Source organism: Megascapheus bottae, chromosome 15, assembly GCF_031878675.1.
Source record: "Megascapheus bottae isolate mThoBot1 chromosome 15, mThoBot2.hap1, whole genome shotgun sequence".
NCBI classification, from domain to species: Eukaryota; Metazoa; Chordata; class Mammalia; order Rodentia; family Geomyidae; genus Megascapheus; species Megascapheus bottae.
In genome coordinates this window covers 23348115-23454115 of record NC_143523.1, presented here as the reverse complement: position 1 = coordinate 23454115, position 106001 = coordinate 23348115, and the positions used below count along the sequence as shown (strand labels likewise).

Genomic DNA, 106001 nt, shown 5'->3' with positions numbered 1-106001 from the left:
AGCGAGGGAGGGAGGGAGGGAAATGGAGGGAGGGAGGGAGGGAGGGAGGGAGGGAGGGAGAGAGGGAGGGAAGTTAAGAAAACAATGACTATATATGTTAGCCTGGGTCCTTCCAAGATCATTAGAACCCTGGGACCACGAGTTCACTGTAAAATAGCTGTGGTCTCCGGTGTGTCAGCCATCCTGGTGACCAGAGGGGCTGTAAAGGCACTGGAGACAGAGCTCTATGACGGCTTTGTGTTTGTTTTGTTTGGCTTGTAGCAAAAAGGAGGGTCACTGAAAAGGGAAAAGTGGAGGTGAGAGAGATTCTGGAGGTTCCTCATAGGGACCTAAAGCGACCCTGAGGAATCTCTTCAGATCTTCACAGCAGGAAGGACAAGGTTTAGGTTGGATGGGTGGTGAGTTTTGCTGGCAGCCAGGCATTCTTCACTATACTATACACCCTTCCTTTCTCCACTTCTCCTGAGCCTTCAGAGCCTCATCTTAACTCGATTTATTATGGTCTTCCATGACCTATAATGGTTAAGAAAAAAAAGTCTGTTTGTTTGCTTTAAGAATCTGTGCTTAGAGTCTTCAAATCCCATAACTGGTAAAGAAAACATGCTGCTCTTAGAAACAGAAGAGGAAAAAACATATCGCACTGTAGACCCTGCAAAAGTTATTAAAATTGTGACAATGATACATGCCCAAAGACAGGCAAATTTATTTTGTGAAACCACAGAGCTGTCATTTAGTTCTGTGGATACCAGGAATGACTTGGTTGCCAGAAAAGAATGTTGTAACATAGTATTCAACTTATAATAATAGAAGGCATTTGTAAATTGAACATTTCTGAACCATGTATACTTCTAGCACCTATTTATCAAAGAAATATTAAGTTATGGCGCTGTATTACCCAGTCATAATCTTTACATTACCTTGTCAAGTCTGAATGATTAGAACAAGGAGAATATGGATAGTGACTGCCATCTTGTGGTGCTTTATCGAATTACAGGGAAAATTTCAAACATTTGAGACTGTTTACTCAGTTAATTTATTCTCATTCACAGGGTATGAACCAAGCTATTTCTTATCCCAGAGGGTAAACATACAAGCATCTCTATAGTTTTATGGCTTTAGAAAGTCCAAATGTACACAAAAAGAAACCCAAGGCATCTGGAGCAATTTTTGCTAGAATCCTGGGAGAAACTAAATCCTGACTTTATACCATTAAAACGTTTGCGTAATTCTGCAGATAATCTGTTGGTCTATATTTTTTTGTTTTGTTTTGTTTTTTGTTTTTGTTTTTTGGTCAGTCATTGGGCTTGAACTCTGGGCCTGGGCGCTGTCCCTGAGCTCTTTGGCTCAAGGCCTACAGCCCTACCCCTTAAGCCACTGTGCCATTTCCAGAGATAAGAATCTCATGGACTTTAGTGCCCAGGCTAGCTTTGAACTGTGATCCTCAGATCTCAGCCTCCTGGGTAGCTAGGATTTCAGGTGTGAGCCACAATACCTGGCTTGGTCTACTGTTTTTAAAAGCATGGATGCACAAAAAAAGAGCTGGAGGTGTGGCTTAGCGGTAGAGGGCCTTTCTAGCAAGCTTGGCATTGAGTTCAAATTGAGTACTCATTTTTTAATGTATATACTCATGTACATACATTAGCATAGAACATTATTTGGAACCTGGAAAGAACCTAAATGCTTAACATTTAAAACAGTGATTAGGGCCAGGAGTTTAGCCTAGTGGTAGAGTGCTTGCCTAGCATGCATGAAGATGGGGGTTCGATTCCTCTGTACCACATACATAGCAAAAAGCTGGAAGTGATGCTGAGGCTCAAGGGATAGAGCTCTAGCCTTGAGAAAGTCCAAGGACAGTGGTCAGAACCTGAGCTCAAGCCCAGGACTGACAAAAAAAGAAAAAGAAAAAGAAAAAACAGTGGCTAACATAGCTAAGATATGGAACCAACCCAGATGCCCCTTAGTAGAGAAAGGGATTAAGAAGATGTGGCACTTATACATAAGGGAAATCTATGCCACCATCAGAAAGAATGACATTGCCCCATTTGTAAAGAAATGAAAAGACTTGGAAAGAATCACAGTAAGTGAAGAAAGCCAGCCCCCCCCCCCCAAAAAACCCCACAGGCTCCATGGTTTCCCTCATTTGTAATAATTAGTACACATCTAGGAATCTCCTAGCAGAGGACTGCAATGGCTCAAAAGCTATGTACTTATGGCCATATAGGATTAGACTAAGGGAAATGAACTCTCAGACATGGAAACAAGAGGTTCATCTTGTGTGTTGTTGTTGTTGTTGTTGTTGTTGTTGTTTTTAGGGTTTCTACTGAGAAGTAATTTTATTCATTTACTCATTCATTCATTTTGGGTGAATGCATTTTGGCGTTTGAATGCAGGTTGGATAAGGAGTTTGAATGCAGGTTGACTGTTTTTCTTAATGTACTATGTTACTTCTCTTCTCTTTTTTTGTCCTTATCGTTAATCTCATGTTGTTACTATATCTGACTTGGTTACTTGGTATACTGCTTATTTGTTTGCTTGAAATAGGAAAGGGGATGGGGGGGGAGGAAAACAAGATGATTGAGAGGGAGAGGAGGGGAGGGAAACAGGGTCAAAAATATAAGAAGGGGTATCAATGTGCAAGAAGTAATGTACCTACTACCTGACAAATGTAACTGTAACCCCTCTATACATTATCCTGACAATAAAATACAATTTTTTAAAAAGGGATGGTTAAGCCAGCCCTGATTGCTCATGCCTATAAACCTACTTATTCAAGAGGCTGAGTTGTGAGGATTGTGATTCAAGGTGCCCCAGACAGAAAATAGAGAAGGGGGGAAACAAGTCCTTGTGTGACTCTTATCTCCAATTAACCACTCAAAAACCAGAGGTGGTGCTGTGGCTCAAAGTGGAAAAGCACTAACCTTAAAAAAAAATCTCAAGGGCAGCACCCAGGCCCTAATTTCAAGCCCCATGATCAACAGCATGGAAAAAAAGGGATGGTTAAATAACTTACAGTATTTATACAATGCAATAGCAGACTGTAGCTCCTCATCCCCTTCACAAATCTTGTCCTTAACTGAAGAGCCCACATCTAGAGGGTCACTGATAAGCTAGAGACCTGGGGAAAGAAATCAAGCAGAAATGACCATGAAGTAAAGAAAGTCTCAAGAGGATTTCTTTTCTATTATAAAGCCAGAGTAGTAACATGCCGTGTGTCATGAGTCCAACCTCATTCTGCCATTTGAACACTGTGTCGATCAACAACAGGACTTGATAGGGGCCTTTGCAGATGAGATTAAGTTTCCTTCCAGGCTCTTGGTTTCCAGACTGAGTTGGAAACTCAAGAAGGAGAGTTTGAAGACAAAAGGCCTCAAGCCTGAAAGCCAAGAACATAGAACTAGAGGCACATAGAACTAGAGTTACCTTTTTTTTTTTTCTTGAGTTTTTATCTCATCAGGACACACAGGAATCCTCCCACCTGTGCTTCTGGAATAATACCTAGTTTATTAATTGAGGTGTGGGTCTGACTAACTTCTTCTCCCACTGGTCCGTGAACCCATCTCCATCACCCCAGTAAGTGGGTTTACTGGAAGTTAACTCTTTTTCCCTTATTGAAAAATAAAGAAAAGAAAAGAAACAGAAAAATCACTAGAAGACCAATTTAGCAAACACAAGAAGAGGAGAGAAACAAAATACAGGAAATCAAGAAAATGGCAGGAAACATATAACATCTCTATACAATAACCTTAAACATTAATGGACTCAGTTCCCCAATCAAAAGAAAAAGAATGGCAGATTGGATCAAAAAACAAGATCCATCCAATGCCTGCATTCTGTTTTGGGTTATTTTTGAGTTAATTAAAGCTGTCATTAATTATGATATATGGCTTTTAATATATTACCTGTATGTCACATTTATTGAATAAATGATGCTAATCTCTGACCTTAGATGAAAGAATTCAGATACAGTTATTAAGCATAAAGAACTATATGAATTATATGCAATTCAGAAATAGAAATACTTTGCCATTAGTTATCAGAAATAGCTATACCTTTTATTAATAAGTTGATTATATAATGAATGTTAGTCAAGTTAATAAGCAATGAGTATAAGAAAAATTTCATACACACATCATCAAAACAAAAGAAAAGATAGTTCTTAAATTAATATGTTTCTATGACATACAAACCCTTAGCCTAATTTTGATTAAGTTCTAAATACTAAGTCCCAGTGATTGTAAATAGAGATTCCCTCCTTGAACACTTGTTTGTTAAACTTGTCATTTAAAATATGATGTAAAAATCAACATTAATAAATTCTTTAAAAAAAGAAAGATTCATCCTCAGAGTCACATCTGACAGTTTCCTTCCTTTGTAAATAGTGCATGATGCTTCATTGATTGTTAGATACTACATTTTGTTTATGCATACATCCACTAATGGCATCTTTGCATTTTTTTTTGCCATTCCTGGGGCTTGAGCACTGTCCTTGGGCTTTCTCAAGGCTAGAGCTCTACCACCTGAGCCACAGCACCACTTCTGGCATTTTTCTATGTATGTGATACCAAGGAATCAAACCTGGGTCTTCACGCCTGCTAAGGCAAGCACTCTACCTCTAGGCCAAACTCCTGGCCTGTATCTTTGCATTTTTAAAGGCCTTCATGTTAACCTATAAAAGAAAATAGTCCTTCCAATTTTCAAATCTTTCTCTGCTTTACTCTCCACACCCCCCCCAAAAAAAAACAGATTTTTGTAGCTGGAAAAAGTACCATAAGAGAAATTTTCTGATAACTGGAAGTATTACCACACAAGGAATGGTTCTGAACTTTTTAATCATATTTTACCAGATCAAATATCGACACATGTTAATTTATGAGTAGACCCCTGACCAGCAAGAGAATATGGCTGCAAGAAGGCTGTGGAGGGGAGGGTGGGGAGGCCTGCACATGCTGAGGATAAAAGAAAATCTGCGCATGCTCAGGACAAAGAGTCTAGTGCTGGACTGAAGATACTTGATTCATTTCTTCCACAGCCAAACTTAACTTCTGCCAGACATGCCGCCTTTCAACAAACCTCACATTTTCATTGTATTGCTTAAATTAAGCACATTCTGTGCCCTTTTAGTTGGAGGCAGAAGGATGTGTAGCTTGGGCCACACAGTCATTTCAAGGCTAGACTGGGCTATAAAGCAATACCTACCTCAATATCTCTCTCTCTCTCTCTCTCTCTCTCTCTCTCTCTCTCTCTCTCTCTCTCTCTGTCACACACACACACACACACACACACACACACACACACACACACACACACACATTGGTTTGTTTGTTTGTTTGTTTAAAGAAATAGGTCAGGCCGGGAATTTGGCCTAGTGGTAGAGTGCTTGCCTAGATGCATGAAGACCCAGGTTCGATTCCTCGGCACCACATACATAGAAAAAAGCCGGAAGTGGTGCTGAGGCTCAAGTGGTAGAGTGCTAGCCTTGAAAAAGTCCAAGGACAGTGCTCAGGCTCTGAGCCCAAGCCCAGGACTGGCAAAAAAAAGGAAAAGAAAAGAAAAGAAAGAAATAGGTCAGAAAACAGTTTTTTAATGAAGAGAGAGTCTATCAAAGCCTATACCATTAAATTTCTTTGAAGGCTCAAAAACACAAGTTCCAAACAATAACAGGTTTGATTTTAAGTCCAAGCTTAGCCAATACTAGCTGTTTGACACCACACGCTACTTAAACTCTGGTCAGTTTCTTCACAAGTCAAGTAGCAGTGACAATGATAAGGATAACAAAATATTGTTTTAAAAATAAAGCAAATAGGGACCAGGAGTTTGGCCTAGTGGTAAAGTGCCTGTGTAGCATGCACAAAGACCCAGGTTCGATTCCTTGGTACCACATACAGAGAAAAAGGCAGAAATAGTGCTATGGCTCAAGTGGTTAGCCCAAGGACCATACTCAGGCCCTGAGTTCAAGCCCCAGGACTGGCAAAAGTAAATAAATAAATAAAGCAAATAAAATGTTCAATTCAATGCCAGCCCCCCCAAAACGAACATTGATGTGTTTGATGTGATGTAATTTATAAAACGTTGACTAGTACACTGTTTATCATAAACACATCTGTTGCATAGAGCAACCAAGAGATGAACAAGCCCTCACTAAGAGTCATAACTTTTATTTTTTGCCTAAAAGACTACACTTAGCTAAGAAGAGTCTTAATTCGTAAATAAAATTCAGGTTCTAGTTTCTTACACTGTGAATAAAAAGTCTAAAGTTCTTCTGTTAAATATTGTGGTTCATCACAATATCAAAAAAACACTCTTTTTGAGTGGTGTGTTTTGGCGAATTCTACATTTAATGCATGGCGAAACTTCATAAAGCAATGTGAGTGTCCTATGTTCAAGAGACAGAAACATAATAATCTCCAGCTCTGTCCCATATGGGGCTACCCAGAGTTCTTTCCATTGTGGGAAATCAAATGATGACAAACAAAACCCATGGGATGCATAAAATGGGCTCCTCTCTCCCCTCCTTCCCAAGAGACTGGCAAGTCACCAGGGGACATAGACTAAATAAAATTCTGTATTTGCATATTGCTGTCAGGGACTACCCAGAGTAAATAAAACAGATGTGACATTCTTGAAAAATCCCATACTCTGTATACAAAAATTCACAGTGGCACATACTTTTGAGTTGATGTGGGAGGATACCCAGAGTCTCTCCCAGCATGTCCTTTAGAGACTGTTCCAAGCTGCCTGCCCTTCTACCCCCACTGAGGCCCAGTGGAGCTCTGCACAGAGCCTGGGTCTATGAGTCCAGCAGAACACCAAGGGAGGCTCTAACTCTCTTTGGAGAGTAACCGTACTGACTCTAGACAAGTCTCTTCAGCTTGCTAGAACAGAAGCTCTTCTGAGACCTTTCCAGTGCCAGAAGAGTTCGTGTTGTGACAATCCCAGTTGTATTACCTAGGCTGGGCAAGAGCACAGCAGACAGCTGGGTTATAAAGGCCAGTGAATGGCCAGGCTATCTAAAGAATGACTCCACATGGGGAATTAGGGGAGGAGAGGTTGAAAAGGGAAGTGTATCCAGAACATAAAGAGCTCTGAATCCAGCCCTCTCACCTGCCACCGCCTGGATTTCACGGTGAAAGGGCCTCAGATTGAAAGACGGTCAGGGCGGCTCTGTTGCTAAAGTCTAGATCTAGATTCAAATCTAAGCGGAGGAGCTGCAGAAGAGGGAGGGAAGAGGAGGAGTTTAACACAGAGCAGTCAGTCAAGAACCACACCCAGGGGTTCACCCACTACCACCGCAACCACAAGAAGCTCCTGGGCGGGGCGAAGGCCTTTGACAGGCTCTGCATTATGGTCCTGGAGAAGGTGAAGGAGATGCAGACCTAGGCCCCCAAGAGCTGCAAGGGCAAGAACAAGTCCAAGCCGGTCAACAAAGACTGCTCCATCTCCAAGACGACCCAGAGTAGGGCAGCCTCGCCCTCTCTGTGATGGGAATATTGTCCTTTTCTTTCTTCCTTTCTTTTTTAAATCTAAATGTCCACACTACCTAGCTCTGTGGCCTTGAATAAAAACATTCCTTGAGCCTCAGTGTCTTTGTTAACTGGGATTTCATTTGTTCATTCAACACTCGTGTGTGTGTGTGTGTGTGTGTGTGTGTGTGCCAGTGTTAGAGCCTGGAGTTTTCACGTGGCTTTTTGTGCCCAAGGATGGCACTCTACCACCACTTAGCCACACCATCACCTTAGGCATTTTTCTGGTCGATTGGAGACAAGTTTCTCAGAGACATTTTTTTACCTGGACTCACTTTGAACCACATCCTCCGATTTCAGCCTCCTGAGTAGCTAAGGTTATGGTTCATTCAAGAAGTATTAACTAAGTGTTCTATATGCTTTATACTGCAGGGTCCATAAGGAATAGTGAAGAAGTGTAGGTCCTCATGCTTGAGACACTTAGTACTAAAAGAAGTAACCAGCAATTTAAAAAAAAACATTTTTCATAATCAATATTACAAATAAAAAAATGGTGTGACATAGAGTAAAACAGAAAACTTAGATAAGATTATAGTAACAGAGGAATATTTTGAGTAGGTGACATTTGAATAAAGACTAAAAAGTCAAAAAATTAATGATTGGAAGGAATGTATTAGTCAAAATTAGAACAAGTACAAAGGCTTGGGGAAAAAAACTAAAGGCCATTATGCCAGAGCCTCAGGAATTCAGAGAAAAAAATAGTAAGATGAGGTTAGAGAATATTAATGCAAAAACACTCTTTGCCTCTCAGTCAATTGTTTTATATGGTAATTCTGAACTTCTCTGAACTAAACGTTTAAAATTCTCAGTTCTGCCATTTTCTTCCAATTCTAATCAACTATTATGTTTCACCTTAAAGCCATCATCCCTAAAAAAATACTCAAGCGGGGCCGGGAGTTTGGCCTAGTGGTAGAGTGCTTGCCTAGCATGCATGAAGACCCAGGTTCAATTTCTTGGTACCACACATATATAGAAAAAGCCCAAGAACAGTGGTTAGGCCCTGAGTACAAGACCCAGGAATGGCAAAAAAAAAAAAATACTTGAGAAAGAAGTTTCAAGAAACCAAAGTATGGGGCCTGGGGTTTGGCCTAGTAGTAGAGTGCTTACCTAGCATGCACGAAGGCTCAGGTTTGATTCCTCAGTACCACATACATAGAAAAAAGGCAGAAGTGGTGCTGTGGCTCAAGTGGCAGAGCTCTGGCCTTGAGACTGAAAAGTTTGTGCTGGTGAAGTATAAGGAGTAGATCCCAGAGAGACAAGAAAGTAGGCAGGGCAACCAACACACCGAGATTACTGGGTTCAGACAAGAGCAACCACAGCAAGAATGTTGAGAACTGAACTGAGAAGAGATTTCATTGTGGAAACAGAGCCAAGAAGACGGGTTGATGGAGTGAGAGAACAAAAGAATAATGAAATACTGCTCATTGTAGGGTTTTTGTAATAGTTAAATTCTCTAGCATTTGAAATGACTCAACATTTGCTCTTGCTCAGTTGTGACTTTCATTATTATCATTTTGTTTCATGTCTCTCTAAAGCCAAGAAATGTGCTTCATAAATATTAAGTGCCTCGTAAGTATTGTTTTGGAGAGGCGAGCCCTGAAAAACTCCATTTAAAAAAAAGATGTTCTACTTCTCTTGGAGAATAACATTTTTAATAACTTAACTCTTCCATGTTGGTACTGAATCATATAATAGTTGTGTATTCCAAAAGGTCTCGGTGTGATCAACATTAAAACCATGATTTTGTTCATTTCCTTTATAATTTGAGACGTGTGCCAAAACTAAAGAATGAAAATAAGACTAAATGGATCATTCCTAGAAACACTTGAACTACCAAGCTAACTCAATAAGAAATGGAACATTGAACTAATCCTAAAACACAGTACTGGACCACACTAATCTCCAAAGACCTATCAGTTCATAAAACTCCAGAGTAATAATCAAGAAACCTCAGAGCAAGATGACCCCATTAGTGGATCTGCCAATTGTACCACTTAAAGAAGCACTCATACTAATTCTTCCCAAGCAAATGTAAAAAATGGAAGAGGAAGGGATATTTTTATTACTGTATGTGACCAGCATTTGCCAAAATCAGATAAATATAAAAATGACAGACTAATTAATATCTCTTATGAAAATAAACTACTTGAAGAATGAATTCAATAGCATATTAAAAAGATGAATGCAGGGCCAAGAGTTTGGCCTCATAGTAGAGTGCTTGCCCAGCATACACGAAGACCCAGATTCATTCTTTGGTACCACATACATAGAAAAGGCTGGAAGTAGTGCTGTGGCTCAAGTGATAGAGCCCTACCCTTGAGAAAGCCCAAGGACAGTGCTCAGGCCCTGAGTTCAAGCCCTAGGACAAAAAAAAGATAAATGCAATAGCTTATTAAAAAGATTATTCACGGGGCTGGGAGTTTGGCCTAGTGGTTAAAGTGCTTGCCTAGCATGCATGAAGACCAGGGTTCAATTCCTCAGTACCACATACATAGAAAAAGCCAGAAGTGGTGCTGAGACTCAAGTAGTAGAGCTCTAGCCTTGAGAAAGTCCAAGGACAGTGCTCAGGCCCTGAGCTCAAGCCCAGGACTGGCAAAAAAAAAATATTCACAATAAGCAGCATCTGATACTTTTATGGAATGCAAGGATGGTCCAATATACAAGCCAATCAACACTTATGTCAAGAAACTGAAAAGAAATGCATATAGTCACTTAAAGAGATGCAGAAAAATCTTTTGACAAAATCTAATCCATCTATAATTTAAGAGAATGTTCACAAATAAGGACCAGATAAAAGCTGAGAAAAGGGAGAATGAGCAATTATTGATTAGTGGATACAGTTTCCTTTAGGGTGATGGAAAAGTTAAGGGAATATTGATGATGGATTCACAATATCATGAATGTAATAAATATTACAGAATTCCATGTGTAATCTAGCAAATTTACATTATATTTATTTATATTTTATTATGATAAAAACCTCTATAAATGAAAACACATCAGTGGTTTAAAACATATTATCCTGCATACCTTGAGTACTATTAAATGCTTGACGTTGTACAAATTACTTTGAGGATGGTTTCAGGAAATTCTCACTATCTTTAAAAAAGATACGTTTATCTTCCCATGTTTTTGGATGAAAGGAATGATGCTTCTGAAGTAGGCAGTACTCCATGGACTTGAAACTCACCCTTCAATCATTGTTCAACTGTCTCTGACTGCCTCTCATAAACACACAAAGGGAGAGACTTGTTTCATTTATCTTTGTTAATCCAGGATGTAGTACAGAGCCTTATTAGAACAAAGCCACTAAAGGTTTGTTATCTCACTCACTCACATAAATAAGCATATGTGTTGATTCAGTTACCAAGATGGAATCAAATGTCCAAGAGACAGATACTCTGGGATAAAGCCTGTGCAAAAGTAAGAGAAGCCAAACCAAGAATCTATAGGCACAAGGATGGATTGGTTAGAAAGGACTTAAATTACATCATAATTCGCAGAAAAATCTCCCTCAGGCCAACATAGGATCCCATTTGGGCAGAAATGGCCCAATCTATTAACCCATCTGAGCTCAGCCTGTGGCCAGGATGAAAAATGTGACGAAAGGCAGCGTGGTCTTGGTATGAACAAATGGAGGTAATGGAATATTACAATATTTGGCATCAGATGCTCAGATGGATACTCAAGCAGTATACCTCCATGGTTATAACACCACCTTCAAACATTTCCCAAAAGAAAATAGGCAAGTGATACACACTAAAACATGAGTCTTCTTAAATACTTCCAAGTCAAAATTCCTATTTCTGCTCTCTTACACTCAGTTATGAGCCTTTCTTGTGCTCAATTTGTCATCTTCAACAACTAGTAAGCAACATAGCTGTTGAACAGTAAATTATTGCTCAACAGTGTACATACTTCATATTAAAACTGGCTCTTAGTGGAAAATGCTAAATCTAAGCCTCTCCCACCCAAAAAAGAGAGACAGAAACTTTGTATCATACTGTTTTGCCACTGGATTGAAACAGCATGAGATTAGATTATTCTTGAAGCTGTGTCTACAGTATCTAGATCATGCTATAGTTCAAATCCCATGGGTAGAACTTCCATAATAATTGACAATAGAGCAGCACACCATTGCTGAATCCACCTGTCCCGCAGAAACAGGATTATATGATTTCCTCAAGAGCACCAAACAGGGGAGCAACCAGCAGTACTAATCTCTTATCTTAGGTTTCCTACCTTAGATTTCTCTTTGGTCACTTCTGTCTTGGTGGCTGTTTAGTCTAATGGGCTGGCAACAAAGCTGTAAGAAAAAGAACAACAGATTTCTAGTTATGAATCTCCTGCCAACCAGATATGCAGAGAAAAGTAATTTATGCAAGCCTGAGGGTAGAGGAAAGAGTTTACAGCCAAATAATCTTATCAGTCTATCCACCTCTAACTTTCTGTGACCCTAGATGATTCAAATTAATTACTGTTGAAATGTAGTACATACATCTTCTTGTCCTAGAACTGTCTAGAGCTGTTCAGTAGATAGACAGGAAGATTTCTGAGGACAATTAGAGATTTCTTCAGCATTCTTTATTCAAGGAAATTCAGTCCCGAGGGTACTTAATTTGAGCAATCATCCAGAAAGAGTTTTTTGGTCTGATGTAAATGAAAAGGCTAAAAGCAATCATTGAACAGCCAGAACTAACTAGACCTATGTGAACCCTGAAGCCTCCCATTGCTTATGAGCATTCTGCTTCTAGAAGGAATATTGACAGGGAAAGAATTACCAGGATGGTTAAAGATTAAGAGAGTTTACAAGGTTGGTACTCAACTAATACATGTCAGCACACTAGGTCACTGATCAAAACCAATGGTGTCGGTGCCATCCTGAGCTCACAAGTCTCATGGCCATTTGTTTCACATTCCTGCCTTCTCCAGTTAATGGTTGAAGAACCACTTAATGTTCAGACAGGAAGAGCCATAGAATTATCTGGTGTTCTACTTCCTTGTTCCCTCCTGAAGCCTCAAGAATAGATAGACATTCACCACTGCCCCAAAATTACACACACTGTAAGTGTCAAGAGGGAGACCAGACTTCAAATCTCCAGATTATCTGTACATCTGTGTACTTTTTCTGTCCTTGGCTCATGTTCTCTCTCTTGTTCTCATCCTATTTAGTTATAAGAGATCATGGCCTATGGAGGGTTCCAATCAAGTAAATCACACTGTAGACAGCCCCGCTCAGTAAGGCCCGTGCAGGTGTCTGAGTAGAGACAGAAAAGCTAGACTCTTACATTGGGCCATTGGCAAACTCCATTCCTCCAATGAAAATTTAATTGAGATTTATAAGAATGAACAAAAACCTAGCAACCAGAAGGGGCTCACTTAATAGCTTTTGAAGAAATAAATAAAAGGTTGCTGGGGCCTACCTGCCATGTTAGTTTAAAGATGTCCCAGAAAAGGAAACTTGTACAAAGGGGTCCAGGGAAGGAGAAGACAAGCCAAAGCAGAGAGAAAGAGAAAGGACAGGGGCAAATAGCCAGACATATCACATTAGAAATGCCTGAAAACCAGTTGGGAACTAGTTGATAACAGAGGAAGTAAACACTTGAGACCTTGGCTGGAAATTTTCTGTGAGAAAGCACTTTTCTTTATTCATTCACTTCATAAACATGTCCTAACTGCCTACTATGTGTTTATTACTCATTAAATGCAATCCCAAGTCCTCAGAAGCTCATAATCTAATGAAGAGAAACACACTGGACTAAACAAGCCTTTAGGAGGGGCTTTCTACACAGTCACAGAACTGTGCAACAAAAATGGCACCCTGCACCCAGCAAACTGACACCCTAGAGCAGTGTAGACCAATGGGAACCACGCAGAGGAGCCATGTAGAGTGTCAAATTCTTCACCAGCCATTATTAACCAAGTTTTAAATGGGGAAATTAACTTTGGTAGTGTGGGGTGTGTGTGTGTGTATGTGTGTGTGTATATGTGTGTATGTGCACTTAGGTCCTTGCTTCTTTTTCTTTTGCTCAATGTTGGTGCTCTACCACTTGGACCACATCTTCCCTCTGGCTTTCTGCTGGTTAATTGGAGATGTGAGTATCTCAGATTTGTCTGTCTTGACTAACCGCCTCCTGAGTAGATGGACTTAGGTGTGAGCAACCAGTACCAACTTGTAGTTATATGTTTTATTTAACCCAATATATTCATAATACTATTTCAACAGGTACTTAGTATAAAAATAATTGAGAGGCTGGACACAGCAGCTCTCGCCTGTAATCCTAGCTACTCAGGAGGCTGAGATCTAAGGATTATAGTTCAAAGACAACCCTGGGCACAAAAGTCCCTGAGACTCTTTTCTCCAATTAACCACTAGAAAGCCAGAAGTAGAACTGTGGCTCAAGTGCTAGAGTACTAGCCTTGAGCTGAAGAGCTCAGGGATAGCACCCAAGCCCAGAGTTCAAGCCCCATGATGAGAGAGAGAAGGGTGGGGGAGAGAGATCTGTATGCTTCAATAAAGTAGGCACTAGTCACATGGGCCTTTGAATAATTGACAAGTACTTAAAGTAACTTGTACACAGAGAGCTTGGAGGTGTGGCTCAGTTGATAGAGTGCTAGCCAGTGAGCAAAAGCTTCAGCTACTGAGTTTGAGCTCCTGTCTTGGACCTATAAAAAGAAAAGAAATGTACATGCAAATATACATGAAAAAAGAACACAGAATTTGTTGGGGAATCCATTTTCTGTTCGTTTATTGGTTAAGGACTGATTTAAGAAATGGGGAAAGAATTCCTTTATCAAATTTGAATTCACCTCCCCCCTCCACACACACACACATAGGTATACACACTTTAGTCACAGATCCACCTGCAGCTTTATGGTGATTAATTGAAGATTGGAGTTTCATAGTATTTCCTGCCCTGGCTGACTTCAAACCATCATCCTCAGAATTCAGCCTCCTGAATAGTTAGAACTCCTGGCACTCAGCTTTAGCTGCATCTTGAAGGATAAATACTTCACATTGCAGGGAGAAACTTATAATACTTTGCCTTCCTCATATTTGAAAACTTAAGTCATCGTTAAAATAGATTTCAAAGTTTTTCTGAGATTGTGTATGGGAATATGACTCATTGGATTTAATCTCCAGCACTTGAAAAAAAAAGGAAAGGAAAGAAAAATGCTAAAAGCTTTTTGAGATTATGTACCTAGTCCTAGAATAAATCTTTGGGAAAGGGATGGGAACACTGTGTATTTTATAAAAATGGAAAGTCATCAACTACAGGTCATACTCAAGCAAAAAACAATTTTGTTTTTATAGCTGCCAGTTTAAAAAAAGAAAACATGCACACTGGAAATGTGTGATATTTTTAAATCTTAAAACAATTTTAAATGGCATATAGCCACAAAAGAGTTACTGAAAAAGCAATTAGGAGAACAGAACAGCTCACTCTAATCAATAATGTAACAGGTATGACTGCAAACTGTCACACAAAACCTCTCTGGTATGTTTTGTTTTCCAAAAGATGTGATTTCTTCCTCCAATATATGCCTCTTGCCATCTACAATCATGATAAATTCTTCATCCTAGTCAAGCTAATGTCCATGCCATGCCCCTGAATATAAGCCAAAGAAATAAGCTCCAGAACATAAGCTTAAGAAATTTCTTTATAAAGTCAAAAAATAATGTAACAGGTTTTTCAGATCCTCAATCCCAGATGATCACTACTCACATACCACAGAAAGGGTGGGAATGAGATTTTTCTCAAACATTCCTCCAAAATACAGAGTGATGGTCATGTTTCAGCCCCTGATAATTAAGTTCATACACCTCATCCCAATTTTCTACCTGCTAGCAGGTCAGAAAATAAAACTGTTGCTTTGTTTTGTTTTTTGTCTTTGCTTGCATGGCCTCTCTCCCCAAGAAACTAAAATCTTGTTTCTGCAGAAGTGCTATTTCCTGCTTTTGTTTCTATCACTCCACCTGTCTCCATAAGAAATGACTTAAGGGGCTGGGAGTTTGGCCTAGTGGTAGAGTGCTTGCCTAGCATGCACGAAGACCCAGTACCACATACACAGAAAAAGCCAGAAGTGGTGCTGAGGCTCAAGTGGTAGAGTGCTAGCCTTGAGAAAGTCCAAGGACAGTGCTCAGGCCCTGAGCCCAAACCCAGGACTAGAAACAAAAAAAAAAAAAAAAAGAAATGACTTAAGATCACACATTCTCAAACAGGGAAGCAAACTCTTCATGCTAGACTTCTTCATTGAGGAAAATATATCACATAGCTACCCTAGTTGATCCCTTGCTATTCTTCAGACCCTGGGCAACTCAAATTATCCCTTGAGATTAAATTCTGCCTCTACCACATTCTTATTGTATATCATTGAGCTAATTATTCTAAGCCTCTTTATACACCCAACTTACCCACACAGTTTCCTGTAAGGTGGAAGTGATAGTGGTCTTATCACATAGAATAATAATTCCACACATTCAAAATACCAAATAGGTGGAATGAAGGGAGGAATGGGGGAGGGAAGAAAGAAAAGGGATTTTGCTTTACCAGATTCTATCACCTAATGGAAGAAAAGACAATGAAGTAAGATGATTACAGGCATGATGATGCTATAGACAGGATGATAGAATGAGATTGGAAACTTAGACAAATAGATCAGAAACAGGAAGATGAGAAGAAATCAGCAATGCAAGAAGTGGGAGGGGAAAGAGTATATGTGAAGTCCATGAGGCGGTAATTAAAAGGGGAAAAAGGGCCAGGAGTTTGGCCTAGTGGTAGAGTGCTTGCCTAGCAGTACGAAGACCCGGGTTCAATTCCTCCGTACCACACACATAGAAAAAAGCCAGAAGTGGTGCTGTGGCTCAAGTGGTAGAGGTCTAGCCTTGAGAAAGTCCAAGGACAGTGCTCAGGCCCTGAGCTCAAGCCCAGGCTGGCAAAAATAAATAAATAAATAAAAATAAAAGGGGAAAAAAAAACTAGAAAGGATTCTAGAAGCAGAAAGGAGGCTAGTGTGGCTGAATCTGACTTTTGCCAAAATCTTGAGTTAGGCCAGATTCAACAGAACTTGTGGTCCCTGCTATGAGGCTGTATTTGTTCTAAATGCCATAGGAAACCACTGAAGTTCATAAGCAAGTGAATATTACTGACTATATTTGAAGACTCTTTCTAGGTCTTTATTCAAAGCCTAGCCGTAATTAACCTGCCCAGATAACAAAAATGTCACACTGCCTAGGAACTTTAAGTTCATGGAATCACCTCCAAATACTCCCAACTACTTGAACAGTTGGTGATTTTAATCTAAACTGAAAGGAAGAAACTTCTTCCTCAGAAACCCAATCTAAGAACAGAGTTCCACTCTTCCTTTAACCCTCTGCACTATTAGTTTTGTCATATAAATGCTTTTAATTGTTCTTGATTTATGCCTCCAAATTCCCTATGGCTAATCAACAGTTTTCCCTTAATGAAGTGTCCAAAACTAAAACCAGCATCCCAGGTGCTATCTGTCACTAAGGCCAAGCAGCAGGGGCTATTATCTCCCAGCATCATATTTTTCTCGCAATATTATTCAGCAGATATGTATCTAATTGGCTATTTAGTATCACCCCTGGGCCTCTCACTGACATGACCATTTTCCAGGTGTTGCCTTCGTCATGAAAGAAGTTCTTTCCAATTACTTTTCCCCAGGTAACTACTTGAATTTTTGCCAAGTTTGTCATATTGCTAAATGTTTTCTATCATTTCTTCAATTTCCCTGGTGTTATAGCATGTCTTCTTTTAGAGTCATCTGAAAATCTCATTAACCTGTTTGTGGACAGGATGTAGCTAGAATTTGTTGGGGAATCCATTTTCTGTTTGTTTATTGGTTAAGGACTGATTTGAAGGATAGGGAATCTCTTTATCAAATTTGAATTCATACACACACACACACACACACACATACACACACACACACACATAGGCATGCACATACACTTATAACTGTTCTTAATTCCCTGAGACACTCTAAAAACAAAAACAAAACACAATATTCCACATCATAAATAGAACCTTTAAAAGATCGGAAGTCCCTACCATGAGGGATGCAAATATGCCTCTGCGTTCCCTTGAAACTCCTGTCATTGCATTCACAATACATTCCTATTATGATGTCCTGAGTAGATTTCATTTATAATCAAAAAGCCCACAGATTTTATTAGAATCTTTAGAGAGTGCACAATCCCCACAAAATACTTATAAAACTTGGTTTTATATCATATTTCTCAAAGAGTGAGCCAATAATCAGCTCTTTGGGAATCACACAAGATGCTTATTAAAAAGTAAATTCCTAGGGCCTACTCCAGACACACAGAATGCAAATGGAAGCCGGAATGTGCAGTTTAAAATTAAATGGCTCTTGCTGTTGATAGGAAATGCATTCAAACTGTGAAAATTTAAAAGGTCAGAAAAGCAAAGTGTCTAGCCTTCAGTGTCCCCAAGCCACCCGTTTTTAATTTCTGAGAAGAAACCACAGATACCCATTTTCTGTGTTCTTCTACAACCTGTAAAGAAAGAAATTGAGAACAGTAGTTCTACAGAGAAAAAGATGGAGACATTTACCTGTATTAAATGCTGCCTCAAGTGACTTTTTTTCACCTGCTCATCTGAGAAAACTGAGTCTTCTAAAATAAATAAATAAATAAATAAATAACATCCAGGCAACTTGCATTGTACCAACATTCAAATTTCCATCTCAGAAAAGGAAAACCTCTTCTACATTTATTTATCTGTTTGGTTAGAGTTCATCAGCTCTGCTTCCTGTTTTCTGAGGCTCAGTCTGGACTCTCACACTGGATTATCTGATTCAGGTGTGTAATAAACTGATTAGATGGCAGCTGTAATGGGAAATGACCTGGCTACAAAGATGTGAGGGATTAATCATCCCCCTCTAAAATCCCTTGACCTTTGTGATTCAAAATACAAAAACAAACAAAATCTCCTTTCTGCAGCATCTCTTATGAACTGATATAAATATCTGTATCTCCAAAACGTAGTACACACAAATCCGTTGTAAACATTATCAGGTGCAGACTTTTCACCTACTGTACTGGTAGTTACAGAAGCAGCATCTTTATACCATGGGCTCACAGATTTGTCTCCTGTCTTCTGTCTGATTTGAAGCTAGGAATTTGAACAGAGTAAAGCATGGATTTTTGCCTTTCAGTACAAAACACTGTCAGATGCAGAAGGCCCAACAAAGAGATCAAATGCTGACCCCTAAACCTTAGCTTTCCACGTCATAATGTTAACAAATAGGATGTGATATGAATGTCTCTGATTCATGAGATCTGGGGAGTGCATGATCACAAATAGAGGCCAGGAGACAGGAGAGCAAAAGCTTTTGGACAGCCCTGATGATGGTGAATCTGCAGACCCTGGGGCCAAGCTGTACACTCTAACTGGGTCCCATGGTGAGTGAGTCCTAGAGGAATCCTTCCACAAATCCACCACCAAGGATTTCACTGTGATGAGGATGGAATTTGTGGCTCTGGTGAGGTGCCAATGAACGAATGAAAGCATCAGGTTCTGAGTTCAAGCCCTGGTTTCCGGAAAAAAAAAAAGGAATTCACTGTGGCTCTGCCTGAAGTAGTGAGACAATGATGGTACTATAATGTTCATTTCTAAAGGAATGGATTAAATAATGGTTTGCCATACAACAGTTAGACATATCAAAGCCAGTACATTAAGCAACAGAGGTCTTACAAAGAGCAAGAAACAGGACAGGCATGTGATGTACATCTGTGAAGATGAAGTAGGGGAATGGGCAGGGTTGGAAGGAATGAGGGAGACTGACGCAGGGATTATACTGCTCAGCATCATTGCACTCAAAATCACAGGTTGAATTAAAACCCCTTTGTACAATTACTAATGGATAATTTGTAAATGCCACAAAGAAAAGAAACAGGGCAGGATCTGTGGCATGTTGCATGCAAATATAAAACATATGCAGGGATTAAGAGCATGGCCTAGTGGTAGGGTGCTTGCCTAGCATGCGTGAAGACCAAGGTTTGATTCCTAAGTACCACATACACAGAAAAAGACAGAAGTGATACTGTGGCTCAAGTGGTAGAGCTCAGCTCAAAGACAGTGCTCAGGTCTGAGTTCAAGCCCCAGGACTGCCAAAAATAAAAATAAGAGAAAGAATTGATTTTATTGTTCATAAATCATGTCTTAGTAAACACATACACATTACCTGGTATGGTGGTTGATGCAGGCACTCCTGAGTACCTGCAGAAGAGGTGCAGGGATCAGGGAAGAGAGATCAGGAGGATCTCAGTTCCAGACCAGCCTGAGAAGAAGCACTCCAGATCCCATCTCAACCAATGAAAGCTGGGCAGAGAAGTGTGTGCACTTGCCATCCCAGCTATGTCAGAAGCAAAAAAAAAAAAAAAACAGCTGTACATGAAACTAGAGTTCTATTTGAAAAAATTACTAAAGCAATGGTCAGTACGTTAGAGTTCAAACTCTAAAATAAAACCCAGAAACACTTCAATGTTATATACTTTACAACTATGCATACATACATGTTTAAGGACATACCTGAATATTGAAGTAGCTGTCTACGGAAGGAAAGGGAGAACTGGGGATTATGGTCATTCTGGCCTCTCACAAGCAAGTGACCGTGTGTTTATTATCATTTCTCAAGTGCGGAAGCTGATGAACTCAGTCGTCTATGTCAATGAACACAATGAGTAGGGCATTGGGGAAACAAAAAGCATTTCTGGCCTTTTTGTTTGTCTTTGGTTTCTTGGGGGTTCTTTATGGTTTTTATAGTGTTGAGGGTTGAATTCAGGGCCTTCAATGTGGTAGGCACACACTTCTTCCACTGAGCTAAATCCCAAGACCAATAAATTGTTTTGATGAGGCAGAATACTTATGCTACACATGATAAATAAAAAGAAGCTGAGCTGAGAGTGTAGTTTAATGGTACAACACTTCCCTCCCAGGAGGTCTTTGATTAAATCCCAGCACCGAGAGAGGGAGGGAGGGGCAGGGAAGCAGGGAAATAAGACGACTGTAGGAACCTTTTAAGTGCAATTATGCAAAACAACATATGTAAATGAGCAAAAGCACAACAGACAGCTATATGAAGGCGTAGGATTAAGTAGATAATGACAGCACCCTTGTCACTGGATGTAAAATTCTTGGCCACCAAATGTCTTTAACTCTCTGTAGCTGAACTTTTTCATGTAAATTGGAAATTATAATACACAATTCTAAATGGTTCTCCTGAAAATTAATGATTAATTTATGCCTTATCCATAGTAAGTCTTCTGAAGAAGTTATCTGGTATATACTGCTAGCTTGAATTATTCATTTGTTTGTTAATTTGTCATAGAGTTGGAAATTGAGGCTAGGGCCTCATGCTTGCACTTTAATATGTAAGCCAAACCCCCAACCCATATTTTAAGTTTTTGAACTGTTATAGGCTCAGATGTGTACCTCACTGGCTCACTACTAATCCTGCAACTTTCACAAAATCCCCCAATCACAGCCTTGGTTTTCTGTACACTTGTGAGGGACGATATCAAGGAGTGAGTATGCACTCAGTTCATAAGACAGGAATACTAATGCTTTGTCACTGTTTTCAAAAAGTAGTACAAAGAAAGGAATATAAGGCTCAAACTATTATATATTACATGCTTTTCCTAATGTATAAACCCTTCTGTTTTCAGTCCCTCTCACGGGGTGAGGGAGAGATAATTTTCCGTCTCCTTTCTAAATGGCTGCCAAGTCATATATATATATATATATATATATATATATATATGGAGAACATCTCCTTCAGAGGAGTAATTAATTCAGTAGGTATCTATTTCCAGTTTATGACTTTCTTCCTCAGCACTTCGAAGACAAGCTACAGGATGGCAAAAGCTGGTGACAGGTGCACAGCTATCTAACATAAGGCCTGGTACTTTATGCATAACTAATATGGGATAGATAAACACATAATAGCAAAAAAGCACATTTATGGAAAGGTATAGTTATTATATTACAGGAAAATATTCTTTCTTCCCTCTCCCTCTGAGAAGTGAGGAATTGGCCAGTAGGAGAATAGTGAAGCTGTGGATTGTGGAAAGCTGTTTTTGAGAGCTCTTCCTCAGGAGAATCTCACCAGCTAAACCTGTCAATGGGAATTCTTGCAGTTCCAGCACAGCTCTGGAAGCCCAGTAGTTTTCCAGCACTTCCTGTTCAGTAAAAGGAAAAATACTCCATTTATCTCAGTTATCTTCACCGGGGAACATTAGTTCTTATTCTCTGACTCATAACGGGATGGAATCACAGACAAGGAACTGGGTCCAGAAAAGTGAGCTGATTTTCCTAAGCCTAACACTGGTTAATAAATGAGTTGATGCAATTGAAAATAGAATCATTCTTCCCTCTCCCTCTCTTTTTCTCTCTATCTGGCCCTCTCTCCTTTCCCTCTCTTCTTCTTCTTCTTTCTCCTCCGCCTTTCTCCTCCTCCTCCTCCTTCCACTTTTCACTATAAAATTATATTTCAGGGCATGGCTCAGTGATAAAGCTTGTGGCTTTCATGCTCAAGGCACTGGAGGGGGAAATGGGGGGCAGAAAAAGAGAGAGAAAGAGAACTTTGCCTAAATTAGGGAAAAAGTTCTTGACATGTTGCAGAATCAACTAGCATTATATATATATATATATCTTATGGTAATATATAAATATGTAGAGAACACATGTATGTATTTCTTGTCTATGTAAAAAAATAAATAAATAAAAAGGAGAGCCAAGCACTAGTTGCTCACACTTGTAATCCTAGTTACTCAGGAGGCTGAGATCTAAGGATCACAGTTCAAAGCCAACCCAGGCAGAAAAGTCCATGAAACTCTTATCTCCATTTATCCACCCGAAACCTGAAAGTGGAGCTGTGGCTCAAAGTGCTAGCCTTGAGCACAAAATCTCAGAGATAGCACTCCACCCCTGAGTTCAAGCCCATGATCAAAAATAAACAAATAAATATTCCAAAATGTGCATTTATCTCTGGTTAGTAGTGTCATAGTTTATTTTATTTACACTTCTATTAGAAATTTCTTTTTAATTAGCATGTAATAGTTTATAATTAGAAATTTAAGTTTGGACTGGATGTACAACTCAAGTGGTAGGGTCAGTCCTAAGCAAAAGAAAAAAAGCCAAGCAAAAACATCAGGCTCTGAGTTCAAGTCCTAGTACCAGCATGCATGTATAAATAAATAAATAAGTAAATAAATGGCGAACAAATTTAGACATCTAAATTCCTGGCCTAATATTTTTTAAAGGATTTATTTTGGGACTGCTCAGCTCTTTGGGATGGAAGAAGGCTGGGCTTGGAGAACAGTGCTATTCTATCAGTCATTTAGCCTGATTTTGGAGTGATCGTCTGTACTCAAAAGCCTCTGCTATTTATGAAATGATAGATAAGAAATTCCTTTGAGAAGAATGTCCAGTGGAAGAGGGAGATGGGGGAGAGGAGATTGGTTGAAGTATATTGTAAAATGCCTGTGAAAATGTAACACGAACCCCTGATTTAAAAAACAAAAACAAAAGATTTCAGTGGTAGTATAAAAATGATAAAGTCCTGTTGGCCCAGAGGAGGTGCAAGAGCTTGTTTTCCTAACTTGAGGCATTCAAGTTGGGAGAGGAGGGAAATCTCAGCAGCAGCAGAGACATGTTTGTGTAACCTTCAAAAGAACAGCCCAGAACATCACCACCATCGTAGAAGAGCTTACACATTGAGAATGACAATATATCACGTCGAAAACTCTGATAATACCTGGACAATATTCCTAATATACTGTGTTAGCACGTATATCGTCACATGTAATGGCCACAATAGCCGAAAAACCTGAGGTTCTGATTGGGTGAGTGTCAGAGTCACATGATTAATGGGTAATGGAGGCCAATTAGAAGAGAGAACACTTAATCATGCACTTGACCCTACTGCTCTGTTCATTTACTTCCCACAAATGCATCCACGTTCCTTCTTCAAATTAAACCTTCCTCAGCTGTACACTGCTCAGGCAAGAATCAGCTGGTGGGAGACAGAACCCAATTTATTTTGAAGCCCTGAGAGCCTTGCTTCACATCCCCTGCGGAACAAGAAAGACAACCTACAGAGGAACGTCACCATAACCTGCTAAAGCCCATCTAGTCCCAAGCAGAAAGAAGTTGTTTGCACTCTAGGTTACAAGAGATAATAGAAAAAGCTCACTTGCAGCTGGATCAGGAGTACTGAGTGCCTTTATTATTGCTAGGCTTTGGGGGCCAACATCTTTGAGGTTTCACAAATGCCATAGAAAGGAAGATTTCACACAAAGCAAACTTTCTTTTACATTAATCTGAGATGACAATTGATTGTTACATTAGTTTTTTTTTTTTTAATCCTAATGCATGTAAAATGAGCCCAGCCATTTTGGCAAAAACAGTATGAAGATTCCTTAAAGAACCAAGCATAGAATAATCATAGGATCCATCCATCTTCACCCCTGGGGAAAGTCTCAGAGGAATTGGAGCCAGAATTCGGAAGAGATGTCTGCACGCCTATGTTCCTTGCAGCACGGTTTACCATGGTCAAGGGGGTTCTTAAATGTGGTACATATACACAATGGAATAGTATTCAGCCTTAAAACAACAGGAAATTCTGTCATCTGTGATAATGGTGATAAATCTAGAGGGCATTGTGTGGAATCTAAGAAAGCTGAACTCATGGAAGTTGAGTGTAGAATGTTGTTTATCAGTGTCTGGGACCAGGGCAGATGGGGAAAAAGGAGAAAATGTTCAGTGATTACAAAGTTACAGCTGGATAGGAGGAATGGGTACTTGTGCACCAATGTCCCAAATTCATCACATCCAGTAATAATGTGTATTTCAAAATATCTAAAGCAGAAGATTTTAAATGCTTATACCACCATATTTGGAGGAATATGCTAATTACACTGATCTGATCCTTCTACAAAGTAGTATGCAGGTATGAAAACATCACATTGTATCCAATAGATATACAATTCATTTGTAAAGTATGGGTGATAGCTCAGTGGTCATGTGTGTGTTTCCTATGTGAGACCAGTTTAATCCCTAGCACTAATTTTTTAATTAAAACTTTAAAAAAATCTGTGACTCCAGTCTATACAAGCAATTAATTAAATTATTATACAGACCTGGGTAAAGAGAAATGAAAACATGTTCACACAAAAACCTACACACCCAGTTGTTTATAGGTCTTGATTCTCAATTGTCAAAAAGCAGAAAATAACTCAATGTTCTTTACATAAGTCGTGACACAGCCACATAATAATGGAATACTAGTCAGCCATATAAAGGAATGAACTATTAAAGATGACAAAATGGGTATTTTGCTAGTTTAGTAAGGGAGTGCCAGATTCAAAAGCGTGGCACAGTTGTTATACTATTTATGTAACCCGTAAAACGATGCAGGAGAGCTGGAACATGTATGTAGCTTCCTTGCTCTTTTTGGTGCTGGAGACTGATCCAACCCCTCTTTATGCTATCACTAAGCTGCATCTCAGGAACCCCTCATGGAACTACTTCTTACTTTTTTTTGGGGGGGGGGTGCTAGTTCTGGGCTTGAACTCAGGGGCTGAGCTTTGTCCTTGGGTTTTTTTCTCAAGGCTGGCGCTCTACCATTTGAACCACAGCACCACTTCCAGCTTTTTTTCTATGTATGTGGTACAGAGCAATCGAACCCAGGTCTTCGTTCATGCTAGGCAAGCACTCTACCACTAAGCCAAACTCCTGCCCCGAAACAACTTTTTATAGTTACACAATTACACAATCACCAAAACTCACAGAACAATATACCAATGAGTGAATCTTACTAGATAAGATTTTTAACTAAACACACAAAATAATCAAGTAATCTTGACCTATTATTGCAAGAACAAATAACACAAAGAATTCAGTTTAAATGCCTCTGGGCTCTTGTCTAGCTGAGGGGGGCAATGGCTCAAAGCTGCCATCCTAGGAATGTAGGAGACGGAGATGTGAGGACTGCAGTGTGAGGCTTGCTGAGGCATTAAAGCTCATCAGATCCCAGCTCAACCAAAGGCTGGATAGGTTTATGTGCTTGATATCCCAGCTAGAGGGCGGCCTAGTCATAAAGCAAAACCTTACCTCGAAAATCACTGCAAAAGGGGCTGGAAGTATGGATCCAGTGGTCGGTGGAGGGCTTGAGTTCACCCCCCAGTTCTGCAACAAGAACAACAGAAAGTCCTCCAGATCCTTGTAAAATCAGGTTTGCATTTTTATTGTGGTCAGGCTCCATACAGAACTATACCAATGCCAGGCTCCAGCTTTGATGCTGTACTGTAATTAAGCTGTAACCAGCTGGAAAATGAGTGGAGGCAGAAAGATCTCTGCGCATTGTTTTCGCAGCTTCCTCTTAATCATAGTTTTGAGTGACTCCCTCCACCTAATTTCCAGAGTCTCACCTTGCTCCCTAAAAGTACACACTACTATGTTTTTTGGCATACATGTGCATGTGCCCACATAAGTTTATTCATATGTGCTTTCATTTATTTTTTTTATTTTATCGCCGGGATAATGTATAGAAGGGTTACAGTTACATTCGTCAGGTAGTAGGCGCATTTCTTCTCTCACACTGATTCCCCTCCTCATGGTTTTGTCCCCGTTTCTCTCCCCCCACCCCCTCCCAATCATATGCTTTTAAATGCTAACATTGTTCTGTGCCTTATCTTTTCAACTATTACTTTGGAGACCTGTTCCATAGCACAAGCAAAGGGCACCTATCGCCTCCTTTTGCCTGCTGCATAGTATTCTATGGCGTAATGGTATGATCTACTTCAAATTACTTACTCATGGACGTTTGGCTCTCCACCCCAAATGGAACTTCAAAAAGTCTGGATTTTTCTAAAAAGATAATGCGCGAAGTCGGTGAGATTTGAAACCAAACGCTAACCTTTTCAGAGATTCAAGGCGAGCCTCTAGAATATATTTTAACTAGAAGGGAGCATGCAAGGTGGCAAAAGAGACCCTGGGAAATTTCCTGGGCCAATGGGGGACGGCAGGGTTTTCGTGCCGGCACGGGAGGCCCTGCGCTCAGCTCGGCGACCCCCCCCCCCATCTCCGAGGCTGCGGCCCCCACAGACTGAAGCGCGCCCTGGGCCGGCGCGCGGCCCTTTCCAGCGTCCCGCAGCGTCCCCTCTCCCGGGCGGGATCTGCAGCCCCGCAGCCTGCGGCCCACGCGCGCAGGGGGGAGGGGGCACGCGTGGTGACCTGCCTGGGGCCGGATCCCGGGCTGCGGCTCCTCCTCCTCCTCCCTCCGGCTCCCGCAGTATCACGTGCAGCCGCGCCGGGTGCAGGATGGCGGCAGCGGCGGCGGCGGCGGCGGCAGCAGCGGCGGCCGCGGTGGGCGTCAGGCCCCGGGCTTGCTGCAGCCGGGGCGCGGTGCTCCTGCTCTTCTTCTCCCTGTCTCCTCGGCCCCCGGCCGCCGCCGCTTGGCTGCTGGGTCTGCGGCCTGAAGACACGGCGGGAGGCCGCGTGTCCCTGGAGGGGGGCACCCTGCGCGCGGCCGAAGGCACCAGCTTCCTCCTGCGCGTCTACTTCCAGCCGGGCCCCGCCGCGCCCGCCGCGCCCGCGCCCACCGTGGCCCCGGCGGAGAACCGCACGGGCGATTGGGCCCCGCGGCTCGTGTTCATCGAGGAACCCCCCGGAGGGAGCGGCGGGACGGCCGGCGGGCTCCCCACGCGCTCCCCGGGCCCGCAGCGCTGCCGCGAGCAGAGCGACTGGGCGTCGGACGTGGAGGTCCTGGGGCCCCTGCGTCCCGGGGGCGTGGCGGGCTCGGCCCTGGTCCAGGTGCGGGTGCGAGAGCTGCGCAAGGGCGAGGCGGAGCGCGGCGGCGCGGGCGGCGGCGGGAAGCTCTTCTCGCTGTGCGCCTGGGACGGGCGCGCTTGGCACCACCACGGCGCCGCCGGCGGCTTCCTGCTGCGCGTCCGCCCGCGGCTCTCCGGCCCCGGCGGGGACCTGCTGCCGCCCGCGTGGCTGCGGGCTCTCGGAGCGCTCCTGCTGCTGGCCCTGTCCGCCCTGTTCAGCGGCCTGCGCCTGAGCCTGCTCTCGCTGGACCCGGTGGAGTTACGGGTGCTGCGGAACAGTGGCTCGGCCGCCGAGCAGGAGCAGGCGCGCCGCGTGCAGGCCGTGCGCGGCAGGGGCACCCATCTGCTCTGCACTCTGCTCCTGGGCCAAGCCGGAGCCAACGCGGTGCTGGCCGGCTGGCTCTACGCCTCGCTGCCGCCGGGCGTCGGGGACGCCGGGGAAGACGACAGCGACGCCGGGGTCCACTTCCCGTGGCTGCCCGCGCTCGTGTGCACCGGCGCCGTGTTCCTGGGGGCCGAGATCTGCCCGTACTCGGTGTGTTCCCGGCACGGGCTGGCCATCGCCTCGCACAGCGTGTGCCTGACCCGGCTCCTGATGGCGGCCGCCTTCCCGGTGTGCTACCCGCTGGGCCGCCTGCTGGACTGGGCGCTGCGCCAGGAGATCAGCACCTTCTACACGCGGGAGAAACTGCTGGAGACGCTGCGGGCCGCGGACCCTTACAGCGACCTGGTGAAGGAGGAGCTCAACATCATCCAGGGCGCCCTGGAGCTGCGCACCAAGGTGGTGGAGGAGGTGCTGACCCCGCTGGGGGACTGCTTCATGCTGCGCTCTGACGCCGTGCTCGACTTCGCCACCGTCTCCGAGATCCTCCGCAGCGGCTACACGCGCATCCCCGTGTACGAGGGCGACCAGAGGCACAACATCGTGGACATCCTGTTTGTCAAAGACTTGGCCTTCGTGGACCCCGACGACTGCACCCCGCTTCTCACCGTCACCCGCTTCTACAACCGGCCCCTGCACTGCGTCTTCAATGACACCCGGCTGGACACGGTGCTGGAGGAGTTTAAAAAGGGTGCGTAGGGGTCTCCGGTCTCCCTTCTCCCTTTCCCACCCCGTCCCCCTTTAAACACGTTGCGCTTTGGTGGAGGTGATCTGAGGAGAGTCCTACCTGTTGGGTTCCTATGGTTTCTCTCACTTCTTCCATCTGGCCGAGCCTCAGGCGTCTTCCTCTCTGTGGGGCTTAGCGGGATGCACCATGCTTTGCTTTGCTTTCCTTCTCTCTTTCCAGTAACTTCTGGGGGCCTGGCAAGTGCCAGGTATTGTGTCGTCTGGGACTGGGGTTAGCCCTGAAAGGTCACTGGGAGCTTGAAACTCCTCCCAGTCCTGGAAGCTCACCATCTCCAGAGTGAACTAACTAATGGCTTGTTGCTGGACAGCTCCCCCGGGTTGACAAGGTCTTCCTTACCCAGGGAGGGAATGGATGTCCTCAGAGCTTCTCATTTCTGCCCTTCGAGTAAGGGAGAATAAATCTCAGACTCACTGGACATTCTTCCCTAGGTTTAACTTAACTTTCATAAATAAACAAACACAAGTTGGAGGAATAAAAGTTGGCTTAAGGCAGCAGAGTCCTGGCACTTGGAACTCTGTGTATCTGGATCTGAAGAAATATTTCTGCACATGTCCAGATGAAGTGGCCTTGATGCCATCCCTAAGCATTTTTGCGCAAGGCTATCAGAACCACAGCACCACTTAGGGCTTTTTTGGTGGTTAACTGGAGATAGCAGTGTTATAGACTCACCAACCTGTGTGGCTTTTGTACCATATTCCTCAGATCTCAGCCTCCTGAGTAGCTAAGATTACAGATGTGAGCCTGGCTAGGGTTTTTCTCTTGAAGCAATAGTTTGATGACTTCTTATATAACAAAGAATAGCTCAGAAAGAGGGAAAAGTTTCAGATTTGGGGAGATTGTGTTGCTATCAGGAGAAGGGGAGGGAACTGTTAAATGGTAACTATTTTAACCCAATCTGGGCCACTGCATTGCCCTCTTCTGAATCCTTGCATTACTAATTCCCATTGCTTTCTGGGGTTCATCCATGTAGCTTGGCTTGTAGACTGGTACATTCTTATGATGACTTGGCATGGTCTTTCCCTGTATGCTAATGTCCTTGTTATCTTCTTATTAGGACACTAGTCAGACTGAAATAGGGACCAATCTAAAGGCCTCATTTTAGCATAGTCATCTCTCACCTGTGATCATTAAAGTAGAGCACCGTTAAGAAAGTATCTCATTGTCACATGAGATCAGAAGATGTATTAGTGACCTTCCTGTGAACCTCCTCCTCACTTAGCAGGTATTGAGCATCTGTGGAGCCTCAGGCAGCAGTGGAGACAAGACTGCCCTCAGGAAGTGAACAGTCCTCAAGATATAGAGGTAAACAAGAGCAGGACTGACAAAAAAAATCAACAAGACTTTATTGACAGCACTTTGGAAATCTTCCTGGGATAGAAAATAAAGAAGAATTAATAGGGAAGTTGTATCAGGCTCCAAAGCCATAGAGTACAGTGGCTAGTTTTTATAAGTCATGTTTGTAGAAGCAGTGGGACGTGTTTATCCTTTAAAGATAATTTTGGAAATGAGTCTTTAAGAGCTTTTCCATTATCCTCACATCCTTACACCTCAAATGATTTTTATTAATAAGAGCAACAGTTACCATTAATTAAGGGACAGCCATGCCCAACAGCATACCTAACCTTTACAAACTGAGAACAACTCTCCTGGATAGGTATTATTATTATTTTGCAGGTGAAGATACTAAAACTCAGATCCCTAACACAGCCTGCTCAACTTTCCACAGCTAATATAACTCACTCAGTTGTAATTAAATCCCCAAAGCCTGTGACCTCCACACCTGCTGCTACTCCATCCTGTTACCCCAACCTGAAATTCCTGCCCCCTATAAGTGTCAAGGCTGGACTTGCATCTCTAACTTGCTACCCATAGCTCATTCACTTCCAGTTTCTATAGGTTACAAACATAGCTATAATAACTATAATAACTGTTAATGTAAATGTTACATTTTGAAAATGTTTCCATTTGTCACTTTTCTTTACCTGACCCATAAAACAACTCTGCAGTTATGGGAGAAGACCTTAAGGCCCAGAAAGGTGGGTTGCCTGCCTAGAATCATCATTCAAGCTATATATTCCAAGATCCAGATCCAAATCTACACCCGAGCTCTTTATCCACATGGGATTTTTGTATTGGTATGTGTTAATTGTGTGTAGGAAGGGATTTCATTAAGACAGGCTTTGATATTTGCTCCTCTGTTACTCCTTTTCATTTCTCTTCCACCTCCCTAGGAGACCCCTGTTTTTTCATAACCTTGTCCTTTGTGTCCCCTTCTTCCTCCAATTTCCACAAATGAGAGAAAATATGTGATACTGTCTTTTGGGGATTGACTTATTTCACTTAACATGATGCTCTCCAGTTCCATTCACTTTCCAGCTCCACAGGGGAATTTATTTCTACACTTACAAGCTACAAGTCTTTGGGAGTATAGAAAAGGAAAACAGATTTTCCATTTTAGCTCCACAAAATGGGAGCAGTGTTCTTCCCATTGGATTTTGAGTTCCTCAAGGGCAGACAATTCATCTTACTTTGCATTCTCAGGACAAGCACAGGGACTTGTAATGCCTAAGGGATATAATTAAAAGTAGACATTTATTGAGTAAGTAGTTTTTAACTAGCTAACTTCCACCTTTCTGCTTTAATGAGGTAAACCCTAAATACAGAATAATTAGTGTTTCATTGACCACAACAAATATCTCTCCTTCTTCCAAGATATCTACCACCAACCATTGGCACCATATCCCTCTGATCTCCTTTATCACCCACCCTTATCCTACAATCATTCTCTTAGCAAGCTGCCATAACAAAATAGAGCAGGCAAAGTGACTTCGACAACAGAAATTTATTTTCTCACAGCTATAGATCAAGGTTTTGGCCAAGAGTTTCTAGTGCCAGTTCTCTTCCTGGCTTGCAGATTGCTACATATTCCTCAGGCTTATTCAGAGAAAGCTAGAGAGCATAGGTCTGCCCTCTTCTTAGAAAGACAACAGTCCCTCTTGAATTAGGCCTGCCTTTATGGCCTCATTAAACTCTGACTACTTCCTTAAAGGCTCCTCAGGAAGTTGGAGCTTCAACATAGGAATGCAAACCTTCACTCCATAATAGTGGTCGGCCTGAGTTCAATTCCTAGTACCAGGAAATAAAAGTGAGAAGGTGATTAAGCACTGGCATAGGCTGATACTGGTCTCAAGTAAATTACTTAACTGTGTATATTTAATATCACCAGTGGCAAAATAAAGATATTGTTTACTCATGAGATTGTTTCAAAATATGGAGACTAAAACCTGACATGCGTAGTTAGTGCCTATCATATTGTAAGTGTTGTTGGCTATGATTATTAAATCGATTCCCCATTTGTGAAAATGTTCCTCTCCACTGCCACAAAAATAATCTTCAGTTCTGCCATCCCTCTTCAAAACCCTTCTGTAGCTCCCACTGCCCACAGGATAAAGTCGAGGCTGGAAATGGAGCTGATAACACCCTTATGACCTGCCCCAGTGCTCCCCGGTCCCTATCACAGCTCTAGACACCTGCAGCCCTGAGCTCCACAGCTGCCCTGTGCTGCCATTTCTCTGTCCCTTTACTCATGCTGTACTCTCGTCAGGAATATGTGTGGTCTCACTCCTCCAGCTTTGGCTCCTCCTTCATCATTCAGCTAAGGGCCTAGTATTGAACTAACAAGCTATACCATCAGGCTCTGCTTAGAAATCACTCACACACACAGCTTATAATGAGCATCTACAGTGTCAGACTATTTTATTTATCTTTGTACAATTAGCACCTACAATAATACAACACTTAAATTTTTTCTTTATTTCCTCCCCCCAACCCCCATTTTGGCTTTTTTTTTAATTAAAGAATTTATTAGCATTGATGTTTACATCATATTTTAAATGATGTGTTTAACAAGTATTCAAGAAGAGAATCTCTATATACAATCACTGGCACTTAGATTTTAGAACATAATTAAAATTAGGCTGAGGGTTTGTATGTCATAGATACATATTACTCTATGTAATAAAACATTATGTCTATAGAGTCATAAATTTTTATGTCTATGTAGTTGTGTTTATATTTCCAATACCATGTCCATAGCATTGGGTATGTAAATATTGAGGCCTCGCTCTTGTACTGTTTGGATCTAATAGCCACATATCAAGGATACCATGCGCCTTTTGTTCCTTTGGTCTTGACTTGTCTCACTCAACATGATTCGCTCTAGGTTCATCCACTTCCCTGCGAATGCCATTATTTTATCTTGTCTGTTGGCTATGTATAATTCCATTGTGTGTGTGGATATATATATATACCACATATTTTATGTCCATTCATCTGCAGTAGGGCATCTGGATTGTTTCCATTGCCTGACTATTGTGAATAGTACGGAGATGAACATAGCTGGGCAGGTGTCCTTATCTTATCCGGGGTTATGATGTTCAGGATAAATGCCCAGAAGTGGTATGGCAGGATCGTAGGGAAGGTCAATTTTCAGTTCTTTAAGAAACCTCCACACCGCTTTCCAGAGTGGCTGAACTTGCTTATAATCCCACCAGCAGGGCAGTAGGGTTCCTTTTTCTCCACAACCCTGCCAGCATCTTTCATTGTCTAAGCTCAAAATCTTGGCCATTCTAATTGGAATAACATTGTTTTTATTTGCATTTCCTTTATGACCATGGATGGTGAGCATTTTTCTCATATGCTTTTCTGCCATTTTAACCTCTTCTTTTGATAAGTCTCTCTTTAGTTCCCTTGCCCATTTAGTGATTGGTTTGTTGAGTTTGGGGGGGATTAGTTTCTAGAGTTCCCTGTAGATACTGGATATTAAGCATTTCTCTGATGTATTATTGGTAAATATCTTTTCCCAGTTGGTTGGCTGTCTTTCTACTTTATTAGCTATGCTTTTATCTGTGCAGAAACTTTATTTTTAGGTAGTTCTATTTATCAAGTCTCTCTCCAATCTGTTGTGACCCTGGGATTCTGTTCAGGAAGTTTTTGCCTGTGCCTATGAGTTCCAGTGTCTCTCCAACTCCGTTGTGTAGCGTTTCAAGGTTTCCGGTCTGATATTGAGGTCTTTGATCCATTTTGAGTTAATGCTTGTACATGGTGAAAGGCTAGGGTCAATTTTTAGTTTTCTGCATGTGGCTGCCCAGTTTTGACAGCACCAATAATTGAATAGACTGTGTTTGTTCCACTTTGGTTCTTTTGTCAAATACAAGTTGACTGTACGTATATGGTTTTATTTCTGGATCTTCTGTCGCATTGATCTTCTGGTCTATTTTTGTGCCAGTACCATGCTGTTTTTGCTATTATGGCTCTATAGTAGAGTTTGAAGTCTGGTATTGTAATACCACCTGCATTGCTCTTTTTGCCTAGAGTTGTTTTGGCTATTCTAGGTCGTTTCTTGTTCCATATGAACCTTTGGATTATATCTTCTATTTCAGTAAAGAATGTTTTTGGGATTTTGATGGGGATTGCATTGAATTTGTATATCAATTTTGGCAGTATGGCCATTTTCACTATATTGGTTCTCCCTACCCATGAGCATGGGATGTCTTTCCATTCCCTGGTGTCCTCTTTAATTTCTTCATAAGAAGACTCTGTTTTTTGAAACAGAGTCTCTCTATGAAGCTCAGACTGGCCTTGAATTTACAATCCTCTAGCCTCACCCTCCTGAGTGCTGGGATTATAGGCATATGAACCATGCCCATCTTGGTTCATTTCAATAACTATTTCTTGAAAAACTGAATGGATGACTGGAAGAGCTAAACTATAATATTATGGATGGCATCTACAGAGCTCTAGTAAATGGTTAATTATCCCAGCCCAATCAAAGTATAGTCAAACTTTAAATGATATAAGAAAAGTGAGGTCCATACTGTTTTTTCTGCTTTTGGGGGGTTTGCAGGGGAGGGTCAGTTGTGGGGCTTGAACTCACAGCCTGGACACTCTCCCTGAACTTTTTAACTCAGGCTAGTGCTGCAGTACTTTGAGCCACAGCACCACTTCCAGTTTTCTGGTGATTAATTGGAGATGAGTCTCACAGACTTTCCTGCCCAGGCTGTCATTGATCCTCAGTTCCCAGATCTAAACTTCCTGAATAGCTAGGATTACAGGCATGAGCCATGGTACCCAGCTTATATCTATTTGATATGGCAATTCCTTTTCATGTTCATCCACTTTAAGCATGAAAAGGGGTAGATAATGTACATGATCTACTAGATGAGATACAAAATATGCTCCCCAAAAAGCTTAGAGCCTAGCACAAGAATAATACTCCTCTTTGCAAAGGCACGCTAGACTCACCTTTCCCCCATGACTCCCATGCCATTGCAATGTATAAATCTCTTACCTCAAAATACAAGTTGGTAAATAAGATGGCCCTGTCCATAAACCAGTAAAAACAAACATTCTATAATAGAATTGTAAAAATATAGTTGCCACTTAAAGAACAGATAACTATGATCAGATGAAATATTTTGATTTTATAAGTGTGTATGTCTGTGCACGCGTGTACCACTTGGGATTCGGGCCAAGGTGCTGTCCCTGAGCTTTTTATGCTCAAGACTAGAGCTCTACCACTTGAGCCACAGCTCCACTTCTGGCTTTTTGGTAGTTTATTAGAGATAAGAGTCTCACAGACTGTCCTGCCTGGGCTGGCTTCAAATCACAAGCCTCAAATTTCAGCCTCGTCAGTGGCTAGTATTACAGGCATAAGCCACTGGCACCTGTAAAAAAAAAAATTTAAAGGGGTCGGGAGTGTGGCCTACTGGTAGAATGCTTACCTGACATGCATGATGCCCTGGGTTTGATACCACAGTACCACATGCACACACAAAAAAGCTGAAAGTAGTGCTTTGTCTCAATTGGTAGGGTCCTAGCCTTGAGAAAGCTTAAGGACAGTGCCCAGACCCTGAGTTTAAGCCCCAGAACTGGCAAAAAAAAAAATTAAGGAAGCTTATAAAGTTGCATCCATCACATAGAAATGTTTTAAACACAGGACAATAATAACTAGAAAAGACGGAAGATAATCATCTCACTATCATGAAACGACTTTGGTAGCTCATGTCTACTTAGGAAGCTGATATCTGAGAATCACCAGCCTAGGCAGAACAGCCTGTGAGACTCTAATTTCTAGTTAACCAACAGAAAGCTGGTTAATTGGAGCTGTGGTTCAAGTGGTAGAATAGGAAAAGCCAAGCGAGAGCTCAGGGTCCTGAGTTCAAGCTCCAGTACCAGCACGAAAGGATGGAAGGAAAGAAGGAGTTTTGGGGAGAAAAACAGCTTTCTGTAGATAACAAGGAAAAAGAATAAAGACTTCCTGATTCCGAGGGCTCTGAACAATGCAGGTAGGTAAGAGCTAACCAACAGAGCTCTGCTGAGTGAGAACACCATCTTCCAAAAAAAACAAACAGCAATAACAAAAGACAAAAACAAAAAAAAACAAGCTAAACACCCACACTGGGTGAGCACACAAGTTGGTTACTCTTCCCATAAACTAACCTGCCTACTCAAGTAGCTTGTAGTTTTCCTTCTCAGTCTTTATCCATTTATTAATTCATTCAAGTTTTTTTTTCTTTTCCCTTTTTTTTTTTTTCAGTCCTAGGGCTTAAACTCGGGGCCTGGGCACTGTCCGTGAGCTTTTTCAAGACTAGCACTCTACCACTTGAGCCATAGTACCATTTCTGATATTTCTGTGTATGTGGTACCATGGAATCAAACCTAGGGCTTCGTGCATGCTAGGCAAGCACTCTACCACTAGGCCATGCTTCCAGCCCTCATTCAAGTGTTTTGAGCTTTACCTTGTTCCCTACTTCATGTAGGGCTTCCTGCAAGGAATATTTTTCTTAAAGTATGCTCAACCAGCCAGTACAGTATACCAGTACTCTATTGTTTGTTTGGTCCCCCAGGGCTGGGGAGAAAGTTATTCTCCATTTTACTGGGAAAATTAGAAGTAATGATATGCTCTAAAATGTTTTAAGCATTACCAGATAATCAAAGAATTAAAATGAGAAAAAGAAACAAGAGATACATGAAAATAATTATTCAAGATGAAATGATTTAAGTTTGTTTCTTGAAATTTCTTTTATTGTTATTATAATATTCTGTCCTTTTTTTTTTTGTGGGTTATGGGACTTGAACTCTGGGTCTGGGCACTGTCCGGGAGCTCTTCAGCTCAAGGCTACCACCCTACCCCTAGGCCTGGGTGTAGTCCCTGAGCTCTTCAGCTCCAGGCTACCGCCCTACCCCTAGAGCCACAGCCCCACTTGCCATTTTCTAGAGGTTAATTGGAGATGTGTCTCACATTCTTTAGTGCTGCCCTGACTATGAACCTTAATCCTCAGATCTCAATCTCTGGAGTAGGAGGATTTCAGGCCTGAACCACCTCGCTCAGCTCTTCCCCAACCCCTCCTTTTTTCTTTTCTTTCCTCCGCCTCTTATTCTGGCAGAAGAAATGGCAGATCCTCAAAGAATCTGAGCTGGAAGGGTCATTTAAAAACCTGAAGGAGAATCTAATTCAGACTTCTTTTTTTAGATTTAACATTCCTTGCCAGGCCAGCTTTCATTGTCAGACAAAGTTACAGTTACAGTTGACTTCTTCTGTCTTCTTTACTGACTTCTTGTTTATCTGCAGATTACTGCAGTTCACTCAATTCTGTGTTTTAAGCCCCAGAACACTTCTTTAAAGCATTTCTGTTTCTTAGATGAGGGCCTGTAAGATTTCCATTCCTTTCCTAAACTGATCTACGTCTAGACCTGTGTTTGGGGACTCCTGAGCCTTCTATACCAACTCTCATCCTATCTAGTCCTTTCCAAACTGAGATTCTTTGTTTTTCCCTCTCTCCATACCTCCCTTCCTTCGATGTATTGATGAAGCATTGGTCTATATCAGGCCTATGCTGGAGTACTGGAGATAGAGATAAGACAGACATTATTCCTGACCTCCTGGAGCTTGTAGTCAAATAGAGAGACACCGACAAATAATTGCGTACAAGTGGTTTGAAGTTGTTTTGAGAGCAGATAATGGGGGGGGGGTCTACCAGTCTTATGGGTAAAGGTATAGAGTACCCCCTGTAAGTGGTGTTTGAACTGAATTTTGACGTGTTGAAGGAGTGAGTCAGAGCAAGAGCTTTCCAGGAGAAGGGGGCACACATGCAAAGGCTGTATGGACAGAGGGTAGCATGGGTGCCATGCAGGTCTCCTGGGCTGTTACATCCATCTAGGAAAGCACCACTTCTGCCAACCAGCCTTCCCTCTGTCCCCTGTGACTGTGAATGGGTAGGTTCAGTAACATTCAGGGAGCACTGGGACCCCACAGGCCCACACTGATGTCAAGGTGAGGATGTGAAGAGAGGAAGGAGCCTGAAGGGAAAGCGGACGCATGGCAGCAGGGGTCTTGACAAAGGGCATTCAGAAAACAACTGTGGGCCAAAAGGGACAAGGAGAGCCCCTTCCCAGGATGATCTGGGAAAACTTGTCTGAGGAAGTACAACTGCAACTCAGCCATGGAAGGAGAGGCCCCATGCTCAGCGTTCTGGACAGAAAGAGCACTGCAGCTGAGGCTGGAGCCTAAGGAGAAGAGGAAAGGCATCGCTGCTCTGACACCACATTAGAATTCTACTTACCCCCTGATCATTGCTGTTCTTCAGCAAAACGAGGAACTGGGAAGAAGAAAGGATTTGTCTGACATAATTGTCATTCCTTTCAAATGTCCAAATAGCGTGTTTTAACCATTTTTCATGGTGATGTTCCTAAAATGTTTTCTAACTAATCCTGCTGTCCTTAACAAAGGATCCTAAATATAGCAATCTTTTCTGGATGACGCAGACTCATGGTCATGATCATTTTATGCTGCAGTTCTCACTTCTTTTGGATTTTTTTTTCTGTCTTCTGGCTGTCCACTGTTGTTCTTTGGGTCTACCCCAAGTAAATTCCATCTCAGTGTACTTTACAAAACCTTGCCTATCTCACAGCTTTTGTTTAATGAGAAACCAAGTAAATATGCATGTTGAGAACTGTGAGCCGAGTCTACAGAAAGTGTCAACCAACATTGGTCAAATATGAGATTAATTAGGCTTTGGGAGCCTAAGGAATTGGGTCGATGGTGGAACTGAGGATAATTCTGGAACTGGAATCAAAGCTGTGTAGAGTCAAACTCCAGAAAATGGCTTGTTAACACAGCTATTTTTGCAGTGTTGCTTAGCAAGTCAAACTGCCAACTGGCTTAGATACTAGTGACTAACGACTCTTTTTTTTCTCCTGCCCTAGTGAGGCTGGTTACCATGGCATTCTGGGTGACAGGGTTGCTCTTTTATAATTGCCTTTTAGTGGCTTGAGAAAATGTTGTTGATAAAGGTGTTAATTTTCTTCTTGTTTCTGATCAAATAGAACCAGATAATGATCACAAAGTATAGCTTTTTTTTTCTATTTTTTTTTTTTTTGCCAGTCCTGGACTTGAGCTCAGGGTTTGAGCATTGTCCTTGGGCTTTCTCAAGGCTAGAGCTCTACCACTTGAGCCTCAGCACCACTTCTGGCTTTTTTTCTATGTATGTGGTACTAAGGAATTGAACCCGGGTCTTTGTGCATGTGAGGCAAGCACTCTACCACTAGGCCAACCTCTCAGCCCTTTTTTTTCTATTTTTAACCAGAAAAAGAAAGCTTTGTTTTGTTTTGTTTTGTTTTTACTAGTGAGGTTTGAACTCTGGACCTGGGTACTGTCCCTGAGCTCTTCAGCTCAAGGCTAGTGCTCTACCACTTGAGCCACAGCACCACTTCTGGCTTTTTCTGTATATGTGGGACCAAGGAATCGAACCCAGGACTTTGTGCATGCAAGACAAGCACTTTCCCACTAGGCCAAACTCCTCCATTAATAACAAAGCTCTCTCGGGTCAGGCTGGCTTTGAACCTTGATCCTCAGATCTCAGCTTCCTGAGTAGCTAGAATCACAGGCTTGAGCTACGGCATCCATCTCCTTTAATGTCTGTTTATCTGTAGATAAGTGTAAAATAAAAAGAATCTACAAGGGAAACAGGAAATAGCAGTCAGTCTCAAGGGTAGGAAGAAAACCATGAAGTCTTGGCCAGTTTGTCTCATACTCAGATATGCATAAAAATAACTGTCAGGCTGGAAATGTGGCTTAGTGGTAGTGTTGCCTAGCATGCATGAAGCCCTGGGCTCAATTCCTCCGTATCACATACACAGAAAAGGCTGGAAGTGGCACTGTAGTAGAGTGCTAGCCTTCAGCAAAAGAACCTCAGAAACAGTGCTAAGCCTGAGTTCAAGCCCCAGGACTAGCAAAAAAAAAAAAAAAATCACTTGTCAATGCAGACCCACAGATCCAAACTCAGCTGCGATGAGACCTGAAACTGCTTTTCACAAGCTTCCAAGTGGCACCCATTGTCAGGCTCTGCTTCTCAAATTTGAGTGTGCAGAAGAATCGCCTGGAGAGCTCACAATTGTAGGTTGCCTGGTCTCCATCTCAACCCAAGATCCTAATTCCAAAGGTCAGAAGTGGAGTCTCGGAGTATATGCCCTGAAACATTTATTGTACTGCCCCAAGAAACAGAGTGGTAGCAAGCCACAAAGTCAAAGGTAAGGAAGAAGAAAAGAAATGAATTTAAAGATGCTACAGGAGCACTAGAAAGACCAGAGCAAAAGCTACTGCATTTTACAAGGTGAGGATCATACGTGACATAGAAACCATAAAAAGATTTCTGCTTTCCTTAGGTCTCCATTTCCATTTCCTCTTAGCTTCTATATTTTTTATCTTACACTTACCTTACTAAAGTGCCATATCTATTTTTGGAGAGAGAGGAATCAATGATTTGCTTTATTTTTTTCAAAGCATAGAAAATACACTAACAAGGTCTTTGAGAGTGCTCTCTGTGGGATCAGCTGAAGCTATTATGAAAGACTTTCTTTGTATGATGCTGATGTACAGCCAAGCATTGAACTAGGTGCAGGTGCAATATTCTATAATGATAGTGAAGGCTCGTGTTGTTAGTGCTTACTGTACCATAGAGGAAAGATGGCTCATCATCACTATCACTTAATCCTAGAGAGGTGTGATTCAAACTCTGGAAGCATCACCAAGAAGTCCTGCTCCAGTTCCAATGAAACTACCCTAATGCTGTCTATGACTATGCCACAGAGGCATAGTCTCTACTTTGAGTCTCACTGTGGTATGGGTAGTATTAGAAGTAGAGATGGGAGCTCCCAGAGTGGGAGGAGACTTGAGGGAAGCTAGCATCAAGGAAGGCTATGGGGCCCGCAGCTACAAGAAGTCAAGAAAAGCCAAGTGCAGCCAGCAAGCCATCCGGACAGAATGGGGCTGCTAGAGAGACGTGGGAACATGTCAGAGATTCAAAGCACATGCCAGATATTAACCCAGAATAAAACATGCTTTCTACAACTCAGAGGCAAACATGTGGCCCCGAATTCACTGTTTATCTTTTACATCAACCCTGTGTTTTTTTCCATCTGTTGGTGTTCAGAGCCACAGAATGCATGAGACTTTGCTCTTGCCTCTACTATGTCTTAATGTGATGCAGTTTGTTCTTGGTCTTGCCAGTCTTTGACTGTTTTTAGAAAGTGGGAGGGTGATTCTGCCAGGGCTCCATGGCTCTGGACGTGACTAAGGGCACACAAAGCAAGTCATTTTGCATAGTCAGCGGCTCCACATCTGCAAGGCAGCCTGGCTTTGCTTTTCTGCACGTGTCATCTTGGTTGCACTGGTGATCCATGAAGGAATATGGCCACCACGTGAGTAAGGACTTCTTAATGAACGTCAAAAAGGAAGTCAGCTTGTTTAGAGAGATGCACGAGACGTGTGTGTTTCTGAAGATTCTGGAGCAAGCTGGGGCCCGAATGCATCACAGTAAGGGAGATGGGAATTGCTTCAGAATATCTCACTAAATGCCAAGCACTTCTGTACTCTTGACCAACTGGGAAATCCTCTGTAAATAGGGTCATCATTATTTTCACAGACATTTCACTTTTCTAGAAAGCTGGAGGAAAGCCAAAATTAATGGGCTAAATAGCTTTATGAAGGCATTTGAAAATGTTTGCTAGTCTATAGAGGGATGACCCAACAAAAGAAGCCACGGTTCCTATGCACTGGGAAGGAGGGGGAAAGGAAATAGCCAAACTCTTAAGTCACTCCTTCCATGCAGCCATTAGGAAGCAATCACAGCCCTCATCCATGGAAGAGAAATAGTAAAAGGTCCTGAGCCAGCTCTTTCCCAGAAACAGTGACTTGGTAAGTTGAGTTCCCCACCTGCGTGGTTATGACTTGCATGTGGTTTCATCCTTGTGGTTACTGACTGTGAGCATCATGAAGTTACAGCATATGGTGACAACCACCCATGTGCAGTTATGATCACCTATGTGTGGTGTTCACTTTTAAAAGCTCCGTCCCGCTGAAGCTCGGGGCATGCTCTCTATCAGCCCAAAGGTGGAGAGTGCTCAATACCCTACTATTAAAATGACTCCTAGCTTGGGTCAGTGAGTGCTGGTGACTTTATTGCTGAGGGGTTCTCAAAGTGGCTGAGATATTACAGTGGCTTGTGGCTTGTGACATTGAACCTTGCTAATTTCCTGTTCAGTCATGCATTATTTTTCTCAGTTGGCTTTTTTTTCCCCCTTCAAGGCTAGCACTCTACCACTTTGAGCCACAGTGCCACTTCCAGTTTTTGGTGATTAATTGGACATAAAGAATCTCATGGACTTTCCTGCCTGAGTTGGCTTAAAACTGTGATTCTCTGATCTCAGTCTCCTGAGTAGCTAAGGATTACAGGCATGAGCCACCAGTGCCCAGTACAGTTGGCTTTCTTAAAACGGTAATTACTCTGCCAGGTGCTGGTGGGATACCTGTAATTCTAGCTGCTGGGGAGACTGAGATCTGCGAATCACAGTTCAAAGCCAAGTCTATGAGACTCTTATCTCCAGTGAAGTAGAGGTATGGTTCAAGGGGTAAAGCACCAGCCCTGGGTGAAAATGCAACCCACTGAGTTCAAACCCAGTACCAGCACAAATACAACTAACAATAACTTCACAGAAGTATAATTCACAAATCATAAATGCTTACTATGCATATTCATAGAGTTATAGCAGCTGTCGCTCCCCATTCCCTTCTTTCTCAAGTTCTCAGCAAGGAATAAAGTTTAAAGTTCTACTTTATTCCTCTGTAGATTTGTTGATTCCGGAAATCTCACATAAATAGAATCACTCAGCATGTGGCTTTTTGTGTCTGGCTTATTTCATAATAGTTTCAACATTTATCTAATTTTACAGCCACATAATATTCCATTGTACAAATATACCATATTTTATTTGTTTGGAAATGTGGATTATTTCTACTTTTTTGCTATCACAAATAATGCTGGCCATGTGTTTTCATTTCTTTAGGAGGGGTATTGTTGGGTCATATGATCATTTATGTTTCACATTTTAAAAGATATCGGGAAATTATGAACAGTGACTGAGGATTCTAGTTTTCCCACACTCTCCCCAATCTTTATTATTTTCATTTTTACTATACCCACCCCAATGGATATGAAGTGAGGTCTCATTCACATTTTTATCTGCGTTTCCCTAATGATAAGGATGCTTGAAGGAAAAAAAAAGGTGTTTCATGTGTTTCTTGACCATTATATGTCTTTGTGGGAGAAATATCTGCTTAAATCCTTTGTCTACCTTATAGTTGAGTGTTGTTTTTGTGAGTTGTAATATTTCTTTATATATACTGGATGTAAGTTCTTTATCTAATGATTTGTAACAATTGTTTGTCTTTGAGTTGTTTTCACTTTGCTAATGACATCTTTGATATATAGGTGTTTCTAATTTTCATGACATCCAACTTATTTGTTTTTTTTCTTTTATTGATCATATTTATGCTGTCTTAGCTAAGAAAATATTGCCTATGCTAAGGTACAATTTTATTACTATTTTCTTCTACAAGTTTTTTGTTTTTGTTTTTTTCCGGTCCTGGGGCTTGAACTCAGGGCCTGGGTACTGTCCTTGGCCTTGGACATTCTCAAGGCTAGCGCTCTGCCACTTGAGCTACAGCACCACTTCTGGCTTTTTCTGTGTGTGTGGTATCGAGGACTCAAATCCAGAGCTTCGTGCAAGCGAGGCAAGCACTCTACCACTAGGCCACACTCCTGACCCTACAATTTTTTAGGTTTTTTTCTAAAACACTTTATGCTTAGATTTAGAGTTTTAGGCCCATTTTTAGGCCCACTCTTTTCATATGATGTAATCATCAACTTCATCCTTCTGCATGTAACTGTCCCAGTATCACCCAGGAGTTATTGAATTCTTAAAGTTGACAATTTTATATGTACATTGAAACAGTTATATCTCGTGTGTGTGTGTGTGTGTGTGTGTGTGTGTGTGACACAGGGGCTTGAACTCAAGGCCTGGGAGCTGTCCCTTAGTGGTTTTTACTCAAGGTAGGCACTGTTAACACTTGAGCCACAGCTTTCTCTTCAGATTTTTGCTGCGTGGGAGATGAGAAAAGTGAAAAGTCCCTTGGATTTATCTGCCTATACTGGCTTTGAAACACAATCCACAAATTTCAGCCTTCCATGTAACTAGAGTATTATGGGCATGAGCCACCAGCACCTCAGTTTCCCCATACTATTATTGATGTTGGAAGCCCTCCCAAGCAGACAAATCCAAAGAGTCTTGCTTCCAGTTAACCAGCAAAAAGCCAGAAGTGTAGGTGTCAGTCAAGTGGTAGCATGCTGACCTTTTTTTTTTTTTTTTTTTTTATGAGTTAAAAGCCAAGCAAGAGTAATCTGAGTTCAGGTCCTAGCACGAGCATGCAAAGAAGTGCACTGATTACAAAATATTTCTAAATAGATTACATAGAACACTGTCCTATCTTGAATATTATATAAAGGCCTTCAAATCTGTTGCTTGCTATATCCTCAGATTGATTATATAGAGTAGTCACGCCTTTTTTCATGTGATAGTGCTCTACACAACAGCAACAGCAAAACTTGTTAATTTCATTTCATCATATTCATTCATCATTCGTAGAGAGAAAATGTGACTGTTATATGCATCTTCTGGACTCCGTATTACAAAAAGAAACATCCAGTTATTGAAATTTTTAAAAATTGAAGCACTCACTTTTCCAAGTTTTTCCATTGTACTAGTCATTTGTTTATCGTCTGCTAGCATATGTTACCAGAAAACTGAGAACAGGTGCCATAAGTTTATGAAAAATGTGTTGGAACTTTCAAACAAACAAGAAAACTTTAAATTGTACACACTGTAACAATTAACATAATCTAATTTAAGCTAGGACTTCAGTCCATTTGGGGAGGATGTGATCCTATTTTTTTAAGGATAATTTTAGCAAAGTGGTGCAGGGCTTAAGTTTTAATTTAAAACAATAGTATTCAATCAAAATACAAGGTTTGGGGGGTGGGGTGGTTGAAGTTAGGACTTCATGCTTGCTGTGTTATCACTTGAGCCACACCCCTAGTGTGGCCCTAGGTTTTATTAGGGTTTTGTTGTATATTTTTGTTCAGATAGATTTTTGACTGAATATGCCTCAGACCACAATCCTGCTACCTTTACCTTCCATGTCTCCAGAGACCTGTAATTAAAAAACTTCTTGGGGAGCTGGGAGTTTGGCCTAGTGGTAGAGTGCTCGCCTAGCATGCACGAAGACCCAGATTTGATTCCTCAGTGCCACATACATAGAAAAAAAAATCCAGAAGTGGTAGTGTGGCTCAAGTGGTAGAGTTCTAGTCTTGAGACTGCCTAAGGACTGTGCTCAGGCTCAGGACTGGCAAATAAAAAAAAACTTCTTGGGCTGGGAGTTTTGCCTAGTAGTAGAGTGCTTGCCTAGCATGCATGAAGACCCAGGTTCAATTCCTTGGTACCATATATGTAGAAAAAGTTGGAAGTGGTGCTGTGGCTCAAGTGGTAGAGCCCTAGCCTTGAGAAAGCCCAAGTACAGTGCTCAGGCCTTGACTTCAAGACCTGGGACTTGCAAAAAATAAATAAATAAATAAACAACTTCTAATATCCATTTTAATATTCTCTGTCATACCAACTATAGATTATTATGTATTTTTCTGTTTAGTTCAGTTCATCAGGTCCTTATTAGCTGTCTGATGTATGAAGAAGCCCATTTAAGTATGTAATCCCGTTGTCCTGGGGACCTGGGCACTGCATAGCCACCTACAAAAAGTAGGTGATAAATTGTGATAAATGCTCTTAGCGAGTTATCAAAGGCTTAGGACAACCAGGCAAAGGGGGCAATTCTGAATGGGGCCAAGGTAGGAGAGCTATTTGGAAGAACTGACACCTGAGCTGAAAGAACAGAAGAAATGAGGTAGAGGTGGGCCACAGTGCAAGCAAGACTCAGAAAGGCACTTGGGAGAAATCCAGGCAGTCTGTAGACTACTGTAGCAGGGCATGCGGTTACATAGACAAGGAAGAGCCACTTTTTTTTGTCAGGAGTGGGGATTGAACTCTGGGCCTGGCCACTGTCCCTGAGCTCTTCAGCTCAAGGTTAGCACTCTATCACGTGAGCCACAGCACCACTTTTGATTTTCTGATGCTTAATTGGAAATAAGAGTCTCATGAACTTCCATGCCCTGGCTGGCTTTGAACCATGATCCTCAGATCTCAGCCTCCTGAGTAGCTAGGATTACCAGGTATAAGCCATCCGCACCTGGCTGTTCTACAATTTTTTAAATTCATCTTTCTGACTTTAGTTCAAACTCCCAAAAGGTAGCTACATAGTGAAATGTTAATGGTTACTTATGTATCTGGAAGATTGGCTGTCCCTCTTGTGGGCTACTTTTAAAACTGTCCAAGAAAAGCTGATGAAGCCTGTACTTCCTTTGTTTTCTTCTTTTGGCAAGAAAAGCATCTGAGTCAGTACCCCAGATATCTCCTTAAATGTCTCACAACCAAGAAAAAGATTTGCATTTCAGAAATACGATTGGGAAATTTATCTATACTGCAGAGAAAAATACACTGATATGAAACATAGCCATTATATTAGACTCCAGTCCCTAGGTAAGGACTAAAAACAGTCACCAGGTTTCATCTACCATCCAGCTCTGTCTCTTGTAGGCTCTGCAACTTTGGGTGTGTATTTTGGCCAATCCCTGCCTCGGTTCTTTCATCTGTAAATACAGGTACAAAAAAGTACTTGGAGCTTTGCATAAGAAGTCAACAAGTCAACACATGTAAAGTGCTCCAAAGAGAGCTTGATACATAGTAAATGCTCAGTCAACATGAACAGTTATTATTAGGTTGTTGGGTAGTACAATGTCTGCTTCTCCTGCTGATGGCTCCCCCCACCCCCAACTGCTGTTCTCACCACAATGGCTCTAGCTGCTCCATCACAGCTTTCACCTTTGCCCTTTGCTGCCATTTCTCCTTTTCCTCAGCTTGGCCAGTCTACTACTGATGAAAATCAAAAGTAGGCAAGGGGGGCTGGGAGTTTGGCCTAGTGGTTAAAGTGCTTGCCTAGCATGCACAAAGACCCGGGTTCGATTCCTTGGTACCACATACATACAAAAAAGCCGAAAGTAGTGCTGAGGCTCAAGTGGTAGAGCTCTAGCTTTGAGAAAGTCCAAGGACAGTGCGCAGGCCCTGAGCTCAAGCCCAGGACTGGCAAAAAAAAAAGTAGGCAAGGAAGACCACTCAAGAAAAATCTTCATTTGGACCTAATGTTGTAACACAAGAGGGCAGCACAGGAAAGAATTTCTCACATAGTAAGCCACACAAGCCTCCTGAGGTAGCCAGAAAGCCAGTGTTACAAACTGTTTACACCAATCAGGGCCAGCCCCTCACGCAGATGAAAGATTGTGTTGGTACTGATCACGGCAGAGCCCTTAAGCACTACTCATGGCAGTCCCTTATGCAAATGAAGGCCTGTGTTTGCCCAGCTTCAGGTCTTCAGGCAACCAAGGGAAGGAAGTGCTCCCCTCTGGCTTGTGGTGGAAGGGGCTGCAGTCTTCTAGAGTTCACCAGGCTCATGATGGCAAAAGTCCTGTGCTTGTCAGGGCCAGTGGCAGTGGCCTCTGGAGCAAGAGTCATGCTTTGAGTTTAGAGTGTTTTTAGGTGCTGGCAATCCAACTGCCTCACTGGGTCTGCCGGTCTGTCACTCAGAGTAGGCAGGGCCTAGGAAGGGGCCGAGCAGTTGGCCTTTAGAGAATGAACTCTCCACAGCCTCTAATATCTCAGCATGAAGGAAAAATCAACTTCCAACAGGTGCTTAATAAAAGTTTATCGGGGGGCCAGGAGTTTGGCCTTGTGGTAGCGTGCTTGCCTAGTATGCACAAAGACCCAGGTTTGATTCCTTGGTACCACACACATAGAAAAAGCCAGTGGTGCTGAGGCTCAAGTGGTAGAGCTCTAACCTTGAGAAAGGACAGTGCTCAGGCCCTGAGCTCAAGCCTAGGAGTGGCAAAAAAATAAATAAATAAATAAATAAAGGTTTATCATTCACATGAGCAATGCCACAGTGGCCTGGGCATAGGTTCCTGCCACATGTTTCCATTGGACTGTACTCTGTAAATAAGCACCACTACAGGTGTCCATTAAAATTGTGAAATTTAAGCATCACATTGCGATGCCACAGTCAACAATAGACTGTGTATATCATGGTGATAACCATATGACTATTGTGCCTAGGGACATGACAGCCATCTTAGTTTGCATAGTTACACTCTAGGGTGTTCAAATAGCAATGCAACCAACAGTATAGCTGAGACGCTGCTCTATCATTAAGCAATGCGCCACAGTATAAAGCATAAGGTTTGCATTTGAACAGGCTTCTATGCGAATTTCATATGTTTTAGGTGGACCTAGAAGGAGTTTTAGTCCTTATACTGGTCACACAGAAGCTTTGTGTCATCTTCTCATAAGGGAAAGAAAGTGTTTCAGTGCACCCAGACAGGTAATGATGGTTTCATTTGTTCTTCCAGGAAAATCTCATTTGGCCATTGTGCAGCGTGTGAATAACGAGGGAGAAGGGGACCCCTTCTATGAAGTGATGGGCATTGTCACGCTGGAGGACATTATAGAGGAGATCATCAAGTCTGAGATCCTGGATGAAACTGACCTCTACAGTAAGTGCAAGGCCGGCTGCTCCGTGATCATCTTACTTCCCCCCCAGAGTCTCGGTGATAGACTCGTTTGATACCCCATGTGAAAGGCTGCCCAAACAAGCCCTGTGTGCTGATGTGTGCCAGCCACCTCTGCCTGAGATGCCACAGCATGATGCCCTACCTCAAATCACCTTGAATCACTGGGAACATACTAGCCTAGTGTTCTCAGAAAGAACCTTCCAGAAACAGAGCCCAGACCAGGAGAAGGAGGTGTACTCTCTTTGGGGTGGAAAGGGGACTAAATAAAACAGTGTGCCCCAAGCAGAGGGAGGGGGACAGAGGTCTTTCTGCCCTTGTTTCTGCCCATGTGTCTCCTGTGTCATCTCTGTCCAGCTCCCTTAAAACTACTCACGCTGAGGCATCAGTGAGTAAGGGAGATGGCTGTGCATTGCCCCCATCCCACCTAAGCCAAACCGTAAATGTGCCATCTTTGGTACAGCTTTTCCCTCCCTCACATCTTTCAGCAAATCCTCCAAGTTTCTCATTCAACCCAGATCCCGGGGCTGTGCCCTTGGCTGGCTCCTGTTACTGTTTCCCACTCTCTTTCCCCTCGGCTCTACTGCTTCTCAGGGGCAACCTGAACTCCTCTCTGCTGATAGTGGTGCTTGAGTTACTGTGCCTTTTCAAAGCATTGTGTTCCAAAATTACAAAAGCATGTTCTCTTCATGGAAAGGGATTCCAAGACCAGGAAGTATTTCATCTGAAATTCATCTTCTGAGACAGCCATTCCTTTCTGTTAAAAAGTTCTTAGTTTACTAGAAGCAACCTTACAGAAATTGGCTGCTGGTACCCTACGGCAGAAAAAATAAATAAATAAGCAACCTTCCCTTTGCACACCAAGAAGAACCAAACTTAAAGGTAGGCCAGACCTTGACAAAACTAACAGGAAGGTTACCATGTCATGCCTTACTCCAGGAAACTGGCCAGGCTGTCTCCTTCAGACAGGAATTGAGTTCAGAAATGACCTCACACTCCTGATTCTAGGCCCCCTTCTCTACCTCATCCCTCATCCCTCTTGTCCAGCTTTCTCAGTAGGTAAATTGGGGAGGACATTCACATTAAAGTGTGAGTAGTTGATTATTTAGAATGAGTAGGCATTTGAACAACCTTAATGTTCCAAAGATCCACTGGTAAAAATCAAGTGAATAGCCAGGCATGGTGTCTCACACCTGTAATCCTAGCTACATAGGAGGCTGAGATCGGAGGATCAAGGTTCAAAGCCAGCCTGGGCACTAAAGATTGTGAGACTCTTATCTCCAATAAACCACTGGAAAATGGGAAGTGGAGTTGTAGCTCCAGGGATAGGGTGGTAGCCTTGCGCTGAAGAGCTTGGGGACAGCGCCAGGCACAGAGTTCAAGCCCCTTGACCAACCAAAAAAAAAAAAAAAGAAAGAAAGAAAAATCAAGGGGATACTAAGCAATGGTGGCTCATGCCTGTATTATCTCCAGTTAAATACCAGAAAGCCAGAAAGCGGAGCTCTGGCTCAAGTGGTAGAGCACTAGCTTTGAGCAAAAAAACTCAGGGACAACACTCATGCTCTAAGCTCCAGGACTGGCACAAAAGGAAAAAATATCAAAGGAATGAAGGGAGGAAGTGGAGAGAATTCTTCTGGAATGATGTTAAGTGACAGTCTTATGAGGGAAAAAGGAAGGGGACTTGAGGCAAATATATAAATCAAACCTGTATTGGTTACTCGTGTAAGTGAAGTGAGCCATTTTCCATGGGAAAGCCTCCAAATCCAGCAGTGACCCTAAGATGGCTTGTAATCCTGTGACACTGCAGCTGACAATCGGAAAAAACAGAGGGTCCCGCACCGGGAGAGGAAGCGACACGACTTCTCCCTGTTCAAGCTTTCCGACTCGGAGATGAGAGTAAAGATCTCCCCGCAGCTCCTGTTGGCCACACACCGCTTCATGGCCACGGGTAAGACCTCCTCCACCCTCCTCTAGTCTCCACCCTAGACCCATTCTAGCAGGATCTAAGGTGGCACCAGGCCCCACACACATCACACCTTCCAACCCCATCCGAACATCTGGCTGGCACTGAGAGTCACTGTTCCAGGCAGAACCTTCTGTTGGCTAACAGGATGACAGCAGGCCATGTACTACCATAATGAGCCTCAGGTTATCGTCTTCACTGGAAGTGAGTACTACGCCGACTCTTTTGACTGCTTGAGGAAAGAGCTAAAGAAACCATGACTGTAATTTACCCCTGGCTGCTTTCTTGCTAGAGTCTGAGGCCAACCTCCCTCTCAGATCCCAGAACATCTGTCCCAGAGGAAAGAAAAGCATCATCCCATGCACTGACAAGACCCTGGGGTCCATTCTATTCCACTGATTGTAAAGGCTTTGAACCACAAGTTATGAAAATATAGAAGTATACTATGAAAATTGGGCACCAATGGCTCAAGCTAAAATCATAGCTACTCAGGAAGCTGAGATCTGAAGAATGTCATTCAGAGCTAGCCCAGGCAGGAAAGTATATGAGACTCCCTGAGTTCAAGCCCCAGAACTGGCAAAAAAAAAAAGGGGGGGCGTGGGTTGGGGGTAGATTATGAGTTCTAAGGTCTGAGACCTTAAATTCTTTTTTTCTTTTGCCAGTCCTGGGACTTGAGCTCAGGGCCTGGGCACTGTCCTTGGGCTTTTTCAAGGCTAGAGCTCTAGCACTTGAGCCACAGCACTACTTCTGGCTTTTTCTGTGTATGTGGTACCAAGGAATTAAACACCGGTCTTTGTGCATACTAGGCAAGTACTCTAGCACTAGGCCAAACTCACAGCCCTAGACCTTAAATTCCTTAAGAAAAGAGTAGAGTTTATCTTTCAACTCTCTGACCCACTTGTCCATGCCTAATTAATGCATTAACCTGCAGTGATCTTATTTATCACATGGTCAGTAGTTAATGAATCCAGCATATTTATTGAGTGTGTAATGGGTACTGGCTTGGTTTTTTTCCAGGTGCTAATAAAAATGTAAGAAATTTGAAGTTAGAACCTCCTTAGAATTTTCAACATGTGATTTAATTATGAATATGGATTTCTTTTTTTATTGATGTTTTAATTTTGTAGGGATAGGCTCTCATTTAGTAACCCAGGCCAGTCTGAAGCTCAGTATCCTCCTGCCTTCTCCTCCCAAGTGCTGGAATTATAGCCATCATGCCAGGCTTAGGTTTCTATAAACCAATGGCTAATTTCTAGAGCAAAGTACCTATATCTGTTTAATATAATTATGTTTTACTATATTAGTACCTATTCATAAATGTTGATTCAGTGATGACAACTTACCATTTAAATAATTAACTGCCTTTACAAACCTGAGATTTCATTTCAACCAACAGACATATCACATTCAAATAGGCTGGGTCCAATTCTCTGTATTTCAGTCTGTTGTACTATTAATGTCTTTGTTGATAACATGACTTAGTTATCCAGGCCCAACATTAAATGCGTCCAGAGAGAAAATTAGTATGAAAATGGACAGTTCTAAAATGGGGTGGCCAGTTCTCCTGAGATATAATGTAAGCGGCCACATCCTCAGACGGCAGGGAAAGGCCCTGAGATGCACATTCATGTTTCTATTCCTTCATCCCAAGAGGGGACAGAAGCCCCTGCAGGCTGGTGCCCAGGAGTATGCAAAGGTATATTCTAGATGTCCTCAGCTGCCCCTCCCACTCCTCCCAGCTGCTGCAGGATGGACAGGTGTGAGAGGTGCTGATTTGCCCTGCCTCCCTCTGTCCTCTAGAAGTGGAGCCCTTTAAGTCTCTGTACCTTTCGGAGAAGATCCTGCTGCGGCTTCTGAAACATCCCAACGTGATCCAGGAGCTGAAGTTTGATGACAGGAATAAAAAGGCTCCTGAACACTACCTCTACCAGCGCAACCGCCCCGTGGACTATTTTGTGCTGCTTCTTCAGGTGAGTGGCGGAGTCAGGGAATCTCTCAGGGCATCAGGAAGGCATCTCCCACGTAAAGGGGAAATGCTTGCTTCCCTTGGTGCCTGTGCCAAGATAGTTGGCTTCCTTATGGTGGACAGGACCAGCTGTGTGGCTCCCAGGAGGAGTCCAGGCATGGAAGACTTATTATCTGACCATTCAGATATTGGGGATAGGGTGAAAAGACTAGCTCTCCAGCAAAGCACCTCTGTTTCTGAACCTCCAAAAGCACTTCCCTGTGAGTACCTGAAAGCTCAGCTGTCCATTCCCTGACGTGAACCTGCCAACTGCCTCCCAAACCTCAGACCATTCTTGTTCAACCCTCCTCTGAGGATCTAAACTCTCACCTTCTCTGTCATTTCACTGGTCCTTGGAGACAGGTAGATTATATTCATTGTCTATGGCACTCTGCATCTTCTTCTCTCTTTCAGAGACAAGGAAGAGACAATGATAGCATTCCCCATATTCCTATAAGGACCTCCCTAAGTGCCTGTTTGGCCTGTCTTAAATGTCAGGTGCACACTGGAAACCATCTTGAATGAGCTCCATCCCTGACTCCTTGTCTCTTCCCCGCAGAATCATATAGCCCCTAAGTGCACTGATGCTGCTAAGAACTTGCTAAGACTCATATTAATTTGAAATGGCCTCTTTGTTACATTACACCTCAGCCTCTCCTGTCCAACACCACGTACTTCCTTCCAAATAGCCCCAGCAAAACAAGAACAAAGTCATATTACTCACTGTTAGAAATTGAGATGGGGTCCTGCTTTATTCTCACAGTAATATCATAAACCCATACAATCCTTCATCTTGTGCTTAAAAAAATTTCAGGAAAAAAAGCACCTTAGTTTTCAAATAAAATCTGAAAGGAATAAAATATAGTTGAAATACATAACCCTCAGAAATTATAAAAATTTGTCTTTAAATTCCCAATGTTGCCCTTTCCCAACTCACCTTGACCAAATAATTCTTCTGAACCTCAAAGTTTATGTATCTTTAAATGCATAGTAAACATTACAGATCCCATGGGCTGCTGGAACTGACTTAAATGCAAGTCCATGTCATGTGTCTAACAGCGTCAGATCCATCCACTTACACTGTGCCTTACATTCCATTAATATGCTCACATTTACTGTCACTATAGGAATCCAACAAGCTCCCTCAGAGACTAGATTTTTGCCTCAATGACATGTAGCTCTGACTGTGATGGTGAAGCAGTGTATGAGACTCTGTCTTTGCTAGTGCTTGGATATATGTTCTAGAAGAATCATAACTGTGTTTAAGAAGAGCTTGGTTGTTTATAGCTAGATGGTGCTATAGGAAAATGAACAAATGATTTTACTACAGGGCTAGAGATTTAGTCAAAATGATAGAGCACTTTATGAGTGTCTGTTAGGCCCTGAATTCAATCTCCATACAAAAAAATAAAACCTCTTTATTCCTTAGCCAAGCATACTGGTGCATGCATATAATCCTAGAACTTGGGAAACAGAGGTAAGAGAATGAAGAGTTCTAGCTCAGCTTTGGCTATATAGCAAGGTCCTGTCTCAGAAACACAAAGTTGAAAGTACCGTTTGTGAAATCTAAATAGGTCTCACATTTTGCTCTGTGATAAAAATGTGAATCTACATGTGATGCAAGCAAAAGTGCTTAGGTACTAGTCAAAAATAGACCTGGAAGTGCTCACTGTGGCCCGGTCTGCTTCTCCTGTCTACAGGGTAAAGTGGAGGTAGAGGTTGGTAAAGAAGGCCTTCGCTTTGAGAATGGAGCCTTTACCTACTATGGAGTGCCAGCCATCATGACCACTGCTTGCTCAGGTACCCCTGCTCCCAAGCCAAAGCTAGCAGCCAAGCGGGGGAATCTCAGGAAGAGCACCTGTGCTCAAGTCCTGTCTCCTCTTTTGACCTCTGCTATGGACCCTGGCCAAGCCATTAAACTCCTTTGGCTTTTGGTTTCTGCCTCTCTTAAATGACTGTAACACCCACTTTAGAGGAAGAAAAGCTTTCAGTTCAAAAGAGCAAATCACATTGTCCAATGTATTAGGGGTGAGGAATGTATTTTTCAGTCTGAAAGGACAAGTTATCAAGTTATTTAGGTTTCCCCTTTGACTTCCTGCATTTTAGAGGGTTCATTGGTACTGGGGCAGGTGGCGGGGGAGGAAGTGGGCGGGTAGAGTTAAAGTTGAGAGGTTTCCACAAGAGGGTCTCTTTCCTGAATTGCCTCTGAAATCAACCCACTGCATCCCTCTGTCCTTAGATAATGACGTGCGGAAAGTGGGAAGTCTGGCCGGATCCTCTGTCTTTCGTATGTATCTCTCAAACCCTTCCTCATCCTCCCGTCATGGCCCTGCCTCAGCCCTGTCTGAACCTGGGCTGGGCTAACTCAAATGCTGGCAGCCTCTCTGTAATGCCCTGCCAGGAACACTGCCTCCTCCCAGGTACCCACAGACTGTGGGGGCTTAGGTTCTGTGTGTCTGGAATGTTCGCTGCCCTGCTACTGCACAGGTGATGAATGGCAATGGAGGGGAAGGATGGGCGCCATGACCTGCCACCCTCCAGGGGATGCAAGGGAGGTGTGTGCTCTTTCCTTCTCAGCAGTGGCCTTTACCTAAAAACTCTGCTGTGCCATTATTGTACCTGTGGTGTTGTCCTCAGGTAGACATGATGGTTCTGTTGGGGATGCAAGCGGGAGACTGGTACAATATGTGGCTTTTCTGCTCCACCGCCCTTGGTCACTACCTCTCAGCTGGGGCTGAGGTGGGTGCTGGCTGGCCGTGCATGCTGCTGGTGAGGGCTGGCTTGCTCTGGCCCTCTGTGCTCTACCTTCTGGCTGTTCTCTATGTAGAGGTACTGTGCTTGTTTTTTAGACGGCATGGCATTCATGGCAATGTAAGTGGGTCACAGGGCATTCTTTCTTACATTTTCTTTATGATTTGCTGGTCTGAAGTTTGCATTGCTTTCAGCGGCTAGTGTTGACAGAGGCCACTTTCATGCCAAGCAGGCAGAGTATTTCCTCTCCTCATAAAGTGATCTTCCATGAGCCTTTCAATTAGGATTTGTCAGCAGATTCCAGAACTGGATGTCACAGTTCCTGGGAGATAACAAACTCGATGCCATTTTAGAATGAGGACAGGTGAATTATTTGCCCCTAGCCATCCAGCAAGCGAGGACTTGGCTAGGTGCACCCCTGTGCACATACAGCGCAGGGAACACAGATTTTAGATCTGGAATGCAATTGCTATTTGGAAATAGACAATTATTGTATGACTTCACTTCCTAACCCAGCAGATGACTGAAATGAAGGCTAAGTACCTGCCACACCTACAGGGTTTTGGAACTTCAGTGGAAGGAGATCTTGTAAAATAAAAAAAAAAAAACATGCTACCCAGGGACCCTTAAGCCATCAACTCTTAACAAGGTTGCTAAACAAAGTATTGGTATTGTGTATGAGAATGCTGGATGGGTGAGGGACAGGCTCCAGGGAAAGATAAGCCTTAATCTCCAAAAGAGATATCTTCCACCCATCATGTTAGGATCTGCTCCTGGATGTGTTGGCCCTGACTTACCTCTTGGAGAAGGAAAAAGTGATAGGAACTCTGAGGGAAAAAAAGTACTTTATCAAGCTCCCCAGCCCACCCAATTTAGATGACCTTCTCTTTTGTTCTTTTCTTTTCTTTTTTGTCAGTCATGGGACTTGAACTCTGGGCCTGGAGTCTGTCCCTGAGCTTTTCAGCTCAAGGCTACCACCCTACCCCTTGAGCCACAGTGCCACTTCTGGTTTTCTGGTGATTAATTGGAGATAAGAGTCTCATGGACTTCTGTGCCTGAGGTAGCTTTGAATCATGATCCTCAGATCTGAGCCTCCTGAGTAGCTAGGATTATAGGCATGAGCCACCACATCCAGCATGACATTCTTTCTTTAATAATAATAATATAATAATAAGTAGGAACAAATCTTTTCTAGATTCCTCTTTTCCTTTCTTCCTGCTTCTAGTTTTTTCTGACAAAATCCTCTGCTTTAAAGCTGAAGCCAGTGGTACGAGCTCCTAATCCTAGCTTTTTGGGAGGCCAGTCTAGGCAAAGAAATTTTCAGATCCTTTCATGACCAAAAGCTCGACAAAGTAGCTCATGCCTGTTATCTTAGCTTCATAGGATGCATAAATAGATTGAAGTCCATGGAATACAAGACTCTATCTCAAAAATAACCAGTGCAAAAAAGGGGGATAGAGCTAGTACGGTGGCTCACACCTGTAATCGTAGTTACTCAGGAGGCTGAGATCTGAGAATCAAGGTTTAAAGCAAGCCGGGCACATAGACGTGAGACTCTTATCTCCAGTTAACCACTAGAAAATGGAAGTGGGGCTTGGCTCAAAGGTAAGGAGGTAGCCTTGGGCTGAAGAGCTCAGGGACAGCATGCAGGCCAAGTTCAAGCCCTATGACCCACAAAAAAATGAAAGGAAGGGATAGAGGAGCAGCTTAGTGGTACAGCTCTAGCCTAGCAAGTAAAGCCATTAATTCAAACCGCATCATGACCACACACATGCACCTTTAGTTTTGTTTTTTTTTTTTAAAGGAGTAAACGTTCAGTATTCATCTCTTTAAAACTGGTTAACTAGGGGCCGGGAGATTGGCCTAGTGGTACAGTGCTTGCCTAGCATGCACGAAGACCTGGGTCCTATTCTTTGGTACCATATACATAGAAAAAGTTGTTAGTGATGCTGCGGCTCAAATGGTAGAGCTCTAGCATTGAGAAAGCCCAAGGACAGTGCTCAGGCCCTGAGTTCAAGCCCCAGGACTGGCAAAAAAAAAAAAAAAACAACTGGTTAACTAGGGAAACTTTCAACTGTCTTTCCTTTTCCACACTTCTGGGCATTTACAAATGTTCAAGAGGAGCAGGTGCTTAAGAGTTGTGCAGTGAGGGGCCTGGAGTTTAGCCTAGTGGTAGAGTGCTTGCCTAGCATGCATGAGGACCCGGGTTCAATTCCTTGGTACCACATACATAGAAAAAAGCCAGAAGTGGTGCTGAGGCTCAAGTGGTAGAGCTCTAGCCTTGAGAAAGTCCAAGGACAGTGCTCAGGCCCTGAGTTCATAGCCCGGGACTGGCAAAAAAAAAAAAAAAAAAAAAAAAAAAAAGAGTTGTGCAGTGAGGAAAGAACAAAACTCCCCTGTTTGATGATGCACACATTAGTTGAAGAATAACTAGATTCTTCTTAACACTGTTGTGTTTTATTCTCCAGTGATTCTCACAACAGAGGCCTATTCAAATATTCATTAGCATCTTATGTCAAAATCAATGATTAGAAAGTTCCCCTCTTCCATCTCCCAGCATGGATAAGTGGTTTCAGAGACAAGCCCTGTAGTACAGAAGGGAAGTACACAGAAGTTATTTCAGTGTGCCTTTACCTTCATTCAGCTTCTGTGGGAATGACCGGATAGGATAGGATACAGATTCCCATGAGAAATACCACTGGATCAGGATCAAGATGGGGAAAGGACTATGTAGTTGCTAGACACTACACACACACACACACACACACACACACACACACACACACACACACACACACACACACACACACACACACACACACACACACACACACACGCGATTACTAGGTGATAACCAAGACCATATTCAACTCTGTGAGGAAAGAAAGAGAAAGCAAAAGGAATAAGGAGAGATGCCTCAAAGTACTTCAACTTCCTACAAAGTGACTGTGCTGTAACTCATCCCGTTAACTCACACTGGAGCGATGGGCTTGCTGTCTGCCTTTGTTCACATCCTCTGGCAATGCACTTTGTCACCAGCCCTGGGACCACAGGAAAAGCACTTAGGAGTCCTGAGCAGGATCCAGCTTCCTTGAGGAGAAGCCTGGCAGGAGCATGCACTTGGCTTTTGAGCCTCTGACGACCTGTGGTAGGTGGGCTTCACGAGGCAGCAGGGAGAGCCTAATGCAAATGCAGCCCCATGCTAGGACAGATCTGCTAGCTCAAGGTCAGAGAAGGCTGTTTCCCAACTCTTTATTGGGGCACTGCCTCCGTTACTCATTGATTATTTTAGAAAAATCCATTTGCTTTTTTTTTCTTTCTGGAGAGTGACTTTATGAGCAGATATGATTCTCACATTTTCAAAGGCAAGGTTTTTGTTTTTTGTTTTTACAGAGAAATGTGAAGCTGTGAAGATCCAGGAACAGATTGTCTCACTACTTTGCTCTTTGTCTCTCTCTCTCTCCTTTGGTGTGTATCTTCTCCATCATCACTCATATACCTTTGGCCCTTGACTCTTTAGTGCCCGTCTCTGTGTCTCATACCTTCGCCTTCAACAGAGGGGACTCTCTGGCAGACTCCCCAGGTAAACATGCATGGCTGTCTCAGGTCTCTGTAGATCCACTGGGATTTTCTCGAAGGCTCTCGCCTTGTCACTGTCCCGCACGAGAACTAGCCTCTCCCCACAGCCACTTACATCATCACTTAGGCAGAGTGCATTGCACAAATGAGTGCACTGTGTCACTCTTTTGCACATAGTGCAGTTGCCTGCTGCTTGCAATTGACATTGCTGACTGCTTCAGCCTCATTTCACTTTGCTGCCGGGGGGGAACTGTGTTGTGGATGGACAAATGGTGGGCGTCAGGGATCTTGTGTCTTTTCTCACTCCTTGAAGAGTAGAAAGGTAAGGACTAGGAAGAATAATGGAACTCTGTTTTATTCCTATCTCTCTCTTTCCCCTTTCCCTCTCTTGTTAAGATGCTCGGTGGTGCTCATACCTTGCCTCTGCCTCTATACATACAAAGGACACTAGGTAAAACTATCAGAGCAACTTTTCATTAGGTCTAACCTCTTTGGTTAATTAAATAAAACATTGCTAATTTTCTTTTTTTATCAAGTGAAACCTCATAGAGCTACACAGCAACTGAACCCAATAGTCATTTACATTACTTTCATGTCTAGAGGTGGATTTCTTAGTCCTCTAGAAGAAGTAGTAACCCAAGCAGGAATGTATTTGTTCAATTGCCCTAAAGTAAGAACACACTCCAATTTATTTATTTATTTATTTATCTATTTATTTATTTATTTTTGTGGGTCATGGGGCTTGAACTCTGCCTGGGAGCTGTCCCAGAGCTCTTCAGCTCAAGGCTACCACTCTACCCCTAAGCCTGGGCATTGTCCCTGAGCTCCTCAACTCAAGTCTACTGCCCTTACCCTTGAGCCAAGCCCCACTTCTCATTTTCTAGAGGTTTTGGAGATAAGAGTCTCAAATCCTTTTATGCCTGGACTGGTTTGAACCTTGATCCTCAGATCTCAGCCTCCTGAGTAGCTAGGATTACAGGCATGAGCCACCACGCCCAGCCACGCTCCAATTTTCTATAATACCTGTATCATGTGCTTTTTTCCAGCAAGTCCCTCCATACCTTCACTCACCAAGAATCAAGTTCTGTCTCATTGTCTGGAGAGCAGACACCCTCAGTATTGGAAAGTCTCTGTCTACAGACCTTAAACACTCAGCTCTGCAATGTCACAAGTATTTATGTTGACTTGTCTTTTCTCCCAAATCATTTTTTTTCACACACAAAAGTCTCATTCCCATGTTCACTTGCTGAAGACAAGTTAACACCTTCTCAAATTTCACTGCAGTTTTCTCTATCAACATGATGGTCATTTTCCACCACTAACACAGCTTCCCTTGCTACAGAACAGTGTAGGTCATGTGGTGTGCCGGGCTGGTGCCCTCACCAGCCAGCAAAAATTAGAAATAGCCATTCATGAACCTTTCAGACAGTTTATGTGCAGTAAATCTTGGAGAAAGCCAAGAAAGTGCTGTGAGTGTTCCATAGAAAGAAAATGTACCTTTTTAACGTTTTCCTTTTTCAACCAAAAGGATCAAAGGGTCAAGCAGATAACCCAGTTAATTGTCACTTGCCCATTTGAAGAAGGTTTTTAGTTCACCAGTTATTATGGAACACTTCATGGCAACTCAGTGTCAGACAGATCGAAGTGAATCATTCTTACTGTGAATCCCTCATCGTAGGAGAGGCTGAGATTTCTATTCCATTGATGGCTGATACTGGTGCCCCTGAGAGCTCTTTCAACCTCTCTCCCACCCCATTTTCTATGACTGTGCCCATCTCAGGGCTGGGCACAGCAGGAGAAATGGGAGGTAGAGAGCCTTTCTTCTCCTTTGACTTTTCCCTCCTCTCGTCTTTGGCTGGCCTCTGTAGCCAAGCACCGGCTAGGATGCTGATCCTGGTGGTAGGTGACATCCCGGGACCTACATTATGCTTCTGCCCCTGACTCTCTGTGCCACAGAAAAAGCATCAGAGGCCTGGGATTCTGTAGCAAAGAGTCCTGGGTACCTCGGGACCCCTGTTTAATTTCTGGTTCATGAACTTACAGACATACACAATCTTAACCTCATTTAAACACAGGGAAAAAGGAAAAGCTGTAGGAACTGCTAAGAACTTTAAGTGCTTAAAAATATCTGATGTTAATTTTATTTAATCCTTACAGCCACTTCCAGAAATGGACAGAAATTCCTGTTGGGAAATAATAAGTAGGGGGGTCAGTGTTGTGTGTGTAATAAGTAGCAGAATAAGGACTGGAACCCAAGTGTGTTAGGTTCTGCTCTCCTTCTATGGCTGGAGACCTTGCCATTCCTCTGCATGTATACTTTTGCTCCCCCTACAGGGCTCTGATTTATTTACATTAGCCACGCTAATATGTTGCTCACTGGATTAAGACTGTAAACACAAGAGATCCATGCATCAAATACTGCAAAAATACTGAGCATCTGATTACAAATCCTTACCTATAAGGCACTTCTTTCCATTGCAATATTAGCTTGGAGTAAGGATTACTAAGTGGCTTGTGGATAACCTTGAAAGTGTGGTCAAATTAGCCAATTTTGTGTTTGCTTTGATTTAAAAATGAAACTTGTAGCCAGGTGCTATTAGTTCACACCTCAGTAATCCTAGCTACTCAGAAGGCTGAGATCTGAGCATTGCTGCTCAAAGCCAGCCCGAGGAGGAAAGTCTAGGCGATTCTTATCTTCAAAAAAAGAACCAACAGAGCTGGAGGTGGAACTGTTGCTCAAGTGATAGAGCTCCCGCCTTTAGCAAAAAGCTAAAGGAAAGTGTCCAGGCCTTGAGTTCCTAGCATCAGCACAGGAAGAAAGGGAGGCAGGGAGGGAGGGAATTTCTGAATAATCCCGGTGCAGTTATTTTTCTCTTGTATGTGCATGCCTGTTTTCTTCTCCAAATACCAGAGACAATGTTGAGTTCTCTACGATGATCCTTCCAAATCCACAAAAACACCGAGACAGGAGACATTTCAGAGCCTAAGGTCCTTTTTCAGTCCTCAATTTTCCAGCCATAATGTGCTTTGAGATCAAAAGCAAGGCTGTTTTCTCCAAGAATATACAGGAAGACCCTAAAAATAAACTTTCTATTTCTAATGTCTATGAAATGTGGAAAGTAGAAATATTCCTTTGGATTGTCTCTTGCATGGTAAACATTTGGGACCCATTAAGACTCTGCACGAGTTCATCTGGGATCATAATGGATGGCTGGCTGCAGAGTTCACATTGAGCTTTGACAAAGGGCTGGCTCTTGGCATTTGGTTGTCTGATGTTGAATACTATAGAAGACTGATGAATTTTAATAATTCTACTTTGCACTCTTACAGGACTGTGTAATTAAACTCCCCCATCCAATATGGAAAACACACGTAGCCATTTCCCTCATCCCTAACTGATACTCCAAAGGATGTTAGACAGACAAGCCACTGGGCCTTCCTTTTGCACAAATCCCCAGCTCCCAAAGGGTAGATGGCATTGTCCAACTTGGATAACTTGGGTATTGTTTCCTGGGTGTGCTGTTAAAGGCTCCCTAGATAAAAGTGTCACAGTGAAGCAAGAGTCCAGATCAGTGTGCTGGTCTATTAGTACAGAGAGGAGAATTCCTTTCAGTCACCATTGCAGTGTGAAATCTTTTCCCACACACTCGCTTTTTTCTCCTTCAAATTTTACCCCAGTGTCGTCTTAGTAACCAAGCTGCCAGCATGACCGATCTCTCTCAGAGACTGACCACACAATGGCCGTAGGAATGTTTTTTCTATAGCACATGGATCCAGAGAAGAAAATTCTCCTTCCTACCACTCAGTCATAACCAGAGCCAACCTAAAGGTAGGAGGCGAGAGCAGGAGAGGGCCAAAGACCTGTGGGCCGCTGGGCCTACCTCCTGTTGATGGTCCTGTGTCCAGTTTATGCATCACTCTAATCTGTTTTTTGCCCTTGCACAGTATTTGGGACATTGCTCGTTGCTTCACTCCCCCCGAGCTGTGCCCCTGTGCGCTTAGGAAATGCCAAGGGGAATTATACAACTTGAACTAGTTTGCCATGCTGTTAGGACACTCGTCTGTTACTGATTTCTTCTTCTTTTTTTTTATTAAAAGCATTTCCAGTCCCCTTGCTCGGAAACTCTGAGTGCATGTGCACAATTAATTAGCAGAGTGCCGACTCATCAGCATCCCACCTACTGAGGAATGTCGGGCTCTGGGGCACAAAATTCAACTTAACCAACACTCAAAGGAGCCTGGACTTGCTTTGGAATAAGGTTTCCTTTTTTCTTTGAAAAAAAAAATTGCTTTTCTAGTCCTGACCATAAAGACAGATGGTTCTTTTGGTGCTGGAAATCATTTGGGATTTTGAATAAACCTTCAACAGTATATCTACTTTAAAAAAAGAAAGAAAGAAAGAGAGAGAGGGAGAGAGAGGGAGAGAGAGAGAGAGAGAGAGAGAGAGAGAGAGAGAGAGAGAGAGAGAGAGAGAGAGAGAGAGAGAGAAATGTGTTTTTCCTCCCAACTGTAATGTAGCCTGTGGTTAACAGGTGAGTCCCTGTGTGGCAGCAGGGTGACCTGTCCTGGTGCCTGTGGAGACAGAGCTATGTGAGTAACTAGGATATAGTTGTTGCCTCTGTTTCAAAGCAGTAGAGTTGATTTGCTCTGTGCGTGAGAGGAATTTCGTAGAGCCGACCCAGCTCTGTTGCCCTGTCCTCTTCCCACGTACATTTTGAATTGGGACTTACTGGATGAATGAGGAATTGTGGGTGTGAGGCTGAAGCCTTTGTGTAGCCAGGCGGTGTGGAGTATGATTTCTCAGGGTAACTGAAGCCACAGCCTCGCTCACATCCTGCCCCTGGGTGATGTGCAAACTGAATTGAGGCCAGGTCCCACTGGGATAAGGTGTGATTTTTCCAGCCCCATTTGTATACCAAAGCATCTGCTTTCCAACAAGCCTGCCCATCCACGTCCACAACAATTAGGCTGGAAGAAAGAGTGGTGACCTTCCCGGCCACCTACCACCTTGCCTAGCCACAAATGGGTCTAGCCAAGCCAGAACTCATCCATTATTCAAGGGAGTAAGACCAGCATTGAAATGTAACCTTTTCCTCTTAATACTGTTATCTTCGTATTCCACTGTAAGTTCTGCTTTACCATCACTGTCCTCCATTACCCAAGAAAAGCAGACCCTGGACACCTGGCTCCAGAATCTCTTGTTTCCTAGGCTCTCATTCAACACACAAGAAGACCTGGTACCCCCCCCCCAAGTGACCAGGCCAAGGCCCAACAAGGCTTCCTGATTTGGGTTGCAACTATTAAAGTCTACCCAGCTGCATCTCTGGTGTCCTGCTACCACTCCTAGCTCCTTGCAGAAGCCAGCTTCCCCACAATGACAGGAGCTTACAGAGGAAAGGTTTTCTGACTCCAGAATGACTTGAGAACTGAGAAATTAAAAAAAAACAAAAGTCAGGCATCAGTGGCTCGTACCTGTAATCCAAGCAACTCAGGCTGAAATCTGAGGATGGAGATTCAAAGCTAGCCTGAACAGAAATCTGTGAGATTTCTATCTTCAATCAACGACCAGAAAACTGCAAATAGCACTGTATAGCAGGGCACAGCGGGGAATCTGGTTTTTCTCCAATACCATAGGAAACAAATTTGTGTTTAAGTGTTGATACTCATAGATGAGATGAAAATAGACTGCAATGGGCTGGGAGTTTGGCCTAGTGGTAGAGTGCCTGCCTAGCATGCAGGAAGACCCAGGTTCAATTCCTCAATACCACATACATAGAAAAAAGCCAGAAGTGGTGCTGAGGCTCAAGTGATAGAGCTCTAGCCTTGAGAACCCAAGGACAAAGCTCAGGCCCTGAGCCCAAGCCTGGGACTGGCAAAAAAAAAAAAAAGAAAGAAAAAGAAAATAGTCCTCTTTATACACATTTTCCCTTTCCAGGACTGAGTTACCCATTATCAATTGAGGTCCATAAATTAGCAAAGAAGAGTCCTAGAAATAAGCAATTCATGTCTTAAGTAAGTTTTATTATTGTGTATTACCATAGTTATTCTATAGAATTGGTTGATAGGAATAAATGTTAATCTCACATTACATGCAGTTTATAAATTAAACTATTGTAGGGGGAAATGTAGCATGTATAGGGTTTAGTGCTGTTAGTAGTTTCAAAATGTATATGGGGTCAGGGGAGAATGCGGCATAAGATTATTTGGGGGAGACCAGATTTGGCCCAGGTGAAGTGATGGTGAACTTTGTTAAGAAGTAAGACAGAGGTGCTGTTTGTGCTGGAGGTGGAGACAGAGGACTTGGTTGACAAGAGTCTCTTGGTAGAGTGACTGTCACACTTCTAAAGTAACTTAGCAAGCATAAATGACATTTACTGAGAATGGGAAGATGGAATTAGAATCCTTATTTCTATAATCATATCAAAGCCATGATTACTGTTCTAAGGAGAAAATACCACCATTTTCTTCTCACTGGTGTGGCAGACAGTAAGATCTTGGCATGGAAACAATGGATAATCAACCTCGGTGACTCACCCCAAAGAGGGGCTAATGTAATATTTTGATTGACAGCCACCATGATCTCAAGAGGCAGAATTAAATCATCCTATTCTCGCAGAGCAAAGACCAGAATCTATGAAGAATTATTCTTCATTTGAGCTCCCTCCACTAAGTCTGTGTTCTGAGAAGCTGGCATCCGTCTGGCCTCCATTTCTTGAAGAACTGTTTAGTGCCAACAGTTGGGAAGTAGAAGAGCTGGGGAGTGGGGGGGGGTGACTTTGCATTGTCATTTGGGTTTCATGTTGAAATAACGCTAGGGTCACCTTCAGTGTCCTCTCTTCTGTTGATCCTAGAGAAGATCGAGTCCCTTTTGAAATCAAGTAATAGGTCTATCAGAATTTTCTCCAAGCACCACTCCCACCAAAAAAATGCCCACTATCCCTCAAAATGTAAAAAGAATGAGACTGGATGTTTGGGTCTTAGAAAATATGTCCATTGTTCTGGTCCCTCCATAGGCCTCTGTAAGAGCAAGCGCTGTCTTTCCTCATCCTTGTAAAGGGCCCCACTGGGCCCTGCTCAGTCCTGCCCCTAACGGTGAGACAGGGAGTTCATAGGACCAAAGGGCTGTGAGTACCCAGAGCTCATGTTCTTCCATCTGGACCACATTTCAGATCCCTACAAACTTGGATTTACCACCCAAGCAGCTCTGGGGAGGATAATGGTGCAGAACCCTAGGTCCAGGCTGGGGGGGGGTCCAATAGCCCAGTTTGTGCCAGTTTTGCCTGGCACAAAGCTCCAAAGAATTTGACCCTCCAGTTACTATGAACCATCACATTGTTACCAGTTTATTCGTGTGACTTATAATGTGATTGGGGCTGGTGGGCCTCAGTCCCTTCCTGTGCTAATTGAAACAGGTGGTCTTGAGGCGAACCTTGGCCTTTCTAAAATAAGATCAGTGGAGTCTCGCTGCCCAGTTGGTCTACCATGCACCACTGGCCTTGTGTATTCAGGAACCTCCCGCCTATAGCCTGAAGACAAGAACCAAGAAAGGCATCGCACTACCTCTGCCCACTGGGAGTTTGGGAACAAGCACCCCAACTCCTGGAATAAGTCACAGTGTTTAGTATTTGCTTCTTGCAGGTCTCAACACTGCGCTCAGCTCAGACCTGAGCCCCAGGTGGGGAGGGGCGGGCTCTTCCTCCACCACCAGTGCTGCTGCGGCTATTACCTGATGGTCAGTCAAAAGTACCTTCCTGTCTCTCTTTCTCTCCTCCCTCCATCCCTTCTCTTTTCTTCCTTCCTCCTCACCACCTGCAGTGAACCGGTCCCCTTCACGCTGCAGTGGGTTGAACCGCTCCGAGTCTCCGAACCGTGAGCGCAGCGACTTAGGAGGGAGCAACACCCAGCTGTATAGTGGCAGCAACAACCTCTACACACCCGACTACTCAGTCCACATCCTCAGCGACGTGCAGTTTGTGAAGGTAACTCTCCCGGAGGGTGCCACCCCTCTCAGCTCCCAGACAGGGAGTCCACTCTCCCCTACATCATTCAGGTGCTCCAATACGAGGCCACAACTGCTGCCAGACTTTATAAAGGCCTGGTTTCAGAAAGCTTTTTGGTGACATGGAGTCCCTAAATTGTAGGGGTGTGTTTTGAGGGATGTTCTAAACCGCCCTGAAAATGGACAGTCTGAGCAGAATGACAAGGGACATTCTAGCTTCAAAATTACCCTGCAGACACCCGGTCTGCTAGGTCAAAATGATAATCTGCTAAGTCTTGTTAGTTTCAAAATTAACAGGACAACCTTTCTGTTGTGATTTAAGAAATTCTTAAGGTCTTAGCTGGCCAAAGAGGAGACAATGCAGACTCAAAACTGTTACAGAGTTCTACAGCAATGCAGAGAACATAAACACATGTTGTCTTTTGAAGAGTGGTTTGATTAACTGTATTATATATATATATATACACCCATATATACATATACATATATATATGAAATATAAAGTTTGTTTCTAAAACATACATTCATCACTATGTTTCTATAAGATATTAAAAATACCCTCTGCCTTGTAAGTGGATTGAGTTCTACATGGGAAAGAGAAAGAAAAACTAAACAATAACAGCTGAAAGCTAACTGATTATCTATTTATGTTCGTTTATGGAGAAGAGGCAGGGGCGGGTATTAATTCCAAGTCTGGGCCTCTACCACTTATATCCACAAGCCTTGGTTTTAATTTGAAATAAAAGTCTCTCTATGTAGCTCAAGCTGGTCTTGAACTCAAAATTAGGCAGAATAGTTCAGCAAAAGAGCTGTTGGACCTTTGTTGTTCCAATATAGTAGCCCCAAGGCCACCTGTGGACCTCAAAGGCTCCATATAAAAAGGAAAGTTATATTCCAGTGTTATATGGTTTTCATGTTTGAGTTTTAAAATTATGTTGAATGTATTTATTGGGTTAAAGAAAATACATCATTAAAATTATTTTTGCCTGTTTTTTTTTGATCTAGCTACTACAAAAGATTTTGTGTGTGTGTGCTTGCTCATGTAACTCATACTTATTGGTGCTATTTCACTGTAAATAAAAAGATGCCAGATAAAAGTTGTAGATATGCTAGCTAGAAAGAAGTTGGAAGATTGTAGGTGGGTGGTACAGCCCTTGCCTAGCATTCACAAGGTCCTTCAGCACCCAAAAACTCAAAGGAGGGAACTGAAGACAAGTGATACGATGCTTGAATCTAGAAAAGCAACTGGGGAGAATCAGGACAGAGATTGTTTTTCTGAACATATTCTCCAGAGCAGTGCCTTGTCCACAGTATTGTTGAAACAGTGTGTGAAAAACAAGGCTGTAAGACTTGAGAAGATAAACAAAATAGAGAGTGCCTTTGCTTTTCTATAACCATCCACCAGTGCAGACCCTCTCCCAACCTTTACCCTTCTCCTTGGCCTTGGGCCAGCCACCCGCCACTCAACCTCTGGACCCCACACGTGCTCCTTCCCCTGATGATGTTATACTCTAACCGCAGCTGTCTGATTTACCCTCTGTGCAAACTCCCCCAATGCCAGCAAACTCAGTACCTCATTAGAAATCCTGTCCTGTTTGTTCAGTCCTATTACCAGAATTCTTCATTCCCAGCTTATTCTTCCCTCCATAACAAGTTCCTCTGGTCCCAGGCAACTGGAGAAGACATATTACTGTTTCCTAAGTCTTAGTGGCACAGGCTACTGCAGGGCCGACTCAGGCAGAACCTTTCCAAACGTAAATCACTTCGCTCATGAAGACGGACCATTTGCAATGGCTGCCACAACTAGATGCTTGGGCATACGGCTGATCTAGCAAACAACTGGAGCCTTCTGCAAGCAGATCCATTTCAAAGTCAAATCAAGACCCCTTTCTCCCTTCCTCATTCTGTCAGCTTTCCTCTTCCTCTTCCCCTGCCCATTGTCCCTATTGGAATCGACTTCCTTCCCCTGTGTTCTCTTTTGCTGTTTTCTTGGTTAAGATTTATCTTCTCAAGAGCTAGTCTTACCTTCACAGTACCACCTGTCCCAATGTCTCTGGGGACAGAAGGACACACTGCTCCTTCCCACCCCCAACCACAGATGGTCAGGAGCAGGTTACATACATCATGAGTGCAAAGTTTGGCCTCTGTCTTAAAAATGGATGTCTGTTACAAAGTCAAGTTGTAAGGCTGCTGCTGTGTGGCCATGTATTCAATCATCATTCCTAATAGATAGGTAGCGCATGCATTCACTTTATCTCATTACCACTGGGCTTCTCTGACAGGACAAAAGAGGTTAGTGATTTGAGACACCTGCGGGAAAGTGGCAACCCCACTACTGACTTCTGGTCAAGCTGGCAGTGTGTTTCCTGCTGTGTTTTCTACGTAGAGAGAGGATCATTTTGCCTTCTTCGACTAAGCTGGAAGACTAACCTAATGCTTCAACAAACACAAAACACACAAAAACACAGTAAAACCAGTTGCTTTGTGGAGCTTACCAAGTGTCGTGTAGGAAATTTTTCTGTCCTTTAGTATTAGGGCCACACTTTCCTACCTTTGAGGGAAATGCTGCATCCTGACTTCTCACTCAGCAGCAGACAAGGTTGGGAAAATCAGGTGCTCTCAATATGAACTCCAGCCTATTGAAGATTGTACAAAGTATATTGAGACTCACGGTTCTATGCTGTTAAAGCACAGAACATACGGTGTTGACCAAGAAAGCACCAAAGCAAGTTGCCAACATGCTGCTGTGTTATTTTTTTTTTCCTGTATAGGGAAAAACATGAATCTGAGTGGTACCTGTCTGATTTTAAGTAGGTCTCAGAACAGTGTTTCTCAAAGTGCAACCTCCAGGCCAGCAGCCTTAGCATCACCTGGAACTCGCTAGAAATGCAGATTACTTAGTGAAGTAGAAACTTTGAACAAGGCTCAGTGACTTTTTCTTTAATCCTATCTACCTGGGAAGCAGATTAGGAAGTTCACAGTTTAAGGCCAGGCCAAGTCAAAAAAAAAAAAAAAAGTTCCTGAGACCCTCTCTCAACCAATAAAAAGCCGGACACGCAGTTCACCCCTGACATACCAGTGATTACGGAAACATAAATAGGAGGGTTTCTGTCCAGTTCGTGCACCAAAAAATGCTATTGGAAAAATAACTGAAGCAAAAGGTGCTGAAGATAAGGTTGGAGTGGTAAAGTACAAGGCTCTGAGTCTAAACTCCAGTGCAATGGAGGAAGTGAAGGAGGAGGAAGAAATAACTTTAAGAGTCGAACCCAGATGTCTTACTTTAAACATACCCTACTGCTGGGGTTTGAGAATTGCTAGTTTGAGACAGTTTATAACCCATCGTATGTGACTGAGCTATGGTTTCAGTGTTCTCCCAACAGATTTCCATGTACGAGCCCAAGTTTTACTATAATGATAGTGCCGGGCACTGATGGCTCACGCTTGTAATCCTAGCTACACAGGAGGCTGAGATCTGAGGATCGCTGTTTGAAACTAGCCCAGGCAGAAAAGTCTCTGTGAGACTCTTACCTCCAATGAACCACTCAAAAAATGGAAGTGGCACTGTGGTTCAAGTGGTAGAGCAGTAGCCTTGAGCACAAAGAGGCCCAGGGACTTTAAGAAGAGAATGTGGTTGGGTTCTGAGGTCACCACCCTTGAAAGAATTTGTGTAATTCTTCCAGGGTTGAGTTAATTCTGGGTAAAACAGGTTGTTATAGTCAAAGTTCTCTGCCCCAAGTTCTTGGCTCCTTCTATAATCCATTTCTGTGTATGTTTCTCTACCATGTTGTGGTATAGCCAAGGGAGAAGAGAAGGTAGGGGCTGTCCATTTGGCACTGGCACCATGGTTGCTGGACTTTTCAACCTCCAGACTTGAACCAAATAAACCTCTCTTCTTTTTCAAGTACCCAGTCTCAGGTACATTTGTCATAGCAACACAACATGGATTCAGATAGGCTCCTCCCATGACCTATGACGTCTAGCACCAATAAAAATGAATAGAAGGAACTGGTGGCTGATGAGTCCTGGTCTCTTAGCTTCTGGGCTGGTCCAGCTTAGGTAGGTTTAGGTTCACAAGTCTCGGGGCCTCTGGATTAGGGGTCCCACAGGTCCCCAGTAGGGCTGCTTGTGCACCTAGAAGTGACTACATCTTGAAAGGACTCTGTCCAGCTCTCTTGAGCTTTTCCCACTTCCTTCTAGATCAGTCGACAGCAGTACCAGAATGCACTCACCGCCTGCCACATGGACAGCTCACCCCAGTCTCCAGACATGGAGGCCTTCACTGATGGAGACTCTACCAAGGCCCCCACAACCCGGGGCACACCCCAGACCCCCAAGGATGACCCTGCCCTCACACTCCTGAGCAACAGGACCAGCCTGCTGGGTGAGTCAGCTGGGCAGGTGGGAAGGGCTGTGGTGAGGTGAGGGCGGCCCTGTCTTCTTTCTCCTTTCCCTGTCCAGGGCCACCATCTTGTACCTCATGGAAACCCAGGTCTTCTGCATTCACTGCCCTCCCCAGGCAGCCGCTCCGATGGGCTGCGAAGCCCCGGTGAGGTGGTGTACCTGAGAATGGAGGAGCTGGCCTTCACCCAGGAAGAGATGACAGACTTCCAGGAGCACAAGACACCGCCACTCTCAGCGTCCTCGGCAGCTGTTCCCACCTCAGCAGGTCAGGGAGGGGCGCAGGGAGCCAGGCTCCACCCAGAGGTGCTGGGTTGGTGGCAAGCTGGGTGCAGGGAAGCCTGGGGCCTGAGTCTCACTTGCTAACACAACCAAGTAGGGAACTCTAGCCTTTACTGAGTGCCTGCCTTGCAGCAGGCCCCGTCTAGTTCCTTTACCCAGAAGTGTATGTAATGAAGGATTGGGTACATTTCTACCCAGATTCCACTCTGGCTCTTTCAGTTAGGAACTCCGCCATTTTAAGCAAGTTGTTTAGCCTAAAACTCCATCTCCTATTACTAGATAACTTTCCTTACATTTGCTGGTAAAAGTGATGTATCTCATAAAGTTGGCTTGAATATGAACAGAGTCATTTATATAAATGGCACAGTACAGAGTTGGATACCGTGCTGTGCAGGCATTAAACCTACCATATAGATTAGGAAGGTTTTATTGTGCCAAACTTTGCCCTACGGGCTTGGCTCTTCTATTCCTTTGGGTCCTGTGGAAACAACGAAGTCTGAGTACTGCTGCCTTGGCAGTGGGGCTGCTCCAATTTCCTGGTATCCCAGCAGTGCAGGGGGGTGGGGAGAGGCCTCCAGAGCCTGACCTCGCTGAGGTGTGCCTCCCCTGCTTTCACTAGCCCCAGACCAACAGTCCAGGTACCTAACCTTGTGAGAGACCCCTTGCATTCAGAGCCATGAACTAGAATGGCTTGAAGGTTTGTAAAGTCAAGGAAGATGTTTGCATGTGTAGCTAACCTAGAAAATTTGGGACATCGTAGTCACCAGTCCAGGGCTTAAATTTAGGACTGATATTCATTTGTCCTTCCTCACAAAGCCCACGAGGTAACTAACATGTGTGGCAAGGAAACACAGCGAAGGAGGAGGTAGCCTGCAAAGCATCTAGTCCATCCTCATCACATCACAGGGGAGAAGGGAAATTGCTCACCCACATCACACTCTGCATTATGACCACCCAGCCTCTCCATTTAGAATTCTTGCTGCACTGGTTTTGGGACTAGGTTCCCTCCCACGTTCTGAGGGAGAAGACAGGTGAGCTTGTGCCCAAATGTTACTGAGCCCTGTGGTTTCAACAAACAGAGGAAGAAGACATTGCCACCCATTTCTGGCAGAGATATGAATGGAGAACTTTGTTCTCTTCCTAAAAAAGTATTTGAAAGGAAGGGACCAGGAGTGTAGCCTAGTGGTAGAGTGCTCACCTAGCATGCATGAAGCCCTGGGTTCAATTCCTCGGTACCACATACACAGAGAAGGCCAGAAATGGCACTGTGGCAGAGCACTAGCCTTGAGCAAACACATGCCCAAGGACAGTGCCCAGGCCCTGAGTTCAAGCCCCAGGACTCACAAAGAAAAGTATTGGAGAGGAAATATTTCTGCCTTTGCACTGACTGTTGGATTCCTACTCCTGTTCTTTGGAACACACACGCACACACTGTCTCTTACTAACTCATAGAGCCAAACAAACCCTTCCTAGGGATTTCTCCTTTATCACTCCCATCTTGACTCAGCTCTTAGCTCAACCTTTCACCCACTGGGAGTCCTCATGCAGAACCCCTTGCCTACTGTGTGCACAGTGAAAAGCCTATGTTTGCTCTCCCCTTTCTCTCAGCCTCAGACCCTGAGTATTGTCCTATCAGTCTGGATCCAGAGACCAGCCCTTGCAGTAGTGACTTTGAGGAAACCATGGGCAAGAAGCTGCTGAGAACCTTGAGTGAGTAGCTCTTCCCCCAAGCCTGAGCCCCTCGCCAAGTCCTAGGAGTGGCAGCACATTGGAATCTTCCTCCAGAGCAAGATCTGCTTTAGAGAGCCCTAATGAGGTTTCATTGCCTCGCAGGGTTTCAGCCAGAACTGCAGCTTTGAATCTGTGTCACCCAGTGGGTGACCCTCTAGGAAAAGCGTCTACAAATTTGTCCTTGTTCTGGGACAAATCTTAACCTCCCTCTCCCACCTAGTGCTGTAAGTGAAGACTTAATAGGCTGTAACCGACTTAACTGCACTGATGAGCAGTTTGACGGAAAGACCTTGTGGCCTCCAAAAGCTATGTAAACTTTTGATAGTACCATTTGATAGTTTGAAGAAAATTTTGAATCCAACGGACTCCATAGAAAGGAAAACAAAATCCTCCTGAGCTGGGGTATGGCAGAAAGCAAAGGTACAAATACTCCTTTCTGGAAACAGCAGAGAGGGAAGCAGATGGCTCTAGATCCTTAGGAAAATGATATAACTACTGTCATCTGTCCCAGAGGAGAGGGAGGTTATTTCAGAAGCCCTGGGAATAGCTCCCAGCTTGGCCCACCTAACTTGGCTCACGCATGCCATAGAAGACAGGCCATCACTTGAGGTGTTGGGCAGCCAGTGGGCCTGGGACCCTCAGGGGAGAGACAGCCTATTCCTAAGGCATTCCACAGGTTTTACTCCATTCTGTCTCCTAAGAAATCTCTAGGTAGCATTAGCCTGGGTTTGTGGTGGAAGATTCTCCCCATGCTTCGAGATGTAAATCCACTCTATCAGTGGCAGATTGCCCCTGGGATCCAAACAGCAGCCGAGGTCTGCACCTTCATTTCTGCTGCTGTTTTGAAGAGAAATCAGCTCACTGAGAGGGTCTAAATGTCCTCTCAGTCCTATAGGCTGATACAAGCCTGTGTTTTGCAGGTGGCCGAAAACGGAAAAGGTCAGCAGATGGAGAGAGGACCTCTGAAGAAAACTCCAATTTAAGGCCTCTGATCACATGATCAGGCGAACTGGCTGGGCGTGTGAGAGTCCAGGGCTTTGGGGGAGGCCCCACCCTCCCATCATCTGCTTTCCTCCCCCAGGGCTCCCACGGGTGACAGAGCACTCTGCCTTCCTTTCCACCTCTTCATCCCTCGCTGTCAGTTTGGCAGATTTTTTTCCCTTGTCACCTCCAGTTTGACTCAGAGTCTTGCCACAGCCATCACAGAAGGTGCCTGTCATGGTCACGTCCACAGCACAGCCTGGAGCAGGAGAGCAGCCCACGTTGACATTGCCACTCTGGGACATTTGATACTCATTTTTGTTCTTTAGGTGCCTGGGCACCTAGAGACTCACCATTCTACCCTCTAAAACAACGTGATAAGCTTTCCATCATAGTTCATGCTTAGCCTGGCTCCAAAGGTGGCCTACTAGGCCGGCAAAAGGCCAGTGTAGCAGGTATGAAGGTGGCTTCCAGAGATGGACCCAGAACTCATCCAGGACGTTAGAGTGTGGGGTGCAGTTGAGCTGGCCCATGATCGGGGTCACAGCATAGAAGCCACCAGTGACTGATTTCCTGTTACTAAGGGCTTTGGCAACCTGGGAAGCGAGACTCAGCCACCCTGGGACAAATGCAGGATGGATCATCAAGTCACTGGTTTTTCTGTCCAGGGATGTATTGGTTTGGGCTCCCAACCAGCAGACATGATGGATAAATCTGTGCTGCAAGAAGAGGAGTAGGGAGCAGAGAGCCTCGTCAGGAGCCAGAAGTGGAACTTTAAGTTTTAAGTGTAAATCAAAGAAAAGAAAACATATATAGGGAAGATTGTTGAATGGATTTAGCCATGACAAACCAAAGAGTGCCCAGCTGTCAGGAAGAACATGTATTCTCAAGGAACGTCATTGTGTATTCTACAAGAATGTTAAAGAATCATTCTCACCCTCTCACACATGTGTGTGCGCGCACACACACACACTCTCACCACTTACTACACTCCCAGCAGGTCAGCTATTATAATCTACTAGCTCTCCCCTAAAGGTTAGGGCAGCTGCAATTCCAAGCAGAACCACAAGGTGGCAAAACGACTGCAAGAATGAAATCGTTCTCCTGACAGCCAGTCTAAGGGAAAATGGAGAACTATGTTGGTCTTTGGGTTTCTGTCTTTGGTTGTTTTTTTTTTTTTCTTACCCCTTAGATATCCCCTCCCCATCCCATGTCCAGTGATCCAGTGGTGCCTGTTGAATCTCCAAACCATTTCCTAACTTCTCCCTATGGCAAATGTCATGTAGGCATCCCTCCATCCCTTCTAAAACCGGTCAACCACAACCACAAGGCAGGTAGGAGATTGATCTTTCCTCTGGGTTATTTGCACTTCAAAGAAAAATGCTTGCCCACAGGAACTTTTAACTCAGGGGTTGTGAACTTGGGGTCTAACACCCCAGGTCATAGTAAGATTTCAGGGGGTTTAAAGTCTGTAAAACCCTTAAAAGTGTCACAGTTTAGTATATGTGTTCTTGTATATTTTCCAGTTACGCTTTCCTATGATTCTGAAAGTCCTCAGATCCACAAAGGATTTGAAAAAAAAAAAAGAATTGAAACACTATTTAAAATAGTGGAACTTTGAGCCCAGTGTTTCTGCAATGCAGAGTGAATTCTGAGCGTTCTGAAATAATTTAGTTATAAGTAGCCAAGTGCCCCTCCATGGATGGGGAAGGCTGGCACCAAGAAATGAGTCCTCGAATTCTTCGCACACCTACAGTATTATCCAATCTATACCCTATATAATGTTGGCCTCATCCCCACCAACCCAGAGCAGGTGTCGCAGTCAGGAGGGTCTAGCACACGTGGGAGGAAGGACTGGAGCTAGAGAGACCTCTGCCAGAAATATGTCACAGACTCTTACACACCCCTGACCTGGCCAGCTTGAAGTTCAGCTATCATGCATGTGTTCTCGCTACCTCCCTCCTGGCCCTCCCACACACACCTGCACTTGCCTGATAGAAATAATCACCACCTCAGTGCTAGGTGCCTCAGACTCGGACCACTAGGTAGTGAGTTCTGAGTAAGAACTGCCATCCTGTAGTCTTCTTGCCCAGCTAGAGCCTGCCCAAGACTGCCTGGCTAGGCTCCTTATCATTTCCCCCTTAGGCTTCCAGGCTCAGGCCACTGCTGTCCCATCCCATCCATCCCCCTCCAGAGCCCCAAATGAGACTGTCACCATGCCTCCCTTCCCCAGGCCCTGACCTGAATTTCTTCAGGTTAAAAAAAAAAAAGTTTAAAACAATAATTTTAAAATAAAGCATTTATGAAAGGCTCTAAATTATAATTTTTAAATAAAAATGAAAAACTTTCCTGGAATGTGGCTGTTTTCCTTGAAAATGTTAGGGTTCATAGTGTTTGCGTTTGAGAAGCAAGTTGAACTACACACTTGTGTATTTTACCTGGGAAGCACCTGCCCGAGAGGGCCCCGCCTCTCTAGGCCAGGGATGAGGCTGAAGTCAGATGGCAGGTACACCCTGCCACCCACTTTGGAGCCCGGATGATTGAGGAAGAGCCCAAGAGCAGAGACAAGGAAAGGGCACTGCAAGAAGGCTGACATTCGTGGAAGCCACGTGACGGTACTGCACTGGTTGGGAACAAGCTGTAAAGCAGTGCAGGAGGTAGCCAGGTGTGTGTGGGCATGGAATGTCTTTGTGGAAAGTTGGAATCTGATACTACTCTTTTCTGAAACCAGCAAACAGGATGAGTGGCCGAGGCCAGAACAACTTCACATTCTTCCCATGAGGCTCACTGGATGTGTTCTTCTCATTATAGGTAATAATATTGTAGCTAAAACTCTATTGGGTCATTTCTTTTCTCACCATGAAAGAGGTGTTACTGAGAGGCTGGGCAACTTGCTCAGTCTTAAGATCAGGAACTGGCAGAACCTGGAGCTTCGAGTGTCCTACTTTTAAACAAGTGCTGCCTCCGAAATCCACATGCAATGGTATATGACAAGCCCTGAAAAGTCCAGCCTTCCAGAAATGTCCAGAGACACAGATATAATGGGGGGGGGGGGTACACTGACCAAAATTAGGTAAGGACACAAGAAAGCAAAAAAACAAAAAAACAAAAAAAAAAGTGTGGTGCTTTAATGCTAAAAATCACTTGAGCTCTGGTATACTAGCACTGAGGCAGTTTTGTTAGCCCAGTGCAGTAGCTCAAGTCTAATCCTAGTTTAGGGAACTGTAGTTCAAAGCCAGCCCAGACAGCAAAGTCCTCAAGATGTCATCTCAACTAACAGCTGGACACAGTGGTGGACACTGATCTCCAATGACACATGGCAGCACAAGAAGGAGGACTGCAGTTAGGCTAGCCTGGGCATAACATGAACCTCTTATCTTGAAAATAACCAATGTAGCTGGGTGCAGTGGCTCAAGTCTGCAATTCTAACTACTCAGGAAGCTGAGACCTGAGGATCGCAATTCAAAGCCAGCCCAGGCACTAACGTCCAAGGGACTCTTACGGGAAGTGGGGCTGTGTCTCAAGGGATAGGGTGGTAGCCTTGGGCTGAAGACCTCAGGGACAGCACCTAGGCCCAGAGTCCAAGCCCCATGGCCAACAAAAAAAATGAAGAAAATAACAAATGTAGAAAGCCACTGAAGGCTTGGATCAAGTGGTACAGGGCCTTCCCAGAAAGCACAATGATTTCTTCTCCCAAAGACAAATGAAATTCTGACAAGAGAAATTTAAAACTATGATTTTGTCAGGTAAGATTTTACCTTGGAAGGCCACAGATGATTTACTCTATCAAGACTGGTTTTGTGCCTAAGAAGCAAGCTTGGCCCAAGTAGGGGTACCCTGGTATCTGTAGAGAACATGGTTTAAAGATACTTGAAGCCAGGGGGAGCGGTGGTTCACGCCTGTAATCCTAGCTACTCTGGAGGCTGAGATCTGAGGATCAAGGTTCAAAACCAGCTGGGGCACAAAAGAACCTGAGACTCTTATCTCCAATTAACCCCTAGAAAACAGGAAGCGAGGCTTGGCTCCAGGGTAGAGCGGTAGCCTTAGGCTGAAAAGCTCAGGGACAGTGCCCAGACCGAGTTCAAGCCCCATGATCCACAAAAAAAAAAAAAAAAAAAAAAAGATACTTGAGAGGGACCAGGAGTGTGGTCTAGTGGTAGAGTGCTTGCCTAGCATGCACAAAGCTTTGGGTTTGATTCCTCGGTACAGAAAGAGCTGAAAGTGGTTCTGGGGCTCATGTGGTAGAGTCCTAGCCCTGAAGAAGTCCAAGGACAGTGCCCGGGCCCTGAGTTCAAGCCCCAAGACTGGCAAAAAAACTAAAAATATATTTTAAAATAAACAAAGATATACTGAGGGGGATGACAAAAGGCATACTCCCCTGGCTTCTCTGTTGACTGCCATCCCTTACCAACAAGCATCTTTAAGTCAAAAGGAGAGCAAATGCAATAGAGAGAAAATAAGAAGGAAGGAAGAGATGATGAGCTAGTATCTAGTTCTCCACTCAACCCCATCCTCCAGCACAGTCTCACTCCTGCACAGGGAAGGCCTGAAGACAGTGAAGGACCTGCGTGGTAACTGAAGAATGAGGGGAGCAGGGTTCACATGAGAGCAAAGATTACAGCATATGCTTCCACACAGTTCACAGGTCATCTGTATTTTAGTCTCTGTAAATTTGCAGTCTGGTTAGAAGGCAAATGGGAAGGGGAAGGGAACCAGGACACATGCAGATCAAATTTTAGCTCAAGTAAAAGATCTTTTTTAACTATGGAACCCCACCCATAGAATGGGATACCTCACCAAGGATGGAAGGCATCTGTCACCACCATCCCAGTGGAGAATGAGGAGTTGGAGACAATATGGAGGAGACTATCTCAGTAGCAGAGAGGCTTGCCTTGAGAAAGCCCAAGGACAGCGCCCAGGCACTGAGTTCAAGACCCAGGACTGGCGGGAAAAAAAAAGCAGATCTTGTTAAGGTACCCAAAACACCCTTGTAAAGATTGCAAAACTTCAAGTGGTCAGCCTCTTGTTGTCGACAACACCACCAGTTCTATAAACTTACCACTTGGAGAACTGCTGAGGATGTCTGGAAATTATGATCTCTGTTTAAATGGCTGTGACTGCTCCAGCAGACCGGCAAGGCCATTTTATAAGAAATGCGAGACAACAAGCCTCAAAATGAATAAGCTCATAAAACTTACACTGACTATCTAGAGCAAATCATGCTGAGACAAGTCAAGACCAAAGGAACAAAAGGCGCATGGTATCCTTAATATGTGGCTATTAGATCCAAACAGTACAAGAGCAAGGACTGAATATTTGCACACCCAATGCTATGGACATGGTACTGGAAATATAAACACAACCACATAGACATAAAAACTTATGACTCTATAGACATACTGTTTTATTACATAGAGTAATATGTATATATGACATACAAACCCTCAGCCTAATTTTATGTTCTAAAATCTAAGTGCCAGTGATTGTATATAGAGATTCCCTTCTTGAACACTTGTTTGTTAAACACATCATTTGAAATATGATGTAAAAATCAATGTTAATAAATTTTTAATAAAAAAATGAAAAAAAAAACTTACACTGACCTAAAAGTACAGTGATTTCACCAGAGTTGAAATTGGAGAATACATTTTAATTTTTCTTTTAACTACTACTGAATCCCTCTAAAGCCTTGCTGTTAAATTGAAGGTCACACCCCATTTTAATGGATCACAAAATCAATTCCAAACTTCATGATCAGCATCTTTATTTTCTACATTAAACGGGACACAGATTAGAGAAATAGCAGAATGCATTACATATCACAAGGGGATATGCTATTTGGAGACTTCTGTTTCAGTTAAATATTGTGGATCTGTCTGTAGGTGTCAAAATGCATCTATGTCCTCTTGCAGTCGCCTGGAAGACCTAAAATTTCAGAGGAGGACATGACCCATGCAAAAAGAGCAGAAAGACAAGACACTGGGTGAGGAGGATGAATTTAATGCCACAACCAACACCCAGTCACATTCCACTCCTTGGTCTTTGGGATTACACATTATAAAATCAAACAACATACAGAAAACATGAGCAACATGAGTGGCACTCCTGAGCCTCGTCAGGGAGAGGGGGCTGGAGGGCAAGGTATCTATATCTCATGATTAAAATAGTTTATTCTTAAATAAGAACCCTAATTTACTCTGATCTCACTCTAATCCTAGACCCCCAATTCATTTCAAAGGATGTTCTCTTCACAGGGGCCAGCTTCAATAGAGGAGGTCTCAGAAAGGCGGTATCTAGTCCTTCGGTTGTCTCTAAAGCATAATTTATACAAGTAGGTTCATGCAGGTAGGGAACACGCGTGCTCGCTCACACAACAGAAAACTATTTTGGTGGTGTGGACGGGACGGTGGGTCTTCACTGGATTTTGGTGACAGCTTCATTGATGGAGGTAGCCACATAATCGAGGTTTTTGGTAGTTAAGCCACACATGTTGATACGACCACTTGGCAGCAGATAGATATGCTTTTCGTTGATCAAATACTCAACCTGTTTAGCTGTTGAAAACCCAAAGAAGTCAGAATCAGAGCAGCAGGAATCCTTTCAGTGGTGCTTCAGTGCCTAAAGGACAATTCTAATTCTCCTCCTCTCCCCTTCACCCAGAGACACAAAGCAAAGGGAACTGATCTGTCCAACTGGCAGATAGAAAAAAAACTCCAGTCATCTAGATTCTGGAAAGATCTTTTATTAGTTCAGTTTCTAACTCACATGAAGTAAAATAAGATTACTGCTATGGGCGTTTTAATGTGAGACCAACCAAATCTTACATATTATGTGCAAGATGCTCCACTGACAAAGAATAACCATCCATTAATAGGGAACACTACCCTGTTACCTTGTCCCTGAGGACCTCCCAGTACTCTTTCAGCCCTTTGTCTTGATGTTGCTTTGGACAAGGCCTCACGCATGTAGTTCTGGATACATACAACCACCCAATCCTCGTTCGCCTCCAGTGCAGGAGGGAGTCCCACATCTGCAACTTCCTATGCCTTACAGCATATCCATAAGAAGTGGCAAACCTGGTCTGGGGTCCCACACCACCATGTGCCCTGCCAAACAAAGTTTCCAAAGTCCCAACTTGCCTAGGTTTAACTGTGTGAGTGACAGTCACCCCACGAGATACAGCCAATCTCAGGTCAACAGAAACACAATACACTGCTGTCTCTAAAAGCCCACTAAGCCTTGAAGGCGGCCATTGTAATTCCAAGGTTCTAGCCCTGGCTTGGGTTGTGTCTGTTAAGTGGAAAGGAGGCTTCTCTACTTAGGGGTAGGAAGAAGAAATCATGGTTTGAGCCACAAGTAAAGCTTATGTACTTTGCCAAGAAAAAGACCGATATCTATATGAGCAATGTGTGTCCTGCAGCTGTGGTTTCACAGGTCTCAAGTACAGCCAACAGAGTCCATTCTCATGAGTAAACAGTAGTAAGAGAAAAATTGTAAGAATCAGAGAAATTAGGTGGTGGGACTATTGGGGTTCACTATACTCTTTGGTATTAAATAAGTTATATATTTAGCTTTTCTGTCTGTATGTTTTCCATAATGAAATGATAGTTTTAAAAGCTTGTTTTTATCTAGGCACTAGTGGTTCATGCCTATAATCCTAGCTACTCAGGAGGCTGAGAGCTGAGGTTTATGGTTCAATGCTAGCAGGAAAAGTCCATGAGACTCTTATCTCCAATTACCCACCAGAAAACAAGAAGTGGAGCTGTGGCTCAAAATGGTAGAGTGCTTGCCTTGAGCAAAAAGAACTCAGGAACAGAACCCAAGCCCTGAGTTCTAGTCCCATGGCTGACCAAAAAACAAAAAAAGAAAGAAGGGAAAACAAAACACTATTTTTAAAGATAAAAACCGTCCATAAGCCCGGCACAGTGGCTCACGCCTGTAATCTTAGATACTCAGGAGGCTGAGATCTGAGGATCAAGGTTCAAAGCCAGCTCGGGCACAAAAGGACCTGAGACTCTTACCTCCAATTAACCATTAGAAAACAGGAAGTGGGGCTGGGCTCAAGGGTAGGGCGGTAGCCTTGAGCTGAAGAGCTCAGGGACAACGCCCAGGCTGAGTTCAAGCCCCATGACCCACAAAAAAAAAAAAAAAAAAAATGGGCCAGGAGCATGGCCTAGTGGTAGAGTGCTTGCCTAGCATGCATAAAGCTCTGGGTTCAATTCCTCAGTACCCCATACACAGAAAAAGCCAGAAGAGGTGCTGTGGCTCAAGTGGTAGAGCATTAGCCTTGAGAAAGCCCAAGGACAGAGCCCAGGCCCCGAGTTCAAGCTCCAGGACTGGCAAAAAAAAAAAAAAAAAAAAAAAAAGGATCACGTCAAAAATTTTTGACATCAAATGTCAAAAATATAACTTTACTATTATAAGTACATATCTATTTTCATCATTTTTCAATTCATAATTCAACTGGTTTCCTACTGTGGATAGTAGGAAGATGCGGCTATTTAGCGGGGAGACACTCCCACCTCGTGAGCTATACAGCATGTGGTTACTGAAGATCAGTTTCCACTACATGTGTAATTTTCCTCATTAGATAAGGATGACTTTGCTTATTCAAGTGACCTAATTCTCCATTCCTTAGTGATAAGGATATTTACAGCTAACTAAGCTATTCTTCCCTTTTTTCTTTCTGGTACTGAGGATTGAATGCAAGGCCTTCCACTTGAGCGTGCTTCCAGACCTCCTCTACTTTCTTTCCTTTCTTGAGTGACCCAAGGAGTCTACAACACATCTTACCATCTCTTATTTATTTCCTTGAAGTTTCCTGAGCCCATTTCACACTAGCTTTTTGACAGCTCAGGCATATATAATACATCCATCCTCGAGCCTCCAATGTTCTACCTCCAACTCAAGCCACCGTTCAGCAGCTATAGAGCCAATACAAGGCAGGCAGGTCGGTGCCAGTCTACACCATGCTAACAGTGGTATGACCAGTAGATCCCCAGGAATTATTCAATGAAACAGCCTATCATCAGAAGGGATTGTTAATCACTGACAACTAACTAAACCCCCACTCCTACCCACTAGATTTTCAAACAGCCTCTTTGTTTGTTTGTTGTTGGTCAAGGGGCTTAAGCTCAGGACCTGGGAGCTGTCCCTCAAGTTTTTCACTCAAGGCTAGCCCTCTACCACTTGGAGCCACAGCACCACTTCTGGTTTTTTGGTGGTTAACTAGAGATGGTTTTTTGGTGGTTAAGAGAGTCTCACCAATTTTCCTACCAGGGCTGGCTTTGAACCACAATCCTCAGCTCTCAGTCTCCTGAGTAGTTAGGATTACAGGCGTGAGCTGAGCTATCAGCACCCAGTTCAAACAGCTTTTAATTCTAACTATCTATCTGAATTCTTATTTACAAAATGGAGAACCAGTCAGTCGTAGTGGCTCGTGTTTATAATTTTAGCTACGTGGGAGGTAAGGAAGAAAGGATTAAGGTTCAAGGCTCCAGGTCAGCTCAGACTAAAATTAAGTTGGAAAGATTCTATTCTGACCAATGGCAATCAATGGTGCAGACATTGAAAGTGCACTGCTGGATGCAGAAGCAGGTACCTGTTATCCCTAGAGACTCAGGCAAGTGCCAGTATAGAACAAGATTCTGCTTCAAAACTAACCACGCACAAAGGGGCTAGAGGCATGACCCAAGTGACAGAGTGCCTGAATAAGCAAGAACAGGGCCCTGAATCCAATCTCTAGTACTTCCAATAAATATATAAACAAATAAGTAAAATGTAGAAATAACTTTACAGCATCTTTTCATAGGAAATACTTGAAGATTAGGAAAGATCTGTTAAGAAATTCAGCACCCACTAGGCGCCAAGGATTCACACCTTTAATCCTAGCTACGCAGGAGGCTGGGATCTGATAATCATAGTTTGAAACCAAGCCTTGGCAAGCAAGTCCATGAGACTCTTATCTCTAATCAACCAACAAAAAGCCCGAAGTGTGGCTAGAGCTCATATGGCATGCTTTAAACATGCACAAAAGTTCAGCACCTGAGTCCTGAGTTCAAACCCCAGTAATAGCATAAAAAAAAAAAAACCACTCAGTAACTGAGTAATAAGTAGTCATATATCATCTATCCCTTAATACTAAGGTAACACCAAAAGCCTATGACAATTTCCAAGCAGCTTGGAACAAGCTACAAAACCTATTACTTCCCAGGTGGCTCTGAGCAACTTCTAATCCAGTAAGGCAGCAGGACACACCACCTGCTCTTGAGAGCCAAGGGGCTCACGAGATGGTCTTTCAGAAAAACCTATCTTGTCTGGGCCCAAAGCAACACTAAACCAATGAAGCTGCAGCATCATGAGGTGAACTCGTGGACCAACGCTGGAGAGATGTTGTATCTACTTGCATTCAGGCTTGAGGAAGTGGGGGCTACTTACGGTTCAGTCCAGTGAAGCTGAACATGCCGATCTGCTCAGTGATGTGTGACCAGGTTCCAGGGGTCTTGAGGGCTTCTAATCGTGCCCTGAGTTCAGATCGCACAGTCAGAATCCGGTCAGCCATTGTCTTCACATTACTTGTCCTGAAGCATAGACAGTGGTATCAATTCTAGTCTGGACAGGAGAGATGGTTCATGAAAACATATAGGTTGGAAAACCCTCATTTAAACTGCAAGCTGACCATGAGGTCACAACCTGTTACAGTGCGTGAAGGCGTGGATCCATGGACGAGCAGAGCAGAGAGACAGACGTAGTGGGCAGAAAGGGAAGACTGTGCATAGTGCCAGTCTAATGCGAGTGTTACATATGCTGGCTGGGACACCGCTAAGAGTTCCCCCTCACAGTTCACTGAAGAGCTGATACAAATGGGCAATACAGTCTTTCAGGCCTAATTAAATAAACATTAGAAATTTACATACCACACGAAAATGACTCTTCCAAAATCAGATAACATATAATTGTCTCTTCCCTCCCAATTTATGGTTTCACTTCCTGTGGCTTCAACCACAGAAACTATTAAATGGACGATTTCAGAAGTGAACAATTTATAACTCTTTTTTTTTTTTTTTTTTTTTGCCAGTCCTGGGCTTGAGCTCAGGGCCTGAGCACTGTCCTTGGACTTTCTCAAGGCCAGAGTTCTACCACTTGAGCCTCAGCACCACTTCCGGCTTTTTTCTATGTATGTGGTACCGAGGAATCGAACCCGGGTCTTCATGAATGCTAGGCAGGCACTTTAACCACTAGGCCAAACTCCCGGTCCCTTATAACTCTTAAGTAACTGCCATTACAGTATACTGACAGATTATTCCATTACTAATATTTTGATATATTTAGTCATTAGTATTGTTACTGTGCCTAATTTACAAAGTAAACTTTATTATAGGTTTTATATAGAGAAAAACACTGTATGGGTTAGGCTTTGATGTAATCTATGGTTTGGGGGGGGGGGTGGAAATATGCTTTGTACATGTATATGTAAACTAGAAATAAGAAAGAGATCAAAGTTTGTCGCACTGATTTGAAGCTAGATAGTCTACTCTATCATGAAGTCCTTCTATGTTGTACAACTTTAGGGAAAGAATGTATCCATGCCCCTGCTCCCACCCCCAGTCCTCACCCATCACCCATCACCCCTCAATCAGGCTTTGAGCTCCTTACCACTCCTCAAAGAGTTTAGGGTTAGAGAGGGTGGTGGCGACAATTCGTGCCCCCTGGGCAGGGGGATTGGACCAAGTAACTCGCACTATCTTCTCCATCTGGGAAAGGACCCGCAGGATGCTCTCAGATTCTTTTCCAACCACGGTCAGATTCCCTACACGCTCATCTAGAGAGATGATGAGATTGGGGCTTAGCTGCTGATGGCAGCGCTGCAGGGACCAGGGCTGCAATTCCTAAGGGCACTCACTGTACAACCCGAAGTTCTTGGAGAAGGACTGGGCACAGAAGAGCTCGAAGCCTTCAGACACAAAGTAGCGGATGGCCCAGGCGTCTTTCTCTAGGTCTCCAGATGCAAAGCCCTGATAGGCTGAGTCAAAGAAGGGGAACAGAAAGCGGCGCTGTAAGGAAAGAAAGCATGTCAGGACAAGAAATCCTTCCAGAAACAACCTCACCAAAAGGTTCTTCCTTCCCCAGTTGGCATCTGGGAGGAATCTAATTCCTGAACCTTTCTCCTACTTCTTACCTAGATGCACTCAAACCACCTACCATGTTTATATCTGATTCTAAATACCAACAAGTAGAATTACTTCAGGACCTTCCTTGAACTTCCTTGAACTTTTCCCTAGAGTGTAAAGATGTATTTTGTCATCTTACTTTTGAGGCCTCGAGGGACTGTGGTAGCAGAGTCTTCCATGTGAATTACTGGTGTGAATGAGACCTCTTCCACCTCAGAGCCACCCTACAGGGTCCTCAAGATGAACCAGGCAGAGAGCTCTAGTCTCGTCAGTCTCACATCCTCAAGAGTTCCCCTGTTCCAGCTGGTAGGTGTGTTCTCCTGGTTAGACAGCATTTTCTCCTCCCTCCCATCTGTCCAGGCCCAGGAACCCAGGTTGTACTTTGACTCCTGCCTTATTCTTCACATCCCATCACACCCCACATCCCATGTCCTGAGAGCTCCAGGATGCACCCGCATCCCTTTCCCCACTACCACCTCTCTCATTCAGGTCCCACTTGGTTAACGGCTCTCCCGGCTTGTCTAATCTCACCTCCCTCCCTCTGTCCGTTCTCTGCTGCATAGTCAGGGTAATCTTCAAACAACAAGTAGCTATCACACCACTTGCTGACATCAGACATGTCAGTGGCTCATGGCATGGCCATGAGACTGAAGTCCGATACTTCAACACAGCTCACATCATTCACCTTCCCCCAACTCCTTCAGAACTCTAGGCCATGACAAGAATGAGCTTCGTTAAATGGACCATGATCACGGCTGAAAGCTTCTCATCATGCTGGCCCTGCCCACCTCCACCCTCCAGTGCCCTCTGAACTCCTTTTCTTCACAAGACTCATCATGGAAATTGCTTCTTGTAAGCACTCATCTGCCACCACCTGAAACTCTCCCCGACATACGACCTGCCCAAAGTCTGGGCTAGAGAGTCTCTTAACCCACCAATACAGCATTTCACAGTATCATACCGCAGTATCCTAACTGTCCCAGTCCTTCGCTGTTCACACACCTGCATCTATGCACACACGTGGACACACTAAGCCTAACACATAACCTACCAAATATGACAGCGTCTTTGCTTGGGAGACGATGCAGGGGCCACATTCTGCTTAATTCACTAGGACACACCCACCGTACCCAATAGGGAACTATTCTTCAATAGATAGTACATGAACACGTTAATAACAAATGCATGCACTTGGCACTAGAACTTTAAATTTGGAAAGCTTCCCAGAGAAATAAAAAGTAGTATTACATAATTATTTATAAGGTCAAGAAAATGTCCAACTGATTTATCTAATCCATGATATATCCACAAAAAGAATATGAAAAGCAAAACTGTAAAGCATTAGACAACAAATACATAGGCACTCAGCAAAAAAAAAAGTCAGTTGTTCAAAATAGCATAAACAAAATCATCGCATCTTTGTAAAATTATGTGTATTTAAAAATTTGCACATATAAACATATATACACATGTGCACACTCAAAGCCTCACACACTATCTACCAAAGCACTAACAATGTCTTCATTTGGGTGACAAGATTTATAGCTAATGTTTATTTTCTTCAGACTTTTCTCCACTTTCCAAATTCTACAATAAGCAGGTTTTGCTTTTGAATGCATTAAACACACACATACACACACACACACACACACACACACACACACACACACACACACAAACACACATTGAGTTGAGTGCCAATGGCTCATGCCTAAACCTAGCTCGTCAAGGAGACCAAGATCTAAGAATCGAGGTTCAAAAAACAAAACAAAAAGAATCGAGGTTCAAAGACAGCATGCGCAGGAAAATCTTTGAGACTCTTATCTCCAGTTAATCACCAAAAACAACCAGAAGCAGAATTATGTCTCCAGTGGTAGGGTACTAGCGTTAAGTACAAAAGCTTAGGGACAGTGCTCAGGCCTGAGTTCAAGCCCCAGGACTGGCAAAACAAAAGACAACAACAACAAAAACCCCTAACAAACGACCTCGTACTATGTGTAGGAGATGCTCCAAAGGAGGGTTACCTTCATGACAGAGGCAATCTGCTTCCACTGCTCTGGAGTCGGGTCAGTCCCAGTTGGGTTGTGTGCACAGGCATGGAGGACAAAGATGGAGAACTCAGGAGCACTCTGAGGAGAAGGAAGCTATGTCAGCTCTGCCATCATGGTGACGGCAGGACAGACAGTGAGCAGTACAAAGTGAGCAGCAATAAAAGGAAAAGGAAAACCATGCTCTTCACCTTCTCATGGCTCTTAAGTACAGTTCCTCTCTCACAAGCTATTTCAGAATCCACTTATGTGATCTAGGAAGATGTCTCAGACTCTCCCTTTCCAGAGATCCAAAGGCTTTTCTTGCTGTTCTCGACAGCACAGAATTTTCTTTACAACTTTCCCTAAGTCACCTACCTCCAGATCATTAAGAAAACCCTGAAGATCAAGTCCTCGCTTCTCTGCATCCCAGTAGTGATAGGTCCGAATGTCTCTAAAACCAGCAGCAGCAAATACAGCGTTATGGTTCTCTGCAAGCAAAGGGGGTAAAATGCTAAGTGCTTTTAGACACTTGAAGGCATCACTAAAAGGAACACAGCCAGCTTTCAGGGCCCTGAGGCTCCACGTCCACTGGGTGTTATTGAGGCTATCGGTGAAGATATGAATGAGAACAAGTTCCAAGCACCAAGAACAAGTTCAACCAGTTACATTCATGCCAAGCTTATATCCTACTGCAGTGGTGCTTCTTGTATTTACTTATACTGAAACTCTGGGGAGTTTCAACATGGACTAAAATTCCAAGTCTACCAAAAGCCTTAGGGGGAGAAGTGTTCCCCATTTGAATGTGAGCACCAGGTTTCTCATGTTCAGCCAAAATGCACTTTTCCAGGCCCTCCCAAAGCCCATCCTTCTAGGTGGAGATTAACATGTTCTGTGTAAGCAGTGAGGGTCCTGAGGTGTCTCCTCTGGCTTCTCCTTTGAATGACTAAAAGACTCACCCCAAGTTGGAGAGGACACATAGACCGGTGTGTCTTTGTTGTCAAACCCATTGTACCACCGTGCTAAGAATTCTGCTCCAATTCGAAGTGCGCCTGTTCCCCCCAAGCACTGCACACCTCCTACCTGAAAGAGAAGAGTTTCAGGCTGGAAAAGGTAGATCAGGTAAAATTAGCAAACATGACATAGCCTCCTCCTCAGCTAGGCTATGTCCATGTGTACTGTGCAATGTAAACCCTTCCACTCAGCCCAAGACTTGCCCCTTCAGTAGCCTGGAATACAAGTTATTCTAACAGGCTTTGGACATCAGTCCATGGCAATCAGCTTATACAGCTTATGAATCCTCAGAAATATGTTCTAACAAAACAAGGATGGGGTGTGTGTGTGTGTGTGTGTGCTGGTACTATTTTCCTTTCCTTAGCTTCTTCTCATCTTAAAATGATCTAATATGGGTCACTTCAATAATAAAAACAATAATAAAAGATCTATGTTTGGTCTGGAGGTATGGCTCAAATGGAAAAAGCCCCTGCCTGGCAAGTTCAAGGCCAGAACTCAATCCCTAGTTTAGTCCCAACCAGGCAATGGAGCCTTGGGTGGCTCAGCAGGGCAGGTCCTGTTGGTGTTGGTATAAAGCTGGTCAGCACAGCTCTGCAGGCACTATATATGTCCATGTGGAATTGCTTTAGAACCTTATCTGAGATCAAATTCATCTGTGTGACAACTTCACAGTGAAAAGCAGGAAAGCAGACCAAGAACTGCTCAGGGTCATGGCCATACTACATTTGCCTGGGTATCATAGCAACTCTCACAGTGTCTGGCACCCAGTCCTACACAAACATGCTAAACTGGCTGAAAAAAGAACATGGTGTGACAAAGACCTGAAGCCCATGGCAATAGCTCCAGTCTTCTGGTGGGCAGTAATGATCAAAGCAAGAGATTGGGATGCCCTAAGTGGTAAGCAACTTTGGCCAGGATGCCCAACAACGGCTCAGTACTTTCAGAACCTAAAACATTACCACGTGGGCGATGAAAGTGAACATTCTGTCTAGATCCTAAAGTCTGAGAATAATAAGCAGCAGTTATGAGCCAAGAAAATAGGTTTCCTCCAAAAAGCTAAAGGACCTGATAGTATTCAGTCTTACCAAGCCAATCTAAGGAAAAACAATTACTATTTGTTTTCTGGTTCATTTATTCTTTTACGCATGCTTCACTTACAAGTTTTGGCTCAATTACCATTTCTGTTTCTATCCTGATCAGTATACTTAGCATTTAACACAACACTGGGTGCCAGCAGCTCACGCCTGTAATCCTAGCTATTCAGGAGCTGAGCTCTTGAGGATCACAGTTGAAAGCCAGGTAGGCAGGAAAATCCATGAGATGCTTACCTCCAAGTAACTGCCAAAAAGCCAGAAATAAGGTGTGGCTCAAATAAGACGACCAACCTGAGCTAAAAAGCAAAGGGACAGAGCCTAGGCCCTGAGTTCAAGTCCACATATGGCAACAAAATAAAAATGTTAAATGAAAATGTGCAAAAAGCAAAAGGGAATCTATTCCCACTCCCTGCACTTCTAACATGCCTCCTTCCTGCCTTATCTACTACTTGTTATTGTATATCATACTATGTTTTATTTATTTTTTGCCAGTCCTGTGGCTTTCAACTCAGGGAGTGAGCCCTGTCCTTGGGCTTTCTCAAGGCCAGAGCGCTACCACTTGAGCCACAGCACCACTTCCGACTTTTTCTATGCATTGTGGTACAGAGAAATTGAACCTGGGTTGTCTTTGGCATGCTAGGCAAGCACTCTACCACTAGACCAAACTCCTGACTCTCTATTGATTATGTTTAACCTGCCTCCTTAAACAGACAGCAGGGGCTTCCACAAGTGTGCTCAGTGCTGAGCAGGGTGTCTGGTTCTCTAGGCAAACTCTGCTAAGTAAATGAATGATGAACTCAAACATCCAGGAATCTAGGAGGTCTCAGATTAGGAGTTAAACACTAAACAACTACAAGGTAAATAAGCCATGACCCCAGCCCTGGGGAGGCTAAAGGGAATGAGAGACTTGTGGGAGAGAAAGTCTTATAAAATTAGACATCATAGAAAGCACAGTAAGCATTGTTCCCTAGCTGTGATCAAAGTCCTGTGATAACTCCGAGGCCCTAAGTTGGCCCTTTCTGAGCACAGAGAAATCAACACGGCACTGACCCTTGATCAGGTGTGTTAGGACTCAGGGACTAGGGAGCTACAGAGGAAGTGAGGGCATTCCAAGCAAAGGGAAGTGCTGAGCAAAGGCTGTGACTGGGTCTATGACAGGATCCAATAAGTGAGGAAAACAAGTCTGGCAGCATGGCAGGATCCCTAAGCAGAGACCATCAGTTTGACACTAAACACAAAAGCTGGTTTGTCCTACAGGCAATGGGAGAGCTACTATTGGCTTGGGGCGGGGGGCGGGGGGGGGGAGAATGGGGAGACAGGTGGGGGTGACATGACTAGCTTTTTCTAGCTATGGTGTGCAGAATGTACGAGGAGGCGGAAACTAGAGGCATGAAGGTCAAAGAAGATGTTACAAGAATTTACATGAGATAATAGAAAGCAGAACTAAGCCAGTAGCCTGGAGCTGGTAAGGACTGGAAACAGGACTCAAAGCTCTGGAGCAGCTGGTACCTAGGGAGATACAAATACCAAGAGTATCCCCAAGCAGCCCAAAAAGATCATGTTTTCTCTCATATGTGAAAGTTAGATTTTTTTTAAAAAGTGAACATGTCCAGGGCTGGGAGTTTGGCCAAAAGTGGTGAAAGTGCTTGCCTAGCATGCACAAAGACCCGGGTTCGATTCCTTGGTACCACATACATACAAAAAAGCTGGAAGTGGTGCTGAGGCTCAAGTGGTAGAGCTCTAGCCTTGAGAAAGTCCAAGGACAGTGCTCAAGCCCTGAGCGCAAGCCCAGGACTGGGGAAAAAAAAAAAGTGAACATGTCCAGGGTCACATGCATGAGCTAAAGTAGTGTATATGCTGGGGAGAATTCCTATGGTGTTACTCCTTTGAACAACCAAGTTACAGTCTAACAAAATGAAGACTAGGAAATGAGAACTTAGGGTGTCAGATCAGGTCAAGAGATGGGGGACAAGTAAGAGGAAGGGTGAGAGAATGCAGTCATAAGAGTCAATGTCCATATCTGAAAATGAAATGGAGAAAAGTGAGAGGATGAGTGAGGTTGGGAGAGATGGGGGAATGAGGAGAGGAGTGACATGGATGGAAATGCATTGTACTTACAAACTGACATGTTGAATTGAAACTCCTTTGCATCACCACCCGAAGATAATAAAATTAATACAAAATTCTTCTGTGACCAAAAATATATCACAAACAGAACACCTGTTGAAATTGTTTTAGGGAAGGGAAAAGTAGGAGAGCATGGGCAATAGAGGAGGTGAGACAAATATATACAAGTGCGTATGGGGGGGGTGTGTACACTAATGTATACAAATCTGGAAAGGTAACAAGGACATCCTCCTCTTTATAATGAATGTAAAGTGATGTTAAAAAATAAAAAAAAAAAGAGGTCTTTTTTTTTTTTTTTTTTTTTTTTTTGCTAGTCCTGGGCTTGAGCTCAGGGCCTGAGCACTGTCCTTGGACTTTCTCAAGGTTAGAGCTCTACCACTTGAGCCTCAGCGCCAAGATGGTTATATAAGCAGGTCAAGGCCAAAAGAAAGAGCCTTACAGTGTGTAGAGATCAAAACAAGGATTGCTGGGCAGAGGGACAGCATCTGTCAACACAGTAACCAACTGTGCAAGAAGTACAGTCTTGAGGAAGCAGCAACCCAACATAGAATCCGTTATTTGTCAATAGAATGTGGAGATAGGCAGTTAGCAAAGCTCTCCCTTTCCTTTTTATTTCTTTTTTTTTTTTTTTTTTGGTGACAGTATTAGGGCTTGAAGTCAGGGCTTTGAACTCTTATTTGGCTTTTTCACTCAAGGTTGGCACTCTACCACTTAGGCCCTGCCTCCACTTCTGGCTTTTTTCATGGTTAATTGGAGTCTCATGGATTTTTTTCTGCTCAGAATGGCTTCAAACCTCCATCCTCAGATCACAGCCTCCCAAGTAGCTAGGATTACAGGCATGAGCCACCTGCATCCAACAAAACCTTCACTTTAAAAATTCATTAGGACTGGGCCAGGACTCTAATGGTAGAGTGTTTGTCTAGCATGCATGGAGACCCGAGTTCGATTCCTTGGTACCACAAACATAGAAAAAAGCCAGAAGTGGTACTGTGGCCCAAGGGGTAGAGTGCTAGCCTTGAGGAAAAAGTCCAAGGACAGCGCTCAGGCCCTGAGTTCAAGCCCCAGGACAGGCAAAAAAAAAAAAAATTAGGACTGTCTTCCTTTCTTCCTCCTTCTGCCCCCTTCTCTCCCTGGCTCTCTCTTTCTCTCTCCTTCCCTTCTTCCCTCTCTTTTTCTCTCCCCTTCTCTCCTTCCTTTCTCCCTTCCTCCTGCTCTGCCTCTGCTTCCCACTGTATCCCATCACTGGCTTTCCACAGAAACTTTCCCCTCTGATCCCTATTCTCTAACAAGTCTATCCCATGCCTTCACTTCCTTGAGGCAAGTCACAGTCATGTATTAGCAACCCGGCCCACACCCTGTCTCATCAATTGTATAATCATTGACTCAAGTTCCAAGATCTGTATTGGTCTCTCTGCTTCTGGACACAGGATCCCAACCTTTACCTTACCCTGCCCCCTCTACTTATCAGGGCATCTGGGTAACATGATACACAAAACAGAAACCTGTTGCAAACAGAATGTGAAGGGCACCTCAGATCACTGGAGGATACAGTCCTCAACTCGGGAGCCCTGGCTCATTACAAAGAGCTGGTTTCAATTACACAACCCCTTACTGGACTCTTGCTCTTCCCCTTCCTACCTATCCAGCCAGGTTTATCTTCCTAAAACAACACTTCAGTTGGGTCATTCCTCAGCTCAAACTTTCAGTGGGCATTTCCTGCCTCGGCTACAAAAATCAGCCTTTCCAACAGATGCCCAACTCCATTCTAGGTCTCCTTACCACCTAGACTTGCTTGGTGTCTGTCTCACCCCTCTGTTTTCATCACTTTCATGGTTTTCAAAACTGGCTCTAATTTGGAATCATCTAGGGAGCTTTTTCTAAAATATGGCTTAGGGTTGAGGGGAAAATAGAAATGCAAGGGGGTAGGACAGGTCAGCTTCTGGTTCTAGTTTCACTGGACCCATGTGGTCCAGTCAACCAACTCCCCGGATGGCCTTCACGTACAGCTGGAATTGAGAGCCAGCGTTGTCCACATTCTTTAGGGCTCAGCTCAAATCCCACCTGTAGCCTTGGTGGGTGCCCCCAGTCTCTGAATTCTGTCCCATGCCACCTCCGGCCATATACCGTTTCCCTGGCTATCTGCTTCCAAACATATTCTTTCATGTGTCTCTAGTTACAACACAAGCATGTCAATGAAAGGTGCTGAGGTCAAGGCAACAAGTATTACAGAATAATAGACGTGACTGAGATTTCAAAGAGCATCTAGACTAGTGGCTCTCTAACTTTGGGAAACATACCTTTTGACAATCCAGTAAGATCTATGGAGGCTTCTCCCCAGAAATAGGTACTCATAAAATTCTGCATATAATTTCAGGAAAGATTCCGTATCAGCACTTGTTATGGAACTAGAAGTCTAAATGAGTCTTTTCCTAACACCTCTATAAAGGAAGTGGGGGGAGTACAACTGGCCTGCGGACAGTCAAAACACCAGAGATGGGTGTAGGCCCTGCTCACTTATGATTGCATTCAGTTCTCTTTGCTTGGCAGTGGCTTTTCTACTACCCATCAAACCAATTGCAACCATTTTTCTTCTTGATTCCTTGCTACTATTGTTTCTGTTTAGTTATTTGATTGTTGTCTGTTTTTGTTTGTGTGTTTGTTGAAGATGGCTTCAAATTTGTGGTCCTGCTACCTCAACCTCCCAATACTTTCACAATTTCTGAAATGAAAACACCTTCTCACCCCAAACTTACCCGCTTCTCCTTAAGAGCTGGGCTCTCATCTCCAAGAGCAAGACGAGAGGCACAGGTCCGGAACTCTGCCAGGCCCAGGATGGGTAGATACTCATGGTTGAGGCTGTTGTCATTAGCAATTGTCTGTTCCACCTTCCTCACTACCGGCAAAACCCAGGGCTGGCAGTCATCTGTACGATATGCTGGGCACAGAGAAGAAATTCAGATAGAGGAGTCTCAGGCCTCATCCAAGCTACAAGTCTAGAACTGGGTACAGGGAGAATCCCAGCATGGTTCAGTCAAAACAGAACAGTGATGGAAACCAAAGGACACTCGAGAGCCTTTGGGTACAAGTCTAGGTACAATCAGGGCTAGGTGCTGAGCAAGCTGGACAGACATAGTTTCTTTCCCTTTGGGATTTATTGCTCATGCAGAAGTATAACTGGGATATCACAGAGCCTGATCAAGTGGGAGAGTGGAAGAGAAAGCATGCTGGGAATGCTACAGTCCTCTTCGTCCACCTGTGTATCTCCAAATGAGTTTCAGAAAGGTCTAAGGGCTACTTCACAAGAATGCTGCCCTTTCAAATATAAATTTGGAAAGAGGGGAGTGGGAGAAGACCCACCTCCACCTCTTGTCCTACAAAAAGCAGAACAGGACAGTGAGCTAATGTCCTGGGGCTGGAGTCCAGTGCCTGGCTGCCATCATATGTGGCCTACTTCAAACACATCTTTGTCCTTCCTCTGGATTTTGACACCGACCAGCGCTTACCAGTAAGATGGTTCACCATTTCCTCCACCTCACCCTTTCATGGATCGCAATTTCTATTTCATAAGACGTAATCTTGCTTTAGAGTAAAAAAACAGTCTAAGTGTTTCCTCCACATTACATGTATTTTTAGACTATACTACCTTAACCTAGCATTGATTTTTTTCTTCTTTTGCCCCATATAGGGCAGTATACCACTGAATGGAAATACAGTTGTTCTGGCCTCGCACACAGGTCAAAAATATCTCTAGTAGGATTCCTGATGGGTCCTGTTGCCTCAGGCTCAAATATGTAAGTTTCTAACAACCTTATACCTATGCAGGTCACTCTGAAAAAGAAATAAAATTTTATAGTCATTTTCAGTTTTACCTTACTCATCTCTATCCAACCTGAATCCTTGCCTTAAAAAGAAAATCAGGTTTTAGGGTAGTAATTGTTGTATAAGCAACACATATTAATTGTAGAAAGTTTAAGAAAGCTCCAAAAGGAAATAACAGACATTATAATTAACATGCAATCAGCACTCTGATATAAAAGATATGAATATATAACTGTACAACCTTCCAAGCTTCATTTTCTATAGAGATATTATTTTATAAAATATGGATCATGCCATATTACAGATTTATTATGAACATCATTACTAGATTCCTGATAGTTGATATTTGCATGTCCATACGTCATCCCTTTTTTCCTATTTTTAAGCCCTTTACTCCACAAATAACAACTGATTCTAGTTTCTTACATATCTTACTAGAGTTCCTGGGTGTATACATGAGCATATACAGCTTCTTACATTTGAGAGTACAGAAAGCATTGTGCTATTTTGTTCCTTGCTTGCTTGCATATGCGTGTGTGTGTGTGTGTGTGTGTGTGTGTGTGTAAGTACACTGCTTGAATGCAGACTTGGGGCACTATCCCTTAGCTTTTTCACTCAAAGCTGATATTCTATCACTTCAGCCACTTCCAGCTTTATGGTGATTAATGGGAGGTAAGAATCTCATGGACTTTTCCTGCCTGGCTGCCTTTGAACTACCATCCTCAGATCTCAAGCCTTCCGAGAATACAGGGTTACAGCATGAGCCACTGGCACCTATCTTGTTCCTTGCTTTTTTCATTTGAAAAAATGACATAGATAGTATCTCTGTCTTTTTCACAGTTGCTTAAAGTATGAAGCATGTTTTGTCAGTCTCTTACTGGACGTCACCTCAGCTATTACACATTAGCTATTAAAGCAGTGCTTCAGTGAGCCACCTGATACATCTCATGGATACTAATACAGCAGACGCAGGGTAAGAGCTGGCTGAGATATTGACTGCAGTTCAAATAGATCATAATTTACTAAGGGATTATATGTCTGATTATCATCATAATGGGTGCTTACTTCTCCCAGTCCTGCCCACTGAGGGTATGTTTACTAGTATGAAGGTCAAAATGGCATCTCAGGCTAGTTTTGATTTGTTTCTCTTAGTATAAATGAAACTAGCCATTTTCATATCTCTGTAGGAACCATTTCCAATTGCATTTGACTGTCCATATACTATCTTTTTATATATGTAACTTATTAACAATGTTGCTTTGGATTACTTGCTATTGAAAATACTGTGACAATGACTTTTATATTCTACATGTTCATGAGTGTTCTCATAGAAAATACACCTAAATGCAAAATGACTAGGCCAAAAGGTATGCAACAAATACTTTAGGAGACTTTAGGAGACTATCTCCTATCTGTCTTCTATTCTATCAGTCAACTTTACACTCCAAGAATGTGACCTCTACAAATCTGAGAAACATATTGGGCTAATAAAAAAAATAAAATAAAAAACAAAACTGGGCAGAACTCCAGACTGACACAGCCACTAACCCACTCAAACTCTGAGCTGGTGAATCGAATTCAGATACTTTCACTCCAATCCCATTTTTACCTTCCTGTCCCACCAAATTAACTTCAACTCAAAGGTGCTGGGGTCTTATCTTTCTTCATCGCATACCAAAATAACAACTTCCAAACAAGAGCTGTCCCTGAAGCACAACACCCTAACTGATCACATGGTAACCAGCATTAGTGAATGAATTCTTGGGCACTCTTGTAGGGTGGGGGAGGGGAGGAGAAGGGCTGTTTTTTAGAGCCCTTCTCTAATCCTCAACAATATCAAGATCTTCACCCTTTGAAAGTCAATTTAATTTTGGGAAATGTTAATTGTATCATCTTCAGTGGTTGACAGTGGGGGGGGGGAACTGGATGATATTCATGCAGAATAATTGCAAAGGAATGGTCTCCTGTGTGGCTCCACTCCTCGGGGACAGATGTAAGGCAGAGTATAGTGACCAAAGCATCCTAGAAGAAACTGCTCACCTCCTGGTGGCCAAGAAGCAGAGCGAGAAGGAGCAGGGGAATATGCCCTTCCAGATTATACCCCCAGTGACAAACCTGTCCAACTGGACTCCACTCCTCTTTCCCCCACCTCTCGATAATGCTGTCATATGACGCCATCATAGCCTCCAAGATCCAATTACTTCCTAAAGGCCAATCAGCTGGTAGCCTGGCCCCCAACACATTAGCCTCTGAGGGAATATCTCAGATTCAAATCAACACAGGACACAAGACAGAAGAAGCCCGCACAAGTTCCCCAGGTGGCAAGGGCAAGGGTTTTGAAGATCAATTTTTTTCATTTTTATTTTTGGTAAGTCATGGAACTTGAAGTCAGGGCCTGGGCACTGTCCCTCAGCTTTTTTGCTCAAGGCTAGTGTTCTACCACTATGAGCCACAGCTCCACTTCTGGTATTTTGCTGGTAAACTGGAGATAAGAGTCTCATGGACTGTCTTGCCTGGACTGGCTTTGAACCACAATCCTTGCTCTCAGCCTTCTGAGTAGCTAGGATTACAGGCACGAGGATCTCTTTGTCACAGTGGCTCAGAGTCTTGAACTCTCTTCTAATAATCTTCCATTTTAATAGGGAACCACAAAATGCACTAAAGCAAGTAATGTCTTGGAGTGGGAAGGGGGGGAGCTTGAAGCAAGCCCCAAGAGGCTATAACAAGGGCCTTCTTAGCAGCATGCTTCCCAGTTCCACAGGCCACTGCCCTTGGTAGGAGTCCTTTTTAAAGTAGTCACAGGTTACAGATAGGCCATACAGCCCCCCCTCTCCCGCTTCTCTCTCCCTTGTCAGTCATAGGACTTGAACTCTGGGCCTGGGCTCTGTCCCTGAGCTCTTCAGTTCAAGGCTACTGCCCTACTCCATGAGCCACAGCACCGCTTCTGGTTTTCTGATGGTTAATTGGAGATTAGAGTCTCACGGACTTTAGTGCCCAGATCTCAGCCTCCTGAGTAGCTAGGATTACAGGTGTGAGCCATCGCACCTGGCTTACAGTCTCATTTTATAGCTGAAAAGAAAGAACACACAGAGAACCAATGATCAATCTATCTCCCTCATCTTCCTTCCACTTCTCTCACTGAACAACCCATGCAGGTAAGGTATGCCTCTAAGATCCTTCAGCTAAGACATTGGGGAGAAAAGTAAGAGTCTCAACACTGCTAAAGCGTTATCTTTCCAGTGATATTATTTGAAGATGGTAACAACTCACGTGGAAAGCAACTATTAATGCAGGTACAGTTAACTAGGCCAAAAGGCTAGATTAACATGGGGGGAAAAAAATGGACTGGAGTGTTGAAGAAATTTCTGTGGCAAGGAATCATTTCCCTTAAATCTTTCAGTGTGAAGCTCTAAAAAGCATGAAAACCATCAGATGGAAAAGAGTCATGCTTTAACAGTGGCATGCTTTAAGAAAGTGGCAGCCTGCTCTATCTAACTACAGGAACATGACTGAAATCGCCAGAGCAACAAAGTCTCTGGGGAAACTATCTGCAGATAGGACCTGGCTAATGAGAATGTAGTTGCAGTTCATTCTGAAATATCAAATGTCACTAGAACCTAAGCTAGATAAACCTCCATTAGGTTTGAGCTAAACTTGGGTGGGGAAAGGAGGAAGGCATCTTGATCTCTAAGATTCGTAATGAATGGTATTTCCCTCTCACACACAGAATACTTTGGACTGTATATAAGTAAGGCTGGGACATTCAAAAGCAGGGACGAGACCTTTGTATTGTGTTCTACATTAATTAGCTCCCACGGAAGCACCTACCATTCACAAAGCAATGGGTCACCATGATGAGCAAAAACACTGACACAAACTGGACTCAAGTGCCTCATGTCTGTAATCCGAACTATCAGGAGGCTGAGATCTGAGAATGTCCATTCATCCAGGCCAGGCTGGGCAAATTCCTCCAATTAATCAGAAAAAATGCCAGCCTGGAGGTACGACTCAAATAAAACCACACCAAAAAACAAAACTCTGAGTTCAAGCCCCCGTCCAAGTACAAAAAAACACAAATAAAAAAACTGGGTGTGGTGGTACATACTTGTAATCCCAGCTACTGAGGGTATGATGCAGGAAGATTGCCAGTTCTAGACTAGCAGAACAAAGCTGATTCTATCTCAAAACAGAAGGGGGGGAAAAAAGCTGGCAGTGTCGAGTGGCTCAAATGGTAGAGCACTTGAATAGTGTCCTGTTCAAAGCCCTGGGTCCAAAGGAGGATATTCTTAGTGAGGGTCACAAAGGCTCACTAGCTATGTGCTTAGGATCATATAATGATGATGTTAATCAAAAGGAGCTCCAAGAAATGGAAACAAGAGGTTTCTTATTTACATTCTGTGGGCTTTTTGCTTGATTGTCTGTTTTTCCCTTTTTGTCACTGTATGTTTACTTGCTTGGGGGATGGTAAGGGGAAGCACGGAAATAGTGATATTCACTAGACAGAATGTTGAAAATAAACTATACAATTTGTAAGGGCAGGGGACTGAGAGGAGAAAAAACTGGGAGAAAAGGAAGAAAGAGGTTACATTGTTAAAAAAATAAATGTACTCACTACCTGATCCATGTAACTATAACCCCTCTGTATACTACCTTCACAATAAAAGTAAATATATATATATATATATATATATTGGTTTTTTGCCAGTTCTGGGGCTTGAACTCAGGGCCTGGGCACTGTTCTTGGACACTTTGTACTCAAGGCTAGCACTCTGCCACCTGAGCCATAGCATCTCTTCTGGCTTTTTCTATGTACATGGTACCAAGGAATCTAACATGGGTCTTCATGCATTCTAGGCTATGTTCCTAGCCCAAAATAAATAAAATTTTTAAAAGAATCAAAGCCATAGGTGCTGGTTGTTTGGCCTAGTGGTAGAGTGCTTGCCTAGCATGCACAAAGATCAGGGTTCAATTCCTCAGTACCACATACATAGAAAAAAGCTGGAAGTGGTGCTGAGGCTCAAGTGGTAGAGTTCTATCCTTGAGAAAGTCGAAGGACAGTGCTCAGGCCCTGAGCTCAGGCCCTGAGCTCAAGTCCAGGACTGGCAAAATAATCATAATAATAATTAAAGCCCTAGGTTCAATTTCCACTATCACAACAACTAATACATTTACACATACCACCTTTCATTTACATATCACATAATTATTTGTTATTTAATCATTTACCTGATAGGGCCAATAAAATTACTACCCTATACAAGTCATGGAAAGTGCTAGGAAATTGTAGAATATATAGGCAGCATAGAATCTTGTAAGATTTTGAAGGTCATCCTCCAGTCCAAGCTCCTTGTTTTGCAGACTCAAAGATGTGCTGGGCTTATATTCAGGTCTCCTCTCTGTCCCACTGCGATAAACTGGCTGCCCCAGATGCTCTGCAACTAATCAAAATACAGGAGGAGTGGCCTAAAAGGCCTGTCTAGAATCTCAGCTCTCCCATCTAATGATCTTATAATCTGGAGCAAACTGCATCTTCTGTCTAGGCTTCAACTTCCTTATTACTTCATGGAAATAGTTAAGAACCTTCCATATTTCATTTTCTCATGTTCTCACAGTTGAGATGGCCATCTGAACTAAATAGTCCGATTCTGCATTGATGACTTCTGGTCCAGCAGGGAGTTTTTCCTGTGCATGAACAGGTTACTTCCAAGCCAGTGTCATTTCTCAGAACCAACCATCTCTCAGAACCAACCACTCAAAGAAATGTCAAAATAGCAACAGAAAGTTAACACTACTTATGTGGCAGACCATGGTTCTAAGCCCTGTAAATGCCTCTAATCCTCATCAAAACCATAGTACACGACTCAATGGTGAGCCAATAAAATCAGAGGTCTTGCAAAGATATATGTTCAGACTGATATAATATTATTTCTTCAGTATAAACTGGCCATAATTAAATACTTGGAGATTATAGATTGGATTTAAATTAAGACACTAAATGGCATCCGTCCCAATTCGGTTCAAGACAATCTTTTAATATTTCTGCCTGCTGCCTGCCAATAAGCATCATATTCCTTCCATGGGAAAAACAATACAGCACTGATTTCTTTCTTTTAACACTTCATTATGAAGAATTTCAAACAAACCCAAAAGGGAGAATAATATTATTTATGTCCAAGCATTACCAAGCTTCAATAAACTACTACTTTTTTTTTCCAGTCCCTGGGACTTGAACTCAGTGCCTGGGCACTGTCCCTGGGCTTTCTCAAGGCTAGCGCTCTACCACTGGAGCCCAGCACCACTTCCAACTTTTTCTGGGTATGTGGTACCAAGGAATCAAACCGAGGCTTTGTGCATGCCAGGCAAGCATTCTAACACTAGGCCACACTCCTGGCCAAAACTACCACTTTTTAAATAAAATTTTCTGTCCTTTTCCCTTCACCCACATGCCTTGGTAAAGATTTTTGTCTTTTTTTTTATGACAAGCACTATATACACAGGCAAACATTTTCTATAGGAATGCTGATTTTGAATCCCCTGTATGTCAGGCCTGTGCTACAGAATAATTCCATTACTTCTTTCTAAACTTTCTAGTCCTTTTATTCTAAGCCTATTCCCTCCTGCAGGACATCATCTATTCATTTTCATCGCTCAAGGTGGCCTGTATAAGTAGCAAAACCTAAAATCAAGAAAGTGTCTGTGGGGCTTCAAACCTCCCCGTGATCGCTTGTAATAGGAAAAAAAAAAATCCACCAGAGGAGGTTAGAATTAAAAAATAATTTCAGAGACTTCTTAACTCAAATGTTCCTCTTGGCAGAGAAGTAAACTGCTCAGCCCATGCGCTGAGCTTGTCCCAAAGCCCAACACATATAATGTAGTGAGTTCCATTCCACCATACCTGCCCATTCCAGCCACCAGCCTCTTCCCAGATCTAATCGCTATACCTGCTGGTATAAAATCCTTGAAAAGACAAAAACCACGCTTCCGTCTTCCCCACCACGTTTAACAAGATGCCTCACTGGTAAGCCACTGGTCATTCAAACATGGGCTGACCCACAGCAGAGCTCCCTCCCGGGAGCACACTACTCTCCAACCCCGGATCCGACCCTCCCAGGTTTCCAATTTCCCTCCCCCTAATCCGCTGGCCTCCGCATGGCTCAGCAGGACGTGGTATGAAGGAATAGGGCTGAGTCCTGTGGGCCTGCGTGCAACACCTTTTCTCATGACCTTGGACGCACCTCTCCTTCTCAGGGGGTCCGTGTGCCTATGGGGGAACCAGGGGCCCCGTCTCCTCCCCAGGGCCCCCGAGCCCCGGCGATGTCTCCTCCCGTCCCCAAGCCAGGACCGCGTCCGCCCCGCACCGCTCGCAGCCCAGCGCTCCGCATCCTTACCTCCCACTCCCAAGTTGACCTTGCGGGGGTCTGGATCCTCCCGGAAGTCGGCAGTGAGTTTAAAAACCAAGACTGGCTGGGCCTGAGGAACCTCGGCAAAGACTGATGGAGGCGCCATCACGACAGAGGGGAAACCTGCCGAGCGAGACCCGGCGCCTCACGCTGGCTGCCCGGTGGAGTGGGATCGGGGCTCGACGACTGGAGGAGACGCTCACCTTCACCTAGCGGGCGGAGGCAGGCCCGCGGCCTCCAATGGTCGGCCCGCGTCCACAGCTTGGCAACGCGGCTCGCCAATCACCAGCTTCTGACAAAGAAGGGATTGGAAAGATGGGGGGTCCCATGAGCCAATCAAAGAACAGAATCTTATCCGAGCTGGTAATGATGGAACCAATAGCCTTTGCGCCGGCAGTGTTGTGGGCGGGGACTAAGATTGATGGGCAGAGCGTGCTCCAATCACCGGGACTTTTATTCCTCGGGGACTGAGAGGACGCTCCAAGCGGCCGCCGTCTCTAGAGGGCAGCCTCGTTGACCTTTGTGGAAGGTCGCTGGACCCCAGGGACGTGGCCCTCAGGAGTCTGCGAGCTCAGAGTGTGGCCGTGCCAGCCACGCCGGGGTTCCCGCTGCCGAGGCCCGGCAAGCGTCCACGTTGCCACCCGGAGGCCGGCCGCCGTTCATGCGCGGGCTGTGCGGGCCCCGGAGGCCACACAGGTGACCTGGGCCTCCTTGGGCCCCATCGGCCGAGCGTTTCCCGGGAGGAGAGGTGGGCGCGATACCTGGCTTGATCGCTGGCCTGGGAGGTCCTACTTAAAAGTGAGAGCTGCACCACGAATTCCTGTCTACCGCTCTTGTGGTCTGAAGGGTTTGGAACCCAGGTTCTTGCCGGGAGGAAACCTCACCCTCCAGGACCTTCAGAATGAGGGCCGGGCCTGCGGCTGCCGCTTCCTCCCACGCGTGTACCCTGCCAGACCGTGCTGTCTGCCATGCCTTGGCTGCAGACCAGACTGCCTCTCCTTTCTGTCACGCTGTGCCTCCCCCTTGATAACTCCTTCCTCCCCAGGCCCCTTCTCCACCTGTTGATTTATTATTATTATTATTGTTATTGCAATTATTAGTAGTACTATTGTTAATTTTAATCTTTCAGTAGTTGTACAAATGGTTTATAATCCAACATGTCAGTTTCTGAGTACAATGCATCTTGATAAATGTCACCCCTTTCATCATTCTCCCCGTTCCTCCCAACCCCTCAGTTTTCTTAGTGTCATTTACTCACACACATACACACACGTAATAGTACAACTAATTCTCTACCCCCCTCCTCTCTTCATTTGTCTACCCTCGCTCCCCCTGACTTCCCTACATCTGTTGACCTTGAAGATCTAAAACATGCAAAGGACAATCCTCTGTATGGCCTTCCCTTAACACTCACTGTAGTCAGAGTCACCTTCCTCTAGCTTCTGTGCCTTGTTGGCCCTATTAAGTCTTAGAAAATGTCTTTGTGGTGAGAAGCCTGGCTCGGGAGACACACTACCTAAGTTTAGATTCTCTCACTAAGAAGGGCAGGTCTGCTCCTGCTCTAAAGTGAAGAGGAATAGTATTTTCCTCAGAGTTACAGTAAGTGTTTAGTTGCCTATAGTAAACGCTCCCTATAGGTTAGCTGTTGCCCCTCCCCACCCAGGGCCACCACTTCCCCAGTAGATGGCATTCTTGTGTGTGTGTGCTAGATTACAGGTGTGAGCCACCAGGGTCTGGCAGTGTCACGCCTTCTTGAGGGCAGGGATCTGACCCTTTATATTCCTCCCTTCAAGTCTTGCACTTACTAAATATTCAACATATGTGGAAAAGAGACACTTCTTTGGGTGTCGCATAAGAAAACAGTATCGTGACCTCTTTTGAATTAATACAACAAAGTTTAAAAGGCTTTCTCAATCCAAAATAATCAAAACCCAGGGAACTTTGTGTAACACCTGTGGACCTTCTGCATCATCTACTTCTGTGCATACATATTGCTTAAAAACGTTTCA

General features: G+C 43.6%; 2 protein-coding genes and 1 long non-coding RNA gene across 3 annotated transcripts; 1 reads left to right on the top strand and 2 right to left on the bottom strand.

Moving 5' to 3' along the window:
• Positions 1-439: 439 nt before the first annotated feature.
• On the bottom strand, positions 440-18185 carry LOC150053973 (uncharacterized). The gene is made up of 4 exons (XR_016537913.1): positions 18122-18185; positions 11763-11826; positions 3011-3115; positions 440-513 (listed from the first exon to the last, which is right to left on the bottom strand). It is a non-coding gene; the product is annotated as an uncharacterized LOC150053973 (long non-coding RNA).
• An 8357-nt stretch (positions 18186-26542) lies between these two features.
• Cnnm1 (cyclin and CBS domain divalent metal cation transport mediator 1) lies at positions 26543-75287 on the top strand. The gene is made up of 12 exons (XM_090345522.1): positions 26543-28475; positions 48494-48637; positions 50460-50600; positions 52416-52585; positions 54321-54420; positions 54860-54907; positions 58892-58954; positions 66766-66929; positions 71147-71330; positions 71466-71615; positions 73238-73339; positions 74281-75287. Exons 1-12 carry the CDS (start codon positions 26543-26545, stop codon positions 74358-74360), a joined length of 3279 nt encoding a protein of 1092 aa, XP_090201648.1. The 3' UTR covers positions 74361-75287.
• A 4801-nt stretch (positions 75288-80088) lies between these two features.
• Positions 80089-104238, bottom strand: Got1 (glutamic-oxaloacetic transaminase 1). The gene is made up of 9 exons (XM_090346100.1): positions 103981-104238; positions 95527-95708; positions 89498-89621; positions 88917-89029; positions 88536-88640; positions 86244-86394; positions 85997-86162; positions 84779-84921; positions 80089-80895 (listed from the first exon to the last, which is right to left on the bottom strand). Exons 1-9 carry the CDS (start codon positions 104096-104098, stop codon positions 80756-80758), a joined length of 1242 nt encoding a protein of 413 aa, XP_090202226.1. The 5' UTR covers positions 104099-104238; the 3' UTR covers positions 80089-80755.
• Positions 104239-106001: the final 1763 nt, after the last annotated feature.

What these genes read in the sequence shown, in the direction of transcription:
- Cnnm1 (XM_090345522.1), top strand. Translation starts at nt 26,543, where the DNA reads ATGCAAGGTGGCAAAAGAGACCCTGGGAAATTTCCTGGGCCAATGGGG. An exon ending in CATGACCACTGCTTGCTCAG is followed by an intron (nt 54,421 to 54,859) that starts GTACCCCTGCTC and finishes CTCTGTCCTTAG; the next exon opens with ATAATGACGTGCGGAAAGTG. An exon ending in GCGACGTGCAGTTTGTGAAG is followed by an intron (nt 66,930 to 71,146) that starts GTAACTCTCCCG and finishes ACTTCCTTCTAG; the next exon opens with ATCAGTCGACAGCAGTACCA.
- Got1 (XM_090346100.1), bottom strand. Translation starts at nt 104,098, where the DNA reads ATGGCGCCTCCATCAGTCTTTGCCGAGGTTCCTCAGGCCCAGCCAGTC. An exon ending in GGTCAACTTGGGAGTGGGAG is followed by an intron (nt 95,709 to 103,980) that starts GTAAGGATGCGG and finishes CTCTGTGCCCAG; the next exon opens with CATATCGTACAGATGACTGC. An exon ending in TGTGTCCTCTCCAACTTGGG is followed by an intron (nt 89,030 to 89,497) that starts GTGAGTCTTTTA and finishes CTTTGCTTGCAG; the next exon opens with AGAACCATAACGCTGTATTT.